The 120,615-nt window shown below is 34.1% G+C and overlaps 11 protein-coding genes, 1 long non-coding RNA gene and 1 pseudogene across 15 annotated transcripts; 6 read left to right on the top strand and 7 right to left on the bottom strand.

Annotated features, from left to right (window-relative positions):
- The first annotated feature begins 5,293 nt into the window (after window positions 1-5,293).
- On the top strand, window positions 5,294-7,931 carry LOC144551930 (cytochrome b561 and DOMON domain-containing protein At5g47530-like). Its single transcript, XM_078300037.1, has 4 exons — window positions 5,294-5,837; window positions 6,244-6,511; window positions 7,102-7,356; window positions 7,468-7,931. Exons 1-4 carry the CDS (start codon window positions 5,479-5,481, stop codon window positions 7,762-7,764), a joined length of 1,179 nt encoding a protein of 392 aa, XP_078156163.1. The 5' UTR covers window positions 5,294-5,478; the 3' UTR covers window positions 7,765-7,931.
- Window positions 7,932-19,091: 11,160 nt separating this feature from the next.
- On the bottom strand, window positions 19,092-26,069 carry LOC144551273 (putative MO25-like protein At5g47540). Its single transcript, XM_078299178.1, has 11 exons — window positions 25,699-26,069; window positions 24,456-24,617; window positions 23,870-23,988; window positions 23,499-23,573; window positions 23,096-23,189; window positions 22,732-22,791; window positions 21,128-21,196; window positions 20,180-20,278; window positions 19,945-19,989; window positions 19,728-19,830; window positions 19,092-19,625 (listed from the first exon to the last, which is right to left on the bottom strand). The coding sequence occupies exons 1-11, from the start codon at window positions 26,044-26,046 to the stop codon at window positions 19,567-19,569; spliced, it is 1,233 nt and encodes a 410-aa protein (XP_078155304.1). The 5' UTR covers window positions 26,047-26,069; the 3' UTR covers window positions 19,092-19,566.
- Window positions 26,070-51,023: 24,954 nt separating this feature from the next.
- LOC144551833 (cysteine proteinase inhibitor 8-like) lies at window positions 51,024-51,371 on the bottom strand. The gene has a single exon (XM_078299934.1). The coding sequence runs from the start codon at window positions 51,369-51,371 to the stop codon at window positions 51,024-51,026; it is 348 nt and encodes a 115-aa protein (XP_078156060.1).
- Window positions 51,372-57,889: 6,518 nt separating this feature from the next.
- Window positions 57,890-58,231, bottom strand: LOC144551832 (cysteine proteinase inhibitor 1-like). The gene has a single exon (XM_078299932.1). The coding sequence runs from the start codon at window positions 58,229-58,231 to the stop codon at window positions 57,890-57,892; it is 342 nt and encodes a 113-aa protein (XP_078156058.1).
- Window positions 58,232-58,935: 704 nt separating this feature from the next.
- On the bottom strand, window positions 58,936-68,319 carry LOC144551272 (xanthine dehydrogenase-like). Its single transcript, XM_078299177.1, has 14 exons — window positions 68,036-68,319; window positions 66,627-66,726; window positions 66,165-66,273; window positions 64,523-66,001; window positions 64,061-64,303; window positions 63,461-63,775; window positions 62,955-63,194; window positions 62,222-62,506; window positions 61,559-61,780; window positions 60,949-61,110; window positions 60,598-60,732; window positions 60,262-60,498; window positions 59,460-59,633; window positions 58,936-59,361 (listed from the first exon to the last, which is right to left on the bottom strand). The coding sequence occupies exons 1-14, from the start codon at window positions 68,172-68,174 to the stop codon at window positions 59,119-59,121; spliced, it is 4,083 nt and encodes a 1,360-aa protein (XP_078155303.1). The 5' UTR covers window positions 68,175-68,319; the 3' UTR covers window positions 58,936-59,118.
- Window positions 68,320-72,302: 3,983 nt separating this feature from the next.
- LOC144551270 (POLLEN-EXPRESSED TRANSCRIPTION FACTOR 2) lies at window positions 72,303-75,198 on the bottom strand. The gene is made up of 2 exons (XM_078299175.1): window positions 74,644-75,198; window positions 72,303-73,680 (listed from the first exon to the last, which is right to left on the bottom strand). The coding sequence occupies exons 1-2, from the start codon at window positions 75,027-75,029 to the stop codon at window positions 72,486-72,488; spliced, it is 1,581 nt and encodes a 526-aa protein (XP_078155301.1). The 5' UTR covers window positions 75,030-75,198; the 3' UTR covers window positions 72,303-72,485.
- On the top strand, window positions 73,581-74,618 carry LOC144551271 (uncharacterized). The gene is made up of 3 exons (XR_013510792.1): window positions 73,581-73,712; window positions 73,835-73,911; window positions 73,991-74,618. It is a non-coding gene; the product is annotated as an uncharacterized LOC144551271 (long non-coding RNA).
- Window positions 75,199-77,906: 2,708 nt separating the features above from the next.
- LOC144551268 (adenylosuccinate synthetase, chloroplastic-like) lies at window positions 77,907-81,506 on the bottom strand. 2 transcript variants are annotated; one of them, XM_078299174.1, is made up of 5 exons: window positions 81,416-81,506; window positions 80,752-81,126; window positions 79,692-80,384; window positions 78,910-79,221; window positions 77,907-78,309 (listed from the first exon to the last, which is right to left on the bottom strand). In XM_078299174.1, the coding sequence occupies exons 2-5, from the start codon at window positions 81,058-81,060 to the stop codon at window positions 78,139-78,141; spliced, it is 1,485 nt and encodes a 494-aa protein (XP_078155300.1). In that variant the 5' UTR covers window positions 81,061-81,126; window positions 81,416-81,506; the 3' UTR covers window positions 77,907-78,138. The 2 variants fall into 2 exon arrangements, with proteins under 2 accessions (XP_078155300.1, XP_078155299.1); XM_078299173.1 differs by lacking the exon at window positions 81,416-81,506 and having other exon boundaries at window positions 80,752-81,302.
- Window positions 81,507-88,542: 7,036 nt separating this feature from the next.
- LOC144551831 (cation/H(+) antiporter 15 pseudogene) lies at window positions 88,543-92,383 on the top strand (annotated as a pseudogene).
- Window positions 92,384-94,235: 1,852 nt separating this feature from the next.
- Window positions 94,236-99,030, top strand: LOC144551928 (Transducin/WD40 repeat-like superfamily protein). Its single transcript, XM_078300035.1, has 17 exons — window positions 94,236-94,351; window positions 94,440-94,558; window positions 94,641-94,749; window positions 94,843-94,907; window positions 95,011-95,049; window positions 95,131-95,227; window positions 95,327-95,429; window positions 95,666-95,729; window positions 95,826-95,902; window positions 96,495-96,576; window positions 96,713-96,792; window positions 96,886-96,970; window positions 97,339-97,407; window positions 97,896-97,963; window positions 98,047-98,095; window positions 98,381-98,776; window positions 98,869-99,030. The coding sequence occupies exons 1-16, from the start codon at window positions 94,282-94,284 to the stop codon at window positions 98,735-98,737; spliced, it is 1,533 nt and encodes a 510-aa protein (XP_078156161.1). The 5' UTR covers window positions 94,236-94,281; the 3' UTR covers window positions 98,738-98,776; window positions 98,869-99,030.
- Window positions 99,031-104,864: 5,834 nt separating this feature from the next.
- On the top strand, window positions 104,865-105,687 carry LOC144551926 (oleosin Zm-II-like). The gene has a single exon (XM_078300034.1). It carries the CDS (start codon window positions 104,966-104,968, stop codon window positions 105,437-105,439), a length of 474 nt encoding a protein of 157 aa, XP_078156160.1. The 5' UTR covers window positions 104,865-104,965; the 3' UTR covers window positions 105,440-105,687.
- Window positions 105,688-108,915: 3,228 nt separating this feature from the next.
- LOC144551267 (uncharacterized) lies at window positions 108,916-113,053 on the top strand. Its single transcript, XM_078299172.1, has 9 exons — window positions 108,916-109,045; window positions 109,889-109,969; window positions 110,276-110,496; window positions 110,623-110,746; window positions 110,848-110,910; window positions 111,168-111,282; window positions 111,815-112,214; window positions 112,388-112,477; window positions 112,613-113,053. The coding sequence occupies exons 4-9, from the start codon at window positions 110,648-110,650 to the stop codon at window positions 112,707-112,709; spliced, it is 864 nt and encodes a 287-aa protein (XP_078155298.1). The 5' UTR covers window positions 108,916-109,045; window positions 109,889-109,969; window positions 110,276-110,496; window positions 110,623-110,647; the 3' UTR covers window positions 112,710-113,053.
- A 692-nt stretch (window positions 113,054-113,745) lies between these two features.
- LOC144551264 (protein DETOXIFICATION 42-like) lies at window positions 113,746-120,115 on the bottom strand. 3 transcript variants are annotated; one of them, XM_078299165.1, is made up of 13 exons: window positions 119,799-120,097; window positions 119,470-119,591; window positions 118,180-118,389; window positions 117,729-117,913; window positions 116,818-116,953; window positions 116,281-116,377; window positions 116,093-116,193; window positions 115,623-115,786; window positions 114,908-114,979; window positions 114,541-114,657; window positions 114,353-114,448; window positions 114,131-114,252; window positions 113,746-113,983 (listed from the first exon to the last, which is right to left on the bottom strand). In XM_078299165.1, the coding sequence occupies exons 1-13, from the start codon at window positions 119,945-119,947 to the stop codon at window positions 113,938-113,940; spliced, it is 1,617 nt and encodes a 538-aa protein (XP_078155291.1). In that variant the 5' UTR covers window positions 119,948-120,097; the 3' UTR covers window positions 113,746-113,937. The 3 variants fall into 3 exon arrangements, with proteins under 3 accessions (XP_078155291.1, XP_078155292.1, XP_078155293.1); XM_078299166.1 differs by lacking the exons at window positions 116,093-116,193; window positions 116,281-116,377 and having other exon boundaries at window positions 119,799-120,098; XM_078299167.1 differs by lacking the exons at window positions 113,746-113,983; window positions 114,131-114,252; window positions 114,353-114,448 and having other exon boundaries at window positions 114,846-114,979; window positions 119,799-120,115.
- Between the last annotated feature and the right edge of the window lie 500 nt (window positions 120,116-120,615).

Below are 120,615 nucleotides of genomic sequence, written 5' to 3'. Positions count from 1 at the left end.
CGGAGCGGATAATGCTAATACCATATCCGCATCCGTCGGATAATGAGCGGATACGAATACGGATACGGATAGTAAACGGATATCAAAATTCAAAACCAAATCCGCCTTAAACGGATACGGATACGGAACGGATAGTCCACGGATACGGATTCAAATACGGATATAAAACGAATAATGGTCGGATAATTAAGATATATGAACTTCTAAAATACAAATATTAATTAAAACATTAAATATAAATATTAATGAACTTATAAGAGATGAAAGATAATCTATTCATATAATATATATATATCAAATAAGTGTATGGTAACAAAAGATGTTGTGGTGTAGTGGTTTGAAGCTTAGTCTTCAGGCATTGAGATGGGAGGACATGGGTTCAAATCCCACCTATAGCAAATATTTATTCCTCTTTTATATGAGTTTGGCCAAACTATCCGAATCCGGATAATCCGGATATCCGCTCCGTTTAGGACTCCGAATCCGTATCCGTATCCGGATCTTTTATGGATTTCCGAAAATTATCTGAATCCGTATCCGGGAATTATCCGAATCCGAATTATCCGGATTCGGATTATATCCGGATACGGAGCGGATATCCGCCGGATAATCCGGCTCCGTTTTCACCCCTACTCTTGTACCCATCAAACCGAAATATAAGTCCAAATCCCATCGGATCTACTCCTCCTACACTAATAATTATATTTCAAAATTTTCAAGACGTATCGGAAAATACATCATCCCGTTTCAAATAAAGTTTGGGCTAAATAAAATCGGAAGCAATAAAAGAAAAAAAAAAATACAACTATCGTAAAAGTTTAATAAGCACTTTATTTTACCTCATATTAGAGAATGGACTTATCCATTCTATTTAAATGGAGGTAAGGGAGTGGACATCGGAGGCTCAAGTACGGAGTACGTGGCGCTAATTTCGAAAAGGAATCTTTTCTTTACAGGATCGGCCTGGTGAATGCCGTCGCCGATCGTAACTGGGCTGGTACTTGTGTATTTTTTTTTTTTGACGAAGTTAAAACTTCTATATTCATTGTTTGATACCTGATTGGGCCTATGGCCGAATTCATATATACTAAGGTAGCGCAAAATTTTGTGTTTAGATCAAGACCGTTCGATCTCCTTTCTCACCAATAGAAGGGCCTCTGTGCATTTTACCTTGGGCCGGATTGACCTCGATTCTTATTGAACGGTCCTGATCTGAACTCAATATTAGAGTTACCATAGAGGAACAAACTCTCTATTGGGTCGGTGAAAGATCCGTTTGGTTTCACCTCCGATTTGGTCAAAAAATGGCACTTGGTTGGCCGAGGTAGATTAGTCCGCCTTTAGCCTGTTTGAGCTAATGTAGATGATGGGCCGCAACCAAGGAGCTGCCAGAAGAATTTTTTTTTTTTTTTTTTTTTTGAACTGAAAACCGTGTATGTTCCGCCAGAAGATCGAGTTGAGATTCAGTGAAGTAACTTAATTTTTGGGTTTTGGATCCGGTAGCGAATTCGAATTCTGAAGTGATCTCGAGCGACAGATTAGAATCAAACAGTTCTGATCCAAAACTAAAAAATTGAGTTACTTTAGGAGATTCGGACCCAGAAGATCATGATAAAGAGAAAAGAGCAAACTATTTTATTAGAAAATATCAACTTCCAATTTTTATTACTGCATCATAATATATTATGGATCGACTCATACTATAAATTTATATTTTAAAATTTAAACAATTGATTGGGACTGTTAATAATGATCTCCGTGGAAAATGTACTTGAAATTAAATTTACAATTTTTTTAAAGAATATTTACTATTTTCTTAAATGGGTAGAAATCGCTGCTTTTGATGATGAATGTTCATTTAATTTTAAACTCCAAACAATTAAATTCACATTGAATTGAAATGATGATCGTACAAAATTAATTGTAACTACATTTTTTTAGAGTAATCTGGTACCAAACAAATTTTAGATCTAATAACTTTTTATGCATGTATATTGCTCGCAACATTAAATGAGATATGCTGTTCATTTTGTATGCATTGGAATTACAGTAACTAGTCGTTCTTTCTTAATTTCGATTTTTCATTTTTTTTTCAATTCTCATTTCTTGTTTCTTTCGTTTTGTGACTCCAGCTACTTCTTTTTTTCATTTTTTTTTTTGGGGTCAAGTTGGTGTCGATTCTTGTGTAATTTTGCCTAGCATCTTAATAAATCTAAGATATTTTGTTCTCAACTTGAAGAGAAAGAAAGTCATTGTTGGTGGCTTAGTGCTTATCTTTATTAATAACAAACTCACAATTGAGATAGAACAGTGACACAGTTGTTTAGAAGAAAAGATTATAAAATTATGGTAACTCAAAGTTTGAGAGTTCAAGCATCTCTCACGATTTCACAACTTATGCAAAGCATTAAAAAAAAAAATACAATTGGATTTGATCTAATGTGTTAAATTGAATTGAGTCAATTGTGAACTCATATTTGTAACAATCTCGGTAGTCATTTTTTTATGAAAGTATCTATATTTATGAAATCACGCTGAAATTAGAATAGAAATAATTAAAATTAATTGCAAGTTAATTTAAAAGCACGACACTCATGCACTTAATTTTGATAGCTTTTAGTGTTTATAAATTGAAAAAGTTCTCATACATCCCAAAAATTAATTTCTGAAATAAACGAGCGAATAAAAAATAATATTTTTGCTCACATGATATTTTAAAAGTTATTTTATTAAATTACCACACATTTCTAAAATTATAAAAAATGCAATTATAATTGTAATGAAAATGTGGATAAATTACTTTATGAATTTCTTTTATGCTATAAAAACTGGGTGACACCTGCTACTTGGTGCGTTGGAATTGCTTGGTATCACCGCCAAGATTCTCATTCTCATTCCCATGCGTTTACTGTAATCCTCCCTCATTCACCCGTCTTTATCTACGATTTTTTACAAAAGAGAATGCTCTTTGCTTACGAGTCCTGAGTCCTGGCTATAGGGCTGCTAACGAGCCGAGTTAGCTCGAGTTATGGACAACTCGAATTCAACTCGGAAGATAGTGAGTCGAGTTGACTCGAGTTGAGATTATTGAGCCGAGCTGGCTCACTGACTCGAATTCAACTCGCGAGTAACTCGAGTTGGCTCGTGACTCGTGAATCAACTCGTTTAAGGTGTTGAAATGTTGAACATTTGAACTGATAATTGTTGTTATGTAATAACATGAGAAGTAAATATTGAATTAACAAACAATCCACAACAAAATGATTAAATGAAATGAATTGGGTCAACTTGGGTCAGTCACATCTAGTTGGGAAAATAAAATGGGCTAAAAATTACGAATGAAATCATCAATCAAACGAGTCACGAGTTGTAACGAGCAAGTTGAGTTCAACTCGAACTCAACTCGAGTCAGAATAACTCGAATTTTAAACGAACGAGTTGTTAGCGAGTTCGTTACCGAGCTGAGTTTGAGTGGCTCACGAGTCGCGAGCTTTTTATACAGCCCTACCTGGCTACCAAGTAGGGCTGTAAATGAGCCGAATTTGAGTGAGTTATCTCCAACTCAAACTCGGCTCATTTAATAAACGAGCGAGCCAACTCGAGTTGAGATGATAATAACGAGTTGTAGAGCCACTCGAACTCAGCTCGTTATTAACTCGAGTTGGCTCACAACTCGTTTAACCAGTGATAGTATTACAACACAAGTTCAAACTCAGCTCGTTATCAACTCGAGTTGGCTCACAACTCGTTTAATCAGTGATAGTATTACAACACAAGTTCAAATATATTTTACACGAATCTCAAAGCACAAATAACAGTATAGAGATTCAAATTTGATTATTTTGAAATTTATTATGACCAATACTATATAACTTTATGTAACTCGAGTTATAAATGAGCGAGTTGGGACTAACTCGAACTCATTTCATTTATTAAACGAGTTGGCCAACTCGAATTGTAAATGAGCCGAATTAAACGAGTTATAAATGAGCGAGTTACGAGTTTGAACTTTTTTGCCCAGCCCTACTACCAAGTACCAACCATCATTCCATCAAGTTATTTTTGTCGTTGAATGGCGCACTTACCAAAGTAACTCTACTCCAACCGACACTTAGACACGTGCCAGGAGCGTGCGTGTATTGTCGTAAAAGGACGGAAATAGATCTTCCCCACTCTGCCTGCCTCCATGTTTTCTGGCCCCAGTTCCCCTGTTCCACTTTAAATTCGAGAGGTAAGTGCATCGGATTTTTATTATTGGATTTTGATCATACTGTCTGATCGTGTCTTCAATTCTAAACTCAACACGTTCCCCAAATTCGATTACTGAACAACTCCTGCAACGAATTGGCAATGAATTTCTGGCGTTATTTGACAACATATATCTGGAGAAATGACTAAATTTCTGGCGTTATTTAGAACTATTTCTTGCAAAACAAGATTTTTCACTGTTATAATTTATTACTGGATTTTCAACTTATTTGAAACAAAATTGTGGTCCCAAGGTAGGATGTAAATTCGTATTGTGCCGTAATTAGTTAGCCGTAACTTCAAGTCACATTCAGTGACATGACTATAATTATAAGAATGGTCGCGTTGTATCCAAACGTTCCGTATCTTATTGGGCTAGCTTCAGGGATTAATGGATTCCCAGAATATCATTAAAAAAATGAGAGATTATTTAACCAGAATTTAGTTTAGAGATTTTCTGGGCCAGGTTCATGGATTAATGGGCCTCTAAATTGGGTCTAGCAGAAATCCGGTCAAGAAAGAAAAAAAAGAAAAAAAAAACAAGAAGAAGAAGAAGAAAGAATAGAGACAGATCTTAATGGATTGATTGCAATTAATATGTTATGATCCAAATTAGTCTATGCATACATTTCAATTTTCAAGTATCATGCAATTCAGCACGTGATTTGGTGCTTGACCAAAATGGAGCATGTGATTGAGTGTTTGACCATGTTTCCAATCAAACCAAATTATAAGGAACGAACTAAATTTCACACAAAATGGAGAACAAATGTTTCAAATAATGATTGAATGAGAGAGGCAGCCACGCTTTTTTATTTTTAATCAGATAACATCGTCTGGTTGCCATACTCAATCCAAGAAAATACGACCTAAACATGGTCCACATATTATACCAAACAAATCCCTACGGATTGTGAAATCTATCTGCTTGTAGGTACCACTTTCAGTGATTAATATTCCATTGTTCCAAGTGCATTAAAACTTGAAAAAGTCAAGTCTTCTCAACTACAGGTGTGTCATGAAAGAACCATTCCACCATGACCCCATTTCTTTCAACGACTAATTCTTTAGAGAGAGAGAGGGAATATCTTTGGCCACTTGACAGCCGCTGTCAAGATTTTCAAAAAAGAGAGAATATCTTTGGCATGAGACATTCTTTCATAACTCAACTATAACATCCTTACAACTCAAAGAAAACAAAATTTGAACTCTTCATTCAAGTTTTAAGGAATGGAAATTTCCATACGTGGAATGCTCCTTACATGTCTCCTACTTTCTCTCTTCACCGCACCATTTGTCTCGGCTCAGAGTTGTGTCACAGAAACCTTCTCGTCAAATAAGCTCTATGCATCATGCAACAGTCTGCCAGTATTAGGTGCAACACTGCACTGGTCATACCATGCATTGAACGGTACGGCAGATGTGGCGTACCGGATCCCACAAGTAGCGTCTGGTTGGGTCGCATGGGCCATAAATCCTACAACGTCCGGCATGGTTGGTGCTAATGCAATTTTTGCTTTTCCCGATTCTATCACTGGTGCGGTCAAGGTTGTTTCATATGTGATCAGTGGTTATCAGCCTGCAGTAAGGTATCCGAATTGTTGTAATTTAGTAGAATAAAGGTTTAATTGATTAGTGAAATTAATATTTTCACTATTTGTTTGGGCTTGATGGCAATTTTATAAACATAAATAGACAAGTACATGTTTAATTAATTAAATGCTACTAATTACCCAGCTAATTTATACAAATTTATATGAAAAAGATATATATGCTCTTAAACTGGTTCAGTAAAATTATCTGTAGCTCAGTGCAGCAATACAAAAATTAAACTATTTTGAAAAGTGATGATATTTGAAGATAAAATTCTATAGCATTATCTAAAGTAAATGTGACATTTTGAGATATTATGGTGGCACATATATTACCATTGTTGTTAATATTCTTTTAATTTGTTAGATTCTCATGAGTTGATACTATGTACATTGTTTTCAGGGATGAAAACCTCACATTCACAGTATACAGCCGCAGTGCCGAGTACTCCAATGGATCATACACTATATATGCTAGCATACAACTTCCTGGGAACAAAACCTCACAAAAGATAGCCTGGCAGGCCGGTACAGAATTTAGTGGTGGCGTGCCCAGTTCCCACAAGCAGACCCCACCCAATACCTTGGCAAGTACAAGCATCGACCTCCTCTCTGGCTCGTCAGTACCGGTTCTTACCCCTGCATTGGATAACCGGCTCCGCCAGAAAAATGTAAGTTGTAAATCAATAAAAATAATAATGTTCTCATTTTTGTGACTAGATTACTACACTGCCTGGTTACTTGTGGTTAATAAATTAGAGCATTTGGGAAATTCCTTTTTTTTGGAATTAGAGCATGCATGGCAAATATTGCAAATGAGAAATATGATCTCAAATGGTGAGATTCAGGATCAGTATGAGTTTAAACTTGATGCTTCCCAATAGTCATATTAGACAAAAACAAACACAAATATGGCACAAACTTTCAATACCGCAAGGACTTTCCATACAGGAAAATTTGGAATCCAATAAAGGATGTTTTCAAGGATGAATAAATATCATACATGTTCCCCTGTTCATGTGTTCATTATTTTTTAATTTCCTCGGTTTGTTTCCAACATTTTATTTGTACCTACCAACTTTGAGACAAAGACTTTATATATGTTTTAAAAATTTGGTAAATTTTGTTTTAACAAATTAAATTTACCAAATTTGAGTGCTGACATAAGAAAATAACTGCTTTGTTTTCCCATGATCATATTTAAATTGAGTAAACAATAAGCTATTCATTCAATAATTACTTAAAATTTCAATTTATGTAGATACATGGGATCCTAAACACACTGGCATGGGGCATCATTCTACCTCTAGGTGTCCTGATAGCACGCTACATTAAATCACTGAATCCATCCAGCCCAGCATGGTTTCACGGGCACAAAATATGTCAATCCATTGGGTATGTGCTCGGCATTGCGGGTTTTGCACTAGGGCTCAAGCTCGGAAGCGAGTCCAAGGGAATTACACATTATAGTCACCGAAATATGGGCATTGCAGTGTTCTCCCTTGCAACAATTCAGGTCTGTTTATCATTATTATTATTATTATTATTATTATTATTATTATTATCAGTTATTTTTATTGAATCTACAATTTCCACAATTCTAACTTCTTTTTCTCACTGAAAATAGGTATCTGCTTTGCTTCTGAGACCGAAACCGACACACAAAAAACGCATATATTGGAACCTCTACCATTACACAGTTGGGATCGTGGTGATTGCACTCGGCATCACTAACATTTTTGAAGGGTTTGATATCTTAAGTCCTGATAAAAAATGGAAGAGATTGTATGTTTTTATAATTTGCGCGATATTCCTCGTAGCTCCAATTTTTGAAGTCTGCAAATGGACAGTATGCCGCAATCGGAAATCAGAAAGCTACAATAAACCAGAAAATCAAACCAGTGAATGGGCTGTAACAGTGTAAATTTACTTAATTTTGTTCTCTATTTTTGTACTATTTGAAACATAATAATACCAAATTCAGGAAAAGAGGAAGGTGTCATGATCCAAACTATATCTCTAGTTAAGTTTTAGAATTACAGAAACACAAGAAAAAGTTAGGGACAGTTGTATAAAGAAAAAATGCTGAAATTGGACTTGTCGTTTGGTCTATTTTAGGCTATCTTTTGTTTTCATTTCTTTCTTTGTTTTTGGGTTTTACCCCTTCATTTGTTAAATTAACATAAGGTCGTTGAAATGAAGAGGACAGGTGCTTTGAGTTGAATATATACTCTTTATCTCATAAACGAGAACAATTAGAAAATGAAATGAATGATGTTTCTTCATTTTACCTGTCCTATCGTTTTACTGATTTATCATTTATCTCTACTTTTCTTCCATTTAGTTTGAAATTAGTGTCAATTTCAGTATTAGGAGTAGAAGTAAATTTAATTTTAGTCATGAGCTCATGGCCTTCTTTATCAGGTCAGGACAGATGATGCTTGCATCATAATAAATATGATTTTTTTCTTAATTTTGTAGTACAAAAGTGATTGTAGTCATATCTAGGTAGGTTCATTATGGCAATATATACAGAGCAAAACTAGTTATATATACATAAAAAACTAGTGTGTGATGTGATTTAAAGAAGTTTGGTGAGCATAATTTTAAAAATGTATTGAATTAGATTCAAACGACAAATTCAAACTGTTGAATTCATCTATTTTACAAATGATGTGTGTACATACAAAATTTTGTAAGTTTTTAATTTATTTAGTTCAAAGTCAAGAGCTAAAAATAATAATGAAAAATGAATGCATAAAATAACTTATAAATAGCAGTGTTGTAAATAACGGTATGCGGTCGTCGGACGGATAAGGTACCGCCAAGCGATTAATTGGGAATAATTGACTATAATCGGAAATAATCGGTCGATTAGTCAGAAAAATCTATGACGGTTTGGTTACCGCCAACGACTAATCGGACAATTAATCGGCCTAAACGGACGTTTTTTATAACACTGATAAATAGTTCATTTTTGTTTACCGCTTGACTTTGTACTAAATGAATTCAAAATTTTCAAAAAATATGTAATCGCATCCATGAAGTAGATGGATTTCAACAGTTTGAATTCATTGTTTAAATAATTGGCCGTTTAGTCGGTGACGACAATCAAATCATCACAAATAGAGGATATGGAAGGCTATTTGCATATGAGAACGTCAAATTGGCCGATTTATCCAATTTATTGTCTGTTTTCCATTTAAACAACACGATTAATCGTTTGTTTTCGGTTTATACAGCCAATTAGTAGGTCATTTTTATTATTATTTTTTTGTATTTATTTGTTATATGCACTATGCTTTTTCTTGTTTTATCTCGATCTTTCAAATAGTAATTTTATGAAACTTTATTAATTAATAAGGAAAATAAGTTAAAATAAGTTTATTTGAAAATTTTGATGAGTTAAATTAATTATTATTAATAAATTGTGAGTATAAACATGTAAAGTTGTCCGCAAAATTTTAATTAATCAACTATATAGTGATTAATCGCTTGATTGTACTCTATCCATCTGACAAACAGTTGGTGACAATAATTTTGTACTTCATTTACAACACTGTTGTCTTATCAGGTCATGACGATGATGCTTGTATTATAATAAAGGTGATTTTATTTTTTTCTTAATTTTGTAGTACAATAGTGCTTGTAGTCGTATATAGGCAGGTTCATTATGACAATATTTATAAGATAATTAGTTAAAACTGAATCCACCTGGAAAAAAAAAGGTTGGTGACATATATACACGTGTCAAGTAAGATAGTAGTAGTGCTGATTTCATTCTCGATCATTTATTTTTGTTTGAGTGTTATGATTAGTGTTCTAAATAGTACGCTATAGCGACGCAATAATGTTTTTGGACCTTAAATGTTAAGTTATGAGATAAAAATACACGATTTCAGCTACGAGCGCTATAGCGGTAATAGTGCTATCTGCGCTACACGCTATGCTACCTAGATTTTTATATAGAGGACTGCTATTCTCAACGCATAATTTGAGTTATTAAGAGCAGAGAGAAATTTGTCTTCTAAATAGGGGTGTCAATGGGTACGGTACGGGTCGGGTGCGGGCATTTTCATACCCATACTCATTAAAATTGACTTTACCTATACCCTATCCATACCCATTAAAAATTGATTTTACCCTACCATACCCTTATCCGTTAATATTATAGGATAACGAAACGGTAGCATGTAATAACAGATATTACTAATATAATAATTAATTTTATTATATTTTACAAATTAAACATCAAAAAATCATTAATTTCACATATATATATAATTACATTTTTAATAAAAAATAAAAATAAATACACAATAAATTCCAAGTTTCCAACTAAATTGTTTTTTATAAAATTGAATTGAATATATATATTTAGATTTTATAATTACTCTATAGGGTAATGGGTACGAAATAGTTATTATCCATACCCTTACCCATTTGGTTAACGAAAAAAAAATCTTATCCATACCCATACCCGATAAGCTAACAAAAAAATCTTATCCATATCCGCCTTATCGAATACGAAACAAGTCGGACAAACGGCTAAAAAGGTGCCATTGACTCCCCTACTTCTAAATACCCTTTATGCCCTTCTTAAAACTTCCTTATTTTTTTGCTTCCAATTAAATGCTGCAGTAATTAAAAAATTAAATGGACAAGTAATTTCCTAATTAGCAGTGTAGCATAAAAAGAAATGTTTAATACAATGGTTGTATTTACATGTTTGGAAATATAAAGTTTATCATCTTTTGAGAAGAGAAAAGGTTCTTGTCCACAGCCTTCTGTCCACGATTTGTCCACAGGACTTTATCCAATCCCGTCTAACTATTTTTAACGGAAATTCGTTTCTCTTATCTTATTCAACAAAACCCTTTCGTCACGTCTTTGCTCTTTCTCCCTCTTCCGAAAATGAGAAAGAAATCCGGCTCAACCAGGACAAAACCCTAGACGAAAGGGAAGAAAAGTTTGCCCCTCCTCACCTCTCTCTCCACCCCCAATTAGAGGGGAAGGCAACTCAAAACTCCGCCTTCCATGGATCTTCTTCCCTTCCTCTCCTCTGTGTCTGGTTCTGGTTTGAAAAGGTTCAGGAAGATGCTCTCTCCTCCAGCTCCAATTGCTTTTGATGTGTCTCCAGTTTCGTCTCCTATGAATTCAAGCACCATTGCTGATCTCAAGAACCTTGAGGCTTCACGCATTGAGTCACTCAAGCGGCACTTTGACCTATGCCACAATGATGTAATGAAGGAGCTTGCTGCTTCTCATACCCGGATCTCCAAGCGTTACAAGGTAAAACTCTTATTTCCTGCTCGATTAGTGTCAGTACTATATTATTTAATGAGATCTTGGGAGAACTTTTTATCATATATCTCAAGTTCTTACAATTTGCTAATTCAGATCTAATTACAATATATATATATATATATATATATATATATAGGAGGGTTCAAATGCCTCCATCATGCCTCCATCTCCCTCCATCATTTTCAAAGTTCAAACAGTCGATCCGAACCGCTCAACCTAACCTCCATACTAAAATATGTTTGAAGACCAAATTTTATATTTTTAGGAATTTTTTTACTATTTTTTTAGATAGGTACAAAATCAGTAAATCTGAACCATCTAAAAACAGTATTTTTCTACCTATCCAAAAAAATAGTAAAAAAATTCCTAAAAATATAAAATTTGGTCTCCAAACATATTTTAGTATGGAGTTTAGGTTGAGCGGTTCGGATCGACTGTTTGAACTTTGAAAATGATGGAGGGAGATGGAGGGAGATGGAGGGAGATGGAGGCATGATGGAGGCACAAAAACATGGAGGCATTTGAACCCTCCTCACATATATATATATATATATATATATATATGAATTATTCAGATCTAATTACAATTTGCTAATTTAGATCTCAAGTTCTTATAATATTTTTATCTAAATATTATTCGTATGTTGTAATTTCGTATGATTTTGTATTGTCTGTTTTTTACAGTACATATATATGTGAATTACAATATATAGAGATAGGCTAATATCAAAACGTTTGCACCAACCCCTCCCGTGCAACCAAGTCATTTTCTGATTTTCAAAGTCCAAACGACCGATCCGAACCGTTAGATGTTTAATCCATATTGAAATGTGCTTGGAGACCAAATTTTATATTTTTTGGAATTTTTTTGCTATTTATTAAGATGGTTTGAAATCGCTGTTTTCCAGTGGTGCAGAATTTTAATAAAAACAGCGATTTTCAAACCATCTTAATAAATAGCAAAAAAATTCCAAAAAATATAAAATTTGGTCTCCAAGCACATTTCAATATGGATTAAACATCTAACGGTTCGGATCGGTCGTTTGGACTTTGAAAATCGGAGAACCACTTGGTTGCACGGGAGGGTTTGGTGCAAACGTTTTGATATTAGCCTATCTCACAATATATATGTCTCATTTTATAGGATATCGAACTGTTATGAAAATTTCTGGATGTTTGAAAATGTGAAGTACATTTTTTGTAGGATTTGTTATTTAAGTTACAGCATTGAATGATAAATTTTACAGTATTGGTGCATATTGAAATGTTTTCATATTGTACTATTAGTTTTGTGAAATTGTGCATTTTGCAATCTGTTATGAAAGTTTCTGGATGTTTGAAAATTTGAATGACATTTTTTATAAAATTTGTTATTTAAGTTACAGCATTGAATGGTGAATTTTACAAGATTGGTGCAAGTGAAATGACACTTTTTCTTTATGTTTGAAAATTGTTATTAAATTATTTTACATAAGTTACAGTTTTGAATTATGAATTTTACAGGATTGGCGCAAGTCAGTTTTACATGATATATATTGTTATTTTTTAAATGTTATATATATCATTTTATGTTACAAATGGGTTTGGTTTACGGTATAGGTGACAAATTTTACAGTATATAAGTAATGTTTTGATATGCACATTGTATTATTTCATTTATTTGTTATGATATGTGTATGTTACATTTTATATTAAGTAATTTATAGCATATAAGATATACAAATACAGTGTTATGAATACATTTTGATGTACATCATTATATATATATATATTTTTTTTTTTTGTCTAACATTCTTTAGTATTGATTTTTACAGTTTTGCCCCAATGGCTTTTGATTTGAATGAATATTTGGCAAGTGAAAATTCAAGCATGAATAGTGTTGCAGAAATTAGGGTTGTAGAAATCGATTTATATGCCGAACCTGATATTGTGGGAGATGTAGGAATTGAAGAATCAGCAGAGTCAAACATTATGGTAAACATATTTTGTGCGTGGTGAACATATTTTGTTTGTAGTGAACAGATTTTTTGTGTGGTGAACAGATTTTTGTTGAACAGATGATTGATGTATGTATAGATTTAGAAATTTTACAGTATACATGGTATTAGTTTATGATTTATATTTTAAAATTTTACAGTATACATGATTCTTTGCAGGTTGTAGTTTAAGCTGAAATGTAGCATTTTTTACATTTTATCTTACAGTATACATGGTATTATTTTATGGTTTAGATTTAGAAATTTTACAGTATACAAGATTCAATTGAAAATTTACAGTATTATTTGAAAATTTTACAGTATACAAGATTCAATTTCACAGTATGCAATATTCAATAAATTTTTTTAATGTATACAAGATTCAATTTTACAGTATACAAGATTCAACCCAGTGCAGACGCTAATAACTAACTCTAACTGTCAATAACCGCTAATAACTGCTAATAACTAACTCTAACTGCCAATAACTTCCTATAACTGCAATTTCCGAAAGTAAGTTTGAAAGTACATTTATTTTCTCGTTGCAATCTTTTTCTAACTATCATGGGACCACTTCAAATAGTTGCTGGATGTTTTGTGATTAACTGATATATTTTATGTGATATATTGTATAATTATACAGAATGTAGAAGTAATTTTACAGTATTCGCGCAAGTCAAAGCTATGGACAAATGGTGGACAGAAGGCTGTGGACAATTAGACGCTTCCTTTCTCCTCTTTTATTTATTTTTTGGTCATTATTAATTATGTACATTTATAATTACGTATTAAATTAATCTACAGAAATAAATAAATTAGCGTCAATTAAATGATTTTTTATAAATAAAGTTAAAAAATCAACATCAATATAATGATATAATTTTAAATAAACGATGCATGGATTTGCATCTAACACACCATTTTATTTTTCAATATTATCTTCATATATTTACAAAAAGACAATAAAATCATTTTTAGAGATTAATTTATTCATCAGATGAATAACTTAATAGTTTGGGCTTTTAGAGTCATTTTTTATGAGTATCATAGGTTCAATTTGATCAGCTTTGTTGGTCTTGCTTAAGCAAAGTCTTAGCCATTGTACGTGTTTGTGAAAATAATTTAAATATACTTTAAAATCACATAGTTTCTCTATATTTTGATTCATTTTCAGTTTTTCATACCAAGAAAAGCAATAAACTAAAACCATAAGAAAATTTAGATCAAGAAAAAAAAAGGCAACATATGATATTGAAATAATAAACAAAAAATAAAATTTCTATTCTCAATGGGCTAGCAATTTCTTTCAACCTATAACCGGTCAACTTTTCTAATTATAGTAGGAATTAATTAGAAGCACAGAATAAGAAAGTTATTAAGAAGGGTAAACCTGATACATTGAAGAAAACAAAATTTCTCTGCTCTCAGTAGATGAATTTTTGCCCTCAAAATAGCACTCCCCTTAAGGACGCTGATAACAATTCTCACAGCCTCCACCCCGCATTTATCCCCGCAGATACTGCCAAAAAAAACATGGGGGAACCGCTCAATCATTAATGAGTGTTTAACTTGAAGCATCAAAGTATTTACCTTGAATTTGTCAGGTATTAAACCCTCTGCAATGATCTCTATTTATGAAAGAATAAATCAATCCATTAATTGTCCTCGCACAAAATTTCCTTTTTTTTGAATCGTCCCCGCACAACTGGGGACCATTAAACATGGGGAGACCGCTCAATCATTAATGAGCGTTTAAAAAACTGTGGGTATTTAACTTGAAGCATCAAAGTATTTAACTTGAATTTGTCAGGTATTAAACCCTATGCAATGATCTCTATTTATGAAAGAATAAATCAATCCATTAATTGTCCCCGCACAAAATTTCTTTTTTTTTTGAATCGTCCTCGCACAACTGGAGACCATTAAATAAACAATCCCCTCACCCAATGATAAATACTCTGAGACATAATGATAAATACTTTATGTTACATAGGTAAATACTTTACATTATATGGATAAATACTTTATGTTACATGGATAAATACTTCTCAGGCATACTTGCAACTTTCAGTAAAACATCAATGATAAATACTCTCAGACATAATGATAAATACTCTATGTTACAAGGGTAAATACTTCTCAGAAATAATGATAAATATTTTTTTGAACATCAATTAACAGATAAATATTTATTAACGGGGATTGTTATTAGATAATAGTATAATTAATGCGGAGATTGTTTTTAAAGGAATAATTAATGCGGGAATTGGTATTAAATGACAGTCTAATTTAATGCGGAGATAAAATGAAACTTTTAACGAAATTAGTGGGGGGATATATGGCAGTTAAGGAAGAGAGAGAGAGAGTGCGGGGAAAATGGGAGGATGAGAGTGGGGGGTTTCATATAATTATTATTTATATAAATGCTCAACTAAAAATTAATTTTAAAAATCAATTTTTTCAAGGTTCATATTAATTTCGCTTTTAAATAGAAAAAGATAGATAGTTTATTCCATGATACTTAGGTTTTTTTAAATAGAAAAAACATATAGTTTATATCATGATGTTTCGGTTATTTTGAATGAAAAAAAAAAGATAGTTTATGATATTATTAGTGATATTTTGAATAGTAATTTGAACTTTGTACTGGTTCAATATGAATAATCTAATTTCTTAATCAATTTTGTGTTACTTATTGATCTATGAGACTTTAAATAATGTTGATAATTAGTATAAATATAAAATATATTTTTTAAATAAAACATGCTATGTAGGATATCTTTCGTTATAGCTACGCTATTCGCGGTAGCTTTTTTTTTAGCATTTTCGCTATTACGCGATAATCGCTATTTAGAACATTGATTATAAATGTCAGGAATATATATTTTGCCTATCTTTCGGTTCATGCTTCGTCTTTTGTTATTTAATTTTTAAATTCGTGCATGATTAAGTTTTCGAATATACATAATTCATTTTTTATCGAACGAAATAAAAAGTGAATTTTGTGCCGGATGAAATATTTAACTTTTTTTCGTAGAGAAATCATTACCCTCCTTGTTTTATCCATTATTATTTATCATCCATTGAATGTTTACCTCTTGGTGTATTTGTGTTTCGCATCGTTTCTATATATATATAATCACAACTTCTTAGGATGTATTTAAATGCTACTTTCTTTTGAAAAGTATTTAGAAATTAACTAGTTTTCAAAAATTAACTTTAGCAACGCCCAAGTTGAGTATATTTTTCTTTTCACAATACATGTTAAGGTTTTCAATCTGACTTGTACAAGTGTACTTCATCTGTCACGTCAGATTTTCAATTTTAGTAATGTCGACACAAAATATTTCTTTATTCTATTGCTCAACTAGGGCTGGCAAAAAAATTCGATGTTCGTGATTCGATTCGGGTTTAATTTGAGTTTAATTCGATTCGAAATGGGTTCGAATTGAAACAAACCAACCAGGTTTGGAATTAATTCAAACCAAACCCAAACCTAACCTGGTTCGATCGAAATAGGTTCGTGATTTTTTTGTGGTTCGAATCTCATAAAATCACCGGCCATCCATTTACCTGATTAAATTAAAATTCAAGATAGAGAGTCATAATTTAACTTTGCCGACACTTCCTCGCTCTCAAATCTCAATAACCTAGTTCTCTCTCCACCTCTCCCTAACTCACTCTCCCTCTAGCTCTAAAATCTAGCCGACGCTCTCGGCGACTGGCTGTTTCTTTGGCCTAGATGACTGTCTCTCATCTCTCTTCGGTCGTCTCTCATAGTTCATACTAGGAAAGCCGTCTCTGATGTATTTTTTCATGAACAATTTTTCAACTTAAAAACACTTATTTCATAGTTCATACCGGTAAAAGGAAGTCATGTGAATTTTGTCCCGCGAGAAAAAATTAATGTATAAACTACCGATATAATTAGGGCTGCTAAAAAATAATTTAGTTCGTGATTCGATTCGGGTTCGATTCGAAAAATGTGTAGTTCGCAATTAATTCGATTCGAAATGGGTTCGGTTCGAAACGAATCAAACCAGGTTCGGTTCGAAATTAATTCAAATCAAACTCAAACCTAAGATAAGTTCGGTTCGGTTCGGTTCATTGCCACCCCTATGCTCAACTTCTTAATATCACGTCAGATAAAGATGCTGATAGAGTTATTTTGATTTCACACAGCACAAGATCAATAAAAATTAAATAAAAAGATATATAATTAATATGTTGCATGTAGTGAAACCAGCTCTCTCAATATCTTTACCCTTCTCTTGTCGATATAAATAAATCACTAAATAACATACAAAGCCGTGCGGTGCTGACTTTTAAATATATAATGCTGTCAGTTGTTATTTTGTTGGCCTATATCATTTTTTTTTCTATTGATGCGCAGGCGAATTGCTCTCTCTTGGCTTATATTAATTCAATAATCTCTTCAGGATTTTTAAATGATAGTTTAGTGGATGTATCTTCCTGGAAATGAAACACAACGAATGTGACTACCACTACACCAAAAGTTCAACATATACATTAATACACCTAATAACCACCCCTTAAAAACATCCTATAATAACATCCACACCTGATGACCATTTTTATAAGATCACCCCTAAACACTTCTTATAAGTTTTTCATGCACTTTTAAGTACAAACTTGTAGATAGTATCAATATATATTTATTTATTTTACTCGAGACATAATTAATTGTTGACAATTATCATGTAATTTTAACCAAGTCAAAAGATATTTTAATAGCTATAAAAGTGCCTTGATTTTTAGACTCATTTTTTGAACTCTTTAGATATAAAACTAAATTATTATTAAATGCATAATTAAGTATTTGTCTTTAAGTAAAGGTTGGAGATCAAGGTATCCAATCTTTAATATCCACAAGGGATTCTTTCATTTGAATTTTGAATCTGCGACTTCTCACACGAAAATCATTGCCTTTGCCACTATCAAAGGCTTATTCTCCACAATTAAGTATTATACCAATCCACGTTTGACTATTGTGTCAATGCACATTTAGTCATATATTTATTTAATTATGTTTAAAACTTTAACTAAAAACGATTATAGTTTGTAGGAGACTGCATGTAATATTCTTTTCTCATTCCTTAGTAACTACATTCTACCAAATGAATTAAAAAGAAAAAAGAAATAGTTCATTTAGTCTGTATACGGCCTAAAAAGAAGGATCATTGCCCGTAATCATTCTCACCTAGCAAAGATCTCGTAACCAAATATAACATAAATAACAGGAGTGTTCAACACGTATAACAGACAAACATATGACCGGTGTTCAAATTCCCCCAATAAATAAAATCTAAACTATGCAATTTCCAGAGAGTGAGGGCATAATAATATGCATATTACAAATTCATCCGTACTATTAAGCCACATTTTTATTATTCTTTATTTTTGAAACCTTAACTGCAGATACAGCCTAGTATTCTATATTTTTATTTTCAAAGTTAAAATTATCAACCCGAACCGTTAAACATAATTTCCATATGAAATGCACTTCCAGGCTAAATTTTACATTTTTCCAATATAGGTAGAAACTAGAAGCCCCTGCTTCTGAATGTTCCAGAATCTTCAAATCAGATTATGTGAATGTGTACTAAAATATATAATAATAAAAAAAAATTGTGATGCTTGTAAGCACAGGAATTCACATCACTTTAAGGTAACTCAAATTTTTAGTTTAGGTCCAAACCGTCCGATCTGCTTTGACATAAATATTAAAAGAGCCATACATTACACCTCGGGTCGAATTGACCCAAATTCTGATCGAACAGTCCTGATCCAAACTCAAAACTTCAAAAGTTTGAGTTACCTCAGAGGATCCGGACTGGGCACAAAGGGGGTCCCTGAACCATAAGTCCATAAAAAGAGACGGATCAATCCTAGGATTAATAGATTGGACTGGACAAACCTTCGACACAACTCAATCAGGTCTTAAATTAAGGATGCGTTGTTTTCATGGCCTAAATAAATCAAAAGCTACAATAATACATTGTAAACAACTACAGGAATACAACACAACAGATCCACATGCACACCACACAACTCATCTCAGAATAACAAACAGAGCATTATTTTCAACCTAAAACAAAGCATTCTTATATTAGTTACCTGAACCAAAAGAAAGAAAAAAACAAAAAAAACGTTATCCATAGCATGAAGTCAATAGCTACATAATTATAACCATATAAATATCTTGTAGGATCCGAAATGTGACAAGTTGCCATCTTGTTGATCCAGTCTACATACAGCACAACGACTGGGCATCACCTAAGAATTCATGCACCACGGCTCACACTCTATCTACACAACAGGAGGAGAAAATGGTACTTTTGCTTCGCTCATTTTCTATTTTCCTTCATATCGTTATTTGGAGATTTGGGGGGAGGGGTTGAGGGACGGGGTGCTGAGCTGGCTTAAAGAGAAGATATCTCGGTAATAACTTGCTCTTTATCTGCCTCAAATTGTGGATCCTCTAAAATAACAAATATTTCAAACATGTTAGTCTTGTTGTACCAAAACGAAATATTTGTTTGTCAGAATATCAAGCACTGAAAATTAAGGCTTAAGGTTATACCTTTGTCAGGCTTAAATCCATCAAGGAGGCGAAGGATCTTGCTTTTGTTTGTTACTAGAATGGTAACAATCTCTGGCGGCTTATTCCTATTTGCAACAAATAGCTGCATTTACGCCCCAAAAAACAAGAAATTACTACAAAGAAGTTAACAAACAAAAGAAGAAAACTATAATTAAATACCATTGTAGAAAACATGTCTGAAATGACTGGTTTTTACCTTGAATACATGGAAGGCCTCCATTTGGATGTTCTTGCTTGACTCCTACAGAGTTTACAGAAACAGAAATCCCAGAAATTAGACCACTGCAGCAACCAAATGCCATCTCATCTTGCCGTTTATTTACTATGGCATAAAATTTTAGTGGGTTTTATTTTGATGAAACAAGTGTAAGCATAAAAAAATGCAAATAGAACTATCCACTTTTACACACAGAGAGAGAAAGAGAGAGTACCCTTAAAAGATTCATGAGAATCATAAGGTTATCTTTAGAGCTAACATACTGCATCATGACAACAGAATTTGATCTATCCAGTAGGATATCTCCCAACAGCTAAAAAAGAATTATATAAGAATGTTATTGCACAGAATTTTACTATAATAAAATAAAATAGCTGAAATGAAATGCCATAAAAAAGGAGATATTTGCAATCAGGTCACATCTATGTTATCACTCGCTGAGTATACCTAATTAGCTTACCAATTCAGATATGTATCAGTTAGAGCTAGGGCTACACATATCTAATATATATTTTTTCCCCGAAAAGGTGATACTTGTATGACCAATTTGATATACTACGAGTTACAATTTATTTATAATGTCTAATATTCTCACTCTCTAGTCTCTACTACTGATGGATGTGGACACAGGATAAGGATACACATATCTACACAAAATTCTGCCACGAATGATCCAAACCTGATTTGTATTATACTCTTCGCAGCATTTCCAATTTTATAATAATCAGGCATAAAACAATCACTTAAAAATATACCTTTTGGACTATTGAGCCAGTCACATAAAAAGACAGAATTTTTTTTCCTTTCCAGCTTTCTGTTTATACCTAACCCAACTATTAATTTTGCTTAGTTGTGCATACAAGATTAAAAGGCCAAACATTTTGTAATCCAAAAGAACATAAGCATAGTTTGGTAACTTTAAAAGGCTTTATGCATAATATATATATTTTTTTAAAGATTATCTATGTCTACACAGCATTATGAGATTTTGGAAAAATGCCATATCACCGTATTATTTTCTTATCAGATTTTATACTCAAATCTGTATATGTGCATACAGAGAAATACTTCTATGTACTATTGTAGGCTGGAGAATAAAAACTGTCACCTAAAATTGGGCACACATTAAGTAAAATATTAATTGCAGATTGTAGAGAGATACCTTGATGGCTTGTCGTCTAGTAATATAGTTAGTGGAAGATAGAAGCCTTTGATTGAACTCTGGAAAGAACTGGAAGCAAAAAAAAAAAAAAAGTTCAAATGCATAAATAAAAAATCAAATGGAAACATTAATATAGACAAATGTCAGACATAACATTGCTAAATTCTGCTGATATTATTCAGAATCAGATAGCAGACATAGTGACTTGTCAGTCTCAGTATCAAGCTTTTGCTTTATCACCACTATATAAACACTTTATCATATTTTTATTGTTACCACACAATACGCAAATCGCATTATAGCAGTCTTTTCAATATAGAGAAACATAGTGGCGCTCTCTCTTCAGTTTATACTCTCTTAAACTAATTATATAAGGCTCAGATAATAATAATAATAATAATAATATTATGTTATTATTATATTATTATTGAACCACATATGAGTCGGAAAAGTTCTTTTATCTTTCATTTCATCTTAGAATGTTTAGAAAAAAGAACATAAAATTCTTAAGTCTCTTTTCTGATAATGTTCTTATATTACGAATTTACAACAGTACAATTAATATGTTATGTTATTTACACATAGTTAATATCATACTCATAATAGATAGTTCTCTAGTTCTTACAACAACAAAAAATTGATTTAAAACTTATGCCGCTATTACAGTTCATCAGCTGTTATATCAAGAGGCGGGCATAATTTTATAATTATTTTGGATCACAAGCACATTTAAAACTATTTATTGTATAATGCTACAAGCCTAATTTACAATTATTTTGCCCACGGGGAGGTATGTGCCTCTTTCTCCCAGCACGTACCTCCACACCTGGTTTTATCACAGCTAAACCACCTAAACGCTCAATGACTCCCTCACTGCTAAGGTAAATGCTATTTTAAATCTTGCTCGGTATTATCAAGTACACAGCACTTAATACAGCTAATACAACATATTTTTGCAAATAACTTTTCATTCTTGGTTATGTACGTGAAACAAAAATAGTAGGTTTTCAATGAAAGATTAAACCTAATTGAGGCAATATATTTCACAATTTAGTTAAGCAGTCATAGGGTCAATGAGCTTTAATCTCTTGCACAGTCGACATTCAATGGCAGAGGGGGGTGGAGGCAACAGGGTCATTGACCTCATGGAAATTAGGAAAGTGTATCGATTTAGATGATTTTTAAAATAAAATTTTGCTAATGTACTTCAAATCATAGTGCTTTTGACCCACTTATCCAGAGTCCTGGTTACACATTTTATCTACCATACTGTTGGGTTAAGGGTCTGACAGCCCAAAATTTTATGTTCTTATATTTTTTTCTTTCTTTCCCGTTCAACAAATACAGCCTCGACTTAAGGAAACACAACCATTGAATGGGTTTAACGTCTGTTTTGGTGTTCCAGTCAGCAAAATGCATCCTGGAAAGGGTGCATACCAAAGGCCTTCATTTCTGTAAAATTACAGATCGGGAGGAACTACTGTCTGTTATTTGGCAGCGTTCTTGGCCAACTAATTTATGTAATTGAGATAAGTAAATAAATTTGTTTAAGAGCAAACACTGATAGTAGATAGAAGAAAGTCAAATAAAGATAGAGCACGGACCCAGTCATAGTTCTTGGTAAGGAAGTCAGCCACCGTTGCCTTGTGCCTTGTCATAAGCTCCTGTTATTCAACTACTATGTAGTTACAAAATATTCTAATTTTATTTTATTAACAGCTCTACTTAATTTCATTTTCAATTAGTTTTAGGTAAAACATGTAGGAGGACATTAAATTTGGATGTGTATGACATGAAAAATCTCAGATTACGACTTGTGGAATAACCTGCCAAAACAAGAATATTTTGCATCCAGTACACCCAAATATATTTATGATATTCATTGAATCCAAATAGGAAAGTGTTCCCAAGTATATTCTATCACAACTCAATGTACCTCTTTTCAAAGAGTTTGCTTGTAAGTCTAACCTTAAATGTTGCTGATGCATCAGATGCAATGTCAAAATTGGGGAGCTGGATATAATCAAAGAATTTCTTCATATGCTCTGATTCTAGCACATATCTGAAATTCATGAAGTGCACAATAATTTTTTTGCCAAAGAGTCTCCAAGATAGTCTTTGATATAGCAAAGCACATATTTTTCTTCTTTTACGAATAAGAAACTACGCCCCTATAAACCTGGAATATTGTCTAAACCATACCAAAATAGAAAACGTCCTAGGGCCAATAAAACAGTGCATATTATGGGTATCTCCAAACATAGAAAAGAGGTTTGCTCATGCTTTGCAGGCTACAGGACCATTTTGAAGTTTCCCAGGGTCAAACAAGAATAAGCAGCAAAAAGTAATTTGATAAACACATCACCAATACCTAGCAATACTTTGATGGCGGATGCATTCTCTCAACATAGACCCATAAAACAATGCAATGTCCATGTCTTCATACCTGAACATCACATAATTAGTTCTAGCAGAGAATAAACAGATAACAAACTATTCATAGTGACTACTCCAATCACCGTTAAGGAAATAAGATTAAAAATAAAATATAGATGTTCTATTACAATTCTGGACCATCTTTTCTTAGCTCCGCAAGCGAAATTGTCAGGTCAAGACATGGGAAAAATATATCCACCTAATGGTATACAATCCCTCCTCAATGAAAATAAATCTAAATTTCAAGTCTAAAAGAGTGTACCCTAAATTGCATGTCAATAGAACATACAAGAAATATTTTATTACCCAAGAACTAAAATATCCAGAAGATCCTTGTTCGCTTCTAAGTAGTCAGATGCAATCAAGCGTGATTGCACCTGCTGCCGTTGCAAGTTCGCCACCACTTGTGTTGCATCTTTTCTTGTCTACAAGTAAATAATCAATTACTCAATTATAACATCATCATCATTTCAACCAGCCTAAAACATTAAAGCCACACCAATGAAGGGTGCTTTTGTTGAGAAACACACAAATGTTCTAATTAATTTGGAAGAGTGAAACTAGCATTTATCATAATTGAAGAAGATATTAAGCGGTAACTGAAAATATAAGAAATGCCCTTTTATTAGGTAAGGCAAGATATCAGGTAGCTTGCTGAAGATATTGTGTGTAGTAGGTAGAACCAAAGATATCATTTTTTTCTCGCCGGTTTCTACCTTTACCAAAAGCAAAATAATGAATGTAATTTCCAGAGTAAAACAACTGTGTTTTTCCGTCTTGAAACACAATAATGCATTTTTTATGATGCCAAGACCCTATTCATGGTCCAGAATTTGTTGTTGCATTGGATGATCACAGCGTCCATTTAAACCGTCAGAGAGAATTTAAGTACCTCAAGGCTAAGTTTAGGAAGGCAGACTATAAGTAGGCGAAAGGTGTTCCCTTTGAAGAATTCTTGCGTCAACTGACAGCATGCCTCTGCTACAGGTTCTGCATCTCCATTGCCATAGAGAATTGACTTCATCTCTCTTATATTTTTACTTAGCTCGGCCATCTAAATAAAAAGAAGAAGAACGTGTAAAAATACAGGAAAGTTTGCATATGAGTTATGTTTACACCTGCAAATACAGGTATGCCTTGATAAGACATTCGTCCATGGTTGACATCGCATCAATTATTTAAACAGAGCTTTCCAGTTCTGCAATAAACATATTTCATTTCTTTACAAGATCATGAAACAAACTCTCTCTGAAGAATACGCAGAACTTAAAAAAAAATGCAACAATTCAGCTTCTTTTTGCAAGTTAGAGACTAATTAATCAACCTTTTGTTTTGGAGTTATAGAAGTTGTACTGCAATAAATGCTCGTGAAAAAAGCACCCATAGTGTTTCTACTCACTTGTAACTCAAAAGGTAATTTCTGTTACTTCTTTAACAGTCATTATTTTTTTTTGGGTGGGGATCTCTTGACAACAGTTTATCTTGACAACCTTGACGGCACTTTCTCAAATCATGCTAAAAGAATTTTATAAAATAGATAAACTCCATAGACATGTTATTTTCCTTGAAGATTGGATGTGTATCAATTTTATTGCATTTTAAATATGATTTGATGTTCCATCGAATGCCGTTAATTATGTAACTGTTGAAAATTTCACGTCAGTTGATGAAGGGTGAGATTTGCATAAAATTTCATGGATATGATATGTATAAAGAATAGATTGCATTATTAATTTTTTTTTTACAGTTGTCAAGATTGTGAAACTATTTTGTTGTTAACGGATCCATGCTCTTCTTTTACCATTCCTGAGTCCCTCTATCTCTTGGTGGAAAGCTAATCTTTTCTATAAAAGGAGTTTCATTTTATACTTTCTCCTTTATATGACGGTTTATCCCAACCAACAAGTAAAAAGAAGCGGACTTGATCAACACTTAGCTTGAACAAGAAGAGTCGTAATAGGAGAGGCAAGGCAACAGCTCTGCTCTTCCAATTGTACCGCTCCAAACACTCAATTGAACTAATACCGAGATCAATTGCCAATTCCCACTTAACCAATCCCACTGACCCAATTTTTTTGTAAAATTAAAAACATTTCGGGGAAAAAAACAGAGATAAAAAAGGTAAAAAAATTCACCTTCTCGTCGCGCTTGGTGCTACTGACGTTGCTGTTGAGATCGACAAAAACTAACAATTCTCTTGTCTGTCTCACGACATCTGCCGGAGTTCTCGGCTTAGACTTGAAAAGACCCTTCATCGAATCTGATCTTTCAAGAGGCTCAGTCGTCGACCCCGAGCAAGACTTGAACAATGTCTTGATCAACCTCCACCCACCGCCCGACCTCCTTCCCGGCGCAGAGTTCCGACTAGGGTTAGGGTTTGATTTGCGGTTAGCACAGAGTAATGGCGATTGGGGAAGAAAGGTTATAAGAGGAGAGCAGGAACCTTCTCCTTTTGAGCTCCTCTGATTCTGACGTCTGCTCATCCTTGATCGTCTTCATCTCTCTTTTGTCGTTTAGCGATCCTGATATGAGGTTGTGAATTATTGATCTGTTCAACGGTTAGGATCTTTTCTGGGGGAGAAATATCTGACTTGGTAATTAAAATTAGAACTAAACCAATTACAATTAGGCTGCAAAATTAGGTCGCTGTTTTATTTTTTAAAAGGGAAAAAAGGAGAGAAAATTCCAAGAGCAGTATTTAAATAAGGGGATTGTGATGTTTGTTTGCATTTACTGGTCTAGATTTAATAGATGTACAATTTGTTTTTGAATTTTGTATTTTGAGTTGGTCTTTTGCTGTTTTTATCATGCAGTGTAAATTTGGCTTGGCTATTTAGAATTTGGCGGAGAAGTTCATGCGTACCCCCTCAAAAAAACCTTCTTAGAATGTATAACATGTTCTTAAAACATATTAAAAGATGGTACTGTGCTACTGTTAGTTTGTACAAACACTTGTTTTCTGAACCTTTAATTTTAACAAACAATCTTTTCATGTAATTTCACTGTTAGTTAATTAACAATAGTTTGGCTAATAAGGTGTCATGGATATTAAAAGACTTGCGCTATTGTCTCGAAAACCTATCTCACATAGACTTCAAATGATGAATCAATATGTTAAATCATCTACTTCATCATTGATACTATTACATGTCAAATTTATATTTTTTTAGTTTATTTAATATAAAATTAAGCTGTCAATAAATAATAATTATAATACCTGACTGATCCGAGGTCTAACTATCTAATAACGAATTGAAAAAAAATTTGCTCATTTCCTTGTTATTTTCAGGCCGTTTGTTGCCATAAGCATCATTTTTAGAAGAGATCTCAAAGAACTATCATATCTGTAATTTTGGCAAGGTACAATATTCATTTTTTTTAAAATTTAATTTAATTCGAAAATAATTTTAGGAATAAATTGAAATTTTTGATACTAGCATATTACGGGTCTTGTTAGTATGATTGAGGCGAATTTAAATTAATGAGAATTATAATTTGGTTAATGAGGGGCTAATTTATATTATGTATTATAATTTAGTTCAATTTAGATTTAATTTAGAATAATATTTCGATTTAATTTAGTTATTATGCTATTTTATTTTAATACAAGCAAATTGAGATTAATATATTTTATAGTCGCATGTAATATTAATTTAGGTTAATTTACTTTTATGACGTGTCAGCTTAGATTATTAGATGAAACTAAATTAAACTAAAATAAAATTAATCGAAACGGGCTCGTAATAAAAATAAAAATAACCTTAATGTAACTCAAATAACCTAAATTAATATTACGTGCCACTAAATTAATCTAAATTTGCTTGTAATAAAGATAAAATGGCCTAAATTTAACTAAACTAAATTGAAATAAATTAATCTAAATTAAATTTATTTTGAACAAATTAGATTACATTAACCCAGTAACTAGCTTAAACTAGGTATATTAGGGTCATTTTTCGGACTAAAACAAAAATGTGTTGGTACTAATATTGAGTTACTCTTAATTGGTTATATAAATGTTTATAATTTTATACAATTAAAAATTTACCAAATAATTATTAACATAGTCTTGACTGTTATAAAATTAAAATAAAGTTGCAATAAAAGTAAGTAAATAACAAGAGATATAGAGAGAAAAATAATAGAATTGTATTCTCCACTATTGTGTATAATATATGTGTCTCACATTCTCTATTTACAAAGCCTCTATTTATAGGCTAGAAAGAGATGTTACAATAATAAAGGAGAAAATAAATGTCCATGGTAGTGGAGATAGTGGAGGTAGTAGAGGTAGTGGGCAATGAAATGATAATTAATATTGGAAGTTATAAAATGAACATCCACATAAATATATTTTATAACACTTCCCCTTGGATGTTCATCTTTCATTATACGCTGTTAATATGATACTTAGGGATCGATATTAACATGATACTTCAGGATCAACATGATACTTCAGGACCATGTACTGCCTCATTAAAAACCTTACCAAGAAAAACTCATTGAGATAAAAACTTGGTTAAGGAAAAAAGAATACAATGCGTATAATGCTTCCCCTCATTTTTTTATTATCAAATATTCTTCAATCGATGTAGACCTATCTTCTTTGTGAGTTGTACAAAAATCTTTGTCGGTAAAGATTTTGTGAATAGGTCTGCCAGATTGTCGATTGATCGGACTTGGCAAACATCTATTACGCCTTCCTTTTGTAGGTCATGTGTCGAAAAGAACTTTGGTGCAATATGTTTAGTTCGGTCTCCTTTGATATATCCTTCTTTGATTTGTGCAATGCATGCTGCATTATCTTCATATAGCGGAGTATGATTTACCTTGATGTTTTCAAGTCCGCATTCTTCTTGAATATTTTGAATCATTGACCGTAACCAAATACATTCTCAACCCGCCTCGTATAAGGCGACCAGTTCAACGTGATTTGAAGATGTAGCCGTAAGAGTTTGTTTTGTCGATCGCCATGAAATTGCAGCTCCACAATAGGTGAATACATATCCTAATTGAGATCGTGCTTTATGTGGATCCGATAAATATCTCGCATCTGCATATCCAACTAAATTGGATTTTGTATCCTTTTTATAGTATAACCTCATATCTCTAGTTCCGCAGAGATACCGAAATACTTGTTTAATTCCATTCCAATGTCTTCTGGTTGGTTTGGAACTATATCTTGCTAACACATTTACTGCAAATGAGATATCGGGTCTCGTATTATTTGCAAGATATAATAATGCCCCGATTGCACTTAAGTATGGTACTTCAGGACCAATCACTTTTTCATTATTTTCTTGTGGGCGAAAAAGGTCATTTTCTGCATTTAGCGATCGTACGACCATTGGTGTGCTCAAAGGATGAGCTTTATCCATATTGAATCTCTTTAATATTTTTTCAACATAATTTAATTGATGGATAAATATTCCATTCTTTAGATGTTCGATCTGCAGGCCGAGACAAAATTTTGTTACACCAAGGTCTTTCATCTCAAATTCATTCTTCATTAATTTTGCAGTATTCTCAATCTCTTCAGGAGATCCAATAATATTCAAATCATCAACATACACTGCAATGATTGTGAAACCTAGATTTGATCTTTTAATAAAAACACACGGACTAATTATATTATTTTTATATCCTTCTTTTAGAAGGTACTCACTCAGTCGATTATAGCACATTCGACCAGATTGTTTTAGTCCGTATAAAGATCTTCTTAATTTTATAGAGTACATCTCTCTAGGTTTTGACTTATATGCTTCAGGCATTTTCAATCCTTCTGGGACTTTCATGTATATATTACTGTCAAGTGAACCATATAAATAGGCTGTTACAACATCCATAAGTCGCATTTTTAGATTTTCTGCAACTGTGAGACTTATTAGAAATTTAAGAGTTATCGCATCCACTACAAATGAATACGTTTCTTCATAATCAACTCCAAGTATTTGTGTAAAGCCTTGTGCCACTAGCCTTGCTTTATATCTCACAATCTCATTTTTCTCATTTCTTTTTATGACAAATACTCATTTGTAACCTACAGGGTTAACATCTTTGGGCGTTTGGACTACAGGTCCAAATACTTGCCGCTTTTCTAATGAAATTAATTCTGCTTGTATGACATATTTCCATTTAGGCCAATCATTTCTATGTCTACACTCTTCTAGAGTTTTTGGCACATTATCTTCTTCGTTTATAACATCGCTTGCTATAGCAAATGCAAAGATTTCATCAACATGTGTTTTATTTCTATTTAATATAGTACCATTTATTACATAATTTATAGAAATCTCATAATCATTTGGTACTTGAGTTTCTTCTGGAACTTCATCAACCTCTTCTGGGTTTTTATCAACTTCTTCATGAGTTCTACCATTAATCTCTTCTGGGATTTTATATACTTCTTCAGGAGTTTTACTATCAACCTCTTCTGGGGTTTTATTGACTTCTGCAGGAGTTTTACCATCAACCTCTTATGGGGTTGGACCAACTGCTTTATTCTGCTCTTTCCTTTTACGTGAATTTACATCCTTAGAACCAAGTGGTCTTCCACGTTTTCTACGCACATTAGATTCATTAGATATTTTTGTAATGTCAATTCGAGCAGGTGCGTTTATAGCTGGAATATGTGATTTAGTAACTCTATTCGTATCTGTGAATGCATCAGGCAATTCATTTGCAATTCTTTGCATATTTATGATCTTTTGAACTTCAAGTTCACATTGACCACTTCGGGGGTCAAGATAAGATAACGATGAATTCCAAGTTACTTGTTTATCCAGTTTTTGTTTTTCTTCCCCTAAATTTGGGAATATTGATTCATTAAAATGACAATCAGCAAATCTTGCTGTAAAAATATCTCCTGTTAATGGTTCTAAATATCTAATAATAGAAGAAGAGTTAAAACCAATATAAATTTCCAACCTTCTTTGAGGTCCCATTTTTGTGCGTTGTGGAGGAGAAATTGGAACATATACTGCACAACCAAATACCTTTAGATGGGACAAATTTGGTTCTCTTTCGGAGACCAATTGTAATGGGTAATATTTATGATAAGCAGTTGGTCTTAATCTAATTAGTGCAGCGGCATGTAATATGGCATGTCCCCATGCGGAAGACGGTAAATTAGACCTCATGAGTAATGGTCTAGCAATTAATTGTAATATTTTAATCAACGATTCTGCCATACCGTTTTGTGTATGAACATGGGCCACTGGATGTTCTACCGTAATTCCAATAGACATGCAATAATCATTAAAAGTTTGAGAAGTGAACTCACCTGCATTATCAAGCCGGATTCTTCTGATTTGATAATCCGGAAAATTAGCTCTCAATTGAATAATTTGTGCTAATAGTCTAGAAAATGCAACATTTCTTGTTGCTAACAAACTTACATGTGACCAGCGTATTGATGCATCAATTAACACCATAAAATATCTAAACAGTCCACATGGAGATGTAATAGGTCCACATATATCTCCTTGAATTCTTTCTAAAAATGAAGGAGCTTCAGGTCCAACTTTATTTGGAGATGGCCTAATAATTAGTTTTCCAAGAGAGCATGCTTCGCATGTCATATCTTTTGATAATAGGATCTTCAGGTCCTTTAGGAGATGCCCATTTGCACTTTCAATTATTCTCCTCATCATTATATTTCCTGGATGACCCAATCTGTCATGCCATAATGTAAATAATTTTGGATCAACTAACTTCTGGTTAGTAACGGCTAACTTCGGGTTAGCAACCATATTTGATTCTATTTTACTTATATAAGTATTATATAATCCAGATGGCATTGCTTGCATCTTTTCAATTATGATCTTCTGGCCATTCTTAATAGATGTGATATGAAGATACTCGCAATTTTTCTCATTCATAGTTTCAATATGATAACCATTCTTTCGAATATCTTTAAAGCTTAGTAGATTTCTTCTGGATCTACTTGAATATAATGCATCATCTATTATTAATTTTGTTCCTTCAGGTAACAAAATACAAGCTCTTCCGGAGCCTTCTATTAAATTACTTGTGCCAGATATAATGTGAATATTGGTCTCACCAAGATACAATTGTGAAAAGTATTTCTTACTTTTCAATATGGTATTAGTTGTTCCACTGTCTACCAGACATGGATCTTCATTACTTATCATTGCGTCAGTCATTTTCCTTTAAAATGCAAAAATAAATTACTTTTATTCATTAAACTTATTTTCATAAAAAAAATTAAAAAGTAAACTAAACTTTTATTAAACATAAATATAATTTTTTTTATACTATATTTTCTCCCTAAGTAATAATATATATTTCTTCATTGACATTATGGAAGAAATCTGATATATCAAGATGTGTATCCATATGGCATTTATTTTGGGGTTATTCAGTAAAGTTATTTTTCATATTTTCCCCTTATTTATTGATTGTGGCTTGATATAGCTCCACAAAATGTTTTGGCGTATGACAGGTACGCGACCAGTGATTTATCATCCCACATCTGAAACAAACATCTTCAGGACGTTTTTCTTTCTCATTAATATGTATTTTCAACATCAGGTTATTACTACCATAACTTCAAGTTATGATAAATGAAAAAGGAGATAAATTCAAATTTTGTGAGATTTGTCATATGTATTACAAAATAGATACGCATTAACTTCAGGTTATTAATGCCATAACTTCATGTTATGAATGCCATAACTTCGGGTTATGAATGCCATAATTTTGAATTATAAATGTCATAACTTCAGGATATCAATGTCATAACTTCAGGTTATGAAAAGGGAGATAAATAAATATAAATAAAAGAATACGTAAATTGCATGAATAAATAAATAAATTTAAATGTATTAATAACTTCAGGTTATAATAAAATATTTTATGTAATAACTTCTAGTTATTAAATTGCTTGGCTGCACAATTGTATAATTTAATTTGAAATAACTTCGGGTTATATTTTCATCCGATGACCTATAATAACTTCTGGTTATTATATTGATTTTATATGAAAATTTCTAATAAAACTTCAGATTTTTAATTGAGAATAACTTCAGGTTATTATTCATCCAGTGGCCTATAATAACTGCTGGTTATTATATTAATTTTATACTAAATTTTATAATAGAACTTCAGGTTGTAAATAATTATAATAATAACTTCATGTTATTATTTTATTCAAGTAATACGAACTTCGGGTTCTTGATAAAATTTTAGTTGTGATAATAACTTCAGGTTATTACTCTTATTATTATATTCAGGTAATATGAACTTCAAGTTCTTGATAAACATTTAGTTTTGATAATAACTTCAGGTTATTATTTCATCATTCACTTCAAGGAATGATTCTTATAAACTCAAACAAATATAATCAAAAATTTAAATGAAATTTAAATTAATGAAAGATATAATAATTAATCACACAAATTACTTACATGATTACTTTGCAACTTCTTCCGAGCAATTCGTGCTGATAACGTGTTATAAAATTAAAATAAAGTTGCAATAAAAGTAAGTAAATAACAAGAGATATAGAGAGAACAATAATAGAATTGTATTCTCCACTATTGTGTATAATATATATGTCTCACATTCTCTATTTACAAAGCCTCTATTTATAGGCTAGAAAGAGATGTTACAATAATAAAGGAGAAAATAAATGTCCATGGTAGTGGAGATAGTGGAGGTAGTAGAGGTAGTGGGCAATGAAATGATAATTAATATTGAAAGTTATAGAATGAACATCCACATAAATATATTTTATAACATTGACCTCTATTCAAAATCGAGCATACCTTACTTTGATTAAAAAGGCCAAAGCCCATCTTCTATTGAAGAAAAAGTTAAATTATACCCTTCAACAGAAGTTCAATGCACCTAGTTCTACAACATTAGATCCTTACAAAACTTAAAAGGAAGTAAAACATCTGCAAGACAATCACAACCATAATAGGAAACTAGAACAGACAGCAGCTGTCTAGCACTTATTATAGATTGCGGGCCCAAGTCAGAACACAAAACAAAGAGATAACTAAGCCACTCAAAGAGGCTGAGGAAAGTATATGTAATTACAAAATTGGGCATGGTTGCCACATTCATACTGAGATAGCTATTCTCCATAAAGCACCATCTAGTTCCCTTGGTCTTCAGCAACAGTGGAGGAGTCAACCGCATCATCTGGATGTCAACTTGCCAATGGAAGAACATCTAAGTCAGAGGGGAGCCAAAGTGATGTAGCAGCAGCCACTGGCTGTGTCACCCGACCTGTCCAATAGTGTACAAGAGAAATGATTAGAAAAGTGAGTTGTCTAATCGATTTTTGTTTACCTTGTTCAAAGCAAAGTTCGTTACGATGCTTCCAAATAGTCCAGCATATGGCGCTGCAAACTAAGAGAAAAGCAGATCTATGTTTATTAGGTAATTGGTTAGCAAAATGAATTACATCTACAAATCTGGTCCAGTTTATGCTTGCATTTTGGCACGATCCCATATAGAACCATATTTTTTTGGTGTAAGAACATGTGACAAACAGATGGTTAATGGATTCATCTTGGTCGCAAAATTGACACTTAGTAGGTCCTGGCCAGCCTTTCTTCTTCAGGTTGTCTATTGTTAAAATCCTATTTCTATGGGTAAGCCACATAAAGATTCGAATCTTAAGAGGTATTGGAACCTGACACCACAACATTGCATTTCTAGGAGGAATGCCTCTAAAGTTAAGAATTGTGTACATGGAGCTAACCGTAAACTTCTCATTGGTTTTCCAGCGCCAACTAAGCTTATCATTAAGATGAGTATATGACAGATGGCTGATGATTTCAAGTATTTCTAACCATTCTAGGTATTGAATATTATCTAAGAATCTACGGAAAGTAAGCACATCCCCTTGTGTATTGATGACAGTTTGCAAGAGAACATCAGTGTTAGAACATATGTTGAATAAAAAGGAAAATCTCGAAGCCAAAGCACAGTTTTGATACCAAATGTCAGTCCAAAACAGGACTTTAGAATTGATGCCAGGGGTATAAGAGACACTAATTTTACCTAAAGAAGACAAAGCTACAATATGGTTCCAAAATTCAGATTTAGGAGTACTGGGAGAGGGGTATTTATGCATAATCATTGTTTTCCAAGTCCTCTCATAGGTGGGGTCTTTGAATTTCCACCACCATGTCATAAGTAATGCTATATTAATTTGTTTAAGATAGACCATAACTTGTACAGATGAGATAAATATTTTGAAAATATGTTAACTGCATATCAGCTCCCTGCGCAAATTCCGAATAGTCACCTTGTAACTTTTTTTTGTTTCACCATTTATCATTCTGTACGTCCGTTGCATAAAGTGTTGTATAGGTCTTGTTATAGTTATTTACTTATGGAGGATGGTTCAAATACCTCTATTTTTTGTCTTCGTCATATCTTTATTTTTAAAAACTTGAATAACTTAAAATTTAAATCTTAAAATTTAAAATAAAACAGTTGGATATGAACTACATCATTTTATCTATGCACGTATAAAAAAATTATGGCATTTCAACTTTGTTTTGGTTGTCATCTTGAGCTTATAAAAATATATACTAATGTGAATAATTTCTAGACGTTGATTTTTTAACTTATTGATTCATATAAAAGCAAAATCAAAATGTGATAATTTTTTATGAGCACATAGAGAAAATAACATAGATCATATCTAACGATTTTATTTTAACGTTTAAGTTTTAAATTTTGAATTATTTAAGTTTTTAAAAATAGAGGCACAAAAAATTGAAGACATTTGAATCCCCTTCTTTACTTATTTAAGAACTAATTTTTTTTACTGATGAATGGTGTTAAATGTGTCCATCTGAAGTTGGGATAAAACCTGCTTCAGAGCAAAAAAGATGGCCCGAGATGTCCTAAGTTGGATCAAGAGGGCTAAATCTGACAACCCAATTTTTTGATACAAGCCCATAATACATGTCACAATAGGGCCTACAAATCTAGGCCTATTCTGTTATATTAAACAAGAGATCATGAATTTCTGCTTTAAAAAAGGTGACATAATTAGTTACTGAGTTTACTATTTGGATTCTCATGGGTCAAGAGATGAAGCTTGATATTTCTTCATGGTAACAAAATTAGTGAATAATTTACAATTATATTTTTTCAGAACCATATTAAATTATTTGCGGAATTTTTTTCTTTCTTTAAACATCATAATTCTAATAAACATACATTTATAACAAAATAAACTATCTCGTTGTGCAGAAGTCTTACACATGCCTGCTACTTAGAAGTACAAAACATACTACTTTTGTTAAAGACTGCACTAAATTTTAGAAGAGCATTTATAGGATACTAAACTTCACATGTGCCTATGGGCTTGGAACAAAAAAAGACTAAGGCCCTGTTCGGTAACGAGAATTTCTATGGGAATGAGAATTTCTGAAAATGAGAATGGAGATTTCAATTTGTTAAAACTAAAGTTATTTATCTAATAGGGAATTTTAGAATATATGTGTTCGGTAAATCCATAAAAAATTTGTTAGGATGTTGAGTTTTCTTCTTTTAATAGAAGATGTAAATGTAATACTAAAATTAAACTATATTAAGTGTATTGATACTAATCACTGATTATGATCAAATTAGCTTAATCTATTATAATTGAGTGTTGCTAGTTATACTTGTTTAATTATTCTTGTATTATTATGTTGTATTTGTTTAATTAATTTTTGTCTTTCTGTTTGTTTAAATTGTGTTTGTTTTATTATATATTTTTTAAATTATTTTGAAGCTATTTTGTTTAAATTGTGTTTGTTTAATTGTGTTTGTTGTTTATGAATAAATAAAATAACTTCAAGAGTAAATTTGATTTTGAAAATTATGGTTAGTATATAAAATGAATAAACTTCACGATTTTGGTCTGATATTTGATCAATTAATTTAATGTTGTTTAGAAAATGATAGGCTTATGTTGTTGATGGAGAAGAAATAATAAACAGATATGAAAAAATATTAACAAATCATTCTTGCTAAGAACAAAAAATATTACATAAAAAATAATTGGAAGTTCAAAGTTTTTTAAACCAAAATAAATATTAAACAAAGTCAATTTGAAAAGAGAGTTGGGAATGAAAATGGGTATTGGAAATGAAAATGGGTAATTTAACTATTACACCGAACACTGCACTATATTGGAAAAGTAACCTATTTAGTTTTTTTTGTCCAAGAGAAATTATGGGAACATGAGTAGCCAAACAAGCTCTAAAGATAAACGGAACTGGATCTGGCCTTACAGAGCTTATATTTTCCGGATCCGAATATTTTTCAAAAACGAAGAATAAATCTGATTTTGAATTTGAATAATTTTGAATATGCCTAAACGGAGCAGATATCCCAATTATCGGAAACCCGTTTTTAGAGCTCATTATCTGAGCAATTTTCCAACTCACTTCTCTCTCCGCTCTATCTTAACACTGAGTTGAGATACGCATCTCTTCTTTGATTTGAGGCGGTATTAAGTTACAAATTGCACACAGTCAATATATAGACAAGGGACGATTTATAAAAGTTCTCACATTGCAAAAGTCTTATGAGGTGATATTAGATTACAAATTGCACACGGTCAATATATAGACAAGGGGTGATTTATAAAAGCCGAAATTTTTAAATATACCATACCTAAAAAAAAAAAAAAAAAAAAATCAAATAACCATGTTTTCTGAAAAATTTAAATTTTGACATTGCCGCATCCGCTAGATGCAGACCCCTTTTCTGGGGGCCGCATCCCCTAGTTGCGGCCCCACTTTTTTTTTTTTTCCTTCTCCTGCGGCAGTTCAATTCAAACCAAAAAGCAGCCAACATATTTGACCTATATATAACCATGTTTGTCTCGGCTAACAGAGACAGAAAAGGAAAAAAAAAAGAGGGGCCACATATAGGGGATGCGAACCCCATTTATGGTCCGCATCCTCTAGATGCGGTCCCCAGAAAAGGAGTCCGCATCTAGGGGATGCGGTCAGGGTATTTTTCAAATTTTCAGGATTTCGTGGTTATTTGATTTTTTTTTTTTTTTGGATTATGGTACTTTTAAAAATTTCAGTTATAAAAATTCTCACATTGCAGAAGTCTTATGAGGTGATATTAAATTACAAATTGCACACAGTCAATATATAATCAACGGGCGATTTTTGCAGAAGTCTCACATGTGCCTGCTACTTAGTAGTAAAGAAAATACTACTTTTATTTGATTTTTTTTTTTAATAATAATATTAGAAGTCTCACATGTGCTTGCTAGTTAGAAGTACGAAAATATTACTTTTGTTAAAGATTACACTAAACCTTACATGTAAAAGACTACAGAGTATCATACAGTACATAAACTTCACTTGTGCTTACGGGCTTAGAACAAAAAAAAAAAAACTGAAGAGTATCCTATAGTACTAGAGTTGTAAACAGATCTGGAATTCTGGATGACCTGGTTCGAAACTTCGAATCCAGCTTAACGGAGCAGATAATTTTTCGGATCCAAATATTTATTAAAAACAAAGAATAAATCCGATTTCGAATTCAGATAATTTCGAATATGCCTAAAAGCAGTAGATATACGAATTATCCAAAACTCATTTTCGAAATCCGTTCTTTGAGCGCTTTCTCCAAGACTCCAACTCTCTCCCACCTATCCAGGAATTCGCATCCTCTGAGATATCTCATATTTTGCGTGACTTTTTGGAAAATCTTAACCGTTGCAATACGTTCTGTGCGAATCTCAAAGCTCAAATAATACTGGCCCCTACGTCACTGCCGAATAGGCACCGGACACGTCGGTCACGCAAAAATTGAGATATCTCAGGGGATACGCACAACGCACTCTCTATCCAACTCACCAAACCTGCCAAAGAGTTATATACTACCATTATCTACTCTCTCCGTGATATTATAACAAGAATTGGACCGGACCGGAGCAGCTTCCCCATTCCAATTTCTTACTAAATAAATACACTGAGGAGCTCAAATAAAAGGGAGGTAGTACAGTTATTTCTAAAGATATTTAATTACTTAAAAGTTGAGAGTTCGAATTTCTCTCAAGACTTCATAGTTTATGTCAAGATTGTAATGGACTTAATAAATAGCGCGATATCCAAAATTTTCTCAAATATATATTTTTTTGAATTTTGTGTTAAAATATTCATGTTTTTATTTTATTTTAGTGCTATCATATATAATTAGATATCGTTCAATATTTATAGTTCGAATTTATTAGTATGGGGGCGAATAGATAAGTGGAAGCGTTGCTTTCACGCTTTCTAATACCGCCAAATTGCAAAATGGGCTTAAAACCAAATCAGTCTACTGTTTAGTCAAGTGGATTGGATTTTGGATATGCTCATAGTCGTATAGATGCGCTGCTGGCCGACTGTCGCATCAAATACTCAAGTTCATCCATGCAAAAATGTAAATAAACTAATATCAAAGGAAGAAATTCAGTTATTAACGAATCCCAAGTTGAAAAGAATGACCAGTTGGTTAAAACATAATTAACTGAGAAAATATAACAAAAGCTGTCTGAAGAAATTATTAACATACAACAGTGTCTTAAACGACAACTCAGAAATTACGACTAGAGCAACTCCCCAGTATTAATTTCAAAGTCATTTCAACAAGCACCTTTTGAGTCTCTACAGAATTCCATAACTATAGCAGATACGATCAAATCAGATACGATTGAAGGAGGTGAGTTGCCTGGATCCCGAATTACCAGCCCTCTCCCACACCACTGCCTGGTATTTCACCACCTTTCCTTTCCCATCCTTCACTTGTAACACCAGGCGATAGTTCATCCCAGCCACCACCTGTTGATCTCCCGCCACGACCTTCACGAACTCCAATCTATCATTCCCTCTCTTGTCGTGCTCCGCCACCGCGAAGCCTCCGAGCTCCTTCAAGTGCGGATCTGTCAGGTTTTTGATCGGGGTCCACCCGCCTAAAAAGGTCGAGGCGGAGGTAGGGCAGAGAGAAATCAGGAGAAAGGAGAGCGGGAGGAGGAGAACTAGGTACTTGGCCATTTTGATTTTGATTTTTAGCCTGTTCACCATTTTGCTTGATTTATAAACGACGTATCCGGTCAGGGGATGGTAACTTTGTGCTTTTGAATTATTTACGCGTATTGGCTTCCACACATGTAATGGTAAGACGACAGGTTGACTGGTTGGTGACCGGAAAAAACGGTCTGAACGTAAGATGATGTTTCTAGAAATCGGCAGTCGTTTAACAAGTGATAAAAATATGAAACGATGTAGCAAAATGGACAATTGCCAATAATTTTCAAGCTGGCATTAATTGCATTAACTGCACCCCTACCAGTACTCCTGAGTGGAATTTGTACATATTATGATAAATTAGGTGGTTATGTGAGCATTTATTAATCATGTCAAACACCACATGCGTTGCAATCCTTTTATGGTGGTCGTTTTTGAAAAAAGAAAGCTAAATGTACCTGAAAAGATCGGTCGTCTTTTTTTTTTGTGGTTCAAGATGCCGAAATTTGTATTTATAGCACAAATAAATAAATTATAACAATCTCGTTTTTTTTTAAGAATATATACTCAGGCCGCATACTTAATCTGCTGACTTAAATACTGAAGTCCGTACAGACAATATGCAGTTTCAGACTAGAGTCTGCATAGTCAATGTGCAGTCCAACTATTTATTAATTTTTTTTATAATAATAAAAAAAAACTTTGGTTTTATGTGACTCTGCCGACGCGAATTCCAAGCAAAGCCAAAAGTAAAAATTAACGGGGTCCCCAAAATTTGAGATTATGCGCGAATTCCAAGCAAAAAAACAAAAAGAAAAAAGTAAAAAGGTGCAGTCCCCACCCACGAAAAAAAGGGAAATAAGTAGGGCCGCAGATTGACTCTGCAGACTTCAATCTGGAGTTGTAGATTATTTGTATAAATGTAAAGAACGGTATGTGGTCGTCGGACGGATATGGTATCGTTAAATGATTAATTGGGAATAATCGAGAATAATCGGCTATAATCGAAAATAATTAGTTGATTGGTAGAAAAAATTTATGATGGTTTGATCACCGTCAATGACTAATTTGACGATTAATCGGCTTTAACGGACGTTTTTTACAACACTGGTACAAACTCCAGTATTTGAGTCCGCATACTAGTTCTGCAGCTTTGGTATTCATAAAATTCCTTCAAAACAGGAGTGTTTTGGTATATTTTTTTATGCTATTAATAAAAGTTTTGTTTCAAGATGATTATATTGTCTTGATATATAGTTTCCAAAGTTAGAACTTAGCATTATCAAGCTTATTCAAGCTACTAATAATTGTTAACTGAACTATCATGTCAATTCAAGTTTCTACAAATTTATTCATGGCAAAAAAACATAAAGAACTTTTTAAGTAAGAGTAAGGATATAATAAGAAAAATATAGATTTTAATGATATTTAAATATGAGTAATTAACTCTAGGAGCAAATTAAAAAAATTGTAAAAAGAGTTAAGGGATATACTAAATATAAATAAAGAGTATATCTAATATATATAGGAGCATATTGGAAACTGAAAATTAAGGTCTTGGAGGATAATTAAAACGAAAATTTAAATCGTTCATGATGTTGTTATTTGACTTTTCTATACGCTAAAACATATATAGTTCGGAGCATATTGTGAAGTATCTTGATGCTCTTTAAACGAAAGCAGAATTAATAGACCCTTGTCTTTGAAGGGAGGCAAAACTATGATCGACATGATATCTCCATTATATTATTAAGCACGTTGGGTGTCTAATTCATCAATGGCTACGATTGAAAGATGAAACTACAAATTTGTTCTCAGCCCTCCAATTACATAATTTGTCTTCTTTCGATTAAATGCATCTGTTTTATGTATAGAAGTCTAAATTTAGTTAAAAACATACTCACCACATGTGCTGCCACACAATACGTTACAATTAAAATTGAACAAACTTTGAAATTTAGCGATACATTTATTCATTTTCTTATTTATTTGTTTCTATATTTCTCCTCTCCAATTTAGAAGACTCCACCTTTCACCTTCTATTTTCTTATTTCTTTGTTTCCTTACTTCTTTATTTTTATACGGATCACAATGTAAAATATATATTTTTTATTTCCTTATTTCTCTTTCTTTATTTTTATACATATTGTTACAAGCAATTTAGAATATATTTCCAATATAAAATATATCAATGCGTGTGTGTATATTTTAAATTGGGAACCAAATCCTCTACCCTCTAGTGGACAGGATTTTCCAGCCCCCCCATTCATTTTGGCCAATCTCTAATTGACATGTGGCATACCTTTTTAATTAAATTATTTTGTTAATAAAATCTGTGGCTTGCATATTTTCTTTCCCATGTCTTTTCACCTTCCAAATTCAGAAAAATTAAGGATCTACTTGTAAATTTCCTTCTTCAAATTAGCCAATTTCTAGTTGACACGTGGCATACCTTTTCAATTAATTTATTTTATAGAAAGTTATAGCTTGTATATTTTTCTTCCTCCGTCTCTTCACCTTCCAAATTCAGAATTATATCTCCTCTTTTCTATATCAGCAGTGAAATTTTTTTTTTCAAAGTTTAAACAATCTATGATAGAATTTTGAGTTGGATCAAGTTGCAAAATATTTTACTTGTAAGTTATTTTTTTTATCTTTTGTTGTAAATTTTAGATTTTGACATTTGGTTGTATTTTGTGTTGCAAAACTAGATGTAGAACCGATTAGGTGAAACCTAAAAGTAACCAAATAAAATAAATATTTTTTTAAAAATAGCAGCTCAAGCTACAATCTGTTAGATTTCCAAAAACCTGAAAAATCATGAAAAACAAGTAAAAGTATAAAAAGAAAAAAAAAACACGGTCTCATCAGCTTTGTAATGAAACTACAAAAAATTAAAACATGTGCTTCCTTCTTACAAGTTTGCCTCTGAACATCTTCACCTTTTTCTTTTTTAAGAATAAATCCATAAGTATCTTTCATTAAAAAACTCAAAAAGTTTTATCATAGATTGCTTAAGCTTTGAAAAAAAAATTATCACTGCTGATATAGAGAAGAGGAGAAATAACTCTGAATTTGGAAGGTGAAAGAGACATGGTAAGAAAAATGTGCAAGCTACAACTTTCTATAAAAAAAATTAATTGAAAAGGTATGTCATGTATCAATTAGAAATTGGCTAAATTGAAGAAGGAAATTTACAAGTAGATCTTTAATTTTTCTGAATTTGGAAGATGAAGAGATAGGAGATAGAAATATACAAACTACAGCTTTTATTAGAAAAATAATTTAATTAAAAGATATGCCACGTGTCAATTAGAAATTGGTCAAAATGAATGGGGGCAAGAAGCAGAGGATTATGTTCCTTTAAATTGGAAACAAAGAAGAAGAAAAATATAAATTAGAAACAAAGAATAATATAAATTAGAAAATGTGTGTGAATATATATTTCTCTTATAATATGTGTGTGTGTGTGTATCCTATACATGCACATGAATAAACGATAACACTTTTTATTTATGATTTTTAATATCATATTATATGTCGATATTAAATTGTTGTACAATATTTTATATTAGATTCGAATTGAGCTATTATTTGATATCATTGGTACTTAAAAATAAAGAATCATCACATCATCAAATTGTTATCAGATATCACGATTAAAGTTAATTAAAAATACATAATCATATAAATTTTCTATTAACATGTGTCTTAATTTTTGGATAGTTATTATTTTCATTGATATTATTTTTCTTATAATATGTCCCCATTACAATGCACGGGTATGATACTAATATATATATATATATATAGAGAGAGAGAGAGAGAAGAGCATGCTACCATGCTTTGCAAATTAAAATGAGTATTCTAATTTGCGCTCATATTTCTAGTTCCAAAGTCCAAATAGTCAATTCAAATTTCTCAACATGTTCTTTATATTGAAATGTGCTTGGAGACCAAATTTTACATTTTTTAGAATTTTTTTATTATTTTCTTCGAATTTTTCATTAAATAAAAAAAATAAAAATTCAGAAAACACTGATTTTGAAAAATTCTAAAAAAATAGTAAAAAATTTCCAAAAAATTGTAAAATTTTTGTCTCCAAGCACATTTCAATATGAAGAACATGTTGAGAAATTCGGATTGACTATTTGAACTTTGAAACTAGAGATATGAGCACAAATTAAAACTCTCATTTTAATTTGCAAAGCATGGTAGCCCCCCCCCCCCCCCCCTCTCTATATATATATGAGGGAGAACCGTGTTAGTTTGTAATAATCTAGAAGTCAATAATACGATAATTTATCATAAAGCTTTGTTCATGAATTGAATGTTTATTTATATAGCATTTTGTTGCCTTGAGTATTATTGAATTTATGGATCATTTCGAGTTCATGACTGAAATTGTGAAACTCCATAATATAGATGATATATACTCTTAAAAGGTCACTGACCAAGGTAATTAGCAGGAACACTAATTACCGCGATAAGGTTAGTATGTGGATTAAAAGATGGTTAAGTTTTACAAACCACCTGACACGAGATGTCATTTTAATCACATAGATACATGTTTTAGAAACATGGTATTTGACAGACCCCGAATGAAACATTAAATAGAATTGTGTTCGTGTCATTTATGTTTTCATTCAGTGTCACGTTCTACAGTATGAGGTATTTATCGTTCCCACTGAGAAATATGTATGTGTGATTGTTATCCACCGCTGTCCGTAAAAAGCAGTCATAACGGTAGCTTTTCCATATGTATAGCTTAGCTGAGGAAGTGATAGTTTACCAAGAATACTATTTGTCCCTCGTATCTCTATACGAGCTATAGCATCACTGGGCCCCTTGATAGAGTTAGATTATCTGCTAGCGGTATAATTACAAGAGTAATTATATTTGATAATCTGCTCAAGATCAAGAAAAGATTCAGTTAGCAAGGATGACACACATCTATCTTGAAACTAATCTGATAGCTATGAGACAGAAGAACAGACACAAGTAAATTGTTTACTGGATCGTGATATTGTACAGTACAGCATCATCTGTGTAATTGGATGGTCATGATGTGTTGCCAGATGCCACCCATGACTAACAGAAGTTAAAACAGTTTTAACTCTGTTTACCAACATAACACAGATCCTATTGGGTCACACCATATAGGAGCTACTCGGAGAATCTTACTGATTAATTATAAATTGATTATAATTAATATTAAGATGGTTATAATTAATTATACGTGTTATAATTAAATTATAAATGTTATGTAAAAATAACAAGCAAAAACATTGGTTAATTTATAAACGTGTATGACACGTTGTATAAAAGTTAACCGGTTAATTTATAAATGTGCAGGACACATTGTATAAATTATCGAAACAACAAATAACCGCAAGAAAAATATATATAATTATTCAGAATAATTATACGAATATTATTTGTGTTCGGGCCGAGGGCATTCGAGTCTTTTCAGATTCGTCCTTATCCGCATGACACGTCATCGATCCTATCCAGATGACACGTCATCGATACCGAAACAAATAATCGAAAGAAAAATATATATATAATTGTTCAGAATAATTATACGAATATTATTTGTGTTCGGGCCGAGGACATTCGGGTCTTTTCAGATTCGTGCTTATCCGCATGACACGTCATTGATCCTATCCAGATGACATGTCATCAATCCTATCCACAAGGGCAAAATGGTCATTTCACACCTATGCCACCTTGCATGTGTAGAAGCATGGAGAAGAATGTGGAAGGGTGTGGAAGGGGTATTTTGGTCATTTCACATATAAAAGGATGAGGTGTCAATGGCATATCTTGTAAATAGGCCGAACTTGGAGGGCATTTTGGTCTTTTGCAACCGAATCTAAACACTATAAATAGGGGTGGAGGGGTAGAGAGAGAAAGATATATTCACATATATACATATGCACATTCACATGTATCTTTTCGTGCAGAAACGAATCGGTATTTTCTCTCTTTCTCGGTTTCTCTCCCAAATAGTGTTTCGGTTGAGAAAAGAAAGTTATACGTAGTTGACGTATAATCTTGCGGGTTGTTGTGGAGAATATTTACGGGATCGATGAATAGTGTTTTACCGAATTTAGCGGTATGTCAGTTTTGCATATTGATGAAACTGAGCAACCGAAAATTCGTGTTTACGGGTTTTCGTCTTTTCCTCGTGAATAGTGTTTTTGCAGAATTCCGCGGTTTACGGTATTTCTGGCAGAAGAAATAAACCGCTCTCCGGTTAGTCCTGGTGGATAACCGATAGAGGTATCACACGTGTGATACTCCGAGTCGATTCCTTCCCTGGTGAGGCTCTACTCGCTCGGTCTGCATTCCAACTGTGATTTGGAAACAAGGTATAAATATGTTATATTAATCTATTTAATTGGTAAGTAGATTAAAGTTTTAGAAATCAATTATGGAGTAGATCTGTAAAAGGATTAAATTGGGTTTTGATGCCAAAGGAATACTGAAGGTGGACCGCCTTGGAAAGTTTCCTGACATACCCCGTTTAATCCTGAGCTTAAGTTGGCCGTAGAAATTTTTGTTCTACGGTCATTCCGCACCTTAAGCCTAAAAGGGGTTTTGGTTATACCACCCCGAAACCCCAACAAACCGTTGAAACCCGCATATCTTACGAGTGATGCGTCTACATGTGAAATTTTTAAACATTCTAATTAATTTAGTATAAAGTAAATCGGTCAAAATTAGAAGGTTAATAAATTAATTTTAATTCATTCATTTTTTGAACGTTTTTGACCGCTTGACTTATACTAAATTAATTTAAATGTTTAAAATTTGTTCACTCGTAAGTTAGACAGGTTTCAACGGTCCGAATTCGTCATTTAAAGCTAATTTGACAAGTTTTATACTTGAGTTTACCAAGAGACTTGGTGAACTTAAGAACACACTAGTTCACTATATATTTATATAGGAGGGATCCACTCACACTGTTTTTGGTGACACCCGATTACATCTTATATTTTCAAATTTTTCAAAGTCCAAACAGTTGATTCAAATCGTTCAACGTGATGGATATATTAAAATGTGCTTGCAGATCAAATTTTTCATTTTTTTGAATTATTTTACTATTTATCAAGTATTTTACAAAATCGTTGTTTTCAAACTTGAATTTTTGTACTCATCTTAATAAATAGTAAAAAAATTCAAAAATGTTGATCTACAGGCACATTTTAATATATCGATCATGTTAAACGGTTTGAATTAATTATTTGAACTTTAAAATATAGAGTGTAATCCAGTATAAAAACAAAAAATAGTGTAAGTATATCCCTCCTCATATACATATATATATTATCCCAAGTAGAAAATATCAAACTTCTCACGCAACTAGTATGAATTAATTTTTATATAGGCTTTGTTGTTAACGAATCTAACAGGCAAAGAGGCGATTTCAATGTGCGCCTGAGTCTATATCTATTGCCCATGATTCACAATTTCACATGCACTGATGATGCACAGTCTGTTGACTCCATGTTAAAATGTCCCTATACGTGAAGTAATCAAATACGTATCCGATACGAATTCACATATAATACACATGGGATATCTATCTGACACGTCAGCTGGCGTATCGATGTTTCACATTAAAATTTGTACAAATACATACAGGTGTCCCACGCTGTCAGACACGTATCTCAACATACAGGGCGGAAGCTACCTTCAACTCCAAGGAATGGAGATCAATTTATTATCAATTTTTTATATTTATACTTATTTTTAAAATAATCTAGAGTAAAATTTTATAAATAATGTAAAATTAATCTCTATTTATATTAAAATAATATTATATACTTAATCTGTATTTATGTTTGACTTCATTGTCTGAACGTCTTTGTGAGCATATATACTACAAAATACAAATGATGTGAATACTTGAGAAACACGGTGGGACGAAACAAGTGTCAGCGATGCTTCGGATTCTCCACTCTTATCAAGTGAATATTTATAAAATTCTCCTTTTCAATTTAGTTAATCACGTGGCGAAGCTTTTTTAATTGTGCCCTTTTATTTGTAATATTTTATGATCCAATCATCACCATATTTATGTACTATGTTACATGTAGTATGAAATAGGATATTATTACGTCTGCAGAATTTATGCATTCTTGTACTTCAAGTCTTCAACTAACAGTCATATCTATTAAAAATGAGGAGGGTTCAAATGCCTCCATGTTTTTGTGTCTCCATCATGCCTCTATCTTTCTCCATCATTTTCAAAGTTCAAACAGTCGATCCGAACCGTTCAACCTAACCTCCATACTAAAATATGTTTGGAGATCAAATTTTATATTTTTAGGAATTTTTTTACTATTTTTTTAGATAGTTACAAAAATACTATTTTTAGATGGTTCAGATTTACTGATTTTGTACCTATCTAAAAAAATAGTAAAAAAATTCCTAAAAATATAAAATTTGGTCTCCAAACATATTTTAGTATGGAGGTTAGGTTGACCGGTTCGGATCGACTGTTTGAACTTTGAAAATAATGGAGAGAGATGGAGGCACAAAAACATGGAGGCATTTGAACCCTCCTCATTAAAAATATTAGTACTTTCAAGTTGCCACTTACCCTCAAATATATATATATATATATATTAGTACTTAACTTTAAAAAAAAATACTGTTTCTCAAGTACAGATATTAATAAAAAAATTACAAGTATAAACGCCGAAATTTTTATTAATAGGAAATATATTAAATAAATATCGAGATTAGAGAACGCTTTTGCGTTTTATCCAGATATAGGAAAACCGTTATGGTTTATCACGGCCTCTGGCCGTTATGGCTTATCACGGCCTCTGGCCGTTATGGCTTATCACGGCCTCTGGCCGTTATGGCTTATCACGGCCTCTGGCCGTTATGGCTTATCACGGCCAGAGTTAGCACCTAATTAACAAGCTTAACCATTCTAACTGAACCATGAAAAAAACGGAAAAAAAAAACCTGTCCGTGATAGATTGGAACGGCCAGAGAAAAAAAAAAAAATCCCTGTCCGTGATGAACAGTAACGGCCAGGTCCGAAAAAAAAAAAAATGTTTTAACCTATGGCCGTGATGGGTTATCACGGCTAGCCCTTTTTTTTTTTTTTTTTTCTTTCTTTCTGTCTCTGGCCGTGATAGATAGTAACGGTCAGGGTTTTTTTTCCGGTTTTTTTCTTGCACGGTTCAGTTAGAATGGGTAATGATTAATTAAGTGTTAATGCTGGCCGTGATATGCCAGAACGGCCAGAGGCCGTGATAAACCATAACGGTTTCCCTATATTTCGATAAAACACAAAAGCGTTCTCTAATCTCGATATTTATTTAATATATTTCCTATTAATAAAAATTTCGGAGTATAAACGTATCGCTTAAATTTTAAAAAATTATGAATCGTTGTATATGTATCGTATCAGATATGGTGTTTGTAATTTAAAATAATTATGAATACTGTTTGTAACTTTATTGTCACTATCAATTTTTTTCTTTTAAAAAAAAAAACTTTATTCCTGCAGCATAAAATTCCATATCCGTTGCCATAAAAATAGTGGCATATTATTGTAATTATTGTATTTGAGCCAAAATCCCATGGTTCAGATCAAACTAAAATATCTATTTATTTATTATAAGATCTATACATAATTTAAACCATTTAATTTAAAGGTGATCCAAATCAACATCATGCATGTAAACTAAATGAATATCTGGACCTAAAATAAAATAAAATAAACGTGTGATGCATGCAATTCTTAAATTGATACAAATATATTCATGAAAAAGACTTTTAATTTCTCAATTGTTTAATCACTTGGCTTTATTAAAAATAAATGAAACAATTTATAATTTTAATGTATGAATGCATTAAAATAAACTTGTTTTAAAAGTTTAGATTCATCATCTAACATGATTCACGAATTTTAAACTATGTTCACAAACTTCTCGAATACGCCTATATGTTCAAAGCAACGTCTCTCACTTTTCTTGACCTCGTCAACATCAAACTTCCTCCTTTTTTTTTTTTTTTTTTTTTAGAAAAATACGGTAAGCACTTGAAGCAACTAATATAAAATTAATTCAAATTATATACATAATTGACTAATTAACACAAGTAGAATTAACACTTATAATCCGGTGATGAAAATCTCCGGACTACCGAAATAATTGAGAACCCAAAAAATCTTAAACAACCAAATACAGTTTTATCTACTTTGCAGGATATTATACTGAATATTGTATTCCTCAATGACTGCTCTCAAGGAAGAAGTGTAATAAAAAAAATAAAATAAAGAAAATCAGAAGGAAATAAGTGTGTTACACTTCAAAGTCTAAACTGAAGGGAGATGTGGTCTTAAAGAGATAGAAGGAAGCAGCTAATAGTCCTCCAACTCCAGTATGTAAATATCAATACTAAATTCTGTAAACTAATTCAACAAATCCTGTCAACATAAAAACGCGTGAAAGCTATTAAAAATGCGTAACAGCTGTTGGGGACCACTTTCTATGAACTGTAAACATACACATATTATCCTGTGAACATACACATATTATCCTACAAACATACACATATTATCGTGTGAACATACACATATTATTATGTAAACATACACATATTATCCTATAAACATACACATATTATCCTGTAAACATACATACTGTACTTGAAATTATGGTAATTGTGACAGTTGAAAGAGCGTCAGAACAAAACTAAAAATGGAAGACTTTTATAGACGGAGATTTTCAGGAAATTTGACTTGGGAGTCGTTACATTTTCTCTCTTTTTTTTCGGAAAATTCTGTATTAATATGTATATTTTAGATAAAAGTACTACAAATCTTATTCAATCTCCATTTATTTTTCAAAATTTCTATAAGTTAACCTAATATCTTTTCAAAAAAGAAAAAAGTTATTTTCTATCTCCATTAAAAATCCTGCCTCCGTCCTGAAATCTGCAGTGTGTTTCTTCACACCCCTTCATTAGGAAGGACATTTTTACACAACAAAACCTAGTTTTTGTTGGATTTTAAGTTGTGAAACCACAGAAAAAATTCGCAAATTTCTCTCAATTCTACGCAAAAGAAATGTTTTGCAAGGATAAAGGTGCCAAATTGTTAAAAAAAAAAAAAAAACGGCCACTTTTTAGATAATTTGCTGATTGCGGCAACTCCCCCTCAATTCCTTGCCCAAACAAACAAACGAAGTTGAGAAACGAATAAACCAAAAAAATAAGAAAACAAAATTGACCGAGTTTAAGAGGAATTTATCGGAAATTAGATAAACACAGAGTAAAGTCGCTCACTTTTATTGCCAGTAATACACCAAACACCTCTTCCTTTTCACTACAGACGAAACAGTTATGAAACCTCTAATTAAAACATCAACTAGATCCTACAAGGATGTAATTAAAAATAAGAAAAGAAAAAAAAGACATCAACTAGAGACCGGATTGAAGGAGGTGAGTCTTGTGGAATTGGTCCAAGACTGCTCCCACACCACCGCCAAATACTTTGCCACCACCTCCTTTTCATCTTTCGCCTCTAGCACCAGCCGATAGTTCATCCCTGATACAACCTGTTGATCTCCCTTCACCACTTGCACGAACACCAAGCTGTCTTTAGTGACCTCATCGTGCTTCGACACGGCGAAGGCTCCGAGATCCTTCACGTGCTGATCTTTCAAGTTCTTGATCGGAGACCAACCGCCGGGCATTGGCTTCGAGGTGACAAGGTTAGAAGCGGCGAGGAGAAAGAAGATGAGGAGGAACAAGGACTTCGCCATTTGCGAGAATTCCGATTTTGGTTTGAATTCGGCCTTTTTGGTTAATTTTGTTTTAGAATTTGGGAATTGGATGTCAAATATATATATAGATAACGTTTAGCAAATCGGACTTTATATTTGGAAGAGAGGAAGGGTAAAGATTTTAACAGAGCAGTTTTGCTTTATGAAGCTTACGGACTAGAGAATAAGAAAGCGCTGCGTATGATTCTTGCGTTGCATGAAGCATAATCTACTCTGTTAAAATCTATACCCGAGAGGAACGATGTCGGTAATACAGCGGAGTGCGCATCCTCTGAGATATCTCAACTTTTGCGTGACCGACGTGTCCGGTGTCTATTCGAGGATGATTAGGGGGTCAGTATTATGTGTGCTTTGAGATTCATGCAGAACGTATTTAAACGGTTAGGATTTTCCATAAAGTCACGCAAAGTTTGAGATATCTCAGAGGATACAAATTCAATACAGCGTGAGGGTGAGGCATGAGTATTCTGTGGATATTCTCATGTCGCTTTTTGTGAAGGTAAGTAGTGCTAGCCTTTTTCTTATTCTTTTTATCTTTTACCATCAATCAAGTAGAAGCACAAACATATGTAACAATTTGGTTTCAGAAGATCTGAAATTATGAAACTGTGAAATGAATTTGCACCCTCTGAGATATCTCTTATTTTGGGTGACTTTATGGAAGATCTCAACCGTTAAAATAAGTTCTTAAATAATACTGGCCCCTGCGCTGTCTCCGAACAGGCACCGGACACATCGGTCAAGCAGAATACGAGATATCTCAGAGGACACGCACTCGGTTGTGAAACGGTGGGTAAAATGAGTTGCGGTTTATAATTACAAAGATAGATCGTCTGTAAATTTTTTTTTCAGACAATCTATATGTCTGATGGATACACGCTTTCTTTGATTCTTTCAGGGGATAAAACCGCGATAATCCTTTGAAAATACCGCTATATACAAATAAGTATTAGGGTCAGATGATCGGATCCTCTTCAATTTTGTGAAAAAAATAGTTGGACCATCATTTATGAGAGGAGCGTAACCCAAACCGCGGCGAAGGGATCCGTGAACCAAGGACGGGAATTGTACACTACAAAGATTACACGCTCAACCCACTGGAATTACACGGCATACTTCGATTGGACGATCCTTGTATTATATGAACGCGGGTATCTCCCCCGATGTTTAAGTAAAATTAGTTGTAAACATTGGACGGAGAGAAATTTTCTGGGAGGAGAATTCAATAGAAGATAGGCCAAGACAGTTGTCTTCCACGGTTCCACCCGTAATCCTGTTTTGACTTAACAGTGAGCGTTGACTGAGAATGTTGATCGTTTGTGATTCTTTATAAAACTAGATTCCTGTTACCGAATTATTATTAATTTTCTTTTTTTTGAGAAAAACTTGGCATGGGTTGGCAAGGACCGTCTCACAGAATTATCACCCCCTTTAAGAATCGCAGTAACAAGATTTTCGAATAAATATATTTGAATTATACCTCTCTGAATTATTTTAAAAACTTAAAAACTATAACAATGCGATATGTATTCCATATTATTCAAAAAAAATTATAAGGTTTGCTAATTTATTCATTTGATGAGAGATCACTTGACAATAGTGATTTTGACCGTCTTGACGATAATTCTCAAATGAAGTCCTTCAAAAAAAGATAATTCTCAAATTAATTGAAATAAGGTCGAAAATATATATTTTTAATTTATTGATATATTATTAAACATGTATATGGATAATCCAATAATTAAATTTCATATAATTTGAATATTACTTGATATCGTATCAAATAACGCTAAATATTGACCGTTGAAAGTTTTAAGTTACTTATGTGCATTCATCTTATTTTATACGCATAATATGTTCATCATATAAAACATGAGGAGGGTTGAAATGCCTCCATTTTTTGTTTGTTTTCACTATGCCTTTTATTTTTTAAAATTTTTATAACTCAAAATTTAAAACTTAAAAGTCAAAATAAAACCGTTAGATGTGATCTATGTTATTTTCTCTATATTATCCTAAAAAATTATCACATTTCAATTTTGTTTCTATGTGAATCAATAAGTTGAAAAATCAATGTCTAGAAATTACTCATATTAGTATGTTTTTTTACAAGCTCTCGATGACAATCAAAATAAAATTGAAATGTCATAATTTTTTACATGTGCATAAATAAAATGATGTAGATCATATCCAACAGTTTTATTTTGACTTTTAAGTTTTAAATTTTAAATTGTTAAAGTTTTTAAAAATAAAAACATGGTGGAGGCTTCTCGTAAAACATATCTATAATGTTGAAGTTTAAATTTATACTTTATATTTGATCCTCTTATTTTTATATAAATATTAAAATCTTAATATATTATTTAAAATAAAAAATAACGAACTAATTTTAAATTATAATCAAATTATATTTTATATTTTGTGCCCCCATCTCTGAGGGAATTCGTATCCTCTAAGTTAACTCAAATTTTGAGTTAAGATATGAATTGTCCGATTTAAATCCGCACTAATATTAAAGAACCCGTGTGTTATAGCATGTCTAATTTTTAATTGTACAGTTTAGAAATTAACTCAAACAGTACCTTGATGTAAAAGATGCAGATTCTCTCTAAAGTGCATAGAATCAAAGAACGTTTAAGTCAATAAGAAAACCTTACAACGAAGGAAAAATAAAATAAGAAAGGAAAATTCATCAATCAGTTTTCAAAATATGTAACCAATCTAAATTTGTATTTATATCACCCAAGGTAACATGGTATTTTTGTTTAGATCTGGACCGTGCAATCATAATCAGTATAAATATTAAAGGAAATCAGATAAAATTGACCTGAAATATGATCGGACGGTCCTGATTTAAACAGAAATATTCTGTTACCTCAGAGGATTTGGACTCTCTAAATTTTACCCGACTCAGGTATATGTAAGATGCGAGTCTTACTAAAAAAATAAAATATGAAACTTATTGTTAGTCTAGCGGTTTTATAAACTAATAATAACGCGGTATTGATTTGTGAGACAATTGATGATTTGTCTTATCATGTAAATATTCTTTATAAATTAAACCAATTAAGGCAATAGAAGTACTTGGATGAGAAATAGTTTCATTGGCAACACAAACTATGAAGAAATAACACAGTTTTTCTTCGTCTAACATTCAGCTTAAATTCGTGCTCATAACTTAAATTTTTTTTAAGAGTGAGTCTATGGTACTATGCATATTACGATTTGGCACAGTGCTACGGCTCTATATTCGAGTTTTCAAATCCTAACGGTCGATCCGAACCGTTCATCTTGTTCTCCATATTAATATGTGTTTGGAGATCAAATTTTACATTTTTTGAAATTTTGTTACTATTTTTTTAGATTTATTGAAAATCACTGTTTTTGGATGGTCCAGAATTTTCAGATCAAGTGATTTTCTAAATATCTAAAAAAATAGTAAAAAAATTTCAAAAAATGTAAAATTTGGTCTCCAAACACATATTAATATGGAGAACAAGATGAACGGTTCGGATCGACCGTTAGAATTTGAAAACTCGAATATAGAGCCGTAGCACGGTAACAACCCGTGATATGCATAGTACCATAGACTCACTCTTTTTTTTATATATAAAAGGCTTATAGCCCGTTTCATTCAAGAAACCAAAAGTCACATAATTGCAGAGTTGAGAAAACAAAACAAAACATAAATGTCCCCCCCCTACATGCTGGGTATACCAAATCAAAAAACAAAAAACATACTACTGATAGGAGTTTCTCATCTCTCCCTCACAAACATAGTGCAAAACAGTTGAATAAATCTAAGTACTCTAAATAGGTGAATCAGGATCGATCGGCCCTGCTAAAAGAGGAGCCTTCTCCAGATGGTTGAAACAGTACCAATTGAGTGTCTTCTGGGTCCCATATCCTCAGTGGAATCGCCTCAACATCATTTGGCAACCAAAGGGGAACTAACTCTCTGGCTTGACGCTTGATCAAACCTGTCTAATAATTAGAGAGAGCAATGATCATCAAAATTATAGAACGAAAAGTCTTACCTGTTTTATTTTGAAAACACAGTTCATTCCGCAATTATTGTCCAACTTACTACACTAAAGACTACTATGAAAGCTAATTGAGAGTGTTTATCTAGTGTACAAGCAAAGGAAACTATATCTTGTATAGTATTCCATTCCTTGAAATGATGTATACTAATGCTCATCCAAAACCAAATATGCTGTGCCAAAGGGCATTTAAGGAACAAATGGTTTGTGGTTTCATCTGCTGTGCCAAAGGGCATTTAAGGAACAAATGGTTTGTGGTTTCATCTGCTGTACAGAACTAGCATTTGAGTGAACCTGGCCACCCTTTGTGACTCAAGTTAACTTTGGTCATAATTTTTCTTTGTGTCATAAGCCACATAAAAATCTGGATTTTATGAGGTAGTGGCACTTGCCACCAGAGCATAGCTTGGCCTATTTTAACCCCTCCAAAATTAAGAAATTTGTATAATGAATGCACCGAAAAGACCCCAGTAGTATCCCATTTCCATGCAATTCGATATGTGGCATGAGTAAATGAAACGGTGCTAATTTTGTGTAGTATTTGATTCCATTCTTCACACATCACTGGATCTAAAAATATTTTAAATTTAACCCCTTTCCCTTGACTTTGAATAACTGCCTGCAAAGATATATTAGGGTTGCTACAGATTTCAAATAGTTGGGGGTATTGTGTCTCTAAGGTATATGAGTTATCCCAAGCATCTCTCCAGAATTTGAGTTGAGAGTTTGTCCCAGGTTGATACATTACACTACATCTACCTAGAGAATCTAATTTGACTACTTCTTTCCAAAAGGGAGACATAGGTATAGTATGTCTATCATAATATTGAAATTGAATCAACCGTTTCCAGAGATGGTTGTAGCTGGTGTCTTGGAACTTTCACCACCATTTCATCAATAAAGCCGTGTTCATTTGTCTAAGATCCAATATTTCCAATCCCCCATATTCCTTAGCTATGCAAGCCCTATGCCAATTCACTAAAGAATATTTTCGCTTACCTTGAGTACCTTGCCATAAAAATCGTCGTCGAATTTTATCTAACCTATTTAGTACTTCAGTTGGTATTCTATGGATAGATAGGGTATAAAGAGGAATAGAAAAAAGAACCGAGTTAATCAAAGTCAGTTTACCCCCTATTGACAATAGATTCCCTTTCCACCCTTGTAACCTATTTTCTAGTTTTGCTAAAAGGAAATCCCAATCTCTTTTTTTTTTTTGCATATTTGAGTTCTGTAATGGAAGCCCTAAATATTTAATAGGAAATTTGCCCTGTTTACATCTGAACACTTGTGCCAAATTGGGCCCTTGATCACTATTTAGAGTATATAACTTTGTTTTAAGAAGGTTCATCTTGATACCAGAAATAGCTTCAAAAGCAACCATACCCCACCATGCAGTTTCTACATTGGCTTCATTAGCCTCTAAAAAGATGATTGTATCATCCGCATAGTGGCAGTTGCTAATTGCTCTCCCATGTTGGATAGGAGGACCTAAGCCAGTGATTAGATTTGATTCTCTACCTTTACTGAAAATACGACAGAGAGTATCGGCTGCTAAGATGAAAAGAAAGGAAGACAAGGGATCACCTTATTGTACCCCTCTTTTGCAAAAAAAAAAATGGAGTCAACTCCCCATTAATGTTAATACATGACTGTGACCTATGTAACCATGATTTAATCCATGCTATCCAAGTGTGACCAAATCCTCTATGTTCTAAGATATGTATCAGATAAGACCAGTATATAGTGTCGTATGCTTTCTCGAAATCAATTTTGAGCACTACCCTGGTGTTTTCCTATGCATGCAGTCATGAATAAGTTCTTGACTAATAACTACATTATCTAGTATATACCTGCCCTTTAAAAAGGCTGATTGGCTATCATCAATAATTTTAGGCATGATTAATTCTAACCTACCAGTTAGTACCTTAGAGATCAATTTAAAGATGCAATTCACTAAGCTAATAGGTCTAAATTTATGGATATGTTTGGCCTCTTGTTCTTTAGGAATCAAACAAATAGTTGATCTATTCAATTTCTTAAGATCTAGAGTCTGATTATTGAAACCATGACACAGAGTAAGTATATCTGATTTGACTAGAGACCAGAAATGTTGGTAAAATATAAAACTGAACCCATCAGGGCCTGAAGCCCCATGGGGAGCTGAATCAAATAATGCTACCCTAACTTCTTCTTCGAGAAAAGGAGTCTCTAAACTAGACTGTTCTAAAGTAGTCAGTTTCTCCTCCGGGGACCAAAAGTCAGGGGCCATGGTCCAAATTGGATACCTGTTTCTCCTAAAATGTATTTATAATACTGAACTACATGTTTCCTAATATCCCCTAAGTTAGAATTATCTACTCCATCTATTACTAAAGAATTTATTCATCATAACTTAAAATTCTATGATGACAAACAGATTGCTCTAAAAAATTCCAATAAAGAGAATGTACACTAAACTCGATCAAAGGAGGTGAGTTCTCTAAATCCTTCCCATTCCCTCTCCCATACCACGGCCTGATACCGGGCTACATTGCCTTCCGCATCCGTCGGCTCAATAACCAACCGGTAATTTGTACCAGCAACAACTTGTGTCTCACCTGACACAACTCTAACAAACTCTAAATTATCACCCAACTGTTTATTGTGCTCTAATACAGCGTAATTGCTGATATCTTTCACGTGCGAATCGGTTATATTTTTAATGGGTTGCCATCCACCAGCTAATTGAGAAGTGGGGACATGAAAGGAGAAGGAGAGGAGAAAAATAAAGAGTAGAATGAGCAATAGTTTCATTGGTAAAGTTGTGCTTTTCTCTCTTCTCTGAACAAAAGAGGGATCTATAGGGGAGGGGTTAATTAGGGTTGGTAGGATTTAACGGGTTAGTACAGGGATTTAAATTTCGGACCTTATTGACATGTGAACTTTTGGTTTTACCGGAAAAATTATGGTTGTGTACTTGTGTCGGGGTGATTTGGTGCGTCAAATAGTGACACCCGAAAATAATAAATGTTTAATTTGACAAATTATTTATTTCTTTACATAGTAATATTTAATATTTAGACAATAATATTTAATATTTAGATATATACTTGTGTGTAATTCACAATTAAGAAAATAAATCATTTGAAATCACAACCGACTAATTAGAATTTTTTAATCTGCCACATATCTTCTATTTTTTAATAAAATGTAAAATCATAACTTGATAAATTTTACATCAGTTTTAATAGAAAAGACAATAAATTGGATAAATTTGTGAGTTTTAAAAATTTAGAGTGGTAATATGATATTATGAATTTTAGAGGACAAAATACTAAAATTTTAAGTTTGAGGAATGTACATAAAATTCTCTCAATAATTGAATGTTTAGTTTTGAGCGATACCAAAAGATAAGTATTATTTCAGGCGTCAAATTACATGGAACCACAATAACATGCATGGTAGTATGGTACAATCCTCGGTTTAAAGGTGCAATAATATCAAGAAAAATGGATTCAGCCATTAAGATTTACATTATCATGACTCCTAAAGCTGGGAAGAAAACATATTTGAGTTTGTGCTTGTGCTTGTGCTTGTTTCTATACAAGAAACCATAGAACACAAGCTTTATACATAAAACAAACAAAGGCTTATTCCCAGAGAAATGCACAACTATTAGGTGCTCTACTACAGAAGACTTGTCACACACTGAGTTTAGGTCTGAAATCAGCATCTACAAATTTCTCAGTGAACATGTCTAGGCAAGCCATTCGGATGCGTTCAGGTGTCACTGGGTTGTCGAGGTGGAACCACTCGTTATGATTTGAATCAGCCCTGGCTGCTATTATTGCATCTTTAATTGCAAACAAAACACAAGCTGCAAGAAAGAATGGCGGTTCACCAACGGCTTTGGAGGAGTGTATTGCCTTGGGATTTGCCACACCCTGTTTATGAAGTCGGAAAAGGCTAATTTAAGTAAAAGTAGTAGAAAAAAAGGGCTATTAAGATTAAAAAAGACTGTGAATATAAGGCAAAAATGTACCTTAAGAATTGAGACTTTGAATTTGAGAGGGATGTCGTTCACAGAAGGAATCTTGTAAGTCCCGGGTCCACTTGTAAATAAACTACCAGGTCTAATCCACTTGTGAGATGAATCACCCCATTTGAGTTCCTCCAATGCAATCCACCCCATCCCTTGCACAAATGCTCCTTCGATCTAAAATAATGCACAAAATTTAAAGCAAAATTAGGGAAAGGAGAATAATAAGGAAAAGAAGTTAAAGTATGATGATTAATGTGTAGCCTTTGTGAGACCTCTAAACATCATGGGTACAACAAGACGTATGTACTTGCAACATATCACGCTAAAGAAACAATATTCATCCACACTGTCCTTTAATTCTATTTGAAAGATGGTTATTTGCTCTACTTAAAATGGGAATGGAGGGGCATACTTTCAGGGGCAGAACCAGAAAAATTGAGCTGGGGGGGGGGGGGTGTTGGATAAAAGAAGTGCTCAGTAATTTCATTTTATGAGGGGGGCTAATAGTATTTTTTTTTTCGTAAAATTTAAATTTTTTGAAGAAAACTGAAGAAATTTAATTTATAGGGGGTGCTTATCACCCCTTTCCCTCCACTATCTAATTCCACCCCTGCATACTTTCAAGAAACAATGTAGGACTATGAATGACATTCCATGTGCTTTAGATGTAACACAAAACTGATATTTATCATCATGCATGAGCACAAATGATGACATTTGAGATTTTAGGGGCATAGATGAATCTGCAACATAAACATAGTTCCTGCAAAGATTCCAACACAAAATTGCATGTACAGATTACCTGGCCGATATCAATTGCTGGATTAAGAGAACGCCCCAAATCCATGACAACATCAGCAGATAGAGTATGAAAATCTCCAGTTAATGTGTCAATTTCAACCTCAGCAAAGGAAGCGCCATAGGTGAAGTAATTGAAAGGAGTCCCTTTACCGATTTTAAAGTCGAAATTGATACCGGGTGTTACATAGAAGCCATGAGCAGACAGGTCTATTCTCTCAAAATGACACATTCGGGCTAACTGGAAACGAAAGTAAAAGAATTAATAAGTATCAGCACCAGCATAACAATAATAGTTCCTACAGTTAAAAACAACGAATAAAACATGAAAATAAATTACCTCAGCAAAAGAACCATGCTTGTTTCTACTAGCAACAGGTTGCATTCGTGCAACTATTTGCTCACAAGCATCTAAAACAGCAGCCCCATACATGTCTGAACTTGCTGATGCCGCTGTTGGGGATGAATTGGGTACCTAAAGCACATTAAAATATTACATTAATATGTTCTTTTCTGAATAAATTAAAAATAGAATGCACACTATATTTTGCATGGTATCTAAATGGCCAAAAATGGTACTTAGACAAACTAGTACTGATCTGGTAGGTAGCACTAGCAGACTAGCAAAAACCAATATAAGCTGAAATGCCAATTATTGAACGAATCTCTGACAAATAAGAGCTATAATTACCTTATCGGTACTTGTCTCAGATATAAAAACAGAGTTAATAGGGATGTTGAAGCAAGAGGCTGCAATTTGAGCTATTTTTGTGTGGAGACCTTGACCCATCTCTACTCCACCATGTGTCACCAGTACTGTACCATCAGTATATACTTGCACAAGGGCACCAGCCTGGAGCAATTATATCAATCTTTAGAAAATAGTAAAAATAAAAAATCATAATATTTTACATAGAATACAATTCTCCTACCAATTCTACTGATACCTATGAAACTATTCTCTAAATCATCCAAATAATAATTAACCCTCGACAGAAAATCAGCCTACATTCAACGGTAAAACTGTGCTACAATCAGTCCAAAATTGTGTGATAAGAGCCACAAGGGCTAGTGGAGTACGCCTAATTTACCCCCTAAGTGTGACAACTTAATTCAAGGTCACCATTTTCTTGTGACCAAGCAATTAAAGTGTCTAAATCCTGAACTAGCCCTAATTGACACAATACATAAAATGCAGTGTTTGAGCTCAAACCTACTGGCAATGGAGGCGAACTTTTTTTAAACACATGACAATTATACAAAATTAGACTGACTGAAAGAGATGTTGGTGCAAAGGAAACCTGGTTCAAATGTGCGGAAGTGAACGAGATGCCAAATTTGGTGGGCACCATGGCAACACCACGCTTCCTCCAGCGATTCTGACGGTTAAAAGAGGCTGCCTCTTGACGCATTCTCGCAAAATCACAAGATGTTTTCAGTTCGTCCCATACTTGCTTCAATGTGCAATGCTCTACTAACTGACCGTAGTGTGTTTCAAATCCCTCTCCGTGGAAGTTGAGTTCCTGAAAAAAAAATTGTGATATCAGAAGTCAATCTAATCCAGGAATTATGTTACCTTCATAGGCAAAATGGTGAAGCTTCGAGATTTGACTTTACAGAGTTCATCTCCAAAATTAAAATATGAAACTGGAAATGGGTCCTCACCAGTAGTCCAGTATTATATTGGATAAAGCAAAAACTAGATTTAAATAAAATAAGCCCAAAGAACAAATCCTATTCCATTTTTAAGTACCATACCAGATAAATGATAAAACATGCATGATGAGAACTTAAGAACTCAAATTGCCAAACAACACATTGTACCAGTAATCCCCCATCATACCAATGGAATTCCTCCCATTTATCAAGACAAAAATAGATCTTCCCCAATGCATTTAGGTTTCTAACAGAATATCATAACATCACAGAATCCAAATTGGAAAGGTTGCCAAAAAGATGCTGACCCGAATCTCTTCTGCATTTTTCTGAAGCTCCATAGCGACCCGCTCGATCCAATTCTCTGCAATGAGATTGCCTTGCGGAGCACCAAATCCCCTAAAGGCAGTGTTGCTCGGGAAATTGGTGAAGCAAACCTGACCTCTTACTCTCATGTTTGGGATGTCATACACGTTTCCAGACATGAACATAGCACGTTCTAGAACTGATAGGGACAGGTCAAGTGAGTTTCCTGCGTTGTTGTACAATTCCAAATCAAGTGCCACTATCTTTCCCTCGTTTGTGAAACCAACCTGTTAAGAGAAATCAGCATATAATACAAAGTTAATAAAATCCAAGAAGAATAGGGTAACAAATTTCACATCATGTATGCGCAAAGTAGATCTTCCAACAAAATATGACCCCAATATTTAAGTTGTACAGTTCGTACTTTCAAGACAGCATTACGAAATCAATATGATGGTTTAATTCATACTCCATAAGAAATATGAGAGGCTGCTATTTTAACCTTGTAAAATACATTCATTTTCTGTGACTACCCAACTCACAGTCTGGCAACAAAATTTCTGGATGAAGTTGAGAAGATTCTTTTTGCAAATAAAAAAATACGAGGGACTTTCCTGCAGCTTCAAACGAAGTAGGGGTTTTTGTTTTTAACAAATTCCCCATATATATGTGGTACTTTTACATTTATAATATATATAGTGAAGTTGTTTCTATCAGTATAGCAGTTATTTTAACCTTGTATTTGCCAAGGAAGCTGTGCCTATGGCCGGTGATCATCATATCAACATCACGGTCAAGAACGATTTTAACTGGCCGTCTCATATGATATGCAGCCACTGAGGCAGCTGCCGCAATAAACACTGACCTTGTTTCCTTCCCACCAAACCCGCCTCCAAGCCTCTTAGCTTTGCAAACAACTTTTGAAAAGGGAAGGCCTAGCACACGTGCCACGCTCTCTTGATGCTTTTGAGGGCTCTAAAAGTTTAAAAAAAAAAACATAACATTTATAAAAAAGGTGCAATTATAATATCTTCAAGAAAATTATTTACAAGTGTTGGTGACATATCAAGATCAGTCTAACAAGTCAAGCTGAACCGACTCGATCCAGTGGCTACAGAAGTTAATGATAGTCTTGAATTCTTACAGACTAAAGTTGGGTCGTAGATTTTTAATAAAGTTTATGATAGTCTTGCAATCTATGTTCTATCTTTAGGTAGTACTGATAATGTGAAATTGTTTACTTGTGTAGAAGATATCATGTGAATCTCATTTCCTGAATCTACAGTCCAGACCAAACTGCACTGTGGCTCCAAATAGAAATGCTCCTGGCCTCCAACTTGCACCTCTCCCTCTATGATTCTATCACACAAACCTGATCCGAAGCATTTTTCGACATCCCCTTTCTGCATGCATCGTTCTGTGTTTGGATGGAAGCTTCCCGCTTGAATTGCCTCTCTTATGGAAAGAATTGCAGGCAGGTCCTCGTAAGTTATAATAATCTTGTTGGCAGCAGCTTTTGCATTTTCCTGTGTATCTGCCACTACCACACCAATAACCTGTGCACAGTTAGAGACAAAAAAAAAGAACATAATTGCAATTTTGGTCTTTTGACTTTTGTACAACTGTAAAACTAGTATGATTTTCTAAAGTGAAATATTACAATTTCAGTGGTTTCAGCAAATTTCCAATATTGGCACATACAGCAATAATCAGATTTCCCAAAGGAAAAAAAAAGGACAGGAAATATTAGCAAGGGGAAAATCATACAATACATTAGCTCGACAGCAGGACAATTTTGTAACACAAAACATGTCTGTATGGAACAAATTAAATAACAATACCTGGCCAACACAGGTCACTACTTTTGAAGCAAAAAGCTCCTCATCATGAACAATTGGCCCAATTGCATTGCTAGCTGGTACATCACTGGCCAGAAACAAACCCGCAAACCCGGGAGATGATTTTGCAGCCGAATCATCTATGGAAACTATCCTTGCATGCGGCCTTTCGCTTAATAACAGAGCTGCATGTAGAGTGTTAGGAGGTGTTGGTGTGTCATCAGTATATTCAGCCGCACCAGTCACCTAGCAAAAGTTAAAAAACAAAGATAGTACATGTAAAATAAGAAAATAACCTCATGCTAGTAAAAGCAGTGCATAAAGTCTTATGCCAGAATTTACATCTTGTGAATAATTATTTAGCCTTAAAACTAACAGCTAATTATGATAATTTAATCCAGATAACAGCTAATTTTTTTTTTTCTAAATTTGCCCAGATCATGATCAGCACAGTATTTTAACTACCTGAAGATTTGCCGAAAGATGTGGCTTAGGTAGGCCCACGGACGTGCCAACTTGTGACACCTCATAGCTCTGGATTCCGCTAGAGGGAGGCCGTGAATATGGCTCTATAGCTGACAGGTCATGCCTGCTCAACCCCTCCTTAAGCAACCCCTGCTGACTCATCTCATGCCTAACCCACATAAAAAATTTGAAAAAGAAGCTCAGGGTTAGCGATCTCCTGAACTCAACCATTCCACCAGGAGCATCGTCAGAAAGTGACACATCATCTTTCAACAGATCTAGGGCTTCAAGCATCGATTTCTCGTCCCAGATTTTCCCAGACAAAAATTTCATCGCTTTTGAGGCACTTAATGGAACTGCTGCAACACCACCATAGACAAGTGACACATCAGAAACTATCCATTCTCCCTCATCTATCTGTTTCAGATAAACTCGCATGCCAGCATTTACAAGGGCAATGTCATCTTCCCTCCTATGTGCCTGTTTGAACTCCTTGACAAATTCAAAATGCCGGGTCCAGGGGAGAAAAACTGACAAGAGTATCTCGTCCTGCTTGATATCTACCTTTCGGTAACCCAAAAAGAATTCCGTGGCTGGTACACTCCTCACATTTCCCTTGCAGTCGATTATTTGAAATTTAGCACCAGAGGCCATCCAAAGTGGGTTTAGATCTGATATTGGGCTAGCGGTACAAATGTTACCCCCTACTGAGGCCACATTTCGAATCTGTGAACCAGCAAACCATTTTAATTGCCCCAAAATTGCATGGCACGAGGACATTTCATGGGCCCTACGCTCCTCTACCACCTTTTTAAGGGTTTGCTCCAGCCTGGCCAGCCTCACAGATGAGCCGATTTCAATACCGTCTTCTCTCATTTCTAGCACATTTAGTTCAGGCACATGTGTCACTGATATTAAAGCACCATATTGTGCATTTTTAAATTTGGTTTCGATCCCAACCTCTGAGTTACCAATCACGAACTTTGCATCTGGATAGGATTTTTTCAAACTGAGGACATGATCAAGTGATAAAGGCCTGTACCACTTAATGCCCCCAAAACCATTCAATCGAAGTGGAAAAGGAGTCCTCAGTACCAGCTCAGGAGGGAATATTAGCTCTCTCTCATGGTACTTATTCCCGTCAATTTCATTGTATGAAATTGGTTTTGTTTTTTCATTTTTTACCGTAGCTTCACCACAAGAACAAGGTTTCCCTGTGGAGGGACAAATAATGCGGCCATCAGGGGACGCAGCTGGTGATGCATTGCAATATAGAGAATTGTCGGTTTTTGCAAAAACACGAAAAGCATCAATTATTGGTCGGTAGCCAGTACAACGACACAAGTTACCAGCAAGAGACTCTTCGATCTGTGCTCCAGTTGGGGGTTGCTTATTGGATCTTAACAATGCATACATGGACATTATAAAGCCGGGTGTACAGAACCCGCATTGGGACCCATGCGCCTCCACCAGCGACTCCTATATTACCAAAAAACTAATGATATTAAATTGAAGATCAGAGGCAGCCTTCAATTTGGAATTGCATTCATTTGCATCTTTTCTTGTTTCTTATCTAAAAAGCCGGGATTAATACTACAGTTGTTTTAAAATTTTCAAAAATGGGCGGAAAAAGTAAGTATACCTGGATAGGATGTAAACCAAACTTGGAATCTCCAATACCCTCAACTGTAATAATGTGCATTCCCTCCACAGAGTATAAAGGTGCCAGGCACGCATTTATAGCGTAATGCCTGAAAAACCATTATAATCAACTAAGAAGGAAGATGATAATTTACTTATTATACCAACAAATGGAACTTGAGCTGGCTACACTCATCAGGGGCAGAACTAGAAAATTTAGATGGGGGGGTTGAAACGTAAAATGCATAATATGTGAAAATACATACTGTGTAGTTAATGGTATTTGAACCCAAGTTCTCCACAACCACTAAATGGAATTCTAATCACTAGGCTACAAGCACGCATTAGATCCGCCCCTGACATTCATTGATCAAAACTAAAACTAAAGGTGTGGGATCAGTTATCAAAGTCCCAACTAAGCACAAGAAAGCAAAAAGAATAAGCACAGAAACTCAGTTTTTACATTGATTTCTTGGCATCTCGGTCATAGAAAGAAGCCATGACAGTGCAAGCGCCACAACCACCTTCTCCACATCCCAGTTTTGTACCTGTTAATCCCATATCTGGATCCAAACAAAAAAAAAAAATCAAATGTTCAAAACAAACTTCATTATTTATGCCAAAATGCAAGACATTACTGCTGGTCAAATCAGTTCTATACTTGTGTTTTCAAATTCTCAAAGAAACTTATTTTGGTACTTTTAGTATCTTCCTGTATAATATTCAAGGGTTGGGATCCATTAACAATGGGTTAACTTCACAATCTTGATAACCTTTTCAAATCAAGCATAAAGAATTCCCATAAATTTAGGGAAAAAAAAGCTTATAGGCATGTTTGTTGACTTAAAGATTGGTTGTACTTGTATATCGAGTTTCATGCATTTTGAGTGTCATTTGATTTCATCAAGGCAATACATACAGACTATTGCAAATTTCAATTCATTTGATAAACAGTAAAACTTACATCAGATTTCATTATTTCTTATGTGTTTGATGAATATATATATATAGATCGCATTCTAAATGATGGATCTGAAACTTGAATATTATTTGCAACAACTGTCAAGTATTACCATTTTCACTAGATTCCGACCAATTAGTATGACCACCCAATTTTACTACTCCTTCGAAGCGGATTTAATTTTTTCCAGTTATGTAGTGGGCAAAAAGGGACCTTTCTAAAGAAAACATATTATTTGTTTACGCTTTACATAGAGTGATCACAAAACTGAAGTATATTTTGAAAAACATACAGAATATGCTTGTAATCCAACAAAAAAAATTTGTAAAATTATTATCTGCCATAAATTTTTGCCCTTCCCTAACCTACATCACAGCTCCACCCCTGTAGCATACTACAGAAAAGAGTTTTTTGAGCCAACATAATCACACTTATCATATTCGGTTTCATGTGGAATGAAATTAGTTAACTAAGAGGACACTACAAAAAAAAGTACAATTTAATTAACAAAGTTAAAGAACAGGGACAAAAGAAAAAAATTATGATACATTTATAGAGCATCAAATTATGTCAAACCAAGCACTTACAAGTCTTTCTTTAAAAAAAAAACTGATACATTTTAGCAGCCCCGATTGAGAAATTGCAAAAAAAAAAAAAAAAAGTAAGAAAAATAATATGAAGATAAATAAAACAAAGGATAAAAAAGAAAGAAAGTTGCTTCCGTTTCATAATATTCTAACATAACGATTTCGTAACTTCTAATAAACAACCATTAGGCTCTAATCTTAAACTGATTATATGTGTAACTAAGCTCTAATCTAAAATTACGGTTTCATAACCGTATGTTTCCAGAATTTTGAAAAATCAATTAATTAAATTTCCTCAAGCAGAAAAATCCTAGAGAGAGAAACCTCGCAAGTACTGGAGAAGCGTGACATGGGCCAACCCATCTGGCAACACCCGGCGCACGCCGTTCACATACAGTACGGCTTCACTCGACCATTCCACCCCCGCTTCAACCTCCTCGCCTACTATTGTAATGGAACCCATTTTTCCAAATTTCTCTCTTTTCTTCTCTTCTGTTCTACCTCTATAGAAGAATTGAATTAAATTACTCTCGTCTTCACAGACTGAGCTCAGATTGGAGAAGCAAGGAGAGAGATCATAGAAAACGGAAGAGTCCTGTTAGGAAGATAGAGAAGGACAGAGAGTATGATGTATTAAATAAACCTGGTCTGTGGCGGTTAGATACTTGTCCATGTCGGTTCGACATTTGTCTCACAGATTCCTGGGCCCACATGTGAAGGTACTGCGTTCCTTACAGATATAGGCCCTGTCCAACGAAAGTTTTATTGTACTTTCTAATTTATTAAACCGCTGAAATTATCTCCAGTACCTTCTTAGTTCGGTGCGTCTCAGGTAGAACTATCCTCCTGAAATCGACAAACTGGAGGGGTAGGGAGTATTTGTGATTGGCGTGTTGTGAGGGGATCTTTTGGTTGTCTATTAAGGCGATTTGTCTGTTTTGGTGGCGGAGGAAAATTTGAGTCTGGACTTGCGTGCGTACTCTTCCTTGACAATAGTGAAGACTTGCGTACTCTATTTTTCGAGTTAATTTCTCATGTATTTGAAGAGTTACTCAATTTTTTATTTATCCCTATATTCTTTATTATATCTAATATATCTCTCATATTATTTCTTTTTTTTTTTCTTATTTGTCCACAAAATTAATTATTTATATTTAATGAGTCATTTAAATCTATTGTTTCCAATAATATCCTCATCTACATACCCCTTCATTCCCTTGACAGAAACAACGTTATCATGAATTTGTTCATTACTAATAGTCGAGGAAATAGGAATGTGATGAATCTTGCTATCTCCAAGTTCCTTCAGCGTGCTGGGGAGAATCTTCATAAATGAGGGCTTCTCCATTCGTTCTAATTGTAGATATGAGATTGGCAATAGCAATGACTTGGGATTGAGTTGCGTCACTTGGTGCTGTTTTGATAAAGAAGGGAAATTGGGTTGAAGGAAAGGATGTCTCGCTTGCCAAGAAGGAGAGAACTGGTACATGTGCAGTTGTTGCCAATGCATCTATGTAGGAAGGCTCAAAGCCCAAAGGAACCCTGTGGTAAAATGATCAGATGGACCTTCACCGAATTTAACAAATCAAGGGCTACAATAATTTAAAACGAGGTCTGTTAATTTAAATTGTACCCAATTAATTAAAATGTTACTCCAAATCTATAAAAGGAGCATCTGACAACAGTAAAATGGTGCATAAGATAGTAGTGTTGAAATACATTTCGTTTTTGCTGAAATTTGAGTGTACTGGAAATAAGGGTATTAGTGGCAACAATAGATTTAAATAAGTCATTAAATATGAATAATTAAATTTGTGGACAAATAAGAAAGAAAAGACATAGCTGAGAGATATATTAGATATAATGAAGAGTACATAGGTAAATAAGAAAATCGAAGAACTCTTCAAGGGTATATGAGAAATTAACCCTTTTTTATATAAAGACTTGCGTACTTACTCCCGACACATATCCTCTTCAAGGAGTATTCAAATGCCTCTATCATGCCTCCATTTTTAAAAAACTTTAATAACTAAAAATTTAAAACTTAAAAGTCAAAATAAAACCGTTGGATATGATCTACATCATTTTATCTATGCACATGTGAAATATTACGAAACAAATTGTCATCAAGAGATTGTTAAAAATGTACTAATGTGGATAATTTTTAGATGTTGATTTTTTAACTTATTAATTCACATAAAAATAAAATTGAAATGTGATAATATTTTATGAGTATATAGAGAAAATAACATAGATCACATCCTACGATTTTATTTTGACATTTATAATTTAAATTTGAAGTTATTTAAGTTTTTAAAAATAGAAACATGATGGAGGCACAAAAAATAGAGGCATTTGAACCCTCCTCACATTATAAAAGTATTTATATATAGAGAGAGAGGGGTTGGTTAATATCAAAACATTTGTTACAGAATCGTGGTGCAACCAAATGATTTTCCAATTTTCAAAATTCAAACAGTCGATTCAAATCGTTAAATGTGATCTCTATATTAAAATGTACTTGAAACTTTTTTATTATTTATTAAGCATGCATTAAAATCGCTGATTTTAATAAAAAGTGAAAAAATCATGAATAACTGAAAACAACAATCTTAAAACTAGCTTAATAAATAGTAAAAAAATTCAAAAAAAATATAAAATTTAGTCTCCAAGCACATTTGATTATACATTAAATGTTGAACGGTTTGGATCAACCATTTAAACTTTGAAAACATTAAAACCAAAACGTTTGTTTCACGGCCTAGGAACAAACGTTTTTAATATTAACATATGTATATAGCATTTGTTACATTAAATGTACTGCTGTACTAGGTGCGTCCCCAAAATTAACAACAACAAAAATGGGGTACACATGACACGAAACCCTATCATACAACATGTACCAAATTAAAACAAATTAATAGCTAAAAGAACAAAATAACAGCAAAGACAGAGATGTAAAAACAAAAACAAAAACAAACAGCAAGGATCAGATGTTCTTTTTTTTGTTTTGGTTCTTACATGACCCGTAGGCCTACATCATTTCCTCTAAACTAAACACAGGTTCACTGGTACCCCTATTGTCCCATCCATACAATCTCCCCTGGTTAACTAACCTATGCACAGTAGCAAGGCTTTGATGATCCCTGCTGCAGTACAAAGCTTTAATTCTATTGTCTGCCTGTGCTTGAATTGTCCACGCTTTCCAGATTTCTTGAAACGTTCTCCAATCAGTGATGGTTGGTTGCCTGCTGGCTAGTGCTAGAACTGTCTCCTTTGAGTCAGTAAAAGCAATCCCCTCATTACTCCCCATTTCTGCCAGTATTGTGTAGCCTTCCAGTACAGCCCTGGCTTCTGCTTGTGCCGGGCTAATGGCCTGAATTGCCTTGGAGATCCAAAGAACAACTCAGCCATGCTGCATAAAACAGACCCCTATTCCCGCAGAACCATCTGGTGCCCATGAACCATCTACATGACAGGTATACTGGTATAACGGCTGGTTTACATGTGGTATTTTTGACTGTTCCGCCATGACAGCGGCCCTCTTGTGCTGGTTTGATGTCAGATTTCCCATCAGTAACCTGACCTGGCAAGAGTTCATTGTTGCTTTATAGAGAGCACGGAATGCCCCAATAGATTGCTGTTTGGCGCCGTACATGGCTTCGTTCCTACTTTGCCACACTGCCCAAGCAGTACAAACAAAGGAGCATGTGTCAGTATCAGAGAGTACAGCGGCCATGTTTTGAATTGTCTCCCTGAAACTGTCCACCAGGTTATCAGTTCTCACTGCGAGAGTAGAAACCAGCCATGCCCTTTTAGCAAACTCGCAATGATTCTGGCTCCTTGTTGCATAGCTGACAGAGAGGAGAGACTTGGCGGATTCTTGATGCCAGTACCACCTTACTGGCAGAGCCCCATGAACTGCTCTCCAGATGAAGAGCTTGAGTTTAGGGGGTGAGTTGTGTACCTCACCACTACCACTCCCAGAACGTCTTGTCAGTTGGCTGCCCTATGGATCCTTTGAGTAACTGGAAAGCCTTTTTCACAGAAAACCTTCCATCTTTTGCATATGTGAAGATGAGAGTGTCAGGCACCATCTATGAATTACAAAAGCTGCCCCTCCTCTATGTGGGTCCAAATAAGAACCATCTATGAAGCACTGTACCAGCATCGTGTACCTGAGAGTGATCAAATTCAGCAGTAGCACAATGTAGCTTGTGTTTCAGAGATTGTGCCAGTTGCGCGCTAGCTACCAGTTGACTGATCATATGGTTGACTTGCAGGAGGTTTAGAGAGTTGGCTCCATACAGGCGCGCACATCGGGACTTCCATATTACCCACGGAATTATGACTATCAGGCCTTTAAACTGTGCTCCCATAATTTTCCAAAGATTCATCAACATTTCATAAACTTGGTAGTTTTGTGAACAACTTGTTTGAAGAAAATCTTTTTCGATCCTTTCCCTTCTCGTAATCAATGGCATAAAATAAAATGCAAAAGACCAAAAAATCTCAGCAGGAATTTTTTATAATGTATACCAATATACGTTAAGCACATATACAAAGACAAATTCAAACCTACATTTCAAAATTTGTCACAATTCATTAGTATACACTATATATTATCAATATTCCTTGAAAGAAGCAAGTTAATCAAAATGCCTTCAAACAGCCTCTATAACTTAAAGAAGAAAGGGTCAGTCCTTTTAACCTCACATATTCCACAAAAAAAATCATGCTAAAAAAATTCTATACGAAAAAAAAATAATAGTTATCATCCAAATACGTGTAAATCCAACAATCGTTTATACTGCCCCTCTTCAATCTCGGCCTCGTTCACACCATGCAATAGCAAAAGCTCGATAATGCGATCCTCCCAGTCGACACCATCAATGGCACCTTTCCTCTTTCGCTCTGGCTTCTCTCTCTTCCCGCAAACTGGTTCTTCAACAAAATTCACTACTTCCAAACTATGAGACCTCGTCCTGACCTTGTCAATTCGGCATTTAGCAGCCCTGATTCTCTCTCTCCTATGTTCACGCAACTCCAAGCCAGTCACAAAAGACGGTGGAGGTGCATCAAAACCCAGATTAATATCCCGAATCTCATCGGTTGTCATTTTCTTGCGAGATTTCCACCTCCTTTCATCCAATTTATTGACCCAACAATTAATTTGATACGTATGGTCATAACACCTTTTCCTCTTCTCTGGACCTTTTCCAATCACACCAGAACTCTTCAAATCATTTATCCTTTCTCTGACATTTCGGTACGCATTTGATAAGCACTCTGCAGATAACTTTCCGTTCTCCAAATGTCCACCCCCCTCTCCAATTCTATTCCTTTTTTCACTGATTTTAAAATACTCTGCTTCCTCCTCACGGACTGGCAAATTACAATCATTCAAAAAATCATCTGTATCAATAACGACATTATCTGATAATTGATCTGATGGGTCAGATTCAGACTTCAGCTCCATCAGCCGTATCAGCAACGGAGCACTTTGCACGACATTCTTTCCCGTCAGGTCAGCGCCCCACGGCACCAAAACCCTAGAAGCATGAGCTAGGGTTTCAACCAACTCCTTATACCGAGTTTGGCTGGTCGAAACCACAGCACCCATCTCAGCTGCAAAGTCATCCACAGATACTGAGGCAACACCATTGGCCTGAGCAGCCAGGGTGGCAACAGCTGCGAGCAGCGGACGGGGGTGGCGGCCGGTGGATAGGGACCACTTAGTGGTGCAATCAAGAAGGAACTTGGCTTGGCCGATGATTTCTTCTAATCTGTCAATGTCTGGTAAGAGCTGAGAGGTGCGAAGGAAATTATCGAGAGCCATGCCATTGTTGAACTCTGGGAGCGGAGCGAGGTGGAGGTGGCATGAGATTCTCTTGACAAGGTCGCCGAGGTCATGCGGGTCACAGGCACCTGCATCGGCAGCTTCATCCAAATAAAGCGGGAGGCTGTGCCTGTGTTGGTAATAAAAAAATGACATCTTAAAGTCAGGAGAATAAGACTGCTGGTAGTTGTAAGAATCATGCAGAAGATTTCATGTGATGTAAAATACAATATCAGTCTGGTTTGGTCTAGTACCGACAACGTACCAACTATATCTTCTTAAAGTTTTAGGAGAGTAAGACTGTTGGTAGTTAAAAGAATCATGTAGAGGATTTCATGTGCTGTAATACAATATCAATCTGGTTTGGTCTAGTACCGACAATGTGGTAGTTATAAGAACAATGCAGAGGATTTCATGTGCTGTAATACAATATCAGTCAGGTTTGATCTAGTACCGACAATGGACCAACTAAATCTTGACATATACCAGTTTATCCTGATGAAAATAAGTTTTGCAGCTTTTGTTGGATAGACACAATTAAGAAAACACTGTAACTGCATATTTTTCAGTAACAAACTAACAACTGTATCGAAATAAAGCCTGTAATTGTACACTACAACCGTACTGGTTTGTATTGGTCAATAGCATATGAATTCCTGCTCCCAGAGACTTTAGTTTCTTTATAAAGATTGATGCATGTTAAGTGCTAATCTTCTCTTAGTTGCCAAAAGAACAAAGCAGTGCCAATTCTCCATAAAGAAACTGAAATTGAACGAACCCCCAAAGAACTCGCACACATAAAGTTATGTCTTCATGAGTTTTATATAATTGTATATTTCAGTGACAAATGTATGTAAATATAGCATGTAATTCAGTAATTGCACACTACAACCATCGTGGTTTGTATTGGTCAATAGCATATGAATTGTCCCAAAGATTTTCATTTCCTTCTAAGATTGATGCATGCTAAGTGTTAATCTTCTCTTAGTTGCCAAAAGTGTAAATCAGTACCAATTATTAATAAAAAAAATTGAAATTGAATGAACCCACAAAGAACCCGAACTCAAGACAAATATAATTTTTGTCATATTACCTACGAGCAATAATATAACAGCAAGCAGCACAGAGAGCCGGAAGAAACGCCGATTCCCTCGTGGCCAACTCTCCATCGGTGGCGTCGCGCGCCAGCTGGAGCGCCTCTTGGGACATTGAAGTCGAGAGGCCGAGGCGGGACGCAAAAAACCTCAATTCGGCAGTGGCATCGTTGATCTTGCGCTCGCGAAAGGTTTGATCGGGGCGCACGAGGCAGTAGGCGGAGAGGTCAAGAGCACCGTCCGAAGTGAAGGCCATCTGGTGCACAAAGTCGTTCGACGGAGGACTCAACTCCGCGCCACAGCCGAGGCATATGTGTGCCCCCGTGTCTTCGTCCGTTATCACGGTGGCGTCCGGGTCGCACGTGCGGCAGCTCGACGCCGCCATGGAAGAAGCTTGGGGTTTTGTTTGACTGTTTACAAAGAAGAGGATATGCTAGGTCAGGCCATAAAATTTTCTCCTTCGCGGAATTTGTTACGTTGGCCCTAGCTGCTTCTTCGCCTCAATCAGGCTTCCACTGAGATCCTCAGCGGCTCAGCCTTTTCAACCCTCAATCAGACTTGGGGGCGGTGGGACTGGAGGTGAGGTCGGGAGGGGAAGGGAAAGAGGGATTGACGGAGAGAGAAAAAAATTTAGCTCAAGATTCGGGAGTCTTCCTTTTAATCTCATCCGTTGATCATTGTCTGTTGTTTATATACAAATTGTTAGATTTGGAGAATAAAAAACGGAAGCAGTGAAATCCTCCCCGCAAAAATCTTTCCAAGGAAATAAATCTGCTGTTATTTTAATAGAATAACAGAGACCTGTTATTCCGACCCCAACCTATGATTTTCGTTAAGATTCGTACATTAATATTCTATACGCGAATCACAAAGAACAATTTTTCAAAATAAATTAATGAAATCAACAGTTAAGATCAGAATAACAGGTTCCTGAATGGAATAACAGCAGATTTATTTCCCTTTTGGAAATAAAAATGAAGAAAAATACATTATTTAATTAATTATTTTTTATATTCCTGATAAAAGAAGCATCTCCAAAAAGGCAAAAGAATATTGTCATCGATCGACTATAAAAAAGTCAAAAAATAGGCTAAAAAAAATTGAAATTGCGAATTTCCTCCCTCTAAAATTTATAATATCATATTAACTCTTCTAGTTTTCAAAAGGTCACAAATTGATTCAATTATAGACTTTTCTATTAATGCTAATTTTAAATGTATAGAATACTCATTTTTTTATCAAAAAAAAGTATGTAACATCTTTAAGAGTCTAATTGGTCGTTTTGAAAAAAAATTTATTTATTTTCATATTTGTGATGCAAACACAAACATATATCCGAAAAACATATTAATGAATAATGACAAAGCAATGATTGCAGACTTGCAGTGCGTTAATAAGTCAATACGTCTTGTTAGTTGCTCAAATACGTATGTTAATTACAATTTTTAAAATGTTAATTTCACATGTTCGTTGGTTATTTACACACTTGTTTACTTCTTTACACTTCTGTAATGACCATTTTAATTGTTAAATCATCTGATACAAATTCACAAGTAAACTTGATAAATTAACATAAAAAAAACATGCAATTAACAGATAAAATTTAAAAACAACAAATAAAAATAGGCTATTAACAAATAAGTTTGTTCAATTTACAACTTAGCTGTGTCCCTAGACATTTATCTGTTTTGATTCTTTCTGACCCAAAGATTCAGTTCTTAATTAAGAACTTTTAATCATTCAAATTATACATAATTGTTAAAACCACCATTGAAGTGTTCATAGTTAAAACATCGTTTGCTGAAATTTCCTCTTCAAAATTCTCCTAAAAATGACCAAAAATAAGCATTAATTCAATAATTAAGTACGAAAAGTACGCGCAAATGTCCTTTCTCAAAATGTCTTTACAACATAATTTCATAACACTCATTTTTTTCCATAAATAAATTTAAATAACCAAAAAGTTTAAAGATCAAATAAATTGTGAGATGCATTGGTAGGAAAAAAAATGCGAAGGAAGATCATATAGAGCACATGAGTTGTTTGTATTACTTGAAGGGAGAGAAAGAAGGAAGTGTTATTTTGTGAAAAATAAGCAAGTGTAATTTCTAATTCTTACACTAATTTATTGAAGAAACAAAGAATTTATGAAGTGGCGATTCAAAGTCTTATAAATTTTGAAAATAAAAAATGAAACAAAAATAAAAAAAAAATCTTTAAAAAGAAGAAGAAGATAAAGATCCAACTAGAACATACCAAAATATCAGAGGAGATGAGAGACACAAGTAAATGCAAATTGAATTTATCTTGAAAAATATTTTACATAAGAAGGGAAAAAAGAAAGAAAGAATGTATAAGGCTAAATTTTACTTGTTTTTTCTACAAAATAGAGATCAACAAAAATAACAGTTGAAGAACATTTTTCAAATCTTAAATAAGAGAAGTCTATTTGCTAAGAAAAGCAAAACATTCTTGCTATTTAATTTAGGTCCTGTTCGACGCTGACGTGCTGTTATTGTGCACATAGAAAGAAAAAAATTCAGTTTAATTAATTTTTTTTACCAGACACTCTGAGCCTTATCATCTCTATATAAAAATCTATGTTCTAATCAAAAATAAACTATTTGGTTAATAATCTAGAAGAACCTGTATATTTCCAGGTACCGCATTCAAAACAATGAGCTCCCAGCCGAGCGATTGAAAATCATGCCTATTTAGCTATAAGGGTCCGTTTTAAGAATCGTGCCAGATTAAAACTGACGACTTAATAAGTCTCATTCTACATTTCTACTCAATCAGGTATTGACGGCTCAGTACGCTTCTTCTTTTTACTTTTCCTTTGTCTTTGAATTTCAAAAATGATGAAAAATAATTGTACTAAAATGACATATAGATCTTCTTCTTTTTTTACTGTGCGACTCTGTACTGTACTTAATATAAAATTTTATAAATTTTGCACGTCAACACAGTACTCGTAAAATAATTTGAATTCAACAGCTTAATTCATCGTTTTAAAGCCAACCCAATGAACTCTAGAATTAAATTTGTTAAACTTTAGGAGCACAAGTAAATAACAGCTTCACTCCATAAAAAAAAATCTCTAATCATTTTGTGTTGCCAGGGATCAAAGAAATTAGACATTTAGCAGCAACCTACTCGCCAGTAGTTACCTATTTGAACTCCGAAACTAAATTGCATAAAACTAATAAAAACAAAGAACCTGAGAAGAACTCAAATCCTAGCGAAATAAGAAAACAGATTATGTTAAACCTATGTTCCTTCACTAGCAGATATTATTATCAGAACAACTTACGGTGCTCAAATTATTGCAAGCAACAAGAACAAATCACTGCTAACAGTAACGCATTCTAAAATTCCAATGCTGCTGATCAAAATCACCAAAATTCTCAGAAATATAGAATTAACAATGGCCTCTCCCGGATCAAATAAAATAATTATACTGAGGTTACATCTCTTTGGCTGGAATAATTAGATCATTTGACAATAAGAGCGTCGCGACCTGGCCCGACACCAATGTAATGGATCGGAACACCGACTACCTCTTCTATCCTCTCCACGTAATTACGTGCAGTTTGAGGGAGGTCATTGTAATTTCTCACAGATGATATGTCACTCTCCCAGCCTGGAAGAACCTCATAGTTGACCTAAAATTGTGAAAATTGAACCTATATAAACTAATGACCTCAACATCAATAATTTGCTTTAACTGCCAACTACCAACCCTAAACAGCCGCTTCCTTTTTTCAAATTTAGTAGGATTAAAATGCCCCATTGTTTACATCCTTATCTCCATTTTTAAGTCCAAACAGTCGATCCGAACCGCTTGACATGATCTTTACATTAAAATGTGTTTGGAGACCAAACTTCATATTTTTTCGAAATTTTTTACTATTTTTTTAGATAGGTACAAAAGCACTGATTTTGGATGGTCCAGAATCTTCTCAAAAACAGTGATTTTGTACCCATTTGAAAAAATAGTAAAAAAATTCAAAAAAAATATAAAATTTGGTCTCGAGGCACATTTTAATATGGAGATCATATTGAGCAGTTCGGATCAACTGTTTGGACTTTGAAAACGGAGATAAGGATGTGAGGCATGATCGGGGCACCAAAACAATGGGGCATTTTAACCCTACTCAAAAACCTCACACAAAAACTACATCAAATGACAGCTCAACACCAGCAATTCCATAAAAAACTACCCTTGTAAAACCCAGCAGAGATAAAGAGTATAGTTGACATACCTGTATTTCCTCTAAAAGTTCCAAATCTGCCGGGAACGACTCAACTCTCTCTCCACCCAATTTGTGATAAGAAACCCCCAGCTTAATCTCAGGGAGGCCTGAGAGGACATCAAGTTTAGTAAGGTTAAGAGAAGAGAAACCATTGATCTGACAACAGTACTTCAGTGCTACGAGGTCAAGCCAGCCGCACCTCCTTGGACGGCCAGTCGTTGTGCCGAACTCCATTCCGGCCATTCTCAATGTATCTCCGGCCTTGCCAAGAATTTCTGTTGGGAAAGGCCCTGAACCTACTCTTGTAGTGTATGCTTTGACCTATGACATTGGAAGCAAAATATTCTCTCAGTGCAACTCTTTCAGGAGAGGAAAATGAAACCATTTAGTGTACCTTTATGGTCTACTACAGCACTCGACATAATATGTTTGTTTGATCAAAGACACTGTTATATTTTTATATAGTATATCCTCTTTGTCGTAACAACACTTGGGTGTTATTTGCCAAATGTTGTCTGAAGGATATCCTCTTTGTCGTAACAATTAACCCACAATATTGGTTTATTAATAATTTTTGAAAAACCATGAAATTTTAAATTAAAATAACCATTGGTTAACAGTAAATGGTTCTGGTACATATCAGTCAGGGACAGATAACAGTACCTGCAACTGATACCAGATCAGATTATTGGTTAATTTTTCATTAGAACATCTGTACAACGTCCCAGTACTGAATTTCTGAAATGGTTAAAAAGAGAAAAAAATAAGAAGAAAAAAAAAAAAAAACTCACCACTCCAATAAGATCACCAATGCTTCTTGGTGAGATACCAAGACCTGTACAGATGCCACCAGCTGAAGGACTTGAAGAGGTGACAAACGGGTATGTACCAAAATCTATATCTAACATAGTAGCCTGACCTCCTTCAACCAAAAGCTTCTTCTTTTCTTCAATCGATTTATTCATAAAATACACTGTATCAGTGATAAACGGCTCCAACTTGTCCGCAAGTTGTTTGTACCTTTCCATCTCCTCCCTCAAATAAAACACATCATAATCAAATCCCTTAAACCGCATTGATGCATCTCTCAAAAGAACATCTAACTTGTCCTTGAAAGTATCCATGTGCCGCAAGTCACAGACCCGCAACCCGTTCCGGGTCGCTTTGTTGGAATAGCATGGCCCTATTCCGCGTTTAGTGGTTCCAATGAGAGAGTTGGCAAGCTCGGCCTCCCTCAAACCGTCGACAGTTTGGTGGAAGTCAAACAAGAGGTGAGCCCGGTCAGAGACAAGGATCCTTCCTCCACAAGAAACACCATTGGATTCAAGACCCTCGATCTCTTTGAAGAAACCGGGTAGGTGAATCACAACCCCGCTACCAATAACACACATAGTCTCTTCATTTAGAATTCCTGATGGGATCAGATGCAGCGCGAACTTTTTTCCCTCCGAGTTGTAAATTGTGTGACCCGCATTTGCTCCTCCCTGAATACATAAAGATACAATAACTTTGATACACCAATTTAAATTTAAAATTTCTATGGTATATTAACAAGACATAAATCCTACTTAAAAAGGAGAAAAGGTAACTTTTTTTTTTTTTTCAAACTTCTGTTCTAAAAGTTTTCTCTAGTTTAGACAACCAATCATCCGAACCCATAGCCAGATACCCGGACTATTTTGTTTGTACATCCAAACCATATAGGATATTCAACTATTTGTATGACCAGCAAAACATAAAGGATACTCAGACTATTCAAATCGGAATTTGTACTGGCTCATAATTCTTCACTGAATAAGTACTGACCTAGCAAAGTTCTTGGCAGGAAAACTAAATTAAAATTCATATAACCTGACAGCGGGCGACAATATCAAAGTTCTTGGCAAGAATATCAACAAGTTTCCCTTTCCCTTCATCTCCCCACTGGGAACCGAGAACACCTGAAACCTGACTAAGCGACCCCACCCTGTCAGCATCACTGCCAGTGACCCCAACTTTCTCAGCCGCCAGTGCCGCCTGTGGTGGGATCCACCTCAACGGACTCATCCGGGTCCACCTGGGCCCAGCTGAGGGCATTAACCGACCACCCTGATGCTTATTTTGGGAGAAGAGGAATGGAGAGGATGAAGCTTCGAAAGCCACCATAGAAGATAAACTCATGGTGTTAGAAACTGGATAAAGTGTACTGTGGACCTTTCAGCCTTTCGTTCCTTCTGGGTTATTACTCTGCTGATCAGATAATAAAAAAAGAACAAAATCAATCTGATTATGTAACAGTAGTGCTATATTAAGAGCTTGAAAGTGGAGGGAAATAAATCTCCTGTGATCATTCTCGCGAATAAATCAATTGAAATGAAGAGAAGGGGAAAGCAAAAGTAGTCTAAATAAACTAGCTACTGGACATTTGCATCATTAGTAGGGGCATATCAGCGAAACTCAAAATCCTAGTTATTATCAGAAAAAAAACAAAGGTACGGATGAGAGAAGAGGGTTTCATAAAGGAGAGAGAGCGCACTGGCAGAGGAGGGCCAGTGAGAGAGGCGGCGGAGCACGCAGGAGTCAGGACCTTTGGTAAAAGAAGAGTGAGGAAGCGGATTGATTATAAAGCAATTAAGATCCGATTTGGGATAAGCTAAAAAAAAGGGTGTTATTTTCAACAATGCTTTTATAATATTGAACGGTGAGAAAAGTTTTGCTCACCAAATATTTATTTTGTCTTTTATCCTCTCTCTTCGTTATCAATTTCATTTAATACAAAATCAACAAAAAAAAAATAATAAAGAAAAGAACTTTCCACACACACAATCTGTTCGGATTCATTTAGTTACATAAAATAAAAACTAAAAAAGAAATAAAAAGGAGTAAATAAGAACGGTAGCTGGGGCATGGAATGTAAACAAAATCAAAAGAATAAAATATTACAATATTCATTTTGAGACGTCGTCTATATTATTCATTGTTGAGTAACATCTTTAATACTGACTGGTACATGATAAATTTGTAAGTAGCCTCCAATTCTTTTATATTTTTTCTTACTCACATTTATGTTGATTTTTGCAAACCAGTGGTTGGTGAATTGAGTGCTCAATACATGTTTATCACCAGGGCGTATCAGCACATAATAACGATGCATTTGAGATGATATCGTAGATTATTTGTAAAAACTAAAAATACAATATTACTAGTGAAGTGCTTGATCCGATTTTTGTTTTTTACCATCTTCAAAAACAAAAAAAACCAATTAATCTTTTTTTCTGAATAATATCATTTTTATCAGGATTGTAGATTGAAACTGCAGACCTATTGCTTGTACCGTTTTTCAAACAGCAACTCCACATAGGTACCGCAGCTTGGCTCTATTGACTTGTACTGAGTTTCAAACGTCAACCCCAAATTGGTAGTGCCAACCTTTTTTTTTTTTTTGTTCTGAAATTCGAACAAAATAGTGGATCTCATGTTCAATCTAAACTAAAAATAAAATAGCTTGTTTTGAGAGCGTAGCTTCCCGTAACAATCTAAACTCAGTCTGAAATATAAAGTTGGTACCGCATAGGACAGCAGTTTCAAACTGGTTATGATAAAAATGCAATTGCTGGATTTATTGGATTTTTTTTGGATGATAAAATTGGATTTATTGGGTTTTTTTTTTAACGATAAAATAAAATTTGATGCTCAATATCTATTCATTACCATGGCGTACCAACACATTTGATTCATTTTTATTTTTATTATGCGTGCTGGTGGAATGATAAAGGGAGAAAGAGAACATGGAGAAGAAAGAAGATATGGAGACAGGGAAGAAATAAATGTGAGATTCCAACATTTTTTTTTATGGGAAATTATTTTCTTTGTTATCTTTGTATTAACTGAGATAAATAATGAAGAGAGAGTCAAGGGTAAAACTGATATTTTATGAGAAAAATTTCTCTCCCCGCTTAATATTGTACAAATTTCGCCGTAAATAGCACTCCAAAAAAAGAGGCTATTTATTATTTCGTATTTGCGTTCCATAAAATTCGAACGGCCTACTTCTATTGTACATTTGTAACTGGGGCGTAACTAATCCGTCCGAATTCGGAGATAATTGCGTTCCATAAAAATGCGTACAGCGTACTTCTATTGTGCTACCGCATCTTTATTTTTAAATAAAAATTACAAGAATTTATTCGGTTGCCTGTTTTTTATGGTATCTTTTAAATTAGGAGATCAATTCTAAATCTTATTGAAAAATGAGAATGCTCGCTTTTTAGATTGTGCTCCTGAACAGTTTATCTAAGTGGAAGGGACATGTAAAAAGAGAAAATTTATAACACCAAGCTAAGAGAATATTTATGTTTAGATACGAAGTTTTCTTTAGTTACCATCTTAAATCTTCGAAGACGAGGGATCAAGTTACAACAATTTTTGAGTTACAATAAATTATCACAATCATTTTTTACATTTTCAAAGTCCAAATGGTCGATTCAAACGTTCAACGTGATCTCCACAATAAAATATGCTTCCAAATCAAATTTTACATTTTTTGAAATTTTTTAACTATTTATTAAGATGGATACAAAATTCAATGGTCTGAATTTGACTAGCTTTTGTATCCATCTTAATAAATAGTAAAAAAATTCCAAAAAATATAAAATTTGGTCTCCAAACACATTTTATTGTGGAGATCACATCTAATAGTTTGGATCGACGATTTGGACTTTGAAAATGTAGAAAATAGTTGTGGTAACTCAAAAATTGTTGTAACTTGATCCCTCCTCATCTTTGAAAATTCTAATGTTACTATCGCAGCTTTACCCTGTGATCGGAATGGCCACGGGATTTCTCAAATGAGAAATGGAAAAGGATTCCGCGTTGCGTTAGTGATCAGAAGCAAAGATTAAAGGCAACGAGAATCGATTTGGTAGGAGAAAAAAGTCGTTCAGCAAAATCACGTGAAAAGTTAAGGTATTTGGTGAGAATCCAATTCAGCGCAGTGTTAAGATGCAATAGTTCTCCGCATTCTTCTCCTTCTTCATACTTGTAGAACTAAGATGTAGTGCTTATGAACACTTAGCGGAGCATTATATGCGCATCTGCTCTGATTCTTTATATGCGTAGCTTTACTTTGTAATTATTTTTCATACTAAATTTGAAACCTTAATTGTTAGATTTCAATGACATCTTTTGTAAATTAAGTGAAGACTTTTACGTTTTTGTTACTCTGAACACTAAATTTTCTCTCTATCTATGAAGCTTTCGATCAATAAAATTCAATTCTTATCATTTCTTTTCATCTCTTTTCATCTCTTTTATATTGAATTGAAGTCAATTTTTAATGTTGAATTATTCCAATCGCAGTCCTTTTTTTTCAGAGAAAATTACAAGCATGTTCCAGCGTACGTATTCTTATTAAATAAAGATAGTATCATATACACTGAACTACTTGTAAAATCTCTCACCGCTAAAAATTAAAGAGAAGAGAAAAGGTAAAAACAGTAATTAAACCGAATTACAAGCATGTTCCAACTTGTAAAATTCCAAATTACAAGCATGTTCCAACTTATGAAATGTTCAGTTCGCGTCATATTAGTAAGTCAATGGGCCTGTTCATTCTCTTCTCTTGATATGCAACTGTAGCAGTAGAGCGAGTGTGACTACACCGTGTCAACACTGCCTACAAGAATGCGCACCCGAGAGGCACTGAATTAGACCGAACTAGGAGCTGAATCAACCGGATCAGGACAGTCACCACTTCAGCCGAGGAGGCACTGAATCAAACCAGACAGAAAACTGAATCAACCAGACCAAGAAAGTCACCACTCAGTGAGGAAGCACTTAATTAAACCAGACCGGAAGCTGAGTTGACTGGACTAGGACAATCACCTCACAGGAGGGCACAATAGTGGAAAGAGGCAGAAGGAGAGGAGGAGGGGAGGAAGGAGGAAGAAAGAAACACACCATCATTGTCATCATTGGCCACAACCACAATAACACGTACCTTATTCATATATATATATAGTTATATACTTATATTAGATAATACGGCGGATGGAGCCCTTACAAAACGGAAAGTCACGGCCAACGAGAGATGAGCGCCGGCGAGCCCTTACAACCAAGGGAAGTCACACGAGCAACTCGAGGTTTGAGCCGGCGAGCCCTTACAAACAAGGGAAGTCACACAAGCTACTCAAGAACAAGAGAAAGACTCAATATATCACTCTAACCTAATCTAATTAGAGATTAGTGAAGTGGGTTTGAGGTTGTTTGAGATTGATTGAGAGATATTGAAGTTTTAAGCTCAATCAACAATGATGGAACCAAGCTCTCAGAAAATCACCTCTTTTGAAGTTTAGGGACGGCTAGGTTAAAGTGGGGAAGAGACTCCACAGCTCTATTTATAGAGACAACTTCAGAAAGAGCAATTTGAGCTAAAACGTTACAACGTTTTTACAAAACGTTACAACATTTTTCCTTTGCAATTTTAGGTTTTCAAATTGTCTGAAAGCTCAGTAAAACGTTACAACGTTTGTAAAACGTTACATAACATTTTGCACTGTAAAAACTTGATCAAAATCAGGAATTTCTGAAGTGTGGAAATTAATTAAAACGTTACCAACTTTTTAAAACGTTACAGCTTTTTTCACAAACGTTATAACTTTTTCCACAAACGTTATAACTTTTTAAAACATTACAGCAACGTTTTTGATGTTTTCTGACTTTGATCGAGTTGTTTCACAACGTTTTCTTAAGATATAATCGTTATAACGTTTTACAAACGTTACCAATGTTTTTATCCTGTTGAAACAACATGAAAAATACTTTACCAACTTTAAAATATTACAAATTAAATTCTTGATAAATATCTTCATGATTTCTTCAGTTCAAGCATTCTACATTGCAATTCCAATTCGGCTTGAATCTACATAATTCTAAAATAGAGGAAATCGTAAAATTCAATAATTGTATGTTCTGTAAATTAGTCAAATAGACGAAAAAGATTATTGCTCGAACAACACTTACATAGTTCTCATGTTGTACTATTAAAAGCTTAGTCAACTGCGGACAACTCCTTATGATCCAGGTTTCCATTTGTAAAAGTGAATACGAACATATAGAAACAGTGAGAGTTGTTATGTTCTTGAAGACCGGGAATTTTTGCGGCAAAATTGTTGATGGTGGGTCCTATATATTTGGATTAATAATAGTAATTGTAAAATTAAACACATATGAGAGTAATTAAACTATAGAATTAAGCATATATATATTAGTAAAAAAAATACGATACCAGACACAGATCATACTTCAGGTGTAACTCCATAATACGAGCATCTTTAATCTTATGGAGTAAAGCAATGATCCCCTCCATGGAAAATTGAGCATTAGAATCCCTAGCATTGATGTTGAGAAAAGGCAAAGAGGTCCACAGTAGGTTGTTCCACCTCTTAGACAACACGCACGTCTGCACCGCCTCGTCGGTCGTGAGTAGCCCTAAGATAATGAGAAGTAAATCGTCCGACAAATTACTTATGTAATCAAACATCATTGCGTAAGATCAGAACTGAAGACTAGCTAATAACAATGATGAATTTGTAACAATAGTTTTTTTGTTCAATTACATTTCCTAATCATCCATTATATATGTACACACAACATACAAGAGACGCTTTAATTAATTAAGTGCATGCATCTATATAAGGTAACATAAAAGTTCAAGTTCAAATCCAGAAGTCAAATCTGAGATAACATGAATATTAACTCAAATAATTATAGATCGGACCATCCAGTTGACAACACAAAATTCGCAATACTTTAGGCCAACTTTGCATAGCATTTATTATAATTGAAGTACACAACTTCCAAAGCCACGTCCCGACTTTTTGTTTAACATCGCCATCAGTTACAATTCGCCAGTAAAACAGATTAATTATTATATTTTATAATTTGTAGCCTAAAAGAACAATATATAGTTACTTTGGATCGTTTCATCTCCTCCAATTTCAAATTTTGCAACTTTACTCTCTCTCACTAGGAACTAAGATTCCTCGCTAGCACTCTCTTTGCATATAAGCATTTATTTTTTGAATTTTTTTTACTATTTATTAAGCCAGTTTTAAAATTGTTGATTTTAATAAACAGTGTAAAGTTTATGGATCATTGAAAACAACAATTTAAAAACTCAACAAATATTATAAAAATTCTAAAAAATGTAAAATTTAGTCTCCAAACACATTTTACTAAAGATTGAATGTTGAACGGTTTGAATCAACTGTTTGGACTTTAAAAATGTAAAAACCTAAGTGTTTGTTCCATAGTCTAAGAACAAACATTTTGATATTAGCCAATCTATATATATATATATAAAAGAATTGGTTGGTAATTCCTAATTGATCTTAAAAATTACATAAACTGAATGTTCAATCTTAATTTAGAGACAAAACAGGGCATTGGAATATATGATAATTGCATTTTTCTTTTCTAATCTAATATGTAAGTCAAAAGAGAACTTTTCATACATTAATTCATGTGACTGTTTCATAAATCGGTTAAAACTACAAATCTGACTAAATATATACACCGATATGTGATTGTTTGCCTCTATTTTGTGTTGCGAACAGTACGTAGTTAGTCTAAATAAATAATTTCGTCAAACACATCGCGAATATACACTAATTTTATTTTAACAAAAAAAAATATAAAGCACACATAAAAATAAGATGACAAAAAAATCAAGCACAATAAAATAGAAAAAAAAAAATATGTGAAAAATCTTTTTGAAAAAAAAAACAAATCACGAGAATACAATACTTAGTCACAAGGAAAAAAAACACTTTCGGTCTCTTTTTTGTGAGTATTAAATAATTAAATAACTTTGATTTCTAACTTTTACGGAAAAAAAAATGGTCTCTCTAAATTTTCTTTTTTATCCATTCGGAATTTCCTGAGAAAATCTACATGGGGCCGAAGCCCAGTTTTTTTTTTTTTTTTTCCCACGATATCAACATTTTAATCTAATCATTAAGTTTAAAAATGACGAGAATATCATTGAGCAACCGTAATTTAGTTTTGTCTTTCAAATCGAGACTTAATTTTAGAGTTCGTTTTGAACAGTTGTAAATTTAGTATTTGACACTGCATCAGTTTAGACAGCTGCTTCCTTTTTGCTATATTAAGATGTCTTTGATAACTTTTAATAAGATAGAGATTGATTAGTTAGCTGTTTGCAAGATAAGTCTCGAAAGGGAAATTTTAACAGTTACTTCAATCTGAGTGATAGAACACAACTTGAGTAAAAAATATTGTTCAAGCAACTGATTAGATGCTTTTAGTTCAAATTAGTTAGACCTGATTTTAAGCGCTCTCTCCTTTTTTTTTCATAATTTCCTTAAAATGGCAAAGAAAGAGATAATATAAGAGGGTAAACTTAATTGAATCAAAGGGAGAAAACTCTACCACTGTATCATTTTTTGTTACATAGTTTATGAAGATTTTATTCTCCCCTTAATTTATCACAATCTCTCAAACTTTGATTACTTCAGGTGCCTAAGAAAAGTATTCTATTTCCACCAGCTTTTGATTTTCTTTATTAATTATATTCTATTACAGAACCTTCATTCAGTTCAAAAAATTCATCAAAATTCCTCTTTTGTCTCCATTCCAGCATAGATGGGGGCCTTCTCAAACATCATGACCGCGAATGCAACATCAAATGTATCCACTGCGATCAACTGTGCGAATCCAGACGCTATGTTGATGAATGGGCTATGGCGCAAGAAAACCGAGCTCTCGAAATTTGCACTCACTACTTATTTCGTTCAATCTATCTTCTTCATCCCGCTCTCGCGTGTTTTCGGCATCATCCTCTCCCCTCTTCACCAACCTCCCTTTGTTTGCGATGTCTTGGTACGTATCATGCATCTTATACTTAATTATGTCAAATTGAGTGATGACATGCGAAAATATAAATTTAAGCTCTCTTTTTTCCTTATTACATCTGACATTCAGGGCCAGTATCATTTTATCGATTGTACTAGTAGTTAAATTAATGGATTTACTTTATTGTTTTATTTTTAATCTTAACCCTGCATATCTTATGTTTTAGCAAGTATAATGAACTCAAAATCCAAGCTATTAGTTATAATCTCTCTGTTTTTTTTATTACTGTTGCTTCCTTTCAATTTAAAAAAAAAATCACTTGCTGAAAGTAGGGCCAACAATGTTACATAGGGTACATAACTATCATTATATTTAAATTTTAATCAACATTGTCATTCGTCATTACAAAAGTGATCAATCGCAAGTAATTTAATATTAAAATGAACTAAACTGAATTTACAATCACTTTTCTCTTTAGTCAAATAACTTCTCTTGTATGTAAATTTTATGTGTAGGTCGGAATAATATTCGGGTCTGGTTATGTAATTAAGGACCACAAATTCAATGAAATTTTTGTGTCAAAACTTAGCACACCTCTTCTAGAACTACTAGGCAACTTTGGACTTATGTACATGATGTTTTTAGCCGGTATCAAGCTTGATACAACACTTGTCAAAGGCATCAAGTGCAAATTTGCCATCACAACCGCCACCCTTTTTTTTCTTCCTGTAGTTTTTACCTTCGTTGCTAGCTTCCAACTTGGTATAGGCAAAGATCTCCTACTACAAGACGCCGACATACTTCGCGGTCTCGAGGCATACCCCACACAAATAAGTGATATGAACGGGATTGACACACAAGGTTTTATAAAGGAGATTAAGAAAATCGCAAAGCATCAAAGGGTATGCTTTTTATTGTTCATCTCTCTTGCCCTCTCGCTTACTTCGTTTCCTATGGTCTTTTACAAGGTAACAAGCCTAAAAATTATAAGCACTGAACCTGGCCGACTTGCTATATCGGCATCGGTGGTCAGCGAGTTGGTTGGTTGGGTTGCGTTAGCTGCACTGATTTGCTGGTGGAAACTTGAATTAGTTGCACCGGTGTACCTCACGTGTTGGGCTATTTTGTGGATTGTCTTCTGTTTAGTAGCAGTACGTCCAATGATACGTTGGCTCCAATGTCGAATGCTGAGCACGGAACAAATGACTAACCGTTATATCGGCTTGGTCATGGTAGGGATCGCTGCAGGAGGGCTATTGAATGAGATTGTTGGGATGCATGCTGCATTTGGTGCTTTCGTGCTTGGGTTGGCATTTCCGGCAGGGCCCCTTGCAGCTGCACTCGTTGACCGGTCAGAGGAGTTCCTAAAGAACTTTATGTATCGATTTTTCTTCGTCACGGTTGGATTTATATCAGATTTTGAGTTCACTAATCATCCCACAGTTAGAGAAAAGGGATCTAGACATGAAGGATCGGCTTTTGTGATTGTGATACTTGTAGCAATGGCATCTAAGTTGCTCTCTGGATTGATTGTTGCAGTTTCATTTTATATGCCCGCTAAGGATGGCCTCACACTTGGCATGCTCCTTTTAACCAACGGCCCCTTGAATTATTACGTTCTTAAGGCTACAGCTACCAAGAAGGTATGATCTCTATCTAAAGAGAATCTCAACTTGCTCCATCTAGTTTTGCTCTCTGTAAAATTTTAACAAACAAAATACACAAATTGAAGATGCTATCTTGGGTACACCAAGCAAAACATAAAAGTGAAATTTTACAAAAATACCCTCTAAATTTTGTTTCTTTCCTCAAAATTTGCCATTTATGGATATTTTTTTTAAGCTATATATATTGCTTGTACACTTTATTTTCCATTTTTATCTCTTTCTCTAAAGGCTATATTATATATGCCTTGTATTTCATTATATAGATCAGAGATGCACTGTAATATCTAAGAGTATAATAATGATCAATTAATGGAATAATATTTCTTCTTCAAACATTTGATCAAATTGTATCTGAAATTCTAGATCTAATACTCTCGCATAGTGCCAATTTTTTAAGATAGCACCATAAACTTTTACTAATTCATACTGTACGTCCTTCTTAAAGCTAAATATTAGTTTTAATAATGCCTATGACTTTTGTGTTGTCGATTAATTACTTTTTAGTTTTTTACATGTTGTCCTTTTTAAGATTATATAAGTGAGTCTTTGACCTTTAATTAATGTAAATACAATTGGTGTGAGCCACCATACATGATTAATTGTTTGCCTAGATTGATGGATTAACAAATGAAATGCAGGTGTTCAACCGAGTAGAATACATGGCAGTTCTTGTGGGAATCACGCTGACTACTGCAGTAGCATCGCCATTAGTAGCATTAATCCTCCGTCAATCTAAGCGGCGTGTTGTATATAGGCGTCGAAACTTGCAAAGGTCGGCGCATGACAGTGAGTTACGCATGGTCGCTTGTGTGCATAACTATCGTAATGTCCCGTCCATCATTACCCTCCTAGAGGCCTCTAACCCTACCATGCAATCACCAATCTTCCTGTATGTGCTTCAACTTATCGAGTTGGTCGGGCGTGCATCGGCAATGCTGATAGTGCACAATCAAGATTCAAGACACGGTTGTTATCGTCAACAGAACATTGCCACCTCGAACCGAGGAGAGCAACAAACAGAGCTAATAAATGCATCCTTTGAGAATTATGAACAACACTCCGGTGGAGTGTCCGTGCAGTTCCTCACCGCCATTTCACTGTATGTAACTATGCACGAGGACATTATTACCATAGCTGAGGACCGTCATGCCGCTCTCATTATGTTACCATTCCACATGGCTGTAGGAGTTTCGGGTGAGCTAGAGACCGTTAACCCGGCCATACGCACTATCAACCAGAATGTCATTGCAAAAGCTCCATGTTCCGTGGCCATATTTGTCGATCGGGATCTTGCTATAGCTACCAATTTTGTAGCAGAAGCACAAAACTTGTCGATCAATGTGGCATTATTATTTTTTGGGGGTCCAGATGACCGTGATGCACTCGCATATGCATGGCGGATGGCAGATCATCCCGGTGTAAACCTCATTGTGCTACGGTTCATCCCTGAAGACAAGATAAACTCATCGGTTGCTGGAACAATGTCACAAAAAGAGTTTGCTGAGCTCATAGAGGCAGATCCAGATCAACAGCTAGACGAAGACTTCATTGCTGAGTATAGGCAACAAATTGTAGGCAATGAATCTGTGGTGTATGCCGAACAAGTAGTTAGCGATAGTGAAGAAACAGTAGCCGCCATTCGATCGGTGGAAAATTGTGATTTGTTTGTAGTTGGACGAGGGCATGGAAGGTCCTCGGTATGCACAGTAGGACTCGAAGAATGGAGCGAATTTTCCGAGCTAGGGGTTATAGGAGATTTTTTGATATCATCAGATTCAGAGATAAAGGCTTCTGTGCTCGTGATACAGCAATATACTGGCACGGGATTAGGATCAGAAGCAAGCACAGCAGTGCCTTATAATTCTCAGATGAAGATAATTGAAATCATAAAACACGTGGGCCATCAGTGCTGGAACAAAATATTTGAACCAAAATCTGAGGAGAATAGAAGAACAAATTGTTAATTAATTTTTTATACGTAATTTGTAATTAGTGATGTTCTCTTAGGTCAAATTTTAAGATTTTTGGATTTACAAACACATCCATTGATTTTGAATTACAAGTCGATTGCTAATTTTATTAAGCACATGCACATCCATGACCGGAATTTGCATTTAAACAGATTATGAGATAAAAGGCTTAACTAATTGGGCCCCGTTTGAACTCCAAGAAGGAAATTTTGCCATATTTGCTATGTTAACCGAGAATAGAAACTTGAAATAGCAAATATTTTTAGACAAACAAAAAATAATTAAAGAGGGAATTATCACGGATTCACGGACTGACGAGATTTGATCAGGCTTGAGCAGAATCTTGCTTATTTTTAGTTCTATTTTCAATCTAAATGAAGTGAGTTGCGCCTACTGTACTATTGCCGAACCATAACATAAAAATATTTCATAAATCGAAACATATCGAAGATGCTGAAATGTATAAAACATAATAATTATATATGCTAGTTGGAACAATGACAGATTTAAAGATTAGCTAGGGGTGCTCAACCACCTTATGATTTCAAAATTTTAATTATATAAATTAAAATTGAATTGAATTTTATTTTTTATTATAACTTTTTATATAGTCTTACTCATGAAAATCAAATGTTTATTTATAATTTAGTGGTTAGAGCTCTATTTTTGTGAATGTTAAAATTCGGGTTCAAATCATATCTACCGCATTACGTATTTTAAATTTAGTTTTCTTGTCAAGATTTTCTAGTTTCGCACTTGAACTGAAAATTTGAACCCAAATTTTCAAAATTAACATGACAAAATTCTAACTACTCAATTACACCCACGCATTTAGTTCTGCCCTTGTTTAATTAATTTTAAAAATTATAAAATACAGAAAAATAAATTCGCTAATTGTATTTATGAAGTAACTTAGCAACGCCTGACTAATCTAGATCCACCTCTGATATCATAATTAGAGTAGACAAGACAGCATGCAAGTTTACAAAAACATTACAATATTGCAGCGTAGGGGGTGTAAACAGTCGGATACGGATCGGATAGTGATTTTACTGTATCCGTTATAATTTTTTGGATACGGATACAGAACGAATGTTAAATGTTACAGATACGGATCAGATATCGGACAGATACGGATATTTTTCATAATTAGCTTGTTGGTTACAAAACATCTATTATATTATTAAAATATTAATCACTAATTATGTCATAGTGTTATATTATTCATTAAAATATATATCTATATATAATTTAATAAATTATTGGTACAATATACAATTTAATAAATCAATTTAAGAACATATAACATATTTGTTGTGGTTTAAAAGTGTAAACGGTCGGATACGGATAGTTAAAGGTCTTACTGTATCCTTATTCGTTATAATTTTTCGGATACGAATAGTCTCGAATACAGATACGGATCGGATAATTTAGGTAATTTTTCGAATTCGGATCCGGACGAAATCGGATAATATCCGATCCGTTTACACCCCTATTGCAGCGTCCTTTTAATTAACCCGTTACACCGAAAGCTACACAACAAGGCAACCAAAAAATACAGGCCATTATTTGACATGGAGTTCTCCTGTATCGTACAATGGAGACGATTAGATTTCAGCAAAAAAAAAAAAGGACAAACTGTTTAACAGAGTACTTTTAGCTTCATGCAGCGCACGAACCATATGCAACGCTAGTCCGTGCGTGCGGTGATTGAAGTCAAAACTACTCTGTTAAAATATTTACCAAAAAAAAAGGCGCTCCATTTCCCGCCACTTCTCTCCAAAATCCCAAATGTTTCCGCTCTTTTCTAATCTTTCATTCTTCCCCAAGACGACTAAACCATAAATATTTCTCTCACAAAGAAAAAAAAAAGAACTACCCTGCTCTCTCTAATGGCGATGCGAATTCGCTCTTCTTCCTTCTTCGGCGATCTCAGCGTTAGAGAGATCTACGGCCTGAAAGGTAATACCTCTCTCTGCTCTCTCTCTCTCTCTCTCTCGCGCGCGCGCTCGCTCTACAACCTCATTATTGTTCAATCTTTTCTGAGCAGTCTCAAGGGCGTTCAAAATATGTGATTACTCATCTGATCTTGGCGGGCGTGGAAATGGGGTGTTGTCTGTGGAGCACCATGGCAGCTTCACCCCGCCTCTTTCTCTTTCCTTTTGCAAGGTCTCTATTTAGATCCAAATATTTCTATAAAAATGCTATTTGTTCTTGCATTTTTAATGATTCACCACACTGATTTTATTAGACTCCAGAAAGTTCTCACCTTCTCGCGGTGTCCGATGAGGATGGCTTTGTTAGTCTCTATGACACTCGAAGGCATCTCCCCTCTTCCACATCCTACAGAGATAAAACAGGTCAATAAGAAGAAAGTTTCAATTGAGGCTAAAAAGAGAGAATCTTGGTGCAAATTTTTTAACGTGATATTTTTTCCTTATTGTTTTTCCCAGACAAAGCTAAAATCAGTGAATGGGTTGCCCATAAGAATGCTATATTTGATTTGTGCTGGATAAAGGTTATCCCGTTTTCCCCTGAACAATTCATTCAATTTAAGTACTGCCTTGAAAACTCAGTATTTTTTTAACACTCTAGGCAATTTTATTTATTTCAACTTTCAGGGTGGAACCCAGATTCTGACAGCCTCTGGCGACCAAACTGTAAGAGACCTAATAATTCCACGAGTCACTTTAATGCAACTACTGGATAACGAGTAAACTGATACTAGCTTGTAAATTCAGGTAAATATATGGAATGTAGAAACAACTAAGCATCTTGGAATATTGGCGGGCCACACAGGGAGTGTAAAATCACTTAGTTACCATGCATCAAATCCTGGTACAAAAAATTTAAAATTCTGTGTCAAATCTCAAACTTACCTCCTCCTTACTAATTGAGTTTTTTTATCCCAAAAATAAATTGTTTTATCTGAAACAGAACTTCTTGTCTCCGGTTCTCGGGATGGCTCTTTTGCAATTTGGGATTTCAGATGCAACTCAAATTTAAAATCATCTCAAAGCCTCAATACAAACCAACTTATGTATGCTCTCTTAATTTTTTTTTTGCCAAATAAGAGCTCCTGTTAACCCTGGCATCCATTTCTTTTTAGATGCTTTTTGAGAGATTTAAACCTACATCTCTCATTATAGAGGCGAGGCCTATCACCTTCTGTGCTAGGCCTATGGTTCTCGTATGCTCTCTGTATCTCCTTTTATGCACTGCAAAAAGGTTCTTAAATTGTAAATTGTGGCTAGTTAAAATTTGGTCATATTTCAGACCTGCAGCTTTGGTTGGACATGCTCACAACACAACCCAGCCAAAGAGAACCAGAAGAGAAAAGGTGTCGTACTATGTAGTACTTTACCGCATCCTTCTTATTATGATATTGGAAACATTCTGTCTGGTTTTGGTATATGATAATGAATATGTTATGTAGATTGCACCAGTAAGCATCACATCAGTTCTTTTCCTCAAGGATGATATCTCAATTGCAAGTGCTGGAGCAGCTGATAGGTTAGTAAAAATCTAGCAATCATGGTCATTTTAAGGTCAACTTGAGCGTGCAAACTCGTATATTAAAGTGGCATGCTTAAACTATGTAGGTGTTTTGCCAGTTTAAACTATATAGATCTTTTTTCCTTTTGTCGAGTATATCACTATTATTTCTATCAAGTTTTGAGTAGAAGTTTTATTTAGAGTGAGGCTACGGTATTATGCATAGTGCGTATTGGTCTGTACTATAGATCAATATCTCTGTTTGCAAAGTTCAAACAGTCGATCTGAACTGTACAACGTGATCTCCATATGAAAATGCACTTGCAAATCAAATTTAACATTTTTTAGAATTTTTTTACTATTTTTCAGATAAGTAGAAAATCACTTGATCTAAATATTCTAGACCATTCAACATGATCCATAGAATGGACCAATCTGTGCTATGCATAGTACCGTAGACTCTCTTGGTTTGTTTATCCACTTGCCAAAATTCCTCCTCCATACATTCTAGTGCTAATCCCAGGAGCAGAAGTAAGACAAATCTTTCCCTTCTGTCACCTCTAGGGAGCACACTAATTATGTCTTAAATTATTTCTTTCTCAAATTTTAGTGCTGTGAAGCTATGGGACACTAGAAAACTTAAATCACCTTTCTTTCAAGCAAGGCCGCAAGGTGAACCACCTACGGTTAAGGTAACCTCTACTGTTCTTCAATCTAAATGCTTTACGACTTTCACTTCTACCATTTGTAATTGCAACTTAATAATACAATGTCGGGGTGATGTGTATTAATTTTATTTATTTACTTTTTTTTGTCTTCCATTTAAAGGAAACACGAAAATATGGCATCTCATGTTTATCTCAAGATAAACATGGTGCATACATTGTAGCTTCATGCATGGATAACAGGTAATACCATCCTAGAACCCATTTCCTGGAGTTCGACAATTTATTTTTTATTTGCACTTTTTGAGGAATCGCCATATTATGAAAATGTTGCAGGATATATCTATACAATACATTGCAATTAGACAAAGGCCCAGCAAAAGTATTCTCTGGAAGTAAAATTGAGTCTTTCTTTGTCAAGGTCAGGAAATTATACACTCATAATTTATTTAGTCGAAAACTTAAAGAGTCCAATCAAAAGCATAAATGCCCAATTGATATAACTTTATTTTTATATAAAGCATCATTAACCTCAATGAAGTGTCGATGTGTCATGAGTGTTTATGAAACATGGCACCTTTGTCATGCATATTTGTTAATGGTAATTTTTTATTTGCAGCTCGTGCAATTAGCCAAGCATACCAAACCCTGATTGTATAATTTAAAACTTAGATCTTTATCTTCGTGGAAGTGTAAACACTAACTGATGATTTTTCTTTATGCCAAAAATTAGGCCATACTATTACAATTATACCTTCTAATTTTCTATACTTATTTTGATTTGTATAGTCAGCAATCAATCCAGAAGGAACCCATATTCTCGGTGGCTCCAGTGATGGCAATGCTTATATGTGGACGGTACTTTATTCCCTTAAATCCCTATTCTTTTTATACCCTGTATAAAATTTGCTTGACTGGAATATACCAGCTGGCAGTTGGTAGAGAAGTTTGGTACTAGCTAGTCTTTACAAAATTTCCTTCAGACTGTAAATCATGTACCAATCTCCACTGTCTACTGGACCTGTACCAGCCTATATCAGATAGAAACCTTTATTGAGGTTGCTTGAGGTTTGTATTGGTATCGATAAACCCTCTCAGGTACATTTATTGACTGAGATTGAGTTGTAGTAATAGTATTAGTCACTGATAGGTGCAGAATCTACCCCTTTTCAGCTAAATTGTATAAAGATGGATATGCATGTAACTTTATTTTTGTTTAATAATTCCTAAGGCTATGTTTGGTAGTGGGATAGCGGTGATAAATTATCCCCTCATCCCTTCACTTTGTTCCGCTTCTGTACATAGCCTGATTAGACGCCTACCTAAACAAAAGTATCTTGTGATAGGTTGACAAGCCTGATCGGGCTGCAATCACCTTAAACGGCCATGAAGGAGAAGTTACAGCTGTTGATTGGTAAAGCAATATACCTTCAAATTAAAGGAATTGTTTTCAATTGCTTCATTCAATGACCCATTGTCTTTGTGTGTATATTCCAGGTGTGTATCAGATGTTGGAAAGATTGCCACATCTGCTGATGACTTCACAGTTAGGCCCTTTCAACATAATTTCTTAACTTTATGAAAATACAAAAGTGCCTTTATTTTTGGGAAATTATGGAAGTAATAACATAAAGGCCTTTCTAATGTAAAGATAGACCACATTTCAACAATGTAGTCTTTTTAAATATATTCGTTGCCGACAATTGTCGACAACCTTAGAAAAAAAAACAATGTAGTCTTGGGTCATGTACCCTTAATTTTTCATACAATTATGCAAAAATAAATAGATACGCAAACACAGGTCTCACTAACAAATTCACTTTTTCCCTAGGTACGGGTATGGAATATGACCAAGAAAAACGAAACCAGCATGTTAACTCCAAACACAGTTAGAAAGAGGATAACAGCACCAAATTTACAAGCCCGGCGACTAGAGTTTACTGACACTACTGATGAACCTGCCACAAGTTTTTCGCAGAAAGATAATAATCCATTCCCCACGCGAAAACAACAAGATGAGCCCTCTTCACCAGGCGAAAGCAAATCATCTGATCTAAGAACACCTGAATCAGTCAAAAAGAGGCCTTTCTTTTTATTTGAAAGCGAAGCAGGTAGTCCTTCATCTGTTCTAAGCCCGCCTCCCTCTTTGAAAAGGAAAACCATAAGGGACTACTTTGCTAACAAGTGATGAAGCCCCAAAGTCTGGACTGTCTCTGTGCTATAACAAGTAAGAAATATTTTTGACCTAATATACATGTCACCTTTTGCAAGCTTCTGATTCTTTCTACGCATTAATTTTTCTTTTACATTTTTTGATAGGTAATAGTGGATGGACAATTGAACAGTTTCAGTGATCAACCTTTTGAAGGTGAAAATTTGGAAATCGGGTTCTCTTCAAATTGATGTAAATTCTACCGGCAGATCGCTATTACTTTATTGGTTTTATATTTATATTCTGCCTACTGGGGTGATCTCACTACCGGGGGGGGGGGGGGGGGGGGGGGTGCTACCTATGTGAATATATAGACGTCAAGCTTGTTATAGCAGCGTTGCATCCATTTTAGCTGTTCAAGATCATACTTGTAGGCAATTATGAAAAAAATGAATGTGTTGGAAAATAAATAGCCTTGTTTTAAAATAAACTTGGAGTTGGTCAGTACAAGAGATCTTGTGGAGAACTCACAAAAGAGCCTTATTTAGTCCCCAATTTATCAGAATTCATAACATACAAGGCCGTATGGATTTGTTTCATTGTTAAATGGCGACAGACAAAAAATCGGACAGGATTGTTAGTAGTGTAACAATATTTTGAACTGGTAAATAAAAATAAGAGAACGGTATTAATATGAAAAAAAATATCTTTGAAATGATGTAAAAGTTATTTGAATTTTTTTTCATTTCAAAATAATACTTGCGAAATGCTAATTTATTACTCTTATAAAGTGTCGAGCTAGTGAAATAGTATTATCTTTTAAAAGAAAATGACACTAAATTAATATATAATGAAATAAGAGTAGAACTCTGGATGTTTAACCTCATTGAGTTTTTTGGATGAGTTTAATTCTAATATTTTATTGGAATAATTTTAGATAACGAATTCAAACTGTTAAAACTTATCTACTTTTATCTACTTTATAAGTGATGTGTTTATATATCAAATTTATAAATTTTCGACTTAATTTAATATAAAGTCATGCAGTCAAATTTTTTATTACAAGTTAATTTAATGTGTTGAATATTTATTATTTTAACCATTTAATTTGATATTATTTTTTATTTTAATTTATAAAATTTAATATGTTAACATATTACTTGAGAATTAGATTAGTTTTAAAGGTTTAAATTCGTTATTCGAAATCTATTCAATAATTTTAAAATTAAACTCACATATATTCGATGTGCTTAAAAATAATCTAGTTTTATCTAGAAATGGTATTATTTTTAAATTGATGTTATCCACACCTATCCATCGAGGAGTCTCGATTCAGGCCCGAATCACAAACAAAGCCCATTAATACTACTCTTGATGCTAGCCTGAATTTTAAATCGGCTGAGATTTAATCTCAAACTGTAAAGTGAGGGTGATCCTCTATAATACCTGAGAGGATACGAATCGCCCTTATAGTGAATTCACATCTTCTCCATTACCTGATAAAGAAATCTTTTATAATTAGTAGATCTGTATCGTTCTTTTTAACTTGGCATGAATCTCAAAGCCAATTAATATTGCTCCCGATGCTAGCCTGAATTCCAAACCGGTTGAAATTTAATCTCAAACCGTAAAGTGATGGTAATCCTCTACAATACCTGAGAGGATACGAATCCCCCTTAGCAAATTCACATGTTCTCAATTACTTAATAAGGAAATCTTTTACAATTAATAGATCTCTACCATTCTTTGTAACTTGGCACGAATCTCAAAGTCCATTAATACGGTTCCTGATGCTAGTCTGAATTCCAAATCAGCTGAGACTTAATCTCAAAGTGAGGGCAATCCTCTACAATACCTGGGAGAATAGAATCCCCGATTAGCGAAAATAAATATGTTGCAATTCTTTGAAATTGTAGGGTCCCTACAATTTTAAATCTCACCATCTATTTTTTGGAAGGTATGAATCTCAAGAGTAGTTATTTTCTCAGCACAAATCTCAAAATAAATAAAAGAGTGAATGTGGAATTGTAGGGTCCCTGCGATTCCAAAGAATCACAACAGATTTATTTCCCCGGTTAGCGGGAATGTGACATCACTCACACATCATTTCACTGAATAAAGTAATATTTTAGAGAACGTGAAGGCACTAATTGAGTCGAGGCAATTTAGAAGACAACAATCACATTCACAAAATTGTTAGGATGAAGAAGTGATAAGCCTCAATTCGATTTGCAAAAGAGCAACTTAAGGAGACTTCGAGAAGTGATAATTAACATTTTTTTTCTTTTTTTTTTAAAAGAGGCTAAAAAGCCCATCCCATTGAAGAAAAGGTTAATTACAATCAAGGCATTGTCTTTGCAGCGCAACAAGACTTAAGCCTGACTGATACTGTCAACAAAAAGCAAAAAGAGGAGCAATCCAACTGGCAACAGATAAGCCAACATACAGAATTAGCTAAACTCCAGAAATAGTCTAAGTTTGAAAGTACTAAGCCACAACACAATAGGCTGGAGTTACTTCTAATAGAGGAGGGTTCAAATGCCTCCATGTTTTTGTGCCTCCATCTTTCTCCATCATTTTCAAAGTTCAAACAGTCGATCCGAACCGTTCAACCTAACCTCCATACTAAAATATGTTTGGAGACCAAATTTTATATTTTTAGGAAATTTTTTACTATTTTTTTAGATAGGTACAAAATCAGTAAATCTGAACCATCTAAAAACAGTATTTTTGTACCTATCTAAAAAAATAGTAAAAAATTTCCTAAAAATATAAAATTTGGTCTCCAAACATATTTTAGTATGGAGGTTAGGTTGAACGGTTCGGATCGACTGTTTGAACTTTGAAAATGATGGAGAAAGATGGAGGCACAAAAACATGGAGGCACAGAAACATGGAGGCATTTGAACCCTCCTCCTTCTAATAACAAAAAGTAAATGTGACACATAAGGTTTCATATAGCATCTGTAGGAACACTGGGAGGCTCCTGGTACACCACCAGCTCCATTCCAAGGGGAATGCATGCTAGGGGATGACATCTTCAATGATGGGCATCCAGTCTTTAGCTGCCTTCCTAGCCTTCTTTTTAGCTCCCCCTACCTAGTACAAAACAGTGTTTTTAATTAGTAAAATAAGAGATCTAGCAGTTTTACAATAGCTATCATTAAAACAACAATCATTCATATATTTCCATAAAATCTAACACACATCACTAAACACTAGGAGAAATCCAGCTTGGTCAGATTTGGATAAGGTGAATGAGAATTGGAATATATCATCCCAATCCCTCCAATCAGGCATGTACTGTTGACTTTTGCCAAGCCAGAACTAGACTTGCTGAGCTAACTGGCATTGAAGGAATAAATGATCCCTAGTTTCTGGTTCAAGGCAAAATTGGCACTGTTGGTTTCCTACCCATTATTTTATCACTAGTGTGTCTTTAGTTAATATCTTTTGGTGCATAACTAACCACATAAAAATCCTAATTTTATGAGGGACTGGTATGGTCCTCCAGATGAGAGGGGTGTAGAGCTAGTACCCCCCTTGTTTTTAATGAAAATATTAGTGGATTAAGTAGTACACTTCCCTGATTGATCCCATCTCTATGTGAGTTTGTCAAATTCAGTAGAAAAGGATACAAAGCTAATGATTTCAAGTAATTCAGACCGTTCTGTTTGATTAACTCCTAGAAGGGTTCTTCTGAACTGAATGATGTTACCTTGTGAAAGTATAATCTCAGGTACCAGGACATTCTGATTAAAGCAGAGTTGGTAAAGATGGGAAAACCTGAAAGCTAGAGTGCAATTTTGGTACTTAAAGTACTGACTCTAGTAATTGCTAGCCAGAAAGATGATTTGAAAACTACAGATCCTATACAGTACTTCATCAGTATGAGGGTTTTCCAAGTACTGTGATACTCAGGATTCATCAACTTCCACCACCATTTCAACAAGAGAGCAATGTTCATGTCTCTAAGATGGAGAACACCCATGCCCCCAAATTGTTTAGCCAGACATTCAATGGACCATTTCATGAGGACATATTTTTTCCTGGTGGGATCACTACCTTGTCAAAGGAACTGTCTCCGAATCTTATTTATCTCATTAAGTATTGTAACTAGTACCCAATAAATAGATAGAGTGTATAGAGGTATAGACGAAAGAACTGCATTAACCAATGTTTAGTACTGGAATACTGCATTAACTAGAAGTGATAATTAACTGATAATTCTCAAGCAACTTTAACACGGTTTGCATCAGGTTAATTAAAAAGAATAAAACATAGCTGTAGTTAACTAGTAAGCATGACCAATCACATTTGGCAGACAAAATCAAGATAACGAAAAAAAAAAGATCCCACCGGTTTATCGCTTACCCTACTAATTGACAACGTTTAAAGCGTATAGCGCATGCAGACTGATAATTCTCAAGCAACTTTAACACGGTTTGCATCAGGTTAATTAAAAAGAATAAAACATAGCTGTAGTTAACTAGTAAGCATGACCAATCACATTTGGCAGACAAAATCAAGATAACGAAAAAAAAAGATCCCACCGGTTTATCGCTTACCCTACTAATTGACAACGTTTAAAGCGTATAGCGCATGCAGACCGTCCGATCCATTCATCAGACGTCCATCCGTTTTACACCTCTATAGCTATCATCCCCATTCCTTGCAGAACTGTTCTCTCATTAGGGTTGCTAATGATTAAGGTTCGGCTCAAACTCGGCTCAGCTCAATGAGAGAAGCAAAATGATTCGGCTCTAACTCGGCACACTTTTAATAGAAAAAAACTCAGCTCGACTCGGCTCGTGAACTCGTGAGCCGACTCATATTACATGTTGAAAAAATGATCATTTAACTATTTTAAAGAAATGATTGAAGTGAAATAGAGATATTATTGTGACTTTAAATTACATATTGAAAAACTTTAATTATTTTTTAAAGAAATGATCCAAAGAAATTTTAAAAAATGATCATTTCTTTAAAATGATTTCAAAATGCCAGCTTATATTATATGTTGAAAAACATTGAAATTTTAAAAATGAAAAATTTGAAATATGAAAATATTTGAAATCTGAAAAAATTTGAAATTTAAAAAAAAATTGAAATTTCAAAAAATTTGAAATTTGGAAAAAGTTCAAATTCCAAATTTTTTCAGATTTCAAATTTTTCATATTTCAAATTTTTCAGATTTCAAATTTTTTCAGATTTCAAATTTTTCAGATTTGAAATTTTTTCAGATTTCAAATTTTTCAGATTTCAAAATTTTTCAGATTTGAAATTTTTTCAGATTTGAAATTTTTTCAGATTTCAAATATTTCAGATTTCAAAATTTTTCAGATTTCAAATTTTTTTTTCAAAATTTTCAGATTTCAAAATTTTTCAGATTTCAAATTTTTCATTTTTCAAATTTCAAAGTTTTCAACTTGTAATATGAGCCGGCATTTTGAAATTATTTTAAAAAAATGATAATTTTTTCAAATTTTCTTTTAGATCATTTATGTAAAAAATAATCGAAGTTTTTCAACATGTAATTTAAAGTCACAAGAATATCTCTATCCAACTTCAATAATTTCTTTAAAATAATTAAATGATCATTTTTTTAACATGTAATATGAGCCGGCTCACGAGCCGACTCGCGAGTCAAGCCAAGTGTTTACATGCGTCGAGTCGAGTCGAGCCGAGCCGAGCTTTTTTCTTTTAAAAGTGAGCTGAGTCGAGTTAGGACATTTTTTAGTTTTGAGTCCAATTCATTATGAAATATTGAACCGCTCAACTCATTAATTCGCAAGCCGGCTCGACTCATTAGCAGCCCTATCTCTCATTCTTTACCCTTCATATTCCAGACTTAGTCTAATACAATACTATTTTATTTTGCTTGAGCATTTTCATTTTCGCAAAAAATAAACATAATATAATAATATATTATCGTGTCTTGGACTGACAATCTGACATCTTGAACATATCGAAACAAATACGCCCAGTTTTGACACCACTGGAGAGCATTTAACTCCTCAATCTCAACAGGTCATAACTCATAAACCACTGTGCGTATCCGTAAACCCTGGACACACTCAAAGTTACCACGTGTCAACTAATCTATATACGTGTCATCTTCACCGCCCTTTATAAACACCTCCTCCACCTTCTCCACCTCTCCAATTACACTCACTCAGAGCTCTCATTTAGACCTCCACATCCATTCTTCTCTCAAAACCAGAAATACAGATTTACTTCCTCAAACTCGATCAATACGAATCAATGGCGGACAGGGGGGAGCACCGCATGACCGGCGGCGTCCGTCCAGTTGAAGGCATGAAAAACCTCCTGCCTGACAAGGGCCCTTCGGCATCCCAAGCCCTCACTGTCGCCACTCTCTTCCCGCTAGGTGGCTTTTTGCTAACTCTAGCAGGTCTTGCTTTGACGGCCTCCGTCATCGGCCTTGTATTAGCCACACCGGTGTTTCTCCTATTCAGTCCCGTGTTGGTACCAGCTGCTCTGCTGATGGGTTTGGCGGTCACCGGGTTCCTGACCTCCGGTGCACTGGGACTGGGTGGGTTTTCATCGCTGACGTGTCTGGCAAATATCGTGCGGGGGCTGTTCCAGAGAACACCGGATTATATGGAGCAGGCAAAGAGGCGCATGGCTGAGGCGGCAGCACAGGCAGGGCAGAAGACAAAGGATGCTGGTGAGGCAATCCAGAGCAAGGCGCAGCAGGTCGCAGGCAGGACTTGAGCGACAATCTGAGATGCATGCAAGTACAAAGGATTCTGGTGTCCTTTATTTTCTTTTTCCTTTTCTTTTTGTGTTGTCTTAATGTTGTTTATGCATGGGGATGGTGGTGTGTAATAATTGATGCGTTGTGTTTATGGTCTGTTCCAAGTGTGGTGTGTTGGAAAGGTGGTGTGAGATAAACTAGTGTTGTGTGCTGTTTAATTTCTTGTGGGTACATTTCGTAATGAATTTCTATTGTTATAAATGAACTTGATCTCTTGCTCGCTATTTTTTGCCTATTATTTTTCTACCATTTTTGGTAGAAAGGGCGTCCGTTGAGCATCCGATCAAATCGGGTTTAGATTTTAACAGAGCAGTACTTGATACAAGAATTAGTTCTGTTGAAGATGATGTAGGTTGAAGATTGTGTTGACAAGTTTTAGATGTTGACAAAAGACTTGTTGCAAATTCTGAAGTTCTGTTAACATGTAATACGAGTCTGGTTTCTAGTTTGCTTGTTATATTTTGTTGGCAGCAGGTCATAGTTTGTTTTGAATGTTTAATTGCTTGAAATGTTTTTTTTTGATGTGTAGGTTATACTAGATATTGCTTATCTTATTTCCTTTTGATTATAAGCTGGTACCAAATATGATATAATGTAACGGTTCTCTATTTAATGAAAATTGGTAGGATGACCCACTATTCTAAAAAAAGAAAAGAAATTCCAAATAGGAAAGAAATTAGACAGGAATCAGTTGATTTTTTTATAAATCGAAAAAAAATATCGGGAAAAGTGGTGTTTCGATTGAAAATTAAAATATAGGTAAAATGGGAACGTTTATCTCGCGTTTTACGGATAACGGACGGTACAAAAATTCCCGTTTGAGTTAATCACCGCTCATTCAAATCGTCTCAGATGCATAAAAAAGAAAAACCCGGTTGTAATAAAGAAAAACGAAAAATCCGATTGGAATAATCGGTCCCGTTTCTATCCTGTCTCAGATGCGAAAAAAGAAGTTTATTAAACTTAATAAAATAGTATCAATCCGAACCAACTCATTAATTCTCTATTGGACTTTGATAGTTTAGACCAATAATAGAAGGAAAATATTTCTTTTCTCATAAGTATATTTTTTTAACATAATTTATCTTTAATATATGCTTTTTTTTATATAAATAAGTTCGTATCATATACTTAAACTTCACAAAGATATATCGGAGGCTAAAAGTCAAAGGGGAGGGAGCTGAACTTATGAATTTTTATTTATACAGTGGTATATCAAATTAAAAATCTAGTAACAAATATATCATTTTGGATTTTGGGAGACTGAACTGCTGAAGTCTCTTTTTGTTTCTCAAGAGATCAACTCTTACTCAAGAGCTAGTTGTATAGGATATCAACTCCCACTCTTTCATAAATCAATTACAATTTAATAAATCGATTCTCAATAATGTCGTTGAGGTTAAGCTTTACTGGTGTTAATAAAACTACAGTATAAAATATAAATTACGGCTATGTTTGGATGTACTGAGAATAGTGCTGTTCCGATTCATCCAAACATACTCAATTGCTATTCGGAACAGCGAGAACAGCGAGAATAGCGCTGTTCTGTTATTCCTACAAAAAAACGGAATAGCAATTGGTGTTCTCTCAAATGTTCAATCTCTCCATCGCTATTTTAAATGTTCAATCCAAATAACATTTTCGCTATTCCGAATAGCACCACATCAACACTGTTTTCATACTCTTTCAAAAATCGCTATTCTCAAATAGTAGCTATTCTAGTTATTCTAGAATACATTCAAATTTACCCTACAAGGCTTGATCTCATCTTCCAATCGGAGGTGTTGGATTCTTCATTATCATTTTCAAAATAACAAAAAAGAAATAGAGCTGGAAACGTCCAGTTTACAACAAATATAAAGGAGCTGGGACAAGATCGTTATCTCGGCCCGTTTTTTTTTTTTTTTTTTTTTGCTTAACGGAGTTACGGTTGGACTAGTAGTAATTAATTCGGATGAGAGTTATTGTACCGTCTGTGAGACGGAATAAACTGTCCCATTTTATCTATATTTTGATTTCCAATCGAAACACCATTTTTTTCCCGATATTTTTATTTTCGATTAATAAAAAAATAGACATGAATCAGGCCAGCTATTTCCTTTTTACTAATTTGCAATAGGCCCAGGACTGATTATAGACTGGCGTAGGTTCGAAGGCCGGATGAAACCGCACCGAACCCAACCCATTTGGTCTGAATCTGATGCGGTAGAGACGGAACGGGTTCTAGATTGTAAGATACGACTGGAAATTTGTGCACACTTTTGAAATCAATATGGGAAAAAGAAATAACTATCGATAAGTTGGCAGTAAAAGCAATTTCTCACAACTCAACATGAGAAAATTGGAAATTTATTATGTTTGCTATAGGTAGGTAAGAGTAAATCTTTATTGAATTAATTAGGAAAATGATTCTAATAACATATGGACCGGTCTTAATATCACATTTCCAGAAAGAAACAAAAATATAATCGCGGTCGTTCTAATAAATTCCATCTGTGTGCTATTTTGAGCAACACTTAGATTATTTAAATGCATAGACTATTTTCTCTCTTCTATAATTATGATAGAAATTTAATAAAAACTTGTATTAAACATGATATTGTAAAAAAAAGTTACCAAATTCAATTTATCCTTTTATTGATTTTTTTTAATTATGATTAAAATGTAATAGAAATTTGATAGATGAAAATTTAATAAAAATTTGTATCAAATATGTAAAATTAAATATTATGAAAAAATGACTTGGATTTTTTTTTTATGATGACACTGTTATTTAGAAAGTTGAATAGAGTTGAATTAAATAAATCAAGTCAGTGTTTCGTAAATTGAACGAATTAAACAAAAAATAACAAGTAATTTTAAAAAATAAGTTGAATAAATTTATTGTAAATAATAATAAAAATTGACTATTCTAAAAATAATAATTTTATTTATGATTAGATGTCAATTTAACATCACATAATAAATTTTGTTCATATCTACTAACATAAATATTTTTATTGATATTCTGAGTGTATTATAATATAAAAAAGTAAAATATAATATTTAAAATAAAGTATTTTTTAATTAGATATTTTAATTTGCAAATTACTTTTTAATCTAATATGAAAAAAAAATATTGTGTAGGTGGTTGCTACTAAATTTGATAAAAGATATAAAAACTTTCTTTGTGTTCTGCATTTAGCTTTTAAATAATAGTGTCACTATAAATAAAAATAATAAATTAAATTATTCCCTCATTCAGTTTCCTTTAATATTCAACAGTTTCCTTTTATAGTATTTAATATAATTTTGTATTAAAATTTCTAACGAAACATGTACGTTATAAATGAAACTTGAAAAAAATAGACAAACTTGGAGAAACACCACCTTCCCGAAACAGCCTCTTTCTCCTATAAAATACATAACGCTCTGCCCACACATTACTCGTTACGGAAGATTTCTCCCTCAAACGCGAGAAGAATTCTCGTTTTATCGGGCGACGGGAGCGGAGGGGAAGCTTTTGTTCCACCCTCGTGTTCGTTCCTGGCGGAGCAAAATCGGCACGACGGAGATCTGATTAGGTTTCTTTTGACTTCTCCTCCTTACTTAACTGATTTTACGCAGTTTCTTCAAAATTCGATTTTATTTTCCTCTCCAAATGCATTTTTTTTTGAGGTAAAACCCGTACGCTTGCATTAATAATTTCAAAATGATACATAGTAGTTCAAACAAAAATAAACCAAAGCAGCTACCTTACGTTACAAATTAAAAGACCTAGTAAAACATCAGACTATGAAATTAAAAAAGCTGGTTATGATTTTTTTTCTTTTCGTCTCTAACTGCAATTCTAGTTTTATGGGTTCAATGGCATTTGTAGTGAATTAGAAGCTGGTTATGATTTTTTTTTTTTTTTTTTCATAATCTCTGTGAATGAATTTCCCACCCATAAAAGTCGGTCACAAACAAACTAGAAGCAAGAATCGGTATAAATGCTTTTGGGCGGTGGGGTTTGGTAAATTGCTCAATAATTGGATCGTGGCTGCCAGTTGATTATTTAAGCCATGGTAGCACCAAACAATGGTTTGACTATTGCGTGCTATGAGAGAAGGTGAAGGTCCTAAGTTTAAGTAACCCCCTTTGCTCCATCTCTGTCTAGGGTTATAATTTATTTATGTCTATGATGAGGAATAGCTTGTTACTACTTTCTGGTTCATATTAGACAATTAAGAATAGTGTCATTTAGTTTAAAATTAAGGGAGATAGGGGAGAGTATGGAAATGGAACTAGACAAATTCAGAATAAATTTAGTATTAGTAATTAAATTTTAATATAACAACTCCTATATATGGGAAGATTTTATTAGAATCCATTCTTTATTCCAATATCCAATAATATGTTTTCAAAATGCATTTCCCTTTTTTCAGGAGTGAGGCCATATTCCAGCCATTTTAATCTGCTACATCATTGAGTGAAATTACACAAAGATGAGGGATCGGTGCAATAATGTAGGTTATTTTTATTCTGAAAATACTTCTTCTTTTAGACTTTTGATGATTTACCTGTCTAATCTGGACGCAGTGCTTATCAGCCGGGAAGCCCTTCTGAAAATGAGTTATCAATAACTATAAGGAGTCTAACTGTGGGGTTTAGCCGGTACAATTGTTTGGGATTATTTGTTCAATTGACTAAAATAAGATGTAGGATGTGAGACATTAAATTGGGATAAATCAAGGTAGAAATTTGGGTTAAATAAGTTATCAAAATGTTGGTTAATATTGGATTGAACTTACCAAATTTTTTTTTTATTATAGGATTATTACGATGACGAAGAGGGATATGTTGATGAATACGGAGAAGGGGAAGAACAGGAAGAGGTTAGAGAACCACCAAAACCAATAAAAGGAGAAAAATATTTTCTTAGCATCAGAGAGAAGCTGAAGGAAAAATTTCGATGAAAACTGTTGAAGGAGACGGGCTCCACTTTTGGTCGTTCTGCCTTACATGAGACTCCAAAGACCTCATCTCAGGACAAGTATGTTTATTTTTTTTAAAGCCCACCTCCCTTATTTTCTTTTTCATTTATTATGCAACGTACAGGTGAAATTGTATATCTATTGGAGTTGTTTTACTAAAATAAATCTCATTTTTATATAAACAGATTTGGGTCCTTTTTTGGACCTTCAATGCCCGGAATTGCCCCACGCGTCATTGAAGAAGTCAAGTCCTTCCAGCAGAATGGGTATCTGCATTCTTCTTCTAAATCTTCAGGCTCTTCTACTACTGTATGTGTTCCTGCCACAAAATGTTATTGTTATTATTGAGGTTTTAATTTAATTACATGGGTTCTCAAAGCCTGGTCACAAACTTAAACTTTTTACTGTAGAAAGGGGCTGCTCCAATGTCCTCAAGATCTAAGTCCTCGAATGGACCTAAGACAGTCAACGAGGTATAGCTTATAGTTTTCCTTTATCTACTTTTCGTACGTTTTTGGGTGAGAAAATATTATTTCATCAGGATCTTTTGATCTCAAGTTTATGATGATGGATGTTTCTAGTAAACGAGTAATGCGTCATTCTCATTGCTTCTATACTTTTGAATTCCAATTGCACAACTTTGTGAGGTAGTTTTTGGATCTTATAATGAAGGGCATATTGCTAATATGTAAATTGGTATATCTCAATTTTGAGGGAATATTGCTTTCAGGTCAAAAGGAAGGCTGAGATTTTGAAAGACAATAGAGACTACACGTTTTTGTTCTCAGATGATGCTGAGGCACCACACAAGCTCTCCACCAAAAACTGTTCGCAAATAAAATTTGGTATGTTTGGCTTCTTTGTCTTCAGTCCCGACTGAAGATTATCTTTGGTAACATCTCAGCACTCTGTAGAAAGATTTCAAGGGGGTGGGTACGATAGGTTTTTGCAATTGCATTGAGTTGGTTTTTGGTTGGTCAAATCATTGTCAGGTCAATTTTGCCCTTTTCTTTTTTTTTCTTTGGTTGTTTAGAATTTGAGGATTGGGTCTGTACAGTTCTGGGTTGTCCTGTCTCTGACCAGCCAAGTACAACATTAGTACGAGTGTTAGCATTTGGGTCAATGTTATTTTTTGCGGGCATTTTGAGTTGAAAGGTACCCTTAAATCCCTGAAACAACGTATCTGAAAATTCAATCCATAGTACTTCTCATAGAAAATCAAAGTTGATTTTGTGCGGGGGTCCAGTATAATAACTAGTACTTGACCTGGTAGCTCCTAATCTGGGTTTGAGTTGGGGCCAAACAAACAGTCAAGCACATCCTTTGTTTCTTTCATGGATGCATACTCAATACTAATTTCTTCTCTTCATGTCAAAGTTCCTTCTACATCCCAGCCATCATCAGCTAAGCACATCAAAGAACCATCAAGAGGTGATCTGACAGGACCCAATGGCATCTCTGCACCCTCCTCAGCTAAGCACATCAAGGAACCATCAAGAGGCCATCTGAAAGGGACCAACAACAGCACCACAGGCACCTCTACCCAGAGACAATCTCATCAACAGCATCACAGGATGGGCAGTACAACCGCAGGCACCTCTACCCAGAGACGTTCGCAGCAACAGATTGAGCGACAGGGCACCACCAGACAACCTCTGCCTCAATCCAACCGGCCAAAACCCATCTCAAATGGGTCTCACCGTCCCAGCCCCAGTACTGGTGCAAAGAGACCACCCTTTGATGATAATGCTATTGACATGATACGCAAAATGTTCAAGTACGTACCACCTGTTAATATGTAGTTGTGGTGTTGAAAAATCATATTATTGGTATTTAAACATAATTAATTCTTTTACCCCATTCATTGTCAGTATTAGTAAACTACTGCTAAATGCTGCTGCTGTTTGTTGTCGGTACAATTATATATAAATTGATTGTTTTTTTGTGCAGGTATAACCCTAAAAGATGGGCTGGGGTGGATGAGGATGACAGCGATATGGAAGTAGGATTTGATGTTATTCAGAAAGAGGAACGGAGAAGGTACATATATTTCGTCTATAAATTTTGTTTATCCTTTATATTTATAGCAATTAATTGGCTGGAGGATCATATTGGTAATAAGTAATAACTAACAATATTTCGAAGCCACGAGCACTAATGTTGCCTTTGTTTCAGCTCTAAAATTGGAAAAAAGGAAGATGAGGAGCAGTTGCGCCTCATTGAGGAGGAGGAAAAGAGAGATCGCATGAGAAAAAGACAAAAATTGAGATAACATGTTAGAATTAGTGGAATTGGGGATGACAATTGGAGGAGAGATTGTGAAGGAGATAGGCATGGGCAGTACCAATGCGAAAATGAGCGGGCTTCTGTTTGGGCTTTTAGCCATTACAAAAGAATTTCTGGGAAATGGGCCGAGACATGGAGATTCCAATGGGGGAGAAAGCTACAGAAGCTGAAGAAAGGGGTCCACGCACGGTACCGGTGTATTCTCTCAGTTTCTGGTGAACTGGAGAAGAAGGAAGAAAGCCAATAATAGAGGAGACGATAAAAGTACTGGAGAAGAGTCGAAGAGGAGAATCAAACCGTTAAAGAGAATCACCATATTTATTATCCTAGGAACTAAATTTTGGACTTATACTGTTTTACTTTATAGTAATTCTGTAATTTATAGTAATTCTGTAATTAGGGTAGTAGGAGGCCGATAAAAGGCGTAAACTGGCTTGTCCAAGGGGGTATCATTGTATTTGTATCTGAACTTGAAACCTTTTATCAGTTTTATTAGCAATTTAATCCCTATTATTCCCAGTTTCCAATTTCTTTCAATTACTCCATTAACTAAATCCAAAATTTGTACTTGGAGTTTATCTTTCTTTTTCATAACATATAAAGGAGAAATAATTAATAAATCATTGGCAGAGTGCAATTTCTTTTTATTTGAATATAGAGGTTTAATTTTTGATGCTCAAAATGACTGTGGTGTGTGTGCGCGCGCGTTGAATTTAAATTTGTTGTTTGAAGTTATTTTGATAGATTTTGAAGTTAAACTCAAAAAAAGAAAAAAAGATACATATGAGCTCGTTTACGGGTAATGAGAACGCACGAGAAATCCAGCATATATCATTAATCATTAAATAGGCAAGTTTTCTTACAAAGTATGATATTTTGCAACATGTGCCACTTTTTAATGGTGTCGAATCTAGGATGGTTTTGTCGGACTGTGCCAATTCTCAATTAATTAAGCAAATATAGTTAATTAGAATCCAGTGGAGGTGGGACAGGGAGATACGAACTACAAATATCCTCTAGTAAGAAAAAGAAATTTACCATTTTATTTGAACTAAAAGCACGATTGTATCCTTGGTATTGCATACTTTAATTTCTTTCCAATTGATACTACAGACATCACGGAGCTTTTATATATAATAGACTAATAGTAGATAGTATTAGCTATCTGTTTATAGCTGTTGCATTTTGTGGAACTAAAAAGAGGAGACGTCTCTTCAAATTTTTCTTAAGAAAATCCATGGCCCTCTTGCTGCTCCCATCCTGTAAAAGAGATATAGAGTGTTTTATTATTGAAGTTAAATCTGACATTATGATTAAACCTACATATGTTGTAAGCTAGAAACAGTCCAATGAGAATTTTGACCAATTTTTTTTTTTCCTGAACTGAAGGACCAATTAAGCTATTACCTCCAGGTACTTGCAAGAGTCCTTAATATCATGTAGACTGTTAGTCCAAACCATATTCCAATAAAACCCCAATAGGTAGAAAGATATATCAGGCAAGGGATGCTGGCAATGGCTACAAAAACCTACAATGAATAGCAGAAAGAAAAAAAAATATATATATATTATTTATCTCATTAAGTGAGGAACTTATAATTTTAAATGGAATGATTCTAAAAATGTCACCATAGAATATGCACAATATCTGTAATCAGACGCTCCAAAATTGATTCCATCAAATACAAAGGCCAATGAGTTAATCGTTTGCATACCCGCAACAAACTGAAACAAAAGAGAAAGATGTTCAAATGTTTTCTTAATTAAGAAAGAAGATGATACATTTTTTTTAGTGTGAAACAAATAGTCAAAATTACCGGAATGCCCCTGTGGATCACACTTAGTACCCTTTTATCTTTTGTGAAAATTACTGACCCAAACTCCATTGCAACCCCAAGAAATACTGTTAGTGCCATTCCAAGTATAATGCTTAGCTGCACGTTGAATTCAATCAGATATCAATTTGCTTATACAAAGATATTGAGCAGAATTACCAGCATTGGTATTTACTGGTACCTGGGCTAGCTGATAACATAAGAGCAAAAAAAATAAAATAAAATAAAATAAAAATAAAATATTGCAAAGAAAACCTGAGACAATAAAAATTTAAACTGCCATTTGCCTTAAAAGTACCAGATATAACTGGTATGAACTGTAACGAAGTGATTTTGGGGACTCCCTTACCTGCAATACACGAGCGGTGACACCAATGATTTTATTATGATCCTTTCTTGGAAAGGCTCCAGCTAGTATTGCCTACAAAAATATTAAAACAAAAAATAAATAAATAGTTCAAACTGAGGCAAACTATTCTCTGAATTTGGATTGTACATAGGCAGGCTTTGAACTAGAAAATGTGCTGAACAATTCTAATTTTTTTGTTTGTTTGTTACTTTTTTTGTTATGTTTTTTGTCTTTTGTTCTAGGAGAAAAACTAGGTCTTATGGTGGTGCTGTGACTAGCCACCCTGTACACCAATTTCTGGTACAGTAATTCACAGTTGTGCACGAAACTGTCTTTTTTGAGAATGCTGACAGAGCCTGTGCATGAAACTGTCAAGATGTGAATTAGGATTTGTGCTATCTTTGAAATTCTAATGTGCATCTCAGTCTCAGATTGAAATGTTTCTCTTGGTGATTTCTTTCCCTAGCTAACACATCTCTACTTTACTTCATCTATTTTGGAAAGTCTGTATTTGGTATTAAACAGAATATAGATATCGTATTGTGGTAGTAGATATTCTTCTATAAGAATATGTTGTAATTCATATATGTATAAGTCAGGGCATTGTCTTTGTGTAATAGAAAACTTTTGATAGTAATTATTATTTTTAAGTTTCAATTCTATCTAAATCTTGTCAAAAATTCTGTCGGAAACAATTTAAGATATAAGGTATGACCTGTCCAGCAACAGCTAATCCATCAGCAAGAAGAGATGTAGCTAGCCACAGTTGCAAACAGATTTGAAATGCAGCCATGACATCTGGGCCATGGTGTGCAGCTAAAGACGCCGCTAGAGTCACACAACATGTCACTGCTATGACCCTTGCCAATAGTAATGTTCCTATATGTAAAATAGAGAAAATATTTTGGAAATGCATTCTCTTTACCAAGTTCATACAACTTAAAAATTGGCCATAGTTACTCAAAAGAGTAAAGCAAGCACATTACAGGGGAATTCAACACCAAACAAACTAAGAATAAAACAAGTGAAATGTAACAGGGTCTAGAAGCTGGTCTGACTGGTCTAAATAGGTAAGTTTTTTACCGGCGAATATTTTTTTGGAAGTTGTTGTTATCATCCAAATATCTGAGTACTACTGTATGATAATTTATTAAGCATCAGTATGCAGAGTTCAGAACTAATTACCACATTTCAGGAACCGACTAAAAGAAAGAGCTTTAAAACTTGGTGGCATGATGTCAACTTGTTGAAGCAGCCCGTAAAGTAATATCATTGTTATAAGATACCTAAATATTAATGACCCGATTAATATTTATATCTGTGAAACTATAGATAAAAGGAGATGAAAATTAGACGTATAAAAGGGAACTTACTGAGAAACTACATGGGCAATTGCAGCACCACCAACTCCAAAGTGAAAAACAAATATCATAATCGGGTCTAATATAATGTTGGCTAGATCTCCAATAACTAAAATAAATACTCTTTTTAATTAGATTTGATCGACATTATAGAACAGATAAGTCAATCAATGTAGAATGAGGCACATATTACATTGTAAGAGCCATCGTAATTTTTTTGTTCTTTGTTTAGTAACAGGAGCGGATCCAGGATTTTTGCCGGGGGGGGGGGGGCAAAAAAAATACCGAATCGGATTTAAATCCATTAACTAACTGGGTGCTCAATAAAAAAAAAATGCTTTGACTTATATTTTCCAATGCTCTGATTTGTAATTTCTGATGCTTTAACTTATAATTCTAATTACCAATCATAATTCAAGAAATTTATTTTAATTTTAATACTAAATTTAACCTGAATTACAAATCAAATATCTAGAAGGGGGCAACCGATTGCTAACACATAAATAATCAATACTGACATGATACCACATGAGGGTTTATAGTACATACCAGTAGCATATAACGGGGTTTTGGTGTCCTTGAAACCACGAAAAACACCTTGCATGGCTAGATTTAAGAGTACTGCTGGAGCACCGATCGATCTCAAGGTTAGGTAACGAAATGCTGACGGCAGCATGGGGGAACCCTGTAAAAGAGGCAACATGTACCATGAGCTTAACTAATTCTACCAAAATTAATTTAAGAGTTCTAATTACTAGAAAAATATTTTTTGCTGCAAATCAAGCATTCCCAAAATAGCTCAAGTATATCTTCCTATCTGGACAGTATATCTTTTAGGTGTGTTATAGCTTTTTAGTATGTTTGGACAAAAGAAAGTATACTAGCATATTAACAGTGAGGATATGGTACTTCGCATAGTACATAATGGTCTGTGCTATGGATCAATATCTCCGTATACAAAATTCAGACAATCGATCTGAACTGTTCAACATGATCTTCATATAAAAATGAACTTGGAGACCAAATTTTTCATTTTTTTAGATTTTTTTTTACTTTTTTTTAGACAGACAGAAAATCACCTGATCTAAAGATTTTGAACCATCCATAAATAGTGATTTTATACCTAATTAAAAATTAGTAAAAGAACTCTAAAAAATGTAAATTTGGTCTCCAAGTACATTTTTCATATGGAGATCATGTTGAGCGGTTCGGATCTACTGTTTGGATTTTTAAAATGGAGATATGGATCCATAGCACGGACTGATCCGTTCTTTGCAAAGTACCATAGCCTTAGTCAGCATATTAAAACATTACAAGGTATACTATATGTACTTAAAGAAAATATACTAGATTAAATTGGGTATACTGGCGGCAGTTTGAAGATTTTCCTTTTCTCCAACTTATCCATACACTTTTGACAAATGACAATCCTTATACTATGTAAATATATTATTACTTACAGATTTAACCCCCATAACGTTCAGGACCAATTTAGCAGAGTAAGCCAAAGTTATAGCCTGAAGAAGCCCCAGTACAGCACCTACAATCAATGCTGAAGATACAGATGGTATATACTTTCTCTTACGTACGTCTCCTGTTGTGCATTTGTTAGTAAAAATTCTGTACCACCACGCCTTCTTCAATTCTGAGAAGGAAAATTTGAGGGTTTATAAATAAAACACATAACTGATAAGCTAAAAACATGATCATATTTTTTTCTCAAACAATGTTTGAAATCATTCATTATATGTGGGGGCATGTGAGCCCTCCTCATTTAATTAAAAGGTTTAGAGAAGGCCCTGATCAATATTCTTTATGTCATCCATTAATTACTGATACTGAACAAACCACCAAAACAAAGAGAAAATATAGGTCATGTTATTAAAATCCAATGGTACAAATTAATCTCACCACTATCTGAAGGAGACAACTCTTCAGCGCCTAGGGGAGGTGGAGCTTTCTCCAAATCTTTCATTTTCTCTTTGTCGACTGGATCGGAAATGATAGCATCCTCCTCTGCTACAAACGATGTGGTGACGCTTACAAGAGGATAGATACACACTTTTGACACTTGATTATATATTGCAATAGAAATCCCTACCCCTGCAATCTCCGCCGACCCTGTTACATTTTTTGCAAAAGTCATATATGACAAAGGTGAAATGCTAGAGTATTTCTATCGATCGGTCATATAGGCTTGGGTCAGATATCAAGTTGCTTTGATTTTTATTATGTAGAGGATACCTTGTATAAATAAAATAAAATGTGCAATCAAAGCTATTTCTCGATCAATAGAAGTCCGAGAAAGTAAATGGTGAAGGATGGGATAGGTTTATGATATGTCAAAAACAGGTCTGATTATGTCGATTCCTAATTATAAATAGAATTCTAGAACGTAAGGATCCATATGTCAAAACAATATCTATTTACATACGCTAGATTGGTCCCTTCCCATTCTTATAATAACTCATATTTTTTTGTTTGCTTTTAGTTTCTTGGGTTGTTTCATATTCTCAACTTTTGGTTAGTATAAAGTATCATATATATCCTGATTGGAATACAACCATATGCAAGATTTTAACTGATTCAAAAAATCCATTAAGTCCATATGTGAGGAGAGAAGTAAAATTGGGCATACATTTGTGATCATGTAGCAGAGAGGACTTCATGCACTCAGATGAGTATCTGACCGCACAAAGTGAGGTTTGCATTTTTCCAAATATTCGAACACTTAAAAAGCCGGGATAGGCAAAAAAAAAACCTTAATAGCTGAACTGTAAAGTAACAATATATTGTTTCCCGTATAAATATCTACTACAGAAGGAATTGTTGATACATATTTTCTCAGCTATGCACAGTAACCAAGTAGCATGTTGTTCAAACAGGCGGCTATCCAAGTACCAATAGGTTCTGTTGAAGGTATTAACCGTACATCACAAAACATGACCTATTGATTTGTATGATCATCGAACAAAATTTGTAACATAATATAAGCACAGCATTACATAAGCAGTGATTGAAGGGATGTCAGGAACATAACATAATCCATAAACAAGACACAATAATATACATGACTAAGAAAAACAAAATATTACTGCATAAGATTTATGATATGCAATAAATGAACTGCGTTTCTTTTTTTCTTTGAAAATTTATAAGAAACAGTGAATGATTTTGTGAAACAAAGTGAAGACAACAGACCTAATCGACCAATAAATGCCGTGTCAATAATGGAGGCAAGTGGATCTGCAGCAAGTGCCAAAGAAGCAGGTACCGCTATTCGCAAGATCTCCATGCCAAGATCATCTAGCCTCAACACATTTCTACAAATCAAGGTAAAGACAAGCAAATTATTAGCCTACAGAATACGATATCCATAATATTCTTGATGAGGCGATTATTTTCATATTTTGATTTTATGAGAGTGCATATTCAAGATCTCTTTTGCAAGTCATGCTAATACTCCATTTGAGTTACTACATCATTTTCACAAATTGATCTAAACACAATTTTTCTTACTTTTTAATTACCTTATATTCAAAACGAAAAGAAAAAGGCCGGTATTCTTTGGTATGTGTAGAATCTGTATTGTTGGCTTAACCTCCTTAGTAGCATCTTCACACTCTAATCCCTCCTTTCTTATGGTATTGGTATCTATAGGTTCGATAGAGGTATCCATTAGTATATTTGAATCGCCAAACTTCCAATACCTTTCTCATTAGTTGAAACTCACAAATTATATGGTGAAAGCTCTCTACAATTTTGGGCACCTTAATTACAAAGAGAAGAGACTAAATACTTGAGTAAATATAGAGAAAGGATAAGAGGTCTAGTTTTGTTGTTTAACCGATAACACCTTCACCAAATCTGTTGTCCTTAGTTGTTTGAAATGACAACATGACTACTTGCTTGTACCGGTATCTCGTCTTTTCTTTCCATATGTGATTGTTACTAATCTATATTCCAAGCAAAAGGGGGCATCTATCAAAATGACAGATTAAAATCATCAACAAAAAGAAATGAGGAAATAAATGTGATCAATGTGACAACATCTTCCAAACATGATTCCTTTTTTTAAAAAAAAAAAAAAAAAAAGATTGAACAGGGTAAAGTCTCAATCCCTTTTGTGTCAATGATAATTGACCTATCAATATTCCACATTGTCAGGTACTTTTGCCCCATAATCCATCAGGCTTTTGCGTATGTTTAGTTACTCGTAAACTAGCTGAGTTATCATAAGTTTTTTGAGGAAAAACAGGGGTAAAGCCCTTGTTTGATTATATTAATTGAGTGCTCACAAGTTGTTTGTAACGTACAGGTAAATTTTTGAAAAATAGCTCATGAAAT

This window comes from Carex rostrata, chromosome 3 (genome assembly GCF_964058835.1).
Source record: "Carex rostrata chromosome 3, lpCarRost1.2, whole genome shotgun sequence".
NCBI lineage: Eukaryota > Viridiplantae > Streptophyta > Magnoliopsida > Poales > Cyperaceae > Carex > Carex rostrata.
Note: the sequence above shows the minus strand (reverse complement) of the source record. Positions and strands in the feature narration are given on the sequence as shown.

What these genes read in the sequence shown, in the direction of transcription:
- LOC144551928 (XM_078300035.1), top strand. Translation starts at nt 94,282, where the DNA reads ATGGCGATGCGAATTCGCTCTTCTTCCTTCTTCGGCGATCTCAGCGTT. An exon ending in AGAGATCTACGGCCTGAAAG is followed by an intron (nt 94,352 to 94,439) that starts GTAATACCTCTC and finishes TTTTCTGAGCAG; the next exon opens with TCTCAAGGGCGTTCAAAATA. An exon ending in TTGATTTGTGCTGGATAAAG is followed by an intron (nt 94,908 to 95,010) that starts GTTATCCCGTTT and finishes TTCAACTTTCAG; the next exon opens with GGTGGAACCCAGATTCTGAC.
- LOC144551273 (XM_078299178.1), bottom strand. Translation starts at nt 26,046, where the DNA reads ATGAGCAGACGTCAGAATCAGAGGAGCTCAAAAGGAGAAGGTTCCTGC. An exon ending in CTGGATATTTTAGTTCTTGG is followed by an intron (nt 23,574 to 23,869) that starts GTAATAAAATAT and finishes TGTGATGTTCAG; the next exon opens with GTATGAAGACATGGACATTG. An exon ending in TTCTCATGAATCTTTTAAGG is followed by an intron (nt 19,990 to 20,179) that starts GTACTCTCTCTT and finishes TAAACTCTGTAG; the next exon opens with GAGTCAAGCAAGAACATCCA.
- LOC144551272 (XM_078299177.1), bottom strand. Translation starts at nt 68,174, where the DNA reads ATGGGTTCCATTACAATAGTAGGCGAGGAGGTTGAAGCGGGGGTGGAA. An exon ending in AGCATGGTTCTTTTGCTGAG is followed by an intron (nt 60,499 to 60,597) that starts GTAATTTATTTT and finishes TTTCGTTTCCAG; the next exon opens with TTAGCCCGAATGTGTCATTT. An exon ending in TCAAAGTCTCAATTCTTAAG is followed by an intron (nt 59,362 to 59,459) that starts GTACATTTTTGC and finishes CTTCATAAACAG; the next exon opens with GGTGTGGCAAATCCCAAGGC.
- LOC144551832 (XM_078299932.1), bottom strand. Translation starts at nt 58,231, where the DNA reads ATGAAACTATTGCTCATTCTACTCTTTATTTTTCTCCTCTCCTTCTCC.
- LOC144551267 (XM_078299172.1), top strand. Translation starts at nt 110,648, where the DNA reads ATGCCCGGAATTGCCCCACGCGTCATTGAAGAAGTCAAGTCCTTCCAG. An exon ending in CTGTTCGCAAATAAAATTTG is followed by an intron (nt 111,283 to 111,814) that starts GTATGTTTGGCT and finishes TTCATGTCAAAG; the next exon opens with TTCCTTCTACATCCCAGCCA. An exon ending in ATGATACGCAAAATGTTCAA is followed by an intron (nt 112,215 to 112,387) that starts GTACGTACCACC and finishes TTTTTTGTGCAG; the next exon opens with GTATAACCCTAAAAGATGGG.
- LOC144551264 (XM_078299165.1), bottom strand. Translation starts at nt 119,947, where the DNA reads ATGGATACCTCTATCGAACCTATAGATACCAATACCATAAGAAAGGAG. An exon ending in GTTGTCTCCTTCAGATAGTG is followed by an intron (nt 117,914 to 118,179) that starts GTGAGATTAATT and finishes TTTCCTTCTCAG; the next exon opens with AATTGAAGAAGGCGTGGTGG. An exon ending in TAGTCGGTTCCTGAAATGTG is followed by an intron (nt 115,787 to 116,092) that starts GTAATTAGTTCT and finishes TTTTACATATAG; the next exon opens with GAACATTACTATTGGCAAGG.
- LOC144551268 (XM_078299174.1), bottom strand. Translation starts at nt 81,060, where the DNA reads ATGAGTTTATCTTCTATGGTGGCTTTCGAAGCTTCATCCTCTCCATTC. An exon ending in TTGGTGATCTTATTGGAGTG is followed by an intron (nt 79,222 to 79,691) that starts GTGAGTTTTTTT and finishes CCAATGTCATAG; the next exon opens with GTCAAAGCATACACTACAAG. An exon ending in AACTTTTAGAGGAAATACAG is followed by an intron (nt 78,310 to 78,909) that starts GTATGTCAACTA and finishes TCACAATTTTAG; the next exon opens with GTCAACTATGAGGTTCTTCC.
- LOC144551926 (XM_078300034.1), top strand. Translation starts at nt 104,966, where the DNA reads ATGGCGGACAGGGGGGAGCACCGCATGACCGGCGGCGTCCGTCCAGTT.
- LOC144551833 (XM_078299934.1), bottom strand. Translation starts at nt 51,371, where the DNA reads ATGGCGAAGTCCTTGTTCCTCCTCATCTTCTTTCTCCTCGCCGCTTCT.
- LOC144551270 (XM_078299175.1), bottom strand. Translation starts at nt 75,029, where the DNA reads ATGGCGGCGTCGAGCTGCCGCACGTGCGACCCGGACGCCACCGTGATA. An exon ending in TGTTATATTATTGCTCGTAG is followed by an intron (nt 73,681 to 74,643) that starts GTAATATGACAA and finishes TTACCAACACAG; the next exon opens with GCACAGCCTCCCGCTTTATT.
- LOC144551930 (XM_078300037.1), top strand. Translation starts at nt 5,479, where the DNA reads ATGGAAATTTCCATACGTGGAATGCTCCTTACATGTCTCCTACTTTCT. An exon ending in GGTTATCAGCCTGCAGTAAG is followed by an intron (nt 5,838 to 6,243) that starts GTATCCGAATTG and finishes CATTGTTTTCAG; the next exon opens with GGATGAAAACCTCACATTCA. An exon ending in ACCGGCTCCGCCAGAAAAAT is followed by an intron (nt 6,512 to 7,101) that starts GTAAGTTGTAAA and finishes CAATTTATGTAG; the next exon opens with ATACATGGGATCCTAAACAC.